At 41.5% G+C, this 126,144-nt stretch overlaps 1 protein-coding gene across 1 annotated transcript; it reads right to left on the bottom strand.

Annotated features, from left to right (window-relative positions):
• Positions 1 to 25,091: 25,091 nt before the first annotated feature.
• Positions 25,092 to 98,863, bottom strand: si:ch211-207d6.2 (sickle tail protein). The gene is made up of 23 exons (XM_013266811.3): positions 98,649 to 98,863; positions 86,607 to 86,805; positions 81,549 to 81,747; positions 77,779 to 77,872; positions 70,879 to 71,155; positions 70,124 to 70,400; positions 62,415 to 62,735; positions 61,165 to 61,260; positions 60,892 to 60,929; positions 60,630 to 60,799; positions 58,849 to 59,024; positions 54,594 to 54,730; positions 53,661 to 53,808; positions 53,270 to 53,588; positions 50,347 to 50,469; positions 38,948 to 39,239; positions 37,228 to 37,323; positions 35,508 to 35,724; positions 35,334 to 35,418; positions 33,636 to 33,845; positions 30,359 to 32,275; positions 29,354 to 29,476; positions 25,092 to 25,256 (listed from the first exon to the last, which is right to left on the bottom strand). The coding sequence occupies exons 2-23, from the start codon at positions 86,716 to 86,718 to the stop codon at positions 25,230 to 25,232; spliced, it is 5,454 nt and encodes a 1,817-aa protein (XP_013122265.1). The 5' UTR covers positions 86,719 to 86,805; positions 98,649 to 98,863; the 3' UTR covers positions 25,092 to 25,229.
• Positions 98,864 to 126,144: the final 27,281 nt, after the last annotated feature.

The following is a 126,144-nucleotide window of genomic DNA, read 5'->3' as shown; positions in this document are numbered from 1 at the left end:
TAATTAACTGTTAATGAGGGTCTGGGGTAGTTACTGGTGAAGTTCTAATTGCTGGCTGTCAGGCAGACAGCCTGAGATCATATGGGTGGGGTGGGTGGGAGTGAGACGTGCGGCGTCGCCTGCGGTGCTGTCCTCAAAAATGACAGACTGAATTAGACACAGCCTGAGCCAAGGTCATGTACTACATATTCCATGTGTGGGTGCCAGTAGCACTGCTCGATGTGTATTTACATGAACGTGAGATTTGATGTTTCATGGCTGACCATGCAGAATCACGGCTGAACTGCAGAGAGATTCATTTTGCTGTATTGAAGAAGAGCCATCATACACACTTGGCGTGTCACTAAATACACCAATAAGCCACAACTTTAAAGCCTGACTAAAGTTGTGGGAGCAGGAATTCCTGAGACTGAGCGCAGACACATTAGCAGCAGATACTTTAGGTACTAGAAGTGTTTGAGATAGGGATTCCATGATTCTGAGATGAATTTAGATTTAACAACAGCAATGGTGCTTTGTATTGTAAAGATCCCACAGTATTGGAGAGAAAACTAGCAATCAGAGCAAATACTGTTAAAAGTTCTGCCAGAGGTTTCTCACTCAGTTCTTTTAACTAAAACACAGCGTAACCACCTCTTCATGGATCGATTTTGATGCTTGTGTTCATTGTATGAGCATTCGGCATTGGCACTTTGTCCATTCTGAAGCTACGCAGCCAGCTTTTGCTCTTCATGCCAGTCATTGAGCCTCATGTGCCCATGATTCTTTCACAGGTTCAGTGGTTGTCCTTCCCTTAACTTGATGTTGTCTTCTAAGAAGGCACTAAAAGATATGAAAGCATCGACCTGTAATATTTACTGTTGAAAAGTTAAGAGGGTCAGAAAGTCAGAATAATAGCTCTGTATAGCTGCAGCAGGAGATGACATTGGAGTGATGGAATGCATGAAGATGATGAAGCAACCAAAGACTGCTAATTGGACAAAATGAGGTGTGAAAAAAAAAGAGAAACCTTACGCCAAGAATTTGATTGAGAGCACATTCTTGAGTGAGTAAGCTGGTCCTAAAAAGATCTACAGGACACAGAGTAGTGATATCTGATAAACTATTGGCAGTATGTGTTAGCCTTAAAAACAGCCAATTCTCTCTGATATGTTGGTTCAATCCTGCTGCCTGTGTGTTGTTGAGAATGACATCATCAGATAAATGAAGAAATCCAAAAGAAGTAAGAACATCTCAGAGTACAGTGAATACACACAGACACATGCACACACAGTATTTGGGCAATCCTAATTAATTCCAATTAAAAATGCAAAAAAAAAAAAAGAGCCACATCTTTGATTAAGCAGCAGCTGGGCTCCTTGTTGGTTTGCGATGTCCTCCTCTGACACAGCCCAGTTATGGGGAGAAGGAAGGACACAGAAACTGTTGTAATTAATACAGAAATGCTTCATGTGAGATATTTCTAATTAGTCCCCAGTTCCTCCCTCTGTTGGATCAGACACACTTTGCATCCTGTTCCACAGGATGCAAAGGAATTACAGACAGAGACGGGCGTTGGGATTCATCGGGCCCTGCAAATTAACATATGAGCTAATTAGCATACGATGGAACTAATGACTAATAATGTAACCAATTACAGGGGCTGGGCCATCTCATTTTACTTTTGGAGAAAATTATGCTTGGAGGAGAATGCATTGTTTTAGTCACAGACAAAGACGAGAACAGGAAAAGGTTGGTTTTACAGTCAGGTTTCCATGTTCACTGTGCACCAGCCTTAGTGCCCTGCTCAGGGGCTGCTATATATAATTGGAGATGGTGATGAATGTTAGTATTTTAAGCAACAGCTTTGCTTAAAATACCTATTGATTAAACCTATTAAAAAATTTATTTAGATCATTCACCCACCCCAAGGCTCCTGCACCCCCCAGGCTGCCGGAGTTGGTTTTTGTTGTGATCTGGAGATTCAGGCTGTTCCGAATAGGGATGGGTACCGGTGTCCGGTGCCATAACGGTAGTAAACAGACCGAAAAGCAGTGCACATTTCGGTGCTTTATTTAGGTGCTTTTTTTTTCCTGAGCCAATTCTAGCCAATCATTTTACGTTTCCGAGGATAGTAGGCGGGGCCAGGTACGTACGTCCTTTTAGAGCAGAGCTACAGATTAAAAATGCCCAAGGCTAAGCTATCAAAAGTCTGGCTGTACTTCACAGCAAAAGATGCAAACTCAGCAGCCTGCAACAAGTGCTTTAAGCTGATACTGTGATACTGTCAAAGGAGGTAACACCTCAAATCTGATGAAACACCTGGTGACGCATAGCGGGGTTTTTTTAAAGCCGAGAAATGCGCCGTGTTTGATAGCTTGCTGCGAGACCTCACACCGTGCACATCTGCTGCGGGTGTGGTGCCTGTTATCGGACCCGGAGTTAGCAACATCCCCCCAAAACCCGAAGAGTAGAGTCCTGGCCCCTAGCCCTGCCAGTGTAGCAGAAATGATGAGGATGATGATGGCAGCAGCAGCCGTTCTTCTCTGCGTGAGTAGCTTCATGTTGTTCGTGTGTAATTAACGTTGAGTACGCTAACCACATTATTACATTAATGCATGTAAGGTGAACTAGCAAACACCGTTGTAGTTACATGCGGCTGTCTTCTTGTTTGATGGCAGATACTCCCTTCACGCTGGCCAAAAAGGCTAAAATGACCAAAGAAAAAGTGGAAAACAGTTAAACATGAGAGGTTTTTGGACAAAGTTTGTGTTTTTTCCATTGTTTAAGCACTGCTTCCAGCCAAGAGTGAGACCATATATGCCCTATAGCTGCAGAAAAGGCTAACATTGTTATCCTTTTACAAAAAAACAGCTGAACATGAGAGGTTTTTGGACCAATTTTGTGTTCTCCATTCTTTAAGCACTGGTTTGAGCACCGTTTAAGCACCGGCACCGTTTCAAAAGTACCGGTTTGGCACCGGTATCGGATAAAACCTAAACGATACCCATCCCAGATAGCAAGGAAACATTGAAACAATGTTGAGTCAATATCAGGCGACATCATTGAATCAACGTTGAAGTGTGACGTTGACCCAACGTCACTCTTGCACCCATTTTTAACGTTGAAACAACGTCAGGTTTTGATGTTGAATCAATGTTGAAACCTGACATTGATTCGACGTTATATTTTCTAACACTGTTGACATTGAAACAATGTCAGATTCTGATATTGAAACACTGTTGAGCTATGGTATTGATTTTCCACCTCTTTCGTACAGTTGCTTTTTATTGAAAAAAAACAAAAAAGGTCAATAGATATGTATCATTTGCAAAATACTTTATTAAAAGACAAAGTTTCCTATTTACATTTCTATGTTTCACGTCACTTTTTATTATTTACTCCGGGATGGGGATGGATGATGTGCGTCCTGCGCGCCACCCGTACGATCTGGAGCATATCTGAGCCATTTCTGGACTGCTTGAGCAAAGACCAACTCAGACATAGAGTTCGCCCCTACCTGCTGCGCCAGGCCATCTAGGACAAAAATAGACACACACACAAAAAAAAACAAAGACAAAAAAAGGGAATTAGAGCACATGAATAAGCTCTTGTTAATTGTCTTCAGCAGGGAGAAAGTATGTAAACTTCTAGGCTGATAAACATGAAAGTCACCAGGCGGAAATCAGCAAACTGCCGCATTTGATTCCCAAAGAGCTATAAGCTGAAAATGTGATACGTCTTAGCATGGTGTGCCGTGTATCCTTTAAAAAAAAAAAAGAAAAAGAAAACATGGGGTCCTCGGGCTGTACAAAGTGTACAACCCGAGGACAAAACAAGCCGAAGACCAAAGACTCCATCTCCAGATTAACCGGACATGAAAGTCTTGTTATTAAGAAAGACACAGTAATATAGCAAAAACCAGACATAGGAAATGTGAAACGCACCCAGCACATCAATTGATCCCTTTATTGTTAACTTTAGGCTCATAAAACTACAATAAATGTTAAAACTTACCAAATATGCATCTGCACAGCGCTGTCTCTTTAAATGCCCTTTTTTGCTTTGTCTGGTCCTTGGTTTTTTTTCCCCTGCCCAGTTGAGTACAGAGGCCAGCTCCTTTGTAATGGCATAAACCATTACACGGCGGACTCGCACCTCCAGTGTGGTCCAGCAGCACCAATCAACGCAAAGCGTCTCACCTATAGACACATTTTATGAGATGGAATTAGCGTGTCTCATGTCTTAAATGTGTATGCAAGTGCTTGTGTGTTTACTTCATGTAATTGATGATAGAAACATGTCATTTAGTTTTCCCTAAAGCCTGATTTTCAAGTCATACAAAGAATAAACCAAAGTATTGGCAGTACAATGTATTTCTATTCCCTTTTGTTGGATATTCATTTGTTAGTTCTTGTAACTGCTAAAAGTGTTTACTAGTTTTTGCCTGTCACATATATTTGTTATACCATGTAAACTGTGAAATTCCAAGATTTTCAAACTTGCCTTGTAATAGTGGCCTCACAGAGTCTCTGGAATCTACAGGAAAAAAAAAAAAAATCACAACAAGATGACATTCAGGAGTATAAATTGGGGTTTTTTTTAGATAAGAGTACAATGACATTGTGATGCAGCTTTAAAGCTTTTTTAAAAGCATACCATCTATAGGGAAGACATCAGACTCTGCATGCTGGCGAGATCGCAAAGCTGTGTCGGTTTGTGCCGGAAGCTGGGTGGGGCATTATGATGGTTGCTATCAGTGGGCTGGGGCGCAGACTGCGGAGTGATGAGGGCTGTTTAGAAAAAGATAATTTTTTTAAGTATTTAAGAATACAGACAACTTGTCAAAATGTTTCCTCGTGTCAGACACAGATATGTACACAGACACTAGACAGTATTTTATTACCTGGTATTTTCACTCGAGGGGCCTGGGGAAAACATTTTTTTGTAGGCTGCTCATCCTCTGAGTCCGTATATGTGTACAGGGGATTTGGTCTAAAGAAAAGAAATTAAAAACGGTCTTAAGTAATTGTAAATATGCTTTTGGCATATTGTTTCCTAAAGTTAGTTTGATTTCTAACAACACACACAGGAAACAGAGACGTGCAAGAAGGTACAGTATACAATGAATTTTTGAAGTGCACAAGTGTACACGGCTTTGCATTTTTAAAAAGTTTACAAACTTCCACTTTTTGGACTATATTATGTGGTGATATTGCAGTATGCAAGCACCACAGATATGTATAAAAGACAAGATCATAAATTCTTAACAATCAAAGATATGTTTGTGAATAAAAGGGTTTTACTTGTGCTTTCTTTTAAGACTGGTCTGGGTTTCTTCTTCGGACTGAAGGTCAGACGTATCACAGCATTCACGTGGATATCTCTGAAGACTGCGTTCTGCTTCGTGAAATGTGCCTGGAAATACAAACACAATGTACGGCCAGACATACATTACGTGTGGACAAAAGGTGCAAACGCATAGAAAAATCAGCGGTTTCAAAAATACGCTGGTACGTGTGGACGTAGCCTTATTCATTATTCAAGGCACAAACGGAAAGTCATGTACGCGTGCAACATACAGTCACGTGGGCATGCCGCGTGAGCATTCAAACTGAGTAAAGTTTTCGTGTGCGAATTGAAGCGAGGGCTCTCCAATCATCAAAAGTAACAAAGTCATTGAACACGTTTATACAGTTAACTTTATGTTTATCAATCATATATCACAGATTTAGAATTTTTTGTAGTACTAAGCAACTACAAAGCGAAAGTCTGGGTCAAGCGCCGAGGCGACGGCAAGAACAAAGGAAACCTCAAAGCGTTAAAGCTAGCTTTGTAAGGGAATATAACGAAGAAATTATGAAACGAAAATGTTTTCTTTGTTGATATACTTTGTTCGCAGTGCAATTTATTTGTTGCCGGATTGTAAGAAGTAGACACAATTTCCGGCTCGTAAATAACAGTAAAAAACTCGTTAATGTACAACATTAACGAGTTTTTTTACTGTTATTCAAATGCAAACATGGAAATAACGAGTAGGAAAAAAAATCATTCATTCTTACCTTATACTAATCGTGGTGCAGGCCAGTGCAGTGCATGAACTGATGCCTTCTCCGGTCAATTCCGCTGAGAGTAAATCAAATGTCCCGCTCTACTGTAGAAGACAATGAATACCTGGGGGGATGTACCAATGTGAGAGGGGTGCTGCGGAATAGTCCAAGTGATCGCTGCTTTAATTTCGGTCAACTATACATAAATTGCACGTAGACACGATTTTTTAAAGCTGGTGAACTAGACCAAGTCATTGATAACAAATGAACAATAAATCTACTTTCTCTGGTACTTTATACCCGATCAGTTGCAATGCAATTTAATGCTCAACTACAAATCGATGGTTTTTGATGGTGACCGGAGCCAAATGATCGTCAACTATAAATAGACGTTTTCTCGACGTTGTTGTTGTCACCTGGTCGACTATAAATAGATCAAATATCAATGACAAAAAAACAACGGTGAATCAACATCGTTACAACGTCCCTATAGTAAGACCGTCGGTTTACCACAGTATTTCAATGTTGTTACAACATTGGCATTTCAACCCCGACCATATACAACGGTTCAGATGAAAAATCAACATAGATTCAATGTCGTCTTGCTATCTGGGATCCCTAGTTCCGAACCCCTCTGATGTTGTCCTGTTGCAGCTGCTCTTCCATCTTCCTCCTGTAGTTTTCCTTCCCTTGCCTTATCTTCCATTTCAGCTTCTTCTGGACAGCTCTTACCTCCTGTTTGTCTCCAGATCTCTGTCTGAGGTATTTACTAAGCACGCAGTTGGCTGTAGCCATCTTCCTGATGTACTCATGGATGTTCTTTGTCTCATCCTGGACTGTGGTACTGACACTCACCTAGTCCCCGGCCTCCTTTCTTTCTGCTTAGCATACAGTGTCAGGGTCCTGGATTTGGGGTGAAACAGGGGCTTCCTTGTCTTGATGTCCGTTGCTTCGATCTCCTCCTTTGGCCAGTTTATTATCCCAGCAGGTACCTGATCATGGGCAGGGCGTAGGTGTTGATAGCCCGGATCTTGTTCTTACCGTTCAGCTGACTTCTCAGGACTTGCCTGACCCTCTCCAAGTACTTAGTAATTGCAGCTTCCCAAGCCTTACTTCCCTAGGCCTCTTTGTGGTTCCTATTTGCCTGTAGGATTCGATTCCCAGGTACTTGTAGCTGTCCTCGATGTCTGCAATGTTGCCTTCTTGTAGTGTGGGCCCCTCAGTTCTGACTACCCTTGCTCTCTTTGTTACCATCCTACTACACTTCTTCAGTCTGCATGACATTCCGTTGTCATTTCTCTTCGTGTCGATCAGTGAATCCATGTCTCGTTCACTCTTGGTATACGACTTGATCTCATCCATATACAAGGGGCTGACAATTGCATCATTCCATAGTCAGTATCTTGCCAATGATCTCACTGAGGGGACTCAGGCCTATGCAGAACAGCAGTGGGGACAGAGCATGTCCTTGGTAAATCCCTCTCTTGATGGTGACTTGTGCTATGGGCTTGAAGTTGGCCTCCAGTGTTGTTCGCCACATCCCCATTGAGTTCAGAATGAAGGTTCATAGGCTCCTCTTGATCTTGTACAGTTCTAGGCATAGAGTCATGGCATTTCTTGTAGTCAATCTTGCAGTCTCTGGCTACTGCTCTGTATACCAGTAGCTGGTGTTTCACTCCTCTGGTATTCCTGCCAATTCCTTTCTGTGCCCCACTCATGCATTGAGCCATGTGCCTGTTAATCGTAGCCGCTATGATGTGTGACAGGAGCTTCCATGTGGTACTGAGGCAGGTTATTGGCCGGACTTGTCCTTTCTGGGGGTCCTTGGGGATCAGGACTGTCCGGCTTTCAGTTACCTTTTCTGGGTGTATCTCATTGACTAGCAGATGGTTCATTTGTGCTGCCAGGCAATCATGGAGTAGAGTCAACTTCTTCAGCCAGTAGATGTGAGTCATGTCGGAGTCTCATATTGGAGACCCTTTCTTGGATGTTGGATGATCGCTACTGGACCCTTCCCTCCACTTCCCTCCGTGCTAGCTTGGCCTCTATTCTCCTCCATGGAGGGTACTGCTCCTTGTGGCTGTTCAACTTGTAGCCAAGCATCTCACTGATCACTCTGATCACTCCTTCAATTGCATATGGGGCTGTTATAACCAGTGTTGGTCAAGTTACTTGAAAATAGTAATTATTTACTAATTACTGATTACTTTTCCAAGAAAGTAACTAATATATAATTAGTTACTTATTACCTAGTTACTTTTTAAAAACATGATGCACAACCTGAATACGTAATAAGGCAATAGACCTTTCAGCTCAATTCTATTTTTTGTTGCATAATAATAATAATAATAATAATCCATCGTATAAAATTAAATCAAATGAAAAAGTCTCTTTTAAAAACTTGTTTTATTAGTTTTAATTTTTAACTTTATTGACATTGCATCGAGCAAAAATTAAATTATACACAGCATTCTCTGACTTGAAGAAATTTGTTTAACATTTATTTTATTTTTTTATTTTTATAATTCTTTATTTCTAAACTATTACTTCACGTAGGTGATTGCAGGCATTAATCAACACCGTTTACAAGGGAAAAACAAAACAAAATGAAAAAAGAAAGAAAAAAAAACAACAAAAACAAAAAAACAAAACCCTAACCCTAAACAAAAACATTTGTGCTTATGTAAGTTCCAGGTGGAGGCTAACCATTGGTTAATAATAATAATAATAATAATGATAATAATACATTTTATTTGAAAGCGCCTTTCAAAACACTCAAGGTCGCTGTACACAGTAGAGTAAACAGCAACATAAAAGCAAAGAGTTTACACAATCATAAAACATAAACAAATTTAAAATAGCAAAGTGGAGAGGTTATGTGGGATAAGCTATTTTGAACAAGTGGGTTTTGAGTTGGGACTTAAAGAGAGAGAAGGTAGAGATATTTCAGATGTATCAAAGAATATACAAAGAATATACAAATAAAAGATAAAAGATAAAAAGATACCGGTGAGTAGCGGCAGCAAGTCGCGCCAGCGTTCACTCAACCGGAAGTTTAGAGCTAATCTTACTTGAAGACAGAATGGGGCTGGCTATAAATTGGGACCTGTCTAGACCGGCAGGGCCCTGCCTACTTCCAAATAAGCTGTGCGTTTAGCCCTGTACGTTGTGTTTAGCTGTGTACTGTGTGTGACCAAGTTTCTGTGACGAGAAGAGCTTGGTCGCCTTTGTATATATTGTAAATAGGTGTAGGAAGCCTTTTTTAAAAAACCTTTTTTCTCCTAGGGAGACTGGTAAGACGGCTGTATTTTCTTTTGGATTTCTCGTGATAGGCAAGTTATTTCTGTTTCATTTCTAGAGCGTTTTGTTTGTTTTTGCCATGCCCATCCTGACGCTTGCTCCCTTTCAAGGTTAATAAAATATCCATTTGCCATAAAACCGCAAACCCTGTGGCAGCGTTGGTCTTTCCCTGGGAGCAGGGAGCGGGTGGTTATCTTTTGTGTGTCTGTTTCTGTTTTCCTTGGTACACAATCTCGGGTCAGGGTGATGATACCCCCCTGTGATAGCAGCTCCTTTCAATTTTTTTTACCTTTCCTGTCTGGCACTTTAGCAATCAGAATTATTGTCCCAAGAAAAATACCAAACAGATTTATTTTTCCAAGGTGGACTCTTGCTATACTAGTCCACTTTATTGTCATAGTTTCACTGCTCTTTATTATTATTTTTTTAAATTTTATTTTAAGTTATTACAATCAGAATGAACTGGGGGATGTGTGATGGACCGAGTTGAGCAGGAGTTGTCACAGGAATTATTAGAAAAATAGGGTTTCCATTTATTTAACCTAAAAAATTATATTTAAGATAAGATAAGATGACCTTTATTAGTCCCACAGGTGGGAAATTTGTTTTGTTACAGCAAAGTGCAAAGTTATGTAGCAGAAATTAGAAAACACTGGAAAGCAATAAAATACAATAAAATAAAATAAAATACCATATACAATAGAATAGAATAATATATACAATAGAATAAAGTGGAAATACAAATACTATATACAACTGAGTAGGAAAATACAAAAATACAACTTCGTCAGAAGAAGAATTGCACATATAGCAGTCTTACTGCACATGTGTGGGTTTGTGTGTTTGATCAGCTGCAAAAGTCTTTATTGTGGAGTCTGACAGCAGTGGGGAGGAAAGACCTGCGAGATCTCTCCGTCCCACACCGTGGGTGCCACAGCCTCCCACTGAAGGAGCTGCTCAGTGCTGTCAGAGTCTCCTGCATGGGGTGGGAGATGTTGTCCAACAGGGATGACAGCTTAGCCGCCATTCTCCTGTCACTCACCACCAGTAGAGATGCGGCATAGAAGACCATCTATGACTCTGTGGTGGCCTCAGCCATCTTCTATGGTGTGGTCTGCTGGGGCGGCAGCATCTCTACTGGGTCCAGAGGGCATCCTAGAACAGAGCTGGCCCTTCGGATCAGCCTGTTCAGTCTCTTCCTGTCCCCAGCAGAGATGCTGCCGCCCCAGCAGACCACACCATAGAAGATGGCTGAGGCCACCACAGAGTCATAGAAGGTCTTCAGGAGTGGGCCCTCCACTCCGCAGCACGTACAGCTTGCTCTGCCCTTTCCTGTAGAGGGCGTCTGAGTTATGAGTCCAGTCCAGTTTGTTGTTCAGATGAACACCAAGGTACCTGTAGCTGTCCACAGCCTTGATGTCCAAACCTTGGATGTTCAGTGGTTGCAGTGGAGGATGTTTGTGCCTGCGGAAGTCTACCACCAGCTCCTTGGTTTTACTGGCATTGATCTGGAGGCAGTTCAGCTGGCACCAGTCCACAAAGTCCTGAGTCAGTCCTCTGTACTCCTTGTCGTCCCCATCAGTGATGAGGCCGACTATTGCAGAGTCATCAGAGAACTTCTGCAGGAAGCACTGTGTGGAGTTGTGGGAGAAGTCTGCAGTGTAGATGGTGAAGAGGAACGGAGCCAGAACCGTTCCCTGTGGGGCCCCGTACTGCAGACGACCCTGTCCGACACACAGCCCTGAGTCCTCACATACTGTGGTCGGTCGGTGAGGTAGTCCAGAATCCAGGTAGTGAGGTGATGGTCCACTCCAGAGTTCTCCAGCTTGTCCTTCAGAACCGAGGGAAGAATAGTGTTGAAGGCACTGGAGAAATCAAAGAACATGATTCTCACAGTGCTCCCAGCGGTCTCCAGGTGAGCGAGGGAACGATGTAGGAGGTGAATGACGGCATCATCCGCTCCAATGCCAGGTTGGTAGGCAAACTGAAGTGGGTCCAGTGATGAGCTCACCAGGCACCGAAGCTGAGCCAGGACCAGCTGCTCCAGGGTCCTGGCTTACAAAAGTAATAAATGTTGAGCTCATAAAAATGGTCAAAGAAACAAACTAAAGTCAGACAAAAACTGCAAACTTAACAAACCAAATGACTGCCCAAATAAATATAAATGACCTAAACAGGAAATGACACACAGGGGTATATATATAATTGCTGATCAGACAAAAACGATGCAGTACAGTCTAGTTTGTTAATAAACTAAACACCAAAGAAGAAAATCAAAAAACCACTAAACCCTAAAGTCAAATATGTAATTAAATACAAATACTTCGTTTTTAATTAAAGAAAATACACATTCTCCCCTTCAGCAGGAAGTGGTGGTGCAGCCCAATCATCCCAGGGTTTAGGTGCTCTGAACCCTGGCCACCATCTTTTGTCTGGCAACTCCCAGGGATCATAACAGGTAAGAAACAGGTAAAGAAACAAAGGTTAGCCAAAATCAAAGTAATGAACTGGTATGCATACATAAGTAAACTAAATGTGTGCGCTTGCAAACCAATCAATAAAAACAAACTAAAGTGTGTTATTGTGATCTTTGCTTTGTATAATGTTATAATTACTCAGATAATGCTCAGAGGCTCTGGACTTTTACATAAAGACATTACTGAATGGTAAATAACACACTATTGGCAAAAAATGGTGTGAAAGAATTCCAAATTGGAAGTTTTTAGTTCAGCATACAAGTGACAACCTTTGACCTTCATCAGGTTTGATTTAATTGTCATCATGACCTCTTCATGCAGCTGACTACATTCAGCGACATGAAACAGAAGCTGTGCAGGTCTGAGATCAGCAGCTTTCGGAAATACCAAACTGAGGCACCTTTTCTGCTGACATATAGTGACACAGTTACATGGATGATTAATCCCTTTGACTTTTTGTCTTCAGTTTTATCAATAACACAGCTGCAGCTTTCACTGACAGCACATGTGGTACTTTAACCTTTTTACTGTTTTCATCAGTTAAATTTGCAATTTGGAGTGAAGATATGGATGATTTGTCTGTTGTCACTTGGTGGTGCTGAGGTCTGAATCATCTCCTGTAATCACAAAGAGGAGAAAATCATCAAAAACTGTGAAATATAAAGTTTATCCCTCAAACTGAAATAAAGTTGATTCTTCCCTGTTCTCAGACTAATTGGGTCTACCAGATGGTCTTTATATTGGTTAGAATTAAGATTATTTTTATTTTTCCAGTTCATGAGGACAGTCTTCTTGGCAATGCATAGGGTGGTGTGGACTGTATTCATCCCTTTAGTGACATCATCTAAGATACCCAACAAGCAAACTGAAGGGGACGCTGGAATGTTACATTTCAGACACTTTGATAAATCTTCACATTCCCAAAACCTCTGAACTGATGGATAGAAACGAAGAGTGGCTGCATAGGATTAACGAAGACTCAGTCATTTTTAGAAACTCCCACGCTTAGGAGAGGCATTAATACCTAAATATTGAATATTTCCAGATTGTAGTGAGGTAGAAGAAGAATTGTGGAAGGAGCAATTAAATGGTAGAACTGTAGATTTTAACCAATTTATCGAATAATCACGAACTCTTGAAAAATAATTTGCATAAAGACAGATGTTCTACATTCTTGGATTTTATACCCTTAATCACTTTAGCCCGTTTAATTGCTGCTGCTAGTAGTTCGATAAAAACTGCAAACAGTGAAGGGGAGCGTGGGCATCCCTGCCTGGTGCCCCTCAGGAGACAGAAGCTGGAGGATGTTTGGTCATTTGTCCTGACACATGTTTTTGGAGGATTATATAATATTTTTAACCACTTTATGAAAGAGTTTCCAAAACCAAGTTTTCGCAAAGTTGCAAGTAATATTTTTCAGTTAACTGTATCAAACACTTTAACTGCAGCTAGAGACAATATATTGAATAGTCTATCAAATTAAGTAATCTATGTGGATTCGTTGCTGAGTGATTGGCTTTTATGAAACCAGTTTGGTCAGGATGTATTATGAGGGGGGTTATTCTCTCTAATCTTTTTGACAGAGCTTTCAGATAATTTTAAGTTCAACAGTAATAAAGAATATTGGGCAATAGCTGGTGGGAAAAACAGGGTCTTAGCAGGAGACTAATGTTGGCAGAATTCATATTTGCTGGTAGTCTGCTATTTTCCTTAATTTCCTGAAACATTCTGTGGAATATTGGTGCCAGAATTCTTTATAGAATTCTGCTGGAAATCCATCTGCACCATGAGCCTTATTATTGGGTATACATTGGGGTTCACCTGATGTCAGCTGTGAATCCAGTGCTATTACTGTGTGGTAATTTCGGAAGAGTTATGTTGACAAAAAACATTCACACATCAATTTTGTTTTTTGATGGATTTATCAAAAAACTCAAAATATGAAGTTTTGTAAAAGTCCCTAAAAGTGTTTATTCTTTTGGGGTCATATTCGGTGTTCCCGGATAAGTCTAACAGCACATACAGTCGTTTTTTCTTTATTTATTTTTAACTGGTTAGCTAGAAATCGACCGGATGTTCAAAATTTTGCAAGCAAAGTCTTTGTACTAAGAAGACTTTGATAATTTCATTTAAGTCTAGTTTTTTAAATGTATCTTGTTCAGTATTTCATGTTTCTGGGTGGACACATGGCTTTTTCTAAAGATTTGATTATTTCTTCTAATTCCTGAATATATTTGTTTTCTCTTTCTTTTTATGTGATGCGAATGAAATTATTTTACCTCTCATCACAGCTTTCCCTGCTTCCCAGAGAACAGATGTTGATGCTCCAGGCAGGTCATTGAAGCCCACTCTTTTTTGAAATATTTAATAAAATCTTCATCTTTAAGCAATGATGTATTAAATCTCCAGTTTTTACCTGGTAGAATTATCTTCTTATGTATTAGAATTAAAGACAAGGGAGCATGACCGGTGACAGCCATTGGCTGTATCTCATTGTCTGCTCAACAGTGAGCTGCTGACTAGGAAATAATCAAGACGAGAGTAGGATTGATGGACGTGAGAAGAAAGTGTATTCCTGACGGTTGGAGTGAAGAGCAGGGCGATTTTAGCCCATTTTTGGGGGTGCTTCAGCAGACGCAGTGGAGCGGAGGACATATTAGCTGCATTTAACCTTCAGTTACTCTTTAGGTAGGAGTTAGACCATGTTTCTTTTTAGCTGAAAAACATTGCACCCAGGTAACCTGCAGTGTTGAAAATGTGTTTTCCGATGATGTTTGCTACCCTACAATCCAACCTACTCTGTAGTAAAGTCAGTGACATTTGACCGCCCCGTTAAAATTTATGTAGCCTATTTAAAATCTAAAACTTAAAATTGTCCGTAGCCTACTGTTGTTACCACTGTCCTGTCTGAAATGGAATGAGAGAAGCTGGTTATTTTGTCATGCTGATATTAAACCCAGTAGCAACATTCAGGTAAAAGTGTAAGAACAAATGATCTGTCAATAAAGGATAATGTTGGATCAGTGTTTCAATATTTATATCTTTTATTAGGTGTACATGTGGTTTGGTTATTTGCCTTTTGTTTGAAAGTACACTGAGAGAGGACTTTTTTTTTTTTATTAGTGATCTTAATAGTATTTTTTTTCATATTAATGTAATTTTTTCATCCAATTGAATACAATCTATTTGTGTATGATTGTCAGTCCAAAGAAGGAGAGAGGAAAGAGGGGAACGTGAGGTGAAAGTACAAGGTCAGGAAGAACCAGGGAAGAAAACAGACAGGGAATAGTGACAGGCAAAACAGAAACTGTTAACCTGCTTGTGAGAGTCGACCACCAAAAGTGATTTGCCAACCTCCAGGTGAGGCGACATAGGTTAAAATAAAAGAAAAAAAAAGTCTGCAGAGCCATAGTAGTATCTGCAGTAAAGATTTTTTTTTTTTTCCATACACTGTATACACTGTACCATAGGCAGCTCGCTGGGTGCTCAGCACCCCCAAAGCTCTGATCCTAGAATCTCCCCTGGTGAAGACAGCGCCATACGTCGCAAAGTCCGAAATCACTCATGCACTGTTTAAGTGTATTTGTGGACTGCCAATTGCACTGAGTTCTTTGGGAACTGGTCGTTTACACTGAAGTTCGTTCCCTTCATGTCCGTGCCGCGACTCTTCCTTGTTTGAAATGGCCGTAATTCGGCCATTCTTCCGAATGTTGGAAAACTGTAAAGGACTGGTTCTTATCTAACGCTTTTCTGCTCCATCTTAAGCACTCCAAATAGTTAGTAGGTGACCTGCTCTACCACCTGAGCTACAGCCACAGCTGGATATAAAAAGATTCCATAGCTTCTTCATGTAACCCTTTCCGCTGGGGTTACTTGCGTAGTAGCATTCCAATAGCACCCTGTTCCCATCAATTCCCCACTTGTGCCCTCTCTTTCCAGTAGCAGTACTGCTCATCCGTGTGTTCTGGTTCCTCAACACCTGACATGGGTCCTGTTAATACGGGCGACGTACGAGCCGGTATGGCTTCAGTTTTCTGTCTCTGGCTCATATCCGAGATAGACTTGATTGGTGTGGAGGGGTCTAGCCTACCGACCCTTACTGGATACAGACATCCTGGTTGAGAGTCGAACCCCCGACCTGAAGTTCCAAATATATATACTTTTTTTTTCCCTGGAATTTGTTGAATTCAGTTATCTCTCAGACACATTCCGAGGTAGGCTTGCTTGGGGGTGGGGGGGTTAGTCAGGTTATGAGAGAAAAAAAGAAAGATTCTATGATTAGGGGAAAAAAAAGAAAAAAGAAAAACAGAATCTATCAGATAACATTTAAAAACCAATTTCTTCAATAACCTGTAACAGTCTTTAGCATTATACTGATAGTACACTGATAGGTTGTTTGTGCATGTTTTGAATGTACAAGGTGCTGAATTTATATATAGCTGTGTATTCTAGCACACAATGCAGAAGTGTATAATTTATGACGAAAGTATATTTATATGAAGTAAAAGCACAAAATTTACGTACCAGTAATAATACTAGATGTTCCTATGAAATGAATCCATTCTTGATTTTATTTTTAGCAGATAAATGTTTTCATTGTAAATATTCAGGGTCATTTTTGATCAAATCAATTAGGTCATTGTGTGTCTACTGCCCTCTAGTGGTACAAAGAATCTTTTGTGAAATCAAAGGAGAGCCGCAACACTGCGGAAGCCCTGTATTACTTTTCCAACCTCACAGGAAGCTAAGGCCCATGAGAGCCAACAGCTTATAAAATCAGAGAACAAGACATTTACAGGACATAAACTTCATACGTTTTAAACGTGACAGTTTAAGCCATGCACAGGCTCACATCTTGGCAAGACAATAAAACCAGAAATTTATTTGCATAAATGTAAAATCTAATATGAAACTATGCATTTAGGAATTAAAGTTTGTGTTGTTGTTTTTTTTATTTCTATAGACAGAACGCAGTAAAAGGTCCACACAGTGTATTAAATCTGTTATGTGAAGGCAGGAGTGGTAGTAGGAGGACCCAATGTGCAGACACTCAGAGGCGGAAAGTAACTCAAACTCAGATTTATTGCTAAACTCAAAAGTAGTGATGGGTCCTGCAACACTGACGCACCGACGCTTGTATCAAGCTCACCTAGCGAAGCCTGTATCGGTGCGTGCGTCGCTTTAAGAAAAAGTCACGTGATCGATACAGCTGCTGTATCGCTCATTGCCAACGCGCCAAACTGTGTTTAAAAAGTACCGCATCCGCATCTGCCAACGGAATAAGTCGCCACAAAAAAAACACGAAATTACTCTCGCAAAGATTAAAAATACACATCTCTCCATAACAAAATGGAGCCCGAAAGAAAAAGAAATGTTTCTGCTGTGTGGGATCATTTTGATCTTTTAACTGGAAATAAGGTAATAGTTTGTCTGTCGTTGTTTCAGTGTAATCACCTCCACTTTGTTTCACCTCCTCAGTGTTTAGGCATTACAGAGCCAAACATGAAAATGAGGCGACAAACACACCGAGAATGAACACAGGTCAGCCTATATAGACACTGAACAGCTTTATCATATTTTTTTTATTATGTGTTTTATTATTTTGAAATCAAGCATCTAGGAAGACTGCTCTGGGCCAGGCAGTCCTGAATTTCATTATAAAGGACTGCCAACCCCTTAGTATTGTGGAGAGTGTCGGAGAGAAACATCCCGAGATCAGAGGATCCTTTAACGTACTGGGGGAATAGGAAGACATCTTATCAGAACCTTTTCCACCTGGCTTTACAGTGTTTTGTGTACCCCAGCTTCATCTGTGCCTGTGAGTTTTCCAAAGCTGGGGAAATGGTGCCAAAAAAACCCCCCAAAAAAAAAAAACCCCGCAATAGACTGAATGCAAAAACAATGGATAAACTTATTTTTCTGGATAGAAATTTATAATAAACTCTGAGTCAATTACATTTAAATGGGTAATATTATATTCACAATACTTTCATTTTAAATTTCACTTAGTGACATTCACAATATATTTTATAGATGTCTACAATATTTGAAATGTAAAAGATATAAAATGATTCCATGGAAAGTACATTACCTTAGTGTACAAGTACGACTAGGTCATTGAATCGTCTGTTGTGAGTCTCAAGTAAGTTGCCTGCAATGATATTTAAGGTCCAGCAGGTGTCAGTATGGAGCACAACAGCAACACTGTGTCGACACAGTATCGATACAGTTTGGGGAATGTGCTGAAACGCTTCACGAGGCCTCATCTACCCATCACTACTCAAAAGGTAAAAACTTGCAAATAAACTTACTCAGACGGAACACACAGCAAGAAGAGGGTAGATCACAACACAGACACAGAAACACAGGGCTTAAATACACAGAGAGAGCAATCAGGGAATGGGCAACAGGAGTGAAACACAACTGGGGCAAATCAGGCCTAACGAGACAAAGGAAGCACAACCGGATGCATTAACATAAGACACAGACTTTCAAAGTAAAACAGGAAACATAATACAGACTGAACTACAGACACAGACTGACTGGACACAGGGAGACAGCAACTAGAGAACACAGAGAGATAAACCATAGGACAGAACTTAACAAAGAAACCAAAGACTGAAATGATAAATAATATAATAAACTCAAACCTCTGGGTCAACGACCCAGGCATCCTAACAAAATCATATAGCTCACATGGCTGCTTTACAGGGAAGAGAACAGCACATTTTGATAAATATCTGACTTCTCAGAGCCGAATGCATACAGTTCATCTCAGTTTTTAAACTTTGACTGTGTTTATTTACATGTAATACTCCAAGTGAGTAAAACAGTCCATGTAGTGAGCAGGTGGTGAAGAATTTGATGGGTGAAACACAGGATTTAATGTCCCACATGAAATATTAAACGTCAGTGTGTCTGATTAATTTGACTTTGATTTTGAGATTTATTTATTTATTTTTAGCTTAAATTAACTTTCAGGACAAAACGTTCCAAAGACAACCTTTTCTTATAAGAATCCAAGCACCAAACTGTGGTGTATTCACAATAGAATAATTGTCTCTCGTACATTTGTTGTACATTTGTTTGTTGTATATGTTTATTTTTCAGTTGTGTAATTACGTGTTACGCACTGGCAATAAAGTGAATAAAGAGTTGGTTTTATTGCACACAGTTGTCCTGCGTACTTATTACGATTCAGAGAAAGAATCACACATGGTGTCAGAAGTGCTGTGCGACTTCGACTCCATACATCTGCCAAGTGGGAGGAGAAGTGGGAGGTGAAAAGGAAATGCCAAATGACGATGCAGACGATCGTCCGAGGGCAGGAGTTAGCACCGCGGTTAGCACTCCCAGCACTACGTTTAGCATCCAACCACCGGATCCCTTTGATTTTTCCAAACCACACGAATGGACAAGATGGGTCCGTCGCTTCGAGAGATTTCATCAGGCAAGTAATCTGTCTGCGAGCTCAGAGGAAAATCAAGTGAACACTCTCATATATTGTATGGTAGACGAAGCAGATGACGTCCTGAGAGGACTAAAGTTAAGTGATGTAGACCAACAGGACTATGCTATAGTGAGAGATAGCTTCCACAACTTTTTCATTGTAAGGAAAAATGTTGTTTATGAGCGCGCACGTTTCAATATGCGCAAACAAGAGCCAAATGAGACTGTTGATGCATTCATGACTGCCTTGCATTCATTAGCAGAGCAATGTAACTACGGACTGCTCCACGATGAGCTGATAAGAGACAGAATAGTAGTGGGCTTGGCTGACATGAGGCTGTCTGAGCGGCATGCAGATGGAAAAAAATTTGGACTTGGATAAAGCTATAAATATGGCCAGGCAGTCAGAAGAAATCTAAAAGCAACAGTCAGCTTTGAGAAGTGAAACAAATGTGATGCAAGTAAATGTGAAATGCAATTGACAGAGTGATAAAAAAGCATGACAAAACAAAGTTCAACATGTTCAAAAATAAAACTGTCAAAACACAACAGCAATATAGCAAGAGACAAAGTACCAAACGCTACAAGTGCGGAGGCTCTCCACATCCGAAACTCGAGTGCCCAGCAAATGATGCAAAATGTCGTTTATGTGGAAAAAAATGTCACTGCCAGCACGTCTGCAGACAAAGCAAGACAGTACAAAGTATTGAGGAGGAAGAGGAGCAAGGATTCTTCCAAGGCTCACTTTCCAGTGACGGCCAGGCGTGGTCAGCCAACATACAAATGAAAGATGCAAAAATTACTTTCAAACTGGATACTGGAGCAGATGTGACTGTAATAGCTGACTCGGACTAAGTGCTAATGACAGAAAAGACCAGTTCTCCAGCAGCCAGAAAAACCTTTGTTAGGCGCTGGAAAAACACCACTGGACATTGCAGGTTTTACAAAGCTACAGCTCAACTACGGAGCAAAACAGAAAACAGAGAAGGTCTATGTTGTAAGAAGCCTGAACACTCCACTGCTAGGCCTGCCCGCCATTACAGCTCTTGGCCTGCTGGTGCGAGTTGATGCAGTTTCAGTGGACACTCTGAAGACTACTTACCCTAAACTTTCCAATGATCTAGGGAAAGTGCAGCGGGCCTATCACATTAAACTCAAACCAAACGCTGTGCCGTACTCGCTCAAAACTCAGAGAAGGCTTCCTCTGCCTCTAATGGGAAGGGTAAAGGAGGAACTCCAATGAATGGAAGAACTTGGTGTCATTACCCGACTTGAGGAACCAACGGATTGGTGTGCCGGCATGGTTGTTGTTCCAAAGAAAAACAGCCCTAGGCTGAGACTTTGCGTAGACCTTACCGGACTAAATGAGTATGTGTGCAGGGAGAAATATGTGCTGCTGTCGGTTGAACAAATCTCGGAATGCTCGCAGGAGCCAAAGTGTTTAGCAAACTGGATGCTAACATGTTCTCCTGGCAGATTTCCCTGTCCGATGAGTCTGCCAAACTCACCACCTTCATCACACCCTTTGGGCAGTTCCATTTTAATTGCATACCGTTTGGGATCAACTCAGTGCCCGAACACTTTCAGCACACAATGGCGGAGGTCATTGAGGGTCTCGAAGGAGTGGTGTGTTACATTGATGATGTGTTGGTGTGGGGACGTAACCATCAGGAGCACGATTCCCGTCTCCATGCTACACTGCAAAGAGTGGAAAAAGCAGGCATAACACTGAATGTTGAAAAATGCGAGCTTTCCCAGAGCAAGATCACTTTCTTGGGTCACATCATAGCAGATACAGGAATCAGTCCGGACCCAAAGAAAACGGAGGCAATTACAGAAATGGCGGAGCCAACTAATGTGTCAGAGTTGCGCATTTTTCTGGGCATGGTGAATCAAGTGGGCAAGTTCTTCCCCCATTTAGCTGAAAAAGGCAAAGCCTTGCGAGATCTTCTTTCCAAAAAGAATGCATGGTACTGGGGAATGGACCAAGCGAGAGCTTTCAAAACATTAACAGATTCCCTGACCTCACCTCTAGTGCTTGCAATGTATGACCCCAACAGAGACATTAAAGTATCAGCAGATGTTTCATCCTATGCTCTCGGAGGTGTTCTTTTGCAGCTGTGGAAAGAAAGATGGCGACCAGTGACATATGCGTCGAGGTCGCTTTTTCCTACTGAACAACGATACGCACAAGTGGAAAAAGAGGCACTGGCATCTACATGGACGTGTGAGCGATTTCGTGATTTTCTGATTGGAAAACATTTTTGTCTCTAGGCGGACCACAAACCTCTCGTTTCCTTACTGGGAGGACAAGCTCTGGATCTCTTGCCACCCAGGATCCAGTGATTCAGAATGAGACTCATGCGTTACTCATACAGTGTGCAGTACACCCCAGGAAATTCACTCTGGACAGCAGATACTTTGTCCTGCTCGCTGCTGAAAAAACCAATGAACATGTCAGACAAAGAGCTGATGGAAAGCACAGACATATGTGGACAGTATTGTAGCAAACATGGCTGTCAGTTCAACATATATGCAAACACTGAAGGAACAACTGAAAAGGGACAGTGTGTGTGCCTGCGTCATGGACATGTGCACCCAAGGCTGGCCAGAACATGCAAAACAAGAGCCTTTACAGAGAAATTACTGGCCTGACCGAGCCACACTCACTGTTAAAGACGGCCTTTTGCTAAAAGATACACGGCTTGTAATTCCTTCAGCAATGAGAAATGAGGTGCTGGAAAAACTACACGAAGGACATCAAGGTGTTGTAAAATGTAAAGCTCGTGCAGGACGAAGAGTGTGGTGGCCCTGGCTGAGTCAACAAATCTCTGAGATGGTGTTCAAATGCAGAACATGCATTCAACAAAGACACAATCACAGTGAGCCACTCATGCCAACAGAATACCCTGCCCGCCCATGGCAGAGAGTAGGCACAGACCTTTTTGTGCTAGGGGGAAAAACGTACCTTCTCGCTTCTGACTATCACTCTAGATTTGTTGAGATTGCTTTGTTAAACAGAAGAAAATCAAACGATGTCATTACCCACCTGAAATCTTTCTTCGCCCGTCATGGCATCCCAGAGGTCCTCATGTCTGATAATGGGCCACAGTATTCAGGTCAAACCTTTGCAGACTTCGCAGCAGCATACAGCTTTAAGCACATCACAAGCAGTCCCAAGTTTCCGCAAAGTAATGGAGAAGCAGAACGTGCTGTACAGACTGTAAAAAATCTGAAAAAAAGCAGCTGATCCTTATCTAGCTCCTCTTGCCTATAGAGCAACACCACTGCACTGCACCACATCTGCGAACCACACTGCCGATTCTTCCATCCCAGCCGGAGCCTACACTGCCGGACGGCGCACTGCTCGCTCAAAAGGAAAGGGAGAAAAGAAATATTCTGTTTTTGTTTAAAAGGGGAGATGTGGTGTATTCATAATTGTCCCTGGTACATTTGCTGTATGTGTTTATTGTTCGATTGTGTAATTTCGTGTTGCACACTGGCAATGCATGCCGGGAGGCGGAAATAAAGTGAGTAAAGAGTTGGTGCACACAGTTGTCCCGCGTACTTATTCCAATTCAGAGTAAGAATTACACACAAACTATAACATGACAACACTGACTAGGTAGTTATCAGTGAAAGCAAAAACATTAACAACATTAAATGGAGTTAACAAGGAGCATATTACTATTTTTAATAGTACAGTCACAGTAATTGGGCAAAGAACTGCACATCCAAAAGGACAGGAAGGTACCAGTGCCCAACGGGAAGCAACAACTGAAGTCAATATGACATTACAGAGATTAAAACACCAATCCTATGGTAAATATCAGTGAGCAACACTGGACCTCTGTATATTCTTTTTACTGTTTAAATTTGAAATGTTTTTGCTTTAGTTCTTCAACCAAGTGGCCTGTCAGTGTGGTTATTCTTTACTTTTGCTTGAGCCGAGTGATTCTTCTCACTGGACTCCTATAATGGTCTAATGATCATACTTGAAAGTGCAATAAAAGCCATCATAAAACATTAAGTGCATTCATTTTGACAAGAGTCACTATAAACAAATGGAAATGAGCACAGTATGCACCAGCTACAGTACAGTGAAAGCCAAAAAAAAAAAAAAAATACTCAGGGCATCAGTTTTTAACACTTTACTTTTAATACCTGAAACATTTGCACAGCACTTCATGTTAAAAGCAGCTACATAAAAGCTCTTTATAGACAGTTTTACACATTAAATTCTTAAACAGGTTACAGTCTGTATTGGATTGTCTTTTGGATAAACTCTGATAGTCACAACCTCTATATTCAGCAGTATTAAACCCCCAAAACAGAAAGCTCTCTGCTGTAACCTAAAAAAACACCAGGAAAAGCTTTCTGGAAAAATGGTTTTGAAAAATATTAAACCATGGCTTCATTATGATGAACACAGCAACTACAGTGTGCTATTTGATTCAATTTCTCTTCTGAAGAACTGACCAATGGGTGTAAATGTTGTGGGCATCTTGTGAAGTTAACTCATAGACAAAGATAATATGACAGGCAGAAAAAACAGCGCCCAACCAATGGGCAATCCAGTTCAATGGATTTCAGCTGATTTATCAACTAATGAATAGCTAACTGGTAACTCAATGGAGCAGACTAAACCATAGCAATGTCTGTCTTTCACTGAAAGTCTCGTGAACTGTCTATGGACATCTTTGCAGTTCTTTCAGGAGGAAGAAGCGTTAGGATTTTTTTTTTTAAAACTAAGCATTTCAAATTTGCAACAAAGAGGAAAAATATCTTAAAAATGTCTTCTACGGTAACAATCAAAATATTTACTGACAAACACCAGTGGTGAAAGAAGTATTTGGTTTAATAAATGCCCCAATAGTATGAAAATACTCGACTAGAAGTAAACCTTGCTAGGTTGTGAGCATCATTAATAAAGATAATTACTCTGTTAAAAATATTCCCTGTGTTCCTGTTATATATTATGCTAATGAACTAAACTAGCCCTAGCATTTATATTCAGTTCATGAAATTACTTAAGCGATTTAGTGCAGTGCATGGGTAAGGCCGAGCTGATTTGAAGTCATTTACAATCTGCTGGGAAATATTTTCACTTGATTATCTGCAGTCATTGAGCTCATAAGAACAGGGTCAACATTTGCATGAAGATCATGTAAAAAAAATATTTATGGATTCAAGGTAATATACTGAGACAATTTTATTCAACATAACTGGTTATATTTTTGACATACAGGCTGAAGACTAAAAAAGCTTGGTGAAGCATGCTAAATTTAACACACTGTTCTAACATCTGGACTTCTCTGTGAAGGACTGAAGAGCTAAAGAGATGCCGTCTTCACCGGACCTTAATTTCTTTTCATCTCACATTTTGATAATGGTGATTAGGGGATAAACACACGTTAAGAACAAGGTTTGTTTATGTGCATGGATAAAATTATACATGTAGCACTTGGAAAGAAAAGCAACTGGGCATCTTTATGACACTTTTATTTATTGGGTATCTTTGGATTTCGGATTTTTTAGACACATTTTTTTTCTCAGTTACTTTTTTGGCCTGTGTGGTCTTGTGTGGCATTTTCTTTCATAGTAATATTGTTCAGGACATTTGTGTTTCCAGATGCCATTAAATGCAGCATTATACATGCATTACACACTGTGACACTGTGTCTGTATCCTTTGAAGCCATTACGGTGCCCGGCGTGCGCAGCACACGTACAGCTTGGCTCCCTGTGCATTTCTTGCTACATCCTTCAGAGTTGGGGTTGGATGCTGGGGTTGGTACACTCTTTGCCCCTTGAGTCACTGTGATGGGGGGAGAAGAAAATGGGGAAGAAGTCGAGGTAGAGGAGGAGGGTGAGGAGTAATATTAGCCGAGGTGGACGCGATGGAGGTGGAGGTGAAGACGAGGCGATGCTGACACTTGCCATTGCTGCGAAGCCCACGGTGGGCTGGACTCATGTTAACGTGGTGTGCTGACAAGGCGTGGCTAGAAGAAGGGAGGAGACGACTCAGATTCAGAGATGGGATAAAAGATTTGTGAGGACAAGGAAATGGAAGGAAATGAAGAGGATGGAGAGGGGGATCAAGGTGAAGAGCCTGATGGACAAACTGAAGGAGTTTTTCAGCAAAGAGTTCAGGAACGACAGGTAGGCACATCTAAAACAGGCAGAGAAGTGTGAAGGTGAAGAAGCAGTGGAGGAGCAGGACGAGGACAGGTTTTGGAGGTCATCAGTGGCATCTGGGCAGTGAGAAGTGGACAGATGGGTGTTTCCTCGAGCTAGGCTTTAATCATAGAAGCATGCAAAGCAACAACACAATGCTTTACTGCTTCTGCTGACAGCCTGCAAACACACACCACGGGTTACAACAAATCAATGGCAGTGACACACACATGACAGGAGAACATCACTTGATCTCAGCACTCATACCTGTTATCGCTACAGCTTTAGCCAGTCAACCCCCTTCTAGAGGTTATTCTTGATATACTCTATTCATCTGCTGTAAGGCCTGTTCACAGAGTTAATACATAACTTTTTACTTTTAAATTTATATTTCAAACATATCTCCCTGATGAATACAGTAAAACTGAAGTCATTAAGCACAGGATTCAGCTCCATGTTACATGTTATTCTGTCTATATTGAGCTTGTTATGCAGTATTTAAGAGCTGTTTCTGCACCTGTTATTATCCACCTCTTAACTCTGATGTCATTAGCCATTGTCTGGGTCCAAACTCTTGTTCGGTTCCCAAACTAAAAGAAACCAGAAAACACTGAGGGTTAAAATTGCCCAAATTCTTTAATCTTCAATAACATGTTCAGTGTGGCTGCTCTCCCAGGTGTTACAGTGAAGTTGGTTAGCTGCCAAATAATGTTGGCTCTCACATACAAGGTCTCAAATAATCAGGCCCCATCTAATCTTACTGACCTTATAGTACCGTATCACCCCAAATGAGAACTTTGCTCTCAGACTGCAGGCTTATTTGTGGATATTTAAAAGTAGAATGGGAGGCAGAGCCTTCAGTTTTCAGGTCCATCTTTTATGGAACCAGCTCCCAGTTTGGATTCAGGAGACGGATGCTATCTCTACTTTTAAGACTATTCTCCTTTTTGACAAAGCTTATAGTTAGGTTTTCTCTGTATTATTGTAGGGTCTTTACCTCACAATATTAAGCGCCTTGAGGCAGCTGCTATTGTGATTTGGTGATATATAAATAAAACTGAATTGAACTGAACTGTTCTGTTACACATAAGCACAGCAAAGGATGAGGGTTAACTTTTTTCCCCTCAATAATAGTTAATGTAAAGATCTGAGACAGGCAGACGCAAATGCAGAACTGAACTTCAATTACAAGAACATGTACAATGATCCATCCACAACACGAGGCTAGTCATGTATACATTATATGTATATATATATATATATATATATATACACATATATACACATATATGCATACACACATATATATATACACACACATATACACATATATACATACACACATATACATATACACACACATATATATATATATATATACATATATATATATATATATACACATACATAAATATATATATATATATACACACATACATATATATATATATATGCTGCTAGTTAATGAGAGACACCCGGAATGGCTAACCGAAGGTCGGACGGTCCTGATCCCCAAGGACCCCAAGAAGGGACCGGTCCCATCCAACTACCGACCAATAACCTGCCTCAGTACTACATGGAAGCTCCTGTCAGGCATCATATCGGCTAAGATGAACAGGCACATGGGTCAATACATGAGCGGGGCACAGAAAGGGATTGGCAAGAATACCAGAGGCGCAAAACACCAGCTACTGGTAGACAGAACAGTCAGCCGAGACTGCAAGACCAGACTGACCAACCTGTGCACTGCCTGGATTTATTACAAGAAGGCCTATGACTCAATGCCCCACAGCTGGATACTGGAATGCCTAGAATTGTACAAGATCAACAGGACCCTAAGAGCCTTCATCAGGAACTCAATGGGGATGTGGCGTACAACACTAGAGGCCAACTCCAAGCCCATAGCACAAGTCACCATCAAGTGCGGGATCTTCCAAGGACATGCTCTGTCCCCACTGCTGTTCTGCATAGGCCTGAACCCCCTCAGTGAGATCATTAACAAGACTGGCTACGGATACTGGCTATGGATACCGACTACGGAACGGAGCGGTTGTCAGCCACCTCCTGTACATGGATGACATCAAGCTGTATGCCAAGAGTGAACGAGACATCGATTCACTGATACACACTACCAGGCTATACAGCAATGACATTGGAATGTCATTCGGACTGGAGAAGTGTAGTCGGATGGTAACAAAGAGAGGGAAGGTAGTCAGAACTGAGGGGATTGAACTACCAGAAGGCAACATTGCAGACATAGAGGACAGCTACAAGTACCTGGGGATCCCGCAAGCGAATGGGAACCATGAAGAGGCTGCTAGGAAAGCTGCAACCACCAAGTACCTGCAGAGGGTCAGGCAAGTCCTGAGGAGTCAGCTGAATGGTAAGAACAAGATCCGGGCCATCAACACCTACGCCCTGCCCTGCTGGGGTAATAGGCTGGCCAAAGGAGGAGATAGAAGCCACTGACATAAAGACAAGAAAGCTCCTGACCATGCATGGAGGGTTTCACCCCAAGTCCAGCACCCTGAGGCTGTACGCTAAGCGGAAGGAAGGGGGCCGGGGACTGGTGAGTGTCAGCACCACAGTCCAGGATGAGACAAGAAACATCCACGAATACATCACGAAGATGGCCCCAACTGACAGCGTGTTCAGTGAATACCTCAGGCAGCAGAAACCCAAGAAAGAGGAGGAAGGCGAGGAACCATCATGGAAGGACAGGCCCCTGCACGGTATGTACCACCGGCAGATAGAGGAGGTGGCTGATATCCAGAAATCCTACCAGTGGCTGGACAAAGCTGGACTGAAAGACAGCACAGAGGCACTAATCATGGCAGCACAGGAACAAGCTCTGAGTACAAGATCCATAGAGACTGGGGTCTATCACACCAGGCAAGACCCCAGGTGCAGGCTGTGTAAAGATGCCCCAGAGACAATCCAGCACATAACAGCAGGGTGCAAGATGCTAGCAGGCAAGGCATACATGGAACGCCATAACCAAGTGGCCGGCATAGTGTACAGGAACATCTGTGCCGAGTATAACCTGGAAGTCCCGAGGTCAAAATGGGAGACGCCCCCAAGGGTGGTGGAGAATGACCGAGCTAAGATCCTGTGGGACTTCCAGATGCAGACGGACAAAATGGTGGTGGCTAACCAACCGGACATAGTGGTGGTAGACAAACAGAAGAAGACGGCTGTAGTGATCGATGTAGCGGTTCCGAATGACAGCAATATCAGGAAGAAGGAACACGAGAAGCTGGAGAAATACCAAGGGCTCAGAGAAGAGCTCGAGAGGATGTGGAGGGTGAAGGTAACGGTGGTCCCCGTGGTAATCGGAGCACTAGGTGCGGTGACTCCCAAGCTTGGCGAGTGGCTCCAGCAGATCCCGGGAACAACATCGGAGATCTCTGTCCAGAAGAGCGCAGTCCTGGGAACAGCTAAGATACTGCGCAGGACCCTCAAGCTCCCAGGCCTCTGGTAGAGGACCCGAGCTTGAAGGATAAACCGCCCGCAGGGGCGAGATGGGTGTTTCTATATATATACCTAAGTAGTTGAAACAGCTCCAGATTCGTGCAGTGCTTGCATTTCTATCATGTATAGCATGGTTTCTGCTTTTCTAATAGCACAGTTACATTGACTCTTGTCCAATATAGTTACAAGTATAGGTTTATTGACTTGAATTAGAGACAACTGAATTGAATTGAAGTTTCAGTATATTTATTATAAAACTATGATTTATGTTTTTGCACTGCGAGGTGCAGCTGTAGAAGAATATAATGATGGTTGACACAAAAAAACAACAACAAAAACAAACCAAAAAAACCCAAACAAGAACACAAATCCTTGAAACATTATATGAACTCCTCTTTAGTCTACGATGACTCAGAGCTGTTAACATCAGGTGTCCTCAAATTTCATTTACCTGGCTGGCCTGTTTCTGGGTGATCTGCTGCTGGCCCTTAGGAGTGTTCTCTGGTGAACCAGAGGCACGGTGAGATTTGGCATGAGATCGCAGAGCAGAAGAGCTGGAGGTGCTGCTGGAAGTCTGGCATTTACAAAAGTAAACAAAAGGTTAGCATGAGACAATGGTGGATAAACTACATTTATATAGCCCTTTTACTAGTCAAAGTTAAAAACTACTGTGTTGCTGAAAAACATGTAGGAGATACAGTATTTTTCTTTACAAGATTCAATTAGAAACAGTCAAGAGCTTCAGATTAAAGCATAAACTAAGATTACAGATGACATCGGACATTTTATGACACTAGAAAAAATAAAAATGCATGAAAATCAATGCTGCTGCCAAACACTGACCCATCTCAGGGGAGCTGCCATTTTTTTGTTTCTTTCTGTTTTTTACGATAAAAAAAAACAAGCAATGAAGCTATGTATTCATACTGGCCTTTAACAGGTTAAAATAAAAAGAATTATAACTAATTTTTGATAGCAACTGAAGTAGTTTTAAAAGACTGAGTCATTTAAAGTGGAAAAAAACTTGACTACTTCTTCTTCTTCTAAAGCAGTAGAAGAGTTGGGATTTTTAAGGATCATCTATGAGTGAAATACATCACCCTTTCACATAGTACTGTTTTCCTTTCCAAACATCAGCAACAGCAGCAAAGAATTTCCCTAAAAGGCACACAAGAAGAAGAAAAAGGCAAACAGCAATGCAGAACCCACACTTGTGTTCAGAAAACGTAGGTTATGGTAGGAAAACAGCTTTCCATCGGAGATGTGATTAAATGCATCAGTTTTCTTGTTAATTTTGGGTAGTTTAAAGATTTTTCTGTGACAGAAGAATTCAAAGCTGGTGCAGTTTTCACACCAAATGAAAGAAAAATTCAAATAATACAGAGGTAGATGGTAACGGTGCCCACCACCATCCCAGCAATTTGAAGTGAAACAGCTGGGCAGAGGGATTTCAGACCTGTTTCTTGCTGCCGTTTCTGTCGGTGTCGCGTGCAGTCTGGGGTTTGGCTTTCTTACTCTCAGGTGGATCTGTACCCTTAGTGATCTGAGTCGCTGACCTTTTGGACGGACTTCTCTCTTGTTCTTGTTTGATTTTTCTTTTAAGCTGAGCTTTGTCAGTTGAGTCACATAAAGAAGCAGGGGCAGTTATACTCTCCACACTGATTTCCAACTGTTTAATCGACTTCTCTAGACTGTCTATAGAGTCGAATGTATTTTTGCAGAGCTCTTCTACCCAGTTATGTGACTCTGAATGTCTGGTATTAATATAAGAGAAGATATTGATGTCTCTGTCGCAGGCATTGCTTTTGTCCAAGTTCATTTGTTCCATTTTATTAATTTTAAACATCTGCGATTCATTTGTCTGGCTCTTGGTCTCCTTGACTGTTGTGCCATATTCTGCTACTTCCTCCTCATCAACAACAACTTCTTCCCTGTTTTGTTTGCCCCTGTTCCCTGTTCTGATAGCCTGGCTAAATGCTGTCAGTCTATTTTTAGGGAACTTGAATTTAAATTTCCTTTTTGTCTCGGTTTTTTTAAGTGAAGGTGATTTAGTCTGGCCCTGGTTTTCAAGAACGGAGCTTTTATCTGTTGAAGGTCCTTCATGCTGTATTTGTGGAGGATTCTGACCATCTCCTGTCGTGAGTGATCCGATATTAATATTCGTGATACCACTTTTTCTAATACCCTGTTCCTCTTCCTCTTGTTTTGTCTTTTCCTCATCTGAAATGCTCTCTGGAGAAAAAATCCCATCAGTATCTTCCTCACTTTCAAAGATTGTAGACAGCCGCTTGTAGGCCGACTGAATGTCCACGGGCTGGTTCAAGATAACAATAATAGGTTTTCTGTCAAACTGATCATTACCGTCCTCAAAACCGTGATTCTCATGTCTTACATAGGTGGGCTCACCAGCGGTGTCCCCAGATACTGTTTGTATTTGAGAGCCATTCATTTTGGCTAAGGTTTCCTCTTTGGACTGTGGTCTGATTCTGGTCTTGGAGATTATACGGCTATATTTACAAATCTGAGGGGGTGGAGGGGGAGGTCCCTCACCAGCCTCATCACAGCTCAGGCTACCTCCATCTTCCGTGTATTGCAACTGGTTACCGGATACTAGCACTGTTTGTTCCAGGTTCCCCTGCTTGCTACTACAATTTAAGATGGGTGAAAATGGGGAAGATTTTGTAACGGAGGTTGAAGTTACACACTCCTGGTCAGGCCTCAGTGACGTATTCTGCTGGACTGGTGGTCCTGATGTCCTCTCTTTTTCTCTGGTTTCTACTATCACATTAGACTTCTTCTCTGATGCTTCTTTGGCGGTTTCATTCATGTCTTTGGGACTTTTGGCACATCCTTGAATGTTTTCTTTCTGTAGAGTGACAACTGTTGTAACCTTGACCTTCTTTTCTTTTGCGGCTGGCGACGATACCTGTCCCACAAACTCTTTCACTTGATTAGGAGTTCTAATATTTTCTTTCTGTGAAACTCTTCCTACTCTAAGTTCATTTATTTTTATATCTTTGTCCTGACTTGATGTTGGCTCCTCCTCATCGTTCCAGAAACGTTTAACATCTTTTAAAGTTCCCAGTGGAAATATCTCCACATCCTTTACTGTTGGACAAGAAGGCACTTGTTCAATTACCGTCTCCACTTTGTTCTCAGCGAGACAGTTTTCCCCACCTTCCCTGTGTGCTTTTAGTCCAGCTGCTGTTATGAGTTTAAGAGGGTAGTCATTTGTAAAGCACAGCTGAGGGTCTGACTGTTGGTCACATATTGCTAACTCATTAGCTACTTGTGAATTTAGAGATGTCCTCTCCTTTTTTGCATTTTGTTTATTTCCACCTGATGAGTGACTCTTATTTGCCAGTTCTGTCACCTATAAATAGAAAAGGTAATATGAAACAACAAAAGAAACAGTACATATTTCACCTTTTCTGTACAATAATTACTTTAAATTTACATCCACGTTTTCTCAGTACAATCATTCATTATTTTACTTTAAATGTAATACAGCAATGATCAGAGCAGTTATATGACAATCAACTATTGATGATTTTTAATGGAATAGCTCTTGAGACAGAATGAATGACTTTTTTCCCTAGAGAAGGCCTTGGCACACTAATTCTCTATTGCGATGCATGGTGCTGCCGCCACCATATTTAACCCATGAACTGATATGAAAAAACCCACAACTCAGTGTTTAGCAATAAATGGTTTAAGGGTGAAACAAAGTTTGATCCCAGTTTAAAAGGAAATGAATTATTTGAAGAGCCAAAGAACGTGAACAGCTACAGTTTATTTTTCCAAAAAGGTAGGTACAGAGCACAAACAGCACGGGCAGGTGCACTAATTACCGAGTTTGTGAACCTGCTGACAGCATGTTTATGAAGAAAGGAACTTTCTCATATGGGCTAAGAAAAACTAAACCTTCATTTTACTCCTAATTCCTCACTGTAATCTTTTTTTCTTCTTGTTTTTGTAATAGGAAATTAAAGAATCAAAGTGACATGAATATAATGCATACAGTTAGGTTGCAAAAGTTAATTTCAGCCACGATTTAATGTCAGAAACAGAATTACATGACAATGTAACAAACTTCCAGATGAGTTAAACCAGAGCTAACAAAAAACATATAAAGGTGAACTTCTATGGCAACATGGCAATATTTCACACTGCACATAATCACAAATGGTAAAGTAAATGGACTGGTTCTTATAAAGAGCTTTTACTCTACCTGAGCACTGAAAACACTTTAGACAACATGCCTCATTGACCCATTCATACAAGCACGTTTTTAGGCTTAAGTGCTTTCAAGCTAACATTCACACTTCGAGGGATGCATCAGAGGAGTCGGGGACTGAACCACTGAATAGTAAATGATCTGCTTTACCTCCTGAGCTACAGCCACCCCATATGTTCAGGAGTAACTTACAGCAAACACAAGGCAAAATATTTTCCAGTGATGCTCACTGGAAATTTATTTTTCTGAAACAGCTTTAATGTTAGTTTGTCATGAGAAATTCATTATTATCAGGAAAACAAGTAAAGTAAAGTTCAGCTTTAGCAGAGAAAATCCTGAAATTATTAGTCAAAGCAGAAGCATGCTAAACTAAAACACAAACCTGGATTTTTAACTGTTACATTTCGCTTTCCACATGCTCATCTCAGTATTAGCAACCTGGTGTTTTCTTCAGATTAAAAATTTTATCTTAAAAATAACTATTTATTTAGCATACCTGCAGCTCTTTCAAGAATTTCTCCTCTTCTTCTTCCTCCTCCTCTTGTCTTTGTGCTGACACTGCAGCAGGGGCAGAGGTGGATATAGCCAGAGGTGCAGCAGTAAACATCTGGGGTTTGTGTTTGACCTCTGGTGGCTGTCGTGGAGGTTTGAGCTGAGGAACTAGAGATAGCTCTTTTTCTTTATCAGCCTCATCCTGTGCAGACTGCTTGTGAAAACACAGAACAGAATGAATTAAGGTGTCTTCTGTCACTGAGAAAGCACATTGTCTAAAACCCCTGGAGTCACTTCATCTTTTTTAAACAAGAATGCGCTGTTGGCTGTTGTGAAAGGCTGTGTAATATTAATTAAACTACAATTTGATGTCATAGGTTTAACATTTTGTCACCCTGAGGTGCTGAGGTCACCCAAAGGGCTAACACAGACACTAGTAAACTAGTAAACTAGACTGACACCCTCTCTAATTTTAAGACTAGGCTTAAGGCTTTCCTTTTTTCTTTTTTTTTTACAAAGCTTATAGTTCAGGCTGGATCAGGTGACCCTGAATCCTCCCTTAGTTATGCTGCAATAGATTTAGGCTGCTGTGGGCTTTCCATGATGCACTGAGCATTTCTCCTCCTCTCACCCCTTTTCACTCACTATGTGTTTATACATCACAGTGCATTTAATTATGAGTTATTATTAATCTCTGGCTCTCTTCCAGGGCACGTCTTATGACTTGTCTCCCTTCTCTCACCCCAACCAGTTGCCTCTTACTAAACCTGGTTTCTTCCTGTTAAACTGGAGTCTTTCCAGTTTAACAGGAACTGAATTGAATTGAAATTCAGTTGCCTCAAAAAATTTCCCATTTTTTATGGGAAATTTTGACTATTTTTTCAGAATTGCAGGTCAGACACTGATGTTGGATGAGAAGTCTCCACTCTAATTCATCCCAAAGGTGTTCTATCGGGTTGAGGTCAGGATTCTGTGAGGCCACACATCAAACTTCCGCAGCCATGTCTTATTGGATGTTGCTTTGTGCACTGGTGTGCAGTCATGTTTGAACGGGAAGATGTTCCTACAAGTTTGGAGGATGAAAATGTCTTGGTATGCTGAAGCATTAAGACTTCCTTTCACAGGAACTAAGGGATTGAGACCAGCACCTGAAAAACAATCCTTCACCAAATTTTACACTGTTCTCCTGGAAACCACCAAACCCAGGCTCCTCCATCGGATTGCCAGATGGAGAAGCGTGATTTGTCACTCCAGAGAACACGTCTGCTCAAGAGTACAGCGGTGGCATGCTTTACCCCACTGCATCCAACACTTTACATTGTACTTGTGATATAAAGCTTCTGAAATGTTTGTAGAAGCAGTCTGCTTGCCTAGGTGATTGATTCTATATACCTGTGATTGGAACACCTGAATTTAATAATGTGGATGAGTGAATCCCTTCAACAAAATAGTGTATCTGGAGGCTAATTTTAAGTTATTTTCATTCTTTTCTCCTAGCTTGTTCTTTATTGTGACTCTTCTTTATATAATGTAAAACATTTCAAAAACAAAATAGTATTTTAAGAAAGTATTTTTATGGGAAAATGTATAATGTACTTCCACTTAGCACTAGTTAGCATGTAAAGTTATTCATGTCAGGATGGTGACGGGCCAGACTGGAAGTGTCCATGGTACACCTGTCTTAGCTGAAGACACAACAAACCTGGACTCCAACAGGTTCTTTCCTAGTTACAAAGACCACCTCTCCTGACCTTCCTGTTGTAAGAACTGAAGTGACAGCATGAATTCTGAGAAGACAATAAAACAAACACAAATATTAGGTGAATTATGATTTTAGCCAGTAGAAGTCCTTCCTGATGCTCAGTGATCAACTGACCTCCGTGGAGGAGGAGGAGGAGGAGGAAGAGGGGGGCTCTTGCCTGCCCTGTCTGGACTGTGCTTCATCTCCTTATCTAAGCTGGAGCGGCGTGGTTTTTCCACCTGTGGCCGGCTGCTGCACTCGGCACCAGGAGAAGCTGATGAGGTAGCTGAAAGACCAGCCGATGACTGAAGGTCCACAGCGGCTGCAGGAAGCTGTGACACTGATGCTGGAGCTAAACACATTACAGTGCTGTCATTTAATAAATTGTCTTTCATATAAATGAAAAAAAATTATGTAAATTAATGTCTGCCTATTTTGAAATATTTAATCAGCCTGGTTTCATTGTGATGCCATTTAAGATGATCTTGAAACTGCTTTGAGAAGCTACTCTGCTCAAATAACTTAAAGGAACAATTAATGAAATTAACAACATGAGTACTAGAGGGACAACTGTGAGACAACTCCCAAAACAGGAAAGGTTTTATAGGTGGAAGCCACTGAAATTTTTCCTCTCCTCATCTTTTCTGACTGTTGTTTCAGTAATTTTGCATTTGGCTAGAGTCAGTGTCCCTACTGGTGCCATAAGGTGATACTTGCACCCTACAGAAGTCACACAGGTAGTCCAACTCCTCCAGGAGTTTCAGCAGAGGGTCCAGCATGGAGGGGATTCCATGAGACAGGCAGTTACCCTATGAGAGAAGGAGGGGGCCGTCGAAAATCCTTAACCCATCAGCAAGGTCTGTTATCTGCTCTCTTGTGCAAGGAGGAATAACGTGAGTGCTGACAAAGTTACAAAATGACCTCCATCAGGCTGGTGTGAATGTCTCTGATCAAATAATCAGAAACAGACCTCATGAAGGTGGCCTGAGGACCCGACAGCATGCTCAGGCTAGTGTGCCCTGTGCTTATTGCCCAGTGCTGTGGAGCCTGACTGACATTTTCAAATAATAATAACTGGCAGCTGCACCACTGTTGTCAGGTGCTTTTCACAGATGACGTTCATCCTGAGCACATGTGACAGATGCAAAAGGGTCACAGGGTGAAGCAAAATAGAATGTTATGCTGCCTGTAACATCAATCAACAGGACCAGTTTGTTGGTGGATCAGTGGCGGTCTGGGGAGGCATATCGCACAGACCTCTACTGGCTAGGCAAGGCAGCCTTACTTTCATCAAGCATCAGGATGAAAACCTTGGACCCATTGTCAGACCATGTGCTGGTGCTGGGGTTTCTGGGTTCCTCGTGGTGCCCAACAATGCCCAGCTTCATGTGAGAGTATGCTGGCAGTTCCTGAGTTTGAAGGAATTGATTGACCTGCCTCCGTGCCTGCCTGTCTTAAATTCTGTAGAACATCTGTCTGAGCACCAACGTTATCAGGCATGCATACAAGCATGTGGGGACCATAAAAACTATTGAGTACCATTTTGAGTTGCTGTAATGACATTTTAGCACTAGTGTGCCAAATCATTTTTTCACTATGATTTTCGAGGTGTCTTTGAATTCAGCCCTCTTTATATTGATTATTTTAATTTCCATCAAACACTGCAGCTCCTTTTGTTTCTAACACATTAAATATCCATATCACTACTGATATTCATCATGTTTGTTTTCCTCACTTAGATCTTGAATTTTTTTGAGCAGTGTAAATGACCTTGATAAGAATGAAAAGAGCTGTATTAACTTACTACAAGGTGGTGATATCTAAGGTGATATCTTTCTTCAAACTGGAGTCATACCTGTGTTTGGGGGTTTTAAATTAGTGGAGTCCCCTTGATCACTTTGTTTGGAAGGTGTGTCTTGCTGGGAGGCAAATACAAGTGCCTGATCCTCCCCTGAGATTTTAGCACAAACACAAAGTATCTGTATTAGCTGGTCACAATATGCTCAACTAAAAAAGTAATTTAGACTTAACATAAAAATCACACTACCACTTTATAGTTCACCATTATAAACTGGTTATTGAAGCCATAATGTTTCATATTGTTTTGGGCAGCCAGACCACGAGCCAGACAAGAGTCCCATGGTCAAATACAAAAAATATTTGAAGTGAAAAGTTAAGAATTGGCAGGGCCTTCATGCCCTGGCGGACGGGGCTATGACTCCCTACACCCTCTAGCAGACCGTTACATGGGGAAACCTTTTGGAAACCTTTTGAATACAAGCGCGCTGATCCACACAGGTGTGCACACGGGTGTTCACTGTCCATAGACATAAACTACACCTTTCTTGGCTGCTACTTCAAAGCACATTGTGCGCTGTCGGTCCTGCGTGCTGCACCACAACATTCAATATTTAGTATTTACTGCTATTTACACTTAGCCAGATTAATGCGATGGTGTTGTGTTTATTATGTTGCTCTCTTTTTTTGCTTGTTTTCTCTTCTTTTTCTCTCAACAGGTGATCCAGGAGGTTTTTTTTCCTTTCTCTCTTTCTCTTTTTAAGTGCCCTTTCTCACTGTCCCTCTTCCCCTATGTTTTTCTTTTCCTTCATCTTTCTTTCTCCCTTTCCTATCCCCTAGTCATGTCTGTCCCGTCTGTAACAACTGAAAACAAAATAAAATAAATAATAACAACAAAGGTCGATCAAATGGACCAATACGGCAAGGCTGTGATGATCCACTTGGTAAAGTAAATCCATTGGGTATCCTCATTGGCCTTCAGACAACAATTCTGACGGCTAAACAACCAAATGGGACAGGCAAAAAAAAGAAAAGAAAAAAAAAGAAAAGAAAAGTTAAGAATTGTTGAATTTAAACACAATAACAAAGGGTTTCATGCATGCCTTAACACATATTTATGACACTATACAGTGCTGATTGGCAAAAAACCCCAAAATTTCTTCAAATTTCAAGGGTTATAACAATAGGTCAGTGGAGGAGCTGGCTCTAGCCCCTCCCTCACAGACACACACTATCTTGGTTGGCTGCTGCCTCTAAACATATTGTGCATTGTCAGTCTTGTGTGCCGGTCAGTAACATTCAATATTTATTATTTACTGTTACTGATGCTTACGGTGGTTGTTGCTGTGGTTTCCCTACTGTGTTGTTCTCTTTTTGCTTGTTTTTTGTTTTTCAGCAGGCGATCAAACAGATTTTTTGTGTCTTTTCTCTCTAGCTCTCTTCTCCTGTTTTTTTCTTTCCCTCTTTCTGTTGAGTCTCTTTCTAACTTCTCTTTTCTTTGTCTTTCTCTTTCCCGTCCCCCAGTAATGTCCATTCTGATTGTAATAACTTAAAAGTAAAAAAATAAATACATCAATAATAAAGATCAAATAAACTATGATAATCAAGTGGACCGGTACAGCAAAAGCCGTGTTGATGCACTTGGGAAAATAAATCTGTTGGGCATTTTTTGGGCCTACAGACAATAATTCTGATTGTTAGAGTGCTGGACAGGACAGGCGCAAACAAAAACAAAAAACAAACTGCATGAGAAGCATTGAGGGTTAGAGGGACTCTACCTTGCAGTGTCAGGTTCAGAGGTGTGTTCTGTTCTGATTTTGATGCAAGTCGAGCTGTATGTTGTGAGGCAGAATTGTTCACTCTGAATTCTGACACATCCAAACTAGGGATAGACTCCATTACGCTGGCCTGGACCTCTTGTAGGACCTGGTTAAAGTCGATACTGGTGCTGGGAGGTTGAGTGTGGCTAGAACTGAAGTTGGCTGGCTTTTTCACTCGGCTGGGGCTGGACTGACTCATACAGCTGGCTTTTCCACTGAGGCTGTGCCCTTGAGTTTGTTTCTCTGTTGTCTGTGGAGAATAGTGAAAGTTTGTTTCAAACTAGGTACAAAACTGAATGAGGCTTTTTTTTAAAATACCACAAGAATGCAGTTTAGACAGACAATCGTGGTCTGAACCAGACTGACAACAATTACTCTAAAACAGACTGGAAACGATTTCTAAATACGACCTAAAAGTGGAGATGTAAAGTATACGACTGAAACCCTTACACACAGGAAAATCTACTTCAAGCATTGAATGGAGCATGTGGTGAGATAGGACTGGAATCTTGCCAGGGCTGAATTCGGCATGCTAAAGGATTCTTTCCTTGTTGCTTTGCAAGGGAGACCATGGCATGTGATGTGGATGAAGTCCTGTGGCCTGACCCAGCACAGAGGCATGATGCTGAGGCGGAATAAATTATCTGAATATGCTGTAAAACTATGTAATTTTTTAATATATATATCTTTTTTACTGCAGTTCTTTTTTAGTTAAAATGTGAGTACATGAATAAATGAATGAATAGATAAATATTATTTTCCAGCTATCTCACAGTGTTTTGTATTTATTTTTGTAGTGTGTAATCATTGCTAAGTTGTGTTTGCACATTGGCTGGTTTTGTGTGGTTTTTTGACAGTAGTGCTTAATTTTGAGTAAAGTTCAAATAGTTTTGGGTCAAATGTTTGGTTTTGCAAGACAAGTCGAAGGTTTTGTGTGTGTAGCTTGAATTTTGGAGTTTGTGTTTAGTGTTTTGAGACAAAGAGATGAGATTTTAGGAAATGTGTTTTAGCAATTCAGAAAAACTGTAAAGACAGTGTTCTCTTATGTAGCATAGTGGATGGCGTTTGGGTGTTCTCTTTATCCAAATCTTTAATTTGTTGGTCCAAGTCAAGGAGCTTAGCCCGGTTTCTCTTCCTTCTGGCTGATTCAAAAGAGATAATAGCACCACTTAAATATGCTCCCAAAGTATAGCAGGCTTAGTTTCTGAGTTGCCATTTACATCAATACAGAGAGATCTGTTTCTCCAAATATTCATGAAAATCCTTCTCGCTTAACAGTAGAGGGTTAAGCCTCCATATTTGCTGCGGTCCAGTTGCATTTTGGATGTTTTAGGTTAATGTGACAGGGGAGTGATTCGAGATGACAATATTGTGACATTTTGTGTCAATGATTTATGGCATTAATTTGGCATCCAAAAGAAAGTAGTCAATTGTACTATATGAATTATGCCTAGTTGAAAAGAAAGAGTAATCCCTGCCAGTGGGGTTTGCAATTCTCCAAACATCAGACACATTCGAATTATCAATAAAGGTGTTAAGAAATGCACTGGAGTTGTTCCTGACCTGCTTAGTTAAAGAAGATCTGTCAAGGTAGGGGTCCAACACACAGTTAAAATCCCCACCAATGACAAGGTTTGTTTGGGACATGTCTGCGATACCTGCCATCACTTTTTTATGAAAGATGGACTATCCACATTCGGAGCGTATATACTCAGTAGAGTGAGAGGTATAGAAAACAGCTCCCCAACTACAATCAAATACCGTCCGTTTTTGTCTGGTACCAGTCCGTACCTGACGCTGGGCATCCCACGTAGTATTCCTCTCGCTTCTGCAAATCCAGCTCTGCGTTTGGCAACAGAGGGAGGGAAATCTGGGGAAATGTTTATTTTAAACCCCTTATACGTCAGGTTCCTGTTCTCTGCAGCTTTGCGCAGAATTTCCTTGCGATTTTCCTTGCGATTGCGTAGTGCAATCTCAAGATGATGGGCTGAGAAGAATCACTTTGTTTGGGACGTTGGCGATTCACTCTATGAGCTCGATCCATAAGTGGCTTCTCCTTGAGAGATAGCGCCTCCACTAAAAGTTGTGAAACAAACTCAGTCATCTTGGGTCACTCTGTGCCTTCTGATATTCCCGCGATTCTTACATTATTCCTCCTGGAGCATGCCTCCAGATCTTCACATTTCTGATCTAACTTCTTTAACTCCATAGACAAACGCTCCACAGTGGCCTAGAGAGTGGCGATGGTGTCAGAGTGGTTTGAGGCACAGGCCTGCAGTTCAGTCAAAGTGTTATCATGCCTGGCCACGTCGCTTTTTATATCCGAAATTGAGGCCTTGATGCTGTGGTTCAAGGGTGATATCTCACCTCTTATGGTTGTAGAAATCTCTAATATATGAGTGTCCAGTGTAGCGCACAATTCAGACTTGATGGAATTTATCTCTGAACGCAAGCTAGTTATAGCGGTTAGTAGCGCTTTATTCGATGGCTTGCATTCATCCTTTTCCAGTGCAGGCCCCCACCAGGTGAGTCCAAAGAGGCTGCCAGGCCTACATCGCTCGCATCTTTCTTCTTAAGTCTGGGCTTCACCATTGTCGAGAGGCTCCAAGAATTATATCCACAGTAATCAGCAGGTTATGAATTTGACGAAAAAATGTGTTTGATGTGCTTTTGAGCGTATTAAAAGATTTTTTTAAAGTAATTTTGACGAGCTACCCCGAGGGACGTCTTCACTCGCACATGCCTCACTAGCGCCCCCCAGATATATGCAATTTTTCACTTTACTAGAGTTTGTTTTATTACCATTTTATCCATCTTGACCCGGCAAAGTTCATTTGAAGAAGGCAAATCCAATATATCCCTTATACTTAAAAAGGGTAAGCTACCTGAAGATTGCGCCTCTTACAGGCCAGTCTCCTTACTGAACGTGATTCTGAAACTCTTCTCCAAGATATTAGCAAAATGTCTAGAACTCTCGCTCTCTTTGTTAATTAACAAGGACCAGACGGGTTTCATTAGACAGCGCAACTCATATAATAACATGGGTAGGTTTTTGAATATGATCCAGTTCTTCCATCAAAAGTTTCTGCCTGGTGTTGTGATCTCCCTTGATGCCAAGAAGACATTTGACCGTGTCGAATGGTCTTACCTGTTTTGTACACTACACCTATTCGGTTTCAGTCGGAATTTAATAAATTGAATTAAACTGCTTTATAACAATCCCTGCTCTGCAGTTCTCACAAATGGGGTGCGGTCCTCCAACTTCCAGATACTGAAGGGAACCAGACAAGGCTGTCCCATCTCCCCCTTATATTTTGCCTTAGCTATAGAGCCACTGGCAAAGGCAGTACGAGCTCAGGCAGACATACATGGTCCATACATAGGACAAAGCATAAGATGACTTTGTATGCTGGTGATGTATTCGTTGTGTTGACTCAGCCGGAAACATCAATCCCTTCCCTGGTTGAAACTATTAACACGTTTAGTGATATCTCAGGCTATAAAATTAATTTCAACAAATCAGAAGCGATGCCACTGGGCAGTCTAAAACAAAAACCCCTTCTCCATTTTACGTATCTGGGAATAAGGGTCATGCTTGCCTTCGACCAGATGTATAAAAGTAATTGTGCCCTTTTGCAATCCAAATTAAAATTCTACACCGAGCTCACATATCACCTTCTCAACGCTATAAATACAATTCAGACGTTTCTCCACTTTGCCCAAAGTGTTAAATAGAGGTGGGCAACCACATGCACTGTCTTTAGTCCTGCAGGAAAATATAACAATTTTGGTTTGTTATTAAGTGTGAACATCTTCTATACTGACACTGAATTCATTGTGTATGCTGCTCGCAGCGGCGAATGACAAAATCAGGGGGAAGTTTGCAAAGCAGCTCTACAGGCTGTTAACGTTCTGAGCAAGGAAATGTGTCCTAGGAACTGGATCATGGACACGGCCCCATCTAAGACTCAGTGGACAGTAGTGGAATATGTGTCATTAGACTACCTAACATGTAATTTACATAGTAGGGACAATATGTTTCATAAAATATGGGACTGTCACGGCGAGTGAGATGAGCCGTGTGGGAATTAAAGGAGGATCCAAACGCAGGCACTTGTAAAGGTGTGAGGGTGGTTTATTAAACACAACAAAGAGATGGACAAAATGGTAAACGGAGAACTAAACTATACTGGGATAACTAAACTACTGACCCTGAACAAGAACACAAACCTGAACACGAATAACAGCGAGCAGAAAACAGATGACGGTTGGCAGCAGGGAAACACACGGATGTGACATGGTGGATACACAGCTGGGAGTAATTAACGAGACGAGACAAGGGAGGTAAACTGAACACACTTACATGAGACGAAGACCTTCACAATAAAACAGGAAACAAGAACACTACACAAGGACGCGGACTCGACACTGAGGGACGGACAGAAAATAATACATGAAACTCAAACAATAGACAATATCATATCCACAACAAGAAAACAATCCCAGATGCAAAATTAACCAAAGCATAATAAACTCAAAATACTGGGTCCAACGGACCCAGAACCGTGACAGTACCCCCCCCTCAAAGGGCTGGCTCCCGACAGCCCTACACGAAAAAACAGAACAAAACCAGAGCACCAGGCCAGGGTGGGTGGAGGGGGTCCAGGACGGAGGGACAGAAACCAAACAAAAAACAAGGAGCAAGAGCGTCCAAACAGACCAAAAAACACAAGAAAACAGTCCAAGAACACAGGAAAACACACCAAAAACAAAACGAAACTAGAGCTCAACAAGAGTCCACAAACAGGTCAGGGGGTCGACCCGGAGGTCGACAACACGAGAGCCAAAACAGTTCAGGGGGCCGGCCGTGCACACAGCAACGGCGGCGACGGGCAAACAGTTCTGGAGGCCGACCGTGCACACGGCAGCAGCGGCAGCGGGCAAACAGTTCTGGAGGCCGACCGTGCACACGGCAGCAGCGGCAGCGGGCAAACAGTTCTGGAGGCCGACCGTGCACACAGCAGCAGCGGCAGCAGCGGCAGCGGGCAAACAGTTCTGGAGGCCGACCGTGCACATGGCAACGGCGGCAGCGCTGGCAAAACCAATCTGGAGGCCGACCACGTGGAAGGCAGTGGCGGCCACTGCGCAGGTCCGGAGGCCACGATGCCAGCGGTGGTGACGAACTCTGTCCGGAGGCCGTCCTCGACGGCCATGATGCCAACTTAGAGGCCTGGAAAGCGGCCGGCAGAGACGAGGCGGAACAGGACGAGCTGGGTCCCATGGCGATGTGGCAACCGCAGGACCAGATGAGGCAGGCCCAGACGTGGACGAGGCAGGACCAGGCGTGCCAGGACCAGGCAAAGGCGAAGCTGAAGCTGGGCCAGGCGTGGACGAGTCCGATGAGGCTGGACCAGACGAAGGCGGAGCAGAAGCCGGACCAGACGAAGGCGGAGCGGGGGCCGGACCAGACGAAGGCGGAGCGGGGGCCGGACCAGGCGTGGACGAAGGCGGAGCGGGGGCCGGACCAGGCATGGATGAAGACACGGGGCCGGACCAGGCGGCAGCGGGACGGCTGCGGGACCAGGCGGCGGCGGTGATGCTGCAGGCGGCGGCGGTGATGCTGCAGGCGGCGGCGGTGATGCTGCAGGAGATGATGCAGAAGTCGCGGGGGATAGTTCAGCAGGTGACGGCTGAACAGACCTCCCCGGACTGCCAGCTGACATGAGGATGTGCTGGCTGGGTCCTCCAGGGCCCTCCAGCAGACGTGGCATGAGGCTGGACGGACTCCTCGGGCCCTCCAGCAGACGTGGCTTGAGGCTGGACGGGCTCCTCGGGCCCTCCAGCAGACGTGGCTTGAGGCTGGACGGGCTCCTCGGGCCCTCCAGCAGACGACACTTGAGGCTGGCTGGGTTCACCTGAACCCCCAGCTGACGAGACCTGGGGCTGGCTGGGTTCTCCCGACCCCCCAGCTGACATGGCTTGAGGCTGGACGGGCTCCTCGGGCCCTCCAGCTGAGACAGACACTGAAGCAGCAGGTACGCAGACCTCTGCCAGTGTGGATACTGGCTGGAACCGAGCAGCACAGTGGCTGGACTCAGGCAGCAACAGTGGGATGTAGTCCTCAGAGGGCTGAAAGTGTTCCCCAATGCACTCAGCAGAGGACGGAAGCGGACGGGCGAACTCACTTGAACTCTCAGGGGGTGCTGAGAGCCGAGACTGTTCTGGTGAGTTCTCCGGGGGAGCTGCTGGCGCTGGCGTCTTGACCTCCAGGGGTCCAGAGTTGGCTGGTGAGCGACACCCAGCCTCTGGGGAGGCCCTAGAGGGAGTAACTGTCACAGAGGTGGCCAGCTTAAGAGAACCAGCAGATGTTGTGGTGAAGTGTGTTCCCTGCTTAGAATGAGACGGTGAGGATGGTGACTGAATGAACAGGTGGGTAGCCTGCTGAACTGGTGGCAACTGAGCTACCAGTAGCGGAGTTGTAACAGGTGGTGGAGTGGCTGACTGAACTGAGGGCAGCTGGGCTGCTGACTGAACTGAGGGCAGCTGGGCTGCTGACTGAACTGCTAGCTGTACTGCTAGCTGTGTAACAGACCCCACATTAGACTGTGGTGAAAGTGTGGATGGGAAAACATGGTCAGGAAGCACTGGTCCAGTGAGGTTTTCAGCGTCCCCTGAATTGACCAGTGCAGATGAAAAAGAGTCCCAAACGTTTTCATTCTCTAAACTCATAGTGTTAAACTCAGTAATTCCAGGCTTAGAAACAACAGTGTGAACACAGTCATTAACCCTGAATAAGGGCTCGGCAAAGGCAGTCTGAGGCGCAATGGCCATGGGTGAGACAGAAAAATCATTGTTAACGTCAGAAGGCACACAAAAAACAGCCCCAGAAAACACAGTCACTGAATCTGACGCAGCAGGAAAAGTGTCCCTTTCACTCACCACAGCCGACTGCTTACATGTCCTTACATCCGGCTGTGGGGTGCCGCGCCGGCGGCGCAAACGTCGCTTTCTTCTCGGAGACGGCTCCGACGGACCGGGTAACTCCTCGTCCGGCGGGTCGGACGGCACGTCCTCCATTGAAGCGAGTGGGCGAGCGGTAGCGGAGGGAGGGTGAAGGTGAAGCTTGTAAAGAACAAAATTCTGTACGAGCGGGTGCAGTGAGTCCAATAACCAGGGGTAACTGGAAATAAGGTGTTGTAGGTCGGTTTCCACAGTGTAGAGAGACGTTTTTCCCTCATGCTCTAACCACTGGTTAATTAATTTAGAAGCAGAGTTGATAACGGCCTCCTGAAGCTCCCTGGGTGGACTGAATGCCACTGGATCCATGGCTGGCTGGTCCGTACTGTCACGGCGAGTGAGATGAGCCGTGTGGGAATTAAAGGAGGATCCAAACGCAGGCACTTGTAAAGGTGTGAGGGTGGTTTATTAAACACAACAAAGAGATGGACAAAATGGTAAACGGAGAACTAAACTATACTGGGATAACTAAACTACTGACCCTGAACAAGAACACAAACCTGAACACGAATAACAGCGAGCAGAAAACAGATGATGGTTGGCAGCAGGGAAACACACGGATGTGACATGGTGGATACACAGCTGGGAGTAATTAACGAGACGAGACAAGGGAGGTAAACTGAACACACTTACATGAGACGAAGACCTTCACAATAAAACAGGAAACAAGAACACTACACAAGGACGCGGACTCGACACTGAGGGACGGACAGAAAATAATACATGAAACTCAAACAATAGACAACATCATATCCACAACAAGAAAACAATCCCAGATGCAAAATTAACCAAAGCATAATAAACTCAAAATACTGGGTCCAACGGACCCAGAACCGTGACAGGGACCCTTTTATGGTAAATGCCGGCATGGATATTTCTGCTATCTTTTCACGGGCCCTGGTATAATGTAAGCATGCCACTGGCACTCTAGGCTTCAAGATTTCCTTTTTGCTAAAGCATATAGTCGGGGCTGGATCAGGTGACCCTGAATCCTCCCTTAGTCATGCTGCAATAGGTGTAGGCTGCTGGGGGAATCCCATGATGCACTGGGTGTCACTATGTGTTAATAGGCCTCTCTGCATTGAATCATACTTGTTATTAATCTCTGGCTCTCTTCCACAACATGTCTTTTATCTTGTATTCCTTCTTTCATGTCAACAGATCACAGCAGATGGCCCCGCCCCTCCCTGAGCCTGGTTCTGCTGGAGGTTTCTTCCTGTTAAAAGGGAGTTTTTCCTTCCCACTGTCACCAACGTGCTTGCTCATAGGGGGTCATATGATTGTTGGGTTTTTCTCTGTACACTCAAAAAACAGATTCAGGTCCTTCTTTCAAAGAACACATACAAATTTTGTTAGTTGTTCATAAATGTAATTAAAAAATACCAAATTAATTTGGTATTAACATTTTTGTGTTTCATTAAGAACACAAAAATGTTCTTAATGAAAATGTTTTATATATACATTATATTTGTATTCAAGTATTGTTGGTTTTTTTTAAATGTTCAGTGACTGGCATACTATGGTGGGAATTGTAATGTTTAGTAGGTTATCATTGCGAATTTGCTGAAAAGCTACCTGCAAGTGTCACTGTAAATATACACAATGATTCTTAAGTGAAATCTGATTTTACAAATTGCAGTTTGAAAAAGCAAGAACATACATTTTCTTTTATACTGAGGGGAAAGATTTGTTTTCAGTCTTGCCTAGGAATACAAAGGTGTGTCCTATTCAGATTTGATATTCATTTCAAATGTAAGACAGCGCTTTTTTGTTAGCACTTTGATTTTGTTAAGGTTAATTTGACCATGTGACATGTATGTTTATTCACAAAATATTCTGTTTCTGCTGTTAATTCATGTGAATAAAATTGAGTTGAAAAAACAAATTCACTTTGTCATTGTTTCAATAATTAAATTTGTTTTCTGGTAATCAAAATTATGAGTTAGTTGAACTTAAAAAAAAAAGACAATCTAGCTCAAATGAATGACATTGTATTGAGTTGAACCAACCAAAACCTTTCACATCTTATTAATGTAATTTTTTTCCTTTTAAACATATTTAAAAAATTGTGTTCGACGGACTCAATTTAATTAAATTGTCATGATGTATGTAGATTTGGTTGAACCAAAACATATGTATTATGTGGAAAACCTGCCATCAATCAAATTGAGTTCATCCAATGACTAATTTTTATGAGTGTATGTATTATTGTAGGGTCTACCTTACACTATAAAGCGCCTTGAGGCGACTGTTGTGATTTGGCGCTGTATAAATAAAATTGAATTGAATTGAGTATTGCTAACTTTATCTCATAATTAAAGAGTCTCTCCTCTTTTGTCTGTTTAATTGTATTCTTGAGCTGGGTTGTCTGTTTTCTTCTGTTTTCTTCTGTTCTGTTGTCTGTTCGGTTTTGTTTTGTTTTTTTTAATGGTGATGTTACTGTAAAAGATTAAGTTTAAAACTCAATAAACACATGGAAGAAAAAAAAGAAGGCAAATCCAATCAAATTCAATCCAACATTATTTATAAAGCACTTTGAAATAGCCAGCATAGGACCAAAGTGCTATACAGTAACTAGTTAGGAATAATAGATAAAACACTCGCGGACAGCTTGGGTTGTGTCATTCAGCCAGTTTTAGGCTGCCTGGTTTTTAATGAAGCCACAGTGTCCAAAGCAGTCTGGCAGGCAGAATAAAACCATGAGCTCAGTTCCTCAGTCTGGCTGCATAAAAACTCTGGGATTTTACAGTTCGGGTTAAAAACTGCTGAAAGCTGCTCAACAGTGGAGGAGTTAAAAATGCAACAGCGCCAAGAAGCAGCGCTGCTACAGGCAAGAGGAACTTCAAAAATAACAATACTAAGGTCAGAAAACACAGCATCACAAATCTCTACGTTAAAAACAGAAAAAACAAGAGATAAAACAAGATCAAGTGTGTGTCCACGTTCATGTGTGGGACGGGTCACACATTGCACAAGATTTAAAAAATCGATAAGGTTTAAAAAGCCCTTTGCCATGGGCATATCAGGGCAACACACGTGAATATTAAAATGCCCGACAAGAAGAACACGATCATATTTTGGCATGCCAAGAAGTCATTCACAAAGTCTTTATTGTATTTTGGAGGACAATTGTAAGAGCCAATCCATAGAAAAATATTTTTGGTACTGTTTGAGTTATTATGTTACATGTTTGGTTTATATAAGATGTTATCAGAGAATATATGCTGCGTGTTTAATTTTTGTCTGGAAAGACAGACATTACGGCACATGTGTGGTAGCAGGTTAGCAGCAAATAGCTTTTTGACTGTGACATTGTTTGTTTGTATGTACGAGTCAGAAATAAATCTGGACAGCTCACATTAAGAAGTGGAAGAATTATTTTTTCAAGGCTTGGGACAGAAATTCGCCACTACAACGATAAACCACCACGCACAACACTGTGAGAGCAGCCCAGCTCAAACAGCCAGTTCAAAGCTGCTGAATGACGGTGTTGATAACTGCTTAGATTTAAAATGACTTTTAAAAATCATTGCTATTCTTCCTCCTCAGCCCAACATCTGCAGGGAATTAAAATAGCAGCAATCGTCAAGTAGAAGTTCATAGAAGATGCTACATTCAACAGTGCTCAGCCACGTCTCACACACGCACAGAAAATCCAGTCCTCAGGATGTGAAGAGAGCCTTCAGAATAAAAATTTTGTTTGCTAGGGACCTAGCATTTACTAGACCAATCTTTACAGTAAGCGGTGGATCTGCATTGTTAGCCATCCTAGAAGCCCGACACAGAGGCCACAGGTTCTGCAAATTCACTCCAAGCCAGCTGGGACAAGCAGAGGAGGGTTCCAGTGAATGCAGAGAAATAGAGAAGCGAGGCACCGCTCCGTGTTTTTTGGATCAGGGCGTAAAAGAGCACCTTAAAGAAACTTCCAGCTTCACCAGGCGGCCATTACGGCACCCCCGGTGACGGGGCACTTACGCTGGAGAGGCAGAGCTGGGATATGGCACAGTTGAGTTGGGATCTCAAAGTTTTATGTCCAGCTTGGTTCAGCTTTGCCAGATCTTTGGCAGAAAGTCAAAAAGCATTCATGTGAGTGAAATCTGATGAAACCAATCTTTATATAATTTAAATTTCTCGATTTGATTAAATTTACAGAACTCAAGTAGCCTTGGTATGTGCCAACAATGATTCCTGCAACATTTTCAATCAATAACATGATAAATGATGCCAAAGTGACACAGACTGTTGATATTTACATTTCTGTAGCCTATTGTCCAGAGGTTTATGTATAAGTGAATGAGAGTTTAGTGTTGACCTCTAACCTGTGTGTCTTTGTGTCTTACCATGGTCCGCTCACTGTGGGTGTGTTCTGCTGGTGTTGGTGCAAGTTGGTCCAGTTCGTCAGACTCCTGAAGACCTGTTCTCCTCTGCAGGGCGGGACTGCCCTCTCTGCTGCGAGGATGCACCTTCACAACATGACAACATGTCTTACATTCAAACAAAAAGAGGTGTTCACATTTTGCTGCTTTACAGTTTTTACTGTCATACCTCTAGTTAATATATTTTTTTGCACTATGAATATTTTATTTGTCATCAGGTCATTTATTTTGGAAATTCTCATGTAGGAACTATTGTACTGCATGTTGTTTCCGCTGGTGCACCTGAGTGAGATGTACGCCCATGTTGAAGTATGAACATGGCAAGTTGAAGCAGGAGAGGCCAACTTAAGTCAGCGGAAGTTAAAGTGTTCATTTCTGCCTCTAAGCATGGGTCAGCCAGCGAGGTATGTTTTATATGTTATATAGATCATTTTATGTCTCTGTTTTACTCGTCTTACTATCTCATTGAATTTTATGTTGTTGTTCAATGGTGGCGTAGTTTGTGATCAACGTGCTATAACAATATCAATCCCAAGATTGTACAACTCATATGAAAGTAGAGCTGGGCGATATAAGATTTTTTCATATCATGATATGTTTTTTTCATTTCAGGCGATAACGATATATATCACGATATAAGCCAAACAACTATATTTGTAAGATTTAAATGTGCCGTTGCTCACAAGTAAAATGTGAAATAATCAGCAGCTTGTTTTGATTTAAATATTTATTTCCCATAATAAGTTCAACAGGGTAGATGTACTTAAGGAACATAAGACTTCAGTTTCAGATAAATAAAGGCAAATATTGTAAACTACACAAAAGGCAGCTGCTAAAGAGTTTAAGTTTCAAAACAGAAAAAACAAAACAGACCACTAAATTGTCAATTCCACTTAGAAACAAAATTTTAATTCTAAAAATAAATCTTAGTTTGTTTTACAGAAGAACAGACAAAATTGACTAACTTTTGTCAATACCAAATAAACTGAGAACTAAAAGGAAATTCTCCATCTCTCCTTGTTGTATAGCTTAGCTTTTCAAACAGTTTTAACAGTTACTTTAGTCCAGAGGTTCCCAAAGTGTGGGGCCATTGCAGGGGGGGCACGGTATGAAAAGAAAAAAAAAAAAAGAAAGCTTGAACACTGCTAGCATAATGGACAGGTTTTTGACGGGGCTCCCACACAAACGCAAAGCAGGAGATGAAGCATCGCCAAATATGTTTCCAAACCAACTTCCTTCCAAGCCAAAGACTAGAAAATATGGTGAAGCATATCTTCCCTTTGGCTTCACCTGCACAAGTGCCAAGGTAGGTCTGCCCTGCAGAATTAGTTTTCCCTGCGTTGGGAGCAGCGCTGGGCTCTCCAAATCACAGACAAACAGGATCCCACGTTCTTGATTTTTAGTTCACAAACACTTCTTGTAATAACTAACTACTCCTGACATTTTGGACATGTTAGCTCTTTATGCAGTAAAGTTACAGTGGGATACAAATAATATCAAGCTGATCCTGCCACGATTTGTTCCCCCGGTTCAAATCACGGACTAACAGTATCCCACAGCTGTTTATGTTTTTGAACCCATTTTGCACAGAGAGGCATTTTTTGAAAAATGTATTGACAGCAATGTTGAATATTATTACACAGAAAAAAACCCAACTATATGTAAAATAATCACACTGTGATGCCTCTGCCTTTCTAAATGGAGGGACAGTAACTGCGTGTAAAACCTGAAGATTCAGGTCAGATTAACAGTAACAGTATTTTGTCTCTATCTGCCATTCTGCAATTCATCTCATGTAAACAATAACGTGGCGCACAGCGTGACGTGAAAAGAGGCACATACCTTTGACGTTGCGTGACGAACTCTGTAATCCTCGTCCACACGTAAATGCAAAAAAGGAGTTTTAAATAATCTCCGTTTTCGGTGAATCGCAACGCCGTTTACGTGTGGACGAAAGACCCAAACGCATAGAAACAGCTGCGTTTTCAAAAATACACGTGTAGGTGTGGACGCAGCGTAAAAGAGTTAGTAGTTATTGCCATTTACTTGTATTTGCTTAATTTTTTACTAAATGTTTGATGTGTGAAATAAACCGCAATGGAGCAAAATATGGGTGTGTGTGTTTGGAGGATGTGTTTGTGTGGTGGGGGGGCGCGAACATTTTTCTTGTAAAACAAAGGGGGGCCTGGCAAAAAAAGTTTGGGAACCACTGCTTTAGTCTGACAAAAGCCGAATGACGAATTAGCGCTTTCAGTCAGAGATTGAGCATGCACCGGTTTATTGTATTTCCAGACTTGCCTTCGGCACAATTTACAGTGCGCGCTACTCTATTTTTTGTCAGACTTGAAATAGCCGAAATACCTTCACACTACGGAACTTCTGTGGCCCTTCCGTTCGACAAGCTCTCCAGCATTGGAACCATCATCTGTTTTTTCTTCAGTAACCTTCGCTCACGCTCTCGGTTGATTTTTCTCTATTCGGCACACTCATTTCCTCCATTACCTGGGCAGCCCGGCTGGCTGCTTCCCAAACAAATACACATGTGCGCCTTGACACTTGTGCTGTACGTAACAAGTCACATGACGTGACGTTGCGGCTGTGATTGGTTCGGCTCTGCGCTACTTAATTTGGATTGGCTGTTCTTTTTTTTTCTTTTAAGAGGACAAGAGAGATGAGGCCTATCGCAATAGTTAAATTTTTCTATCGAGAAAAAGTTATTTCGCAATACATATTGTTATCGTTCTATCGCCCAGCTCTATATGAAAGCCCCCTTCATCCCATCAGTAAAAAGAACTCTTTTGAAAGTCATTAAAGAGTTCTTTAATGACTTTAAGAAGAGGTGGAAGTGATCAGTTATTCAGCACAAGAACTATTATCCATATGGTACCTTAGCCACAGTGGGTGAGTGCCGTCCGGGGATGGGTTTCAGAGGGAGACCGGGGGAATTTTGGGAGGTCTGGACCACAGAAGGTGCTGTGCTCTTCGTTCCGTGGGCCACAATCGCAGACGGCAAGCCCACCAAGCTGGTCTCAGCCTGGCTCCCAGAGAGAGAAGGAGTGAGCTGAGGCAGCCTGACTGAGGACCGAGGTTGGGGTTTTGGGGAGTTCTGAAGACTCTGGGTCTTTGCTGGTCTGTTGCCCAGTTCAACAGCTTCTACCGGCTCTAATTGGATTGATCTGGGTGATGGGACTGACTCTGACACACACCTGGTGAAAAAAGGAGCATTTTCAAGAGCGTTTTCTTGAGCAGTTTTAACTCTGAGTGAAAGTACTGAGTACCTGCGGAGAGAGCTGAGGGTGTCAGTCAGGGCTTTGACCCTCTTTAACATCGAGTCCATCTTAAGAGGCTCCTCCTTCAGGAAACGCATTGCCTCTACCTCCTGCCTCAACACCAAGCGCATCTTCATCTGCAGCTCTGGAAACTCACCTGGAAGATATCAAACATGGAAGGGAACTTTACTCTGTGTACACTACCAAATTCTACATGACATATCAGGTTAATTATTTATTTCATTATTTCAATAACTCCCAGAGGTGATTGATTGAATTTGTTACACTACTAAAATTTAGTCTTTGTGTTTTCAATTAATTAATTAATCATTAAAATCACTATAAAATTTATTAGAACATTATATGACCAAACCATTCATATATCAAAATACAGATCTAATGCATCCTATTACATGTTGGCCAATAAAATGATATGATCATCCACTTCTTGAATTGATTTTTCCTCAGATCAGCCTTCCGCATCAGTTCCGAAACAGCTTTTTTCTCTCTTCTTCCTCTGGATATTCTTCAGCAAAGGTTGTGTGTTTAATTTGGAAATGTCTTGCGACATTTGAGCTTTTATTGTTAGCCAGTCTCTCTCCACAAATTGGCATACTGGTAGGCCAGAATGAATCTGCCCAGGTATCATTAAATATTCTATTTCTTCAGATATTTTTCTTTTCTTACTTTTCTCCGGCTTCCGCAAGCGTGATGCTTGTTTTGAGTGCCGAAAAATAATAAAATATAATTTAATTTTAATATTTCAAGATCACAATAATCTTCCAATTTAGAACTACAATTTAAAAAATAACTAACACAAATAAAGTACACCTCAATTAAATACATATAATTTATTTTCCCAAGCCACACGGAGCCGCAGTATAAGGATGAAAGAGCCGCATGCACTGCAGGTTGCTGACCCCTGCCCCTAAACCCACTAACCTTTGAGAATGGCCAGAGTTTCCCCGACCCCCCGCAGGCTCATCGCTCCTTCCTCTATGTCTCTCAGAGTTACACTCAGCTGGCTTGTACCGGTAATGGAGCTTCTTTGCAAATGGTCCACATAGTCCTCCAGTTCACTGCAAAGTAAAGAACACAGAAGACAGAAACATATGGCGTCAACAGTCACAGGCAGCATAGTCAACTGTGTGACAGCCTGCTGTAGACACAAGATGGCAGCAGAGAGCAGATTTAAGGAGTCACAGTCAATGGTCCTGTGTGTGGCCCTAATATAAAGATAATAGAGATCTGGATCAGTGATTATTACGTTAATTCTTTTTGTGAATAACTTGAAAACTGCTGCACCTAAAAGTCTGCTGTATAAAATGTTCAATTGACTGGAATGTTCTGACACGGCATCTTGTAGCTTGCCAGCACTTTACCAGAGAGACCAGCCTGACAACATCTACATATTTGTAACACATAAACCATCATCAAAAGTGATGTACATATAAAAGCTTGGGTGCTGCAAGATTAGATTAGATTAGATTGAACTTCAATTTCATTGCAGAGCTTACAAGTAATATAAAAGTACATATGCAGTTAGCCTCTAACCTCAAGTGCAGGAGCAATAAATGCATAGACACTATGCACATAAATATATAAATATACATAATATAATAACCAGAGCTAAGTGAGCAACATCAAGCAGGCTTATAGAGCTACAGCAACATCAAGCAGGTCTACAGAGCGACACAACACCCCCACCTGACATAATCTGACCACCTCTCACTGCTCCTCATCCCTGCCTACATCCCCTGCAGCAAACAGCACTTGGGTTATTAAAACATGGCTAGATGGTGCTCTCCTCCGACTACAGGACTGTTTTGATATAACAGCCTGGTCCATCTTTGAACAACGGGACCTGGAGACCTTCAGTCAGTCTGTCCCTTTCTACATTAAGTGTTGTGTAGATGTGACAGCAACAGAAGCCAAACGTGTTTATCCTAACCCAAAACCTTATGGCTGTGGTTAAAGGCTGCGCAGACCAACTGGCAGGGATCCTCACAGATTGAATGACTGTCTCACTGTGTCCCACATCAGCAGTGATGACGCGCTGTGAGAGACCCTGCTTATGCAGTTCAACAACTCGACCACGTTCACGTTGCCTTTGTCATCAGAACATCATGAAAGTGTGACTACCTGACAAAAAATGACAATGAATCCACATTTTTGCCACAGATTTGGCCTTTTAAAGGCGTGTGGTCCTAAACTTTTGATCAGCCGTAAAACAGCCTGTGTTATGGCCCTAGCAGGGCCTCCTCCTGAAGGTGCCTGTGTGGGACTGTCCTTCAATCACTTCTGCCTGAGGTGCCACCTTTCCCTTTTACACAGCTGACTCTCGTCAGTAATTAAAAGTATTTAAGCCCAGGGAAAGGTGAGCTCTGGGCCAGAGTGCCATGTGAGTGGTTACAGCTAGTGAGCTGAGTGTTTGTGGTGTTTGCAGCTAGTGAGCTGAGTGTTTGTGGTGTTTGCAGCTAGTGAGCTTTTTACTTTATTGACCAACGCTTGAGTTTTGTTTGTTTCTTTAAACGGTGATAGCGGCTTGTCCGTCTCTTTTAGTTGAGCTACTTTAACAAAACTCCTTAATTTAACCCTTTTGCCTCCTTGACTCCTTTTTCTGACCCGGACACTTTTTGTTACTTCCCCCTCACCGCCTAGACCTCTCAGGGGAACGTAACAGCCTGTTTCAGTTTAAGTGTTGTTTTCAATAAATTCCATGCTCAAAAATGTTTTGTCTCACTCCAGTTTCTTCTTGTTGCATGTTGAAGCTCTACTTGGAATCCTGTTAAGATCCAACCATGCAAAATATGATTTTTGCCCATTTTTCAAGTGGTCTTAAACTTTTGATCAGGACTATATGTTGATTGGTTTCTGGAGTTTACTATCCACTAAAGCATATTTTCAAAATGGTTATATGCAATAAAATTCCAAAATAAATTAGGCAAGGAAAAAAGTATTCCTTTTGTTCTATGTTCCAGCCTCAGCTACTTTGACATAGTAACATCTCCTCTAATATTTCCACCTCTGATGAAGTCTCCCAAGTGTGAGCTTTAATTTGATAACAAGAGCAGGAACCTCAGAAAGAACCTTAGGGCTTAAGAGACTAGGCTGGCTTGATATGTTGGTATTTGGTTAAACGTGTGTTTGAATGCGCATAGAGAAACATAACTGTGTCCCAGTTATTCAGAAACTCCTACTCATGAACCTTCATAAATGCCAACCCATGTTAGCAGAGTACGTTGAAAAAAGAAGTTAATGTGTAGCATGTTATTATGTGAATGAATTATGATGTGTTTGGAAGACCATGCCATACCAAATCAAATCACTTCCCACCCCACTCCTCTATTTTTAACAATTGCTTTTTAACATTAGGCCTACAAATGTTAATATGTCATGCCATGCATGCCACCAATGATTTGACTTCAGCTGCATTTTACACTATAAAGGGTCATGATGTCAGACCATGTCTGTGAATGTTGAAAGGACTAAATCATGGTCAATCAGTGCTTTAACTTTAAATGAAAGAGGACAGCTGACATCTTGACATCAGCATCTATTCAGGTCAGCAACTCTTAAAGCCTGATGTAAAGACACTACACATAACTACCCTTTTATATAACAGCTGGAAGGGAACAGATCTAAACAAAACAAGGTTGGACAAGGGCTAGACATGGGTTCAAACAAAGGTAGGACTTTTGGAGTTGCAGTAAAAGCTTTCACTGGGAGTGGGGTGGCTCTGTCGGCCAACAGTGAAGTTGAGTAACATCAGAGGATATGATTCCTTTGGTTGCAAAAAGAAATCTATGGGAAATTGAACCTTCAGCAGCAGTTATGACCTCAACAAATATTTTACAGATAAGTTTATGGTTTCAGTTGCTAGTTTCGAGTTTCATTGTAAAATTGCACTAGATAAATTTCAATTGAACATAATGTTAATTTTGTAAATGATTATCCCAGTTATAGTCCAGCATGATAATAAAGCAAGTTATGTATCTCAGTTTCTCCGTTAGATCCACTCCTCACTTGTTTGGATTAAAACCACCAAGATGTTGATGCTTAGGATTGCAAAATGGCATCTGAGCAAACCACAAGACTGCCAGAGCAATTTCCTTTAGAGATATGACACCAAAGTGATGTTTATCCATAATGCACAGCACAACGTTTGGAAAAAAAACCCCCTAATACAGCATACCAGCACAAACACCTAACACCAACCATCAGAACGGTGGTGGAAGGATGAAAATTTGGGCATCTATGAACTCCTCTGTTCACCTGTTCAGTATTCTAGAGTCACATGTGAGGCCATCTATCTTACAGCTAAAGCTTGGATCAAACTTGGTCATCAACAAGACAACAAGGAAATCTACAAGAGCTTTTATCTATAATAATGGCTAAAAAAGAAAAGAATCAAGGTGCTGCAGTGGTCCAAAGTGCAGACCTCAACCTGACTGAAATGCTGTGGCGGGCCATTCAGACAGCTGAGCATAGACCTTGACAAACTTCAACAATGCTGTAAAGAGAGGGGGAAAATTTCTACAAGTTAATGCTGTGAAATGTGGTTCTACAAGCTATTGATTCATGGGGTGTCCTTAGTTATTAATAGTGTTACATCCCTGGATGGATCCTATCCACTGGATACTGTGGCTCCTATGAAAAAGAAAGCCTCACAAATAGCTCACATAACTCACAGATGCATGCCTTGCAGCAGTTAACTCAGAAGGTGGAGAGGAAATGGTGTCTCACTATGTTAACAGATCTTCATATAGGCTGCAAAACTGCTTGTTTCTTTATTTTAAAAAGGACTTCGTAAAGCTAGAACATCACTATTTGCCAATGATCGAGGAAAAACTAGATCATTTTAAAAGCCTTTAGTTAAACCCAGCTGTCTTATTTAATTTTAAGCCAGTTTCAAGCCTTTTTTTTTCTCAGAAATTCTTGAAAGAGTAAGTTGTGAAACAGCTAACTGATCATCTGCAGAGGAACAATTTATTTGAAAAGTTAACTCAGGTTTCAGAAATCATCACAGTACAGAAACAGCATTAGTGAAGGTTACAAATGATCTTATCATATTGGATTGTCTGTCAGAACAGACCATTACAATATGTCTGATGACAAGCACAGTGTGGTTATTGGCTACTCCTTCAAAAGATTAGTATTTTAAAAAATTCTTGAATTCTTAAATTCATATTCTTACCTAAGCTGTGTGAGTATTCTCTCCTCTTCAGCAAGGTAGAGGGTCCTCTCCTCTTCCAATTCAGCTCTCTGTCTGAATGCTGCCTCCTCAAATTGAGCCAGCCGATCACACATCAACACCACTAGCTCGTGGCCTGCCATCTGCAGCGTAGAACTCACAGTCTCCTGGTTTGATAACTGAAAAACATCCAGCAAGTCAGGAATCAAGAAAATGTTTTGGGGTTTTCAGAGCAAATATTGGTAATATGGCCATTTCAGCATAACACTTAATCTATAATAGCTTGTTTTAGGCAAATGATGAACTGAGGTATTGCAGCAAGGCCCAGCATAAGATCATCTTCTCCTTTCGACTGCTCTCTTCAGGGATCACAACAAGTGATAATTTACCTCGATCTCACCGTCCAACCCTCACAAGCATCCTCCACTGTGACACCTACCCTCTGCATGTCCTTCTTCACTATATCCATGAGGTCTTCTCCTTGTCCTCCTGCTGGGTAGCTGCATACTCAGAATTCTTTGCCCAATATGTTGTTTACCCCTCCTTTGCACATCTCTAACTTTTACTCCAACCTAAAGTGGCAGCAAATTATTGCCACCATACAAACCATAAGTCCCAGCAGGTCTCACTACCATCCTATAAACCTTCCCTTTCAGTCTTGCTGCTTTCCTTCTGTCACAAATCATCCCTGACGCTCACACCACCCTGGCTGCACTCTTCTTCAGGTCTCTTGTGTCTGTTGCTTTGGATGATTGCCCCCAGGTATTTAAACCCTGACTACCTCTACTCCTTGCATCTTCATTGTTACACCTGTCTTCCTCGTATTCACACATACATTATATTCTGTCTTGCTTCTTACATTCCTGTTCTCTCCAGTGCCTACCTCCACCTCTCCAGGCTGTCTTCCACTGCTCTCTGCTCTCACTACAGATCACAGTGTCATCTGTAAACATCATAGTCCACAGAGACTCTGTCTAAACTCATCTGTCAGCCTGTCCATCAGCACTGCAAACAAGAAGGGGCTCAGAGCTGATCCCTGATGTAATCCCACCCACTCAACAGTTTGATACTGTTGTCCATAATATTTTATTATAGCAATTAGAGCATTCTGTAGGTATTAATTATGGAGTTCCACAGGGGTCCGTGTTAGGACCAATTTGGTTTACATTATACATGCTTCCCTTAGGCAGTATCATCAATCATAGCATACAGTTTCAGTCATTTGCTATGCAGATGACACCCAACTCTATCTATCCATGAAGCCAGATAACAGACATCAATTAGTTAAACTGCAGGAATGTCTTAAAGACAAAGACCTGGATGTCCTCCAATTTCCTGTTTGTAAATTCAGATAAAACTGAGCTTATTATACACAGCCCCAAAAATCTTACAAATATGGTATCTAACCAGATGCTTACTCTGGATGGCATTACCTTGGCGTCCGGTAACACTGTGAGGAATCTTGGATTCCTTTTTGACCAGGACATGTCCTTCGATGTCAAATTGTCACCAAAGCACATGCTCATGGGGAGGGGGGGGTGTATCTGATTGTTGAGGTTTTCTCTGATTTCTCTGTATGTACAGCACCTTAAGGCAACTATCGTTATGATTTGGCGCTACATAAATAAAACTAAATTGAAGTGAATTGATTTGGCTTGGAGCACTTTGAGTTGTCAGTAAGACAACATAAGTAGTTTAAAAGTGCACGTCAATATTTACTACTATTATTAATAACAGTATTACTTGTGTTGCATTAACTGTAAATAGTGAGCAGAGTTGAGTACCTGTAACTGTCTGAGTTGGTTCAACTGGAATCGCAGCTCACACACATTCCTCTTGGCTGACACTAAACGCTGTTGCATTCTGCTGTCAGAAGCAGGGGCCCGAGGAGCTGGATGGATGGAGGTAAAGCTGTCAGTCAAAGCAGCAGGATTCTGAGGCTCAGATGATACTCCTGAAGGTCAAAGAAATAGTTTTTTTTTTTGTAATTTTCACACCATGAGATACACTCATAGTGGCAATATGTACATTTAAGAAACCTCTCACCAAGTCTGTTGTTTATAAGGTTGCATTCTGGACTCTCACTAAAAAACACAGAGTAAGACAGACAAAAGACTTAAAATGACTGTTTTAACTCAGGTTTACACCGTATACAGAATTAATCTTACTTTATGAGGTAAAGATCTGTTAGTCAAACTAATATTATATTTGATTAAATGAATTCTTGTTTTATGCAAATTGTTATTTTAAATACTACCAACAACAAACATAATAAAATAATTAATATAGTAATTGTTAATATCAGTAGATGTTACAGACCTGACAGCATCCTTGTCTCCTGGTCCTATGGACAAAGCGTGGTGCACTAGCCCTGTTAGACTGGCTATCTGCTCCTCCATGGCTTTGATTCTCTCACTGATATATAGGAATACATACATTATTATCCTTCGCATAACACTTATATGAACCATGAGAACAGCTTGCCACCATGTAACTGTCATAATTTCATTTAAGCACCATTTCCCAACCATTGGTCTCATGATTCTTTATATTGGAAGGGAAATACACTCCAATATTAGTGGATGAGAAATTTTGAGAGCATCCTGGTACTTCACCCTGAGTCTACATCATCAGGAGGAAGAAGGGTTCAGATGATCAGCCGTAACCATACACTTTATCAAAGGAACAGTTGAAGCTTAATCTTAAAAACAACTCCTCTCCCCACTTCCTCACTGGTCACTTCCCCATTGACACTTAGTTTAGCTATGAATCTGAGCTCCTTGTGCTACCTACTGATCATACTTGAAAAAGCCTTGAAGGACAAAATAAGGTTAATAATTTTATGCATTTTGTGACTTAAGTGGGGTCAGTTTTGGAAGAGTCCAGCTGAACCAAGCACAACTTTTGTTAATGGAGTTTTACTTTTATAACACATTTCTACTCCGAGCATTCAAAGCAAATCTCAAGAGGCCTGTTTTTTTAATTTGCAGATATCATCACTGTGTGATATTTTGCAGTTACTGAGTGTCAGATTTTCAAACTTCTACCACGTAATTTTGACCTAGTAACAGAAATATCTCATAGGACAAATGTGAGATAAGTCGTTAGTTGTGTATTTAATTCAAAAAGGGCAACATGTCATGTTTTGTTCTTGTAGCAGAGTATATCTGGGCTGATTATCAGCTACTGGAATAATCTATCACTATAAGCATTCACTGAGTGTAATATAAGGACTATTTTTGTGATGCAACTGGCTAAACATGGAAAATAACTGAACCCACACTGCAAAAACTCAAAATCTTAGCAAGTATATTTGTCTTATTTCTAGTCAAAATAATCTCACCACACTTAAAATAGGACAAAACCAGCTAAAGAGTAACATCTCAGTAAGATATATTAACTTGTTTTTAGACTGTGGATCTTGAAACTAGAAAATTTTCACCGTTCCATTGGCAGATTTTTTCACTTAATACAAGATATTTTTGCTTGAAATAAGAGGAAAATCTGTTTCCTGTGGTTTTGTCATAGGCTGCAATGCAACAAGACAATTACTCTGGCTATCAGCTCACCTTTGAGCATTGCTGGCATTCATATGGCCCTGAAACAGTCTCTTAGTTTGTCCGACAGGACTGTCAGCAAAAACAGATGAGGTGGAGGATGAGGATCCACTTCCTCTGCTACTGCTTATAATCTCTAGTGTAGCACTGTTATAGTCCTGCCCCAGGGACCGGCGAATCAGTGACTTCTTCTCAGGAGACACTAGGCCCACACCTCCGATGATTTGTCCACCATCAAACATCCTGACTTCACTGAGTCTGTGAGGGGAACTAGGCAGGATTTTGGTTCCCATTGGGGGAAGCTGACCGCCAGCATACCTCCTACTCTTCCGCCTAGAGAAAGGAAAAGCAGATGGAATAGAAAATGAATGTATGTACAGCAGTGTTAAACCCACATACAATATGGTCCTTTGATAAACTGATTAATTGATTTTTCATCTATTTATCACAGTCTCTAATTTCTATCGTAGTTTTCATTATAATAGAGATGGATATAATAGCAATCACAAAATCTAGAAAAAACCCATTACATAGTTAGTTATTACAAGTCATCAATTGATTTTCATGTCATTGATTGAAATAAATATTTGTTCCTAATCTTGTAGTTGGTCACCAGGTTTGCACACATCTCAGGAGGAATTTTTGCCTACTTCTCTAACTAACTCTAAATCCTTTAGGTTTCTTGACTACTGCCAAGCAAGTTGAAGCTTCAGCTACCTTCACAGGCTTTCTACAGGATGGTCTGGGGGAAAGAGCTTACATGGAACTCTAGACCACTGATGTTTTTTTACATGACAAAAGCAATTTAGACAAAAGCAATTTAAACAAACAATTTTTTTTTTACAAAGAACGATTTAGTATACACAACTGCACCAAATTGTGGATTATTAAACATTATGTCTCTCCCTTCTGAGTCCCTGTTAGTACATAAATTAATAATTGATGAACATATTGATTTAGTTTGCTTTAAAGAAACCTGGTTAGAGCAGAATAATTATGTTAGTTTAAATGAATCAATAGCCTTGAATCCTTGAACCACAAGCAAAAGAGGGTGTGGCAGCAATCTTCCACTCCATCTTACAATCATCCAAAGACCCACACAGAGTTTTTAATTAATTTGAAAGCTTGATGCTTAGCGTTGTCTACCCTAACTGGAAAACTAAAAAAAAAAAAAAATCCTCTTTTGACTGATCATTTCCTTATAATACTTAAATCTCCAATAATGGGTTACAAAGCAGTGGAAAAATACATTTCATCACAGTAGATATCTTTCTCAAAGGACTGTAACTAAGTTTAAGGATATAATTTCCCCATGTGCCAACACAGTGCCAAGCAGGTACTTAAACTCTACTCCCTAATATTGTTTTACAACTTCAATGCATATTTAATTTTCTGTAGTATATTTATAATTAGAGCTATTTGCATTTATTAGAGCTATTTTGTTAAATTTTGTAACTTTGTAATATATTCTTTTATTTAGTTCAGTTTAGTTAATTACTGTTCTTTTCATTTTGGAGCAATTGTCACCACATAATTTCCTCTTCAATAATTAAGGTATTCTGATTTTGATTTTGATTCAGATACTCCTGGAAGAAATATAATCCAGTTCAGTTCAATTTTATTTATATAGTGCCAAATCGCAATAACAGTTGCTTCAAGGTGCTTTAAACTGATAAAGACTCCACAACAATACAGAGAAAACAAATAAAATCCCAACAATCAGATGGTCCCCTATGAACAAGCACTTTGGTGACAGTGTAGAGGAAAAAAGCTCCCTTTAACAGTAAGAAACCTCCGGTTACCTACGTTCAGGGAGGGGCGGCTATATGTCACGACCGGCTGGGGGTGAGGGAAGGAAGACAGGACAAAGACATGCCAGAGAAGAGACCCATAGATTAATAATAACTTATGATTAAAAGCAGAGAAAAAAGAGCAGAAAAAAAAGAGTGAAGAAGAAACGCTCGGTGATAATGGAAAGCCTACTGCAGTGTAACTAAGGGAGTATTCACAGTAACCTGATCCAGCCCTAACTATATGTTTTATCAAAAAGGAAAGTTTTAAGATGAATCTTAAAAGTAAATCCAAATCTAAACCGGGAGCACATGGCTCTGCCTCCCATTCTACTTTTGAATACCCGAGGAACCACAAGTAAACCAGAAGCCTGAGAGCAAAATGCTCTACTGGAGTGAGAAGACATTAAGCGGTCTTTAAGATAAGATGGGGCCTGATTATTCAAGACCTTGTATGCAATGAGAAGGATTTTAAATTCAGTTCTGGATTTAGATATATATCTGAGCAATAAAGCTTATGAGTAGGAAACACTGTTGTATCCGGCCTGCTTTATGCACAAAAATAATCACGTGAGTAAATGACTAAATTAATACAATCCATGTAGAGATTTGTTTTCCTGTGCCAAAACTTGTTGATTATATGATTTTTGGCCAGGTCTGCCCTCAACAGCATACACAGGCTGTACATTCACTTTAAAACATTTGCTATATAAAAGACTTACAGGATAGCTGGGTCTGATGCTTGAGTGATATAACATCACCAGTGTTGGGAAGGTTACTTTTAATATGTATTCCACTACAGATTACAGGATACATGCCCCAAAATGTATTTTGTAACTTATTCCGTTACGTTACTCAATGAGAGTAACGTATTCTGAATACTTTGGATTACTTTATATATTATCATGCTTTTTACAACTACATGAATGTACTATTGCTGTGTGATTTATTAATATTACTGAAGGGTACTCGCCATACCAATACCAACTAGATTTTTAAATCTTAATATAAAATGAGTAACAGTAGGGTGGCTGTAGCTCAGGAGGTAGAGCAGGTCACCTACTGATCGGAAGGTCGGTGGTTCGATCCCTGGCTCCTCCAGTCTGCATATCAAGTATCCTTGGGCAAGATACTAACCCCAACTTGCTCTCCGATGCATCCATCCAGTATCAAATTCAAATTCAAATTTTATTTGTCACACACACACAACCATACACAGTATGACATAGGGGTGAAATGCTTGTAGCTGTACAATGCCCGACCATTAAATGACAGAAAAAAGTTTTACAGAATTTACAGGTTACTACAAAATTTACAAATTAACTTAGAAATTTACAGTAAAAAATGTGCAAATAGCAGAAAGAGATTATAAAGATTATAAATTATAGGAAATGTGTGGTGGTGCGTGTGTTAATGTGATGTGTGTGAGAGTCCAGTCTTATAGTGATGTGATGTGTGTGGGAGAGTCCAGTCCTACACCTGGTTCAGGGCCCGGATAGCCTGGGGGAAGAAGCTCCTCCTCATTCTCTCTGTTTTGGCCTTAAGGGAGTGGAAGCGCTTCCCAGACCTCAACAGTGAGAAAAGTCCATTGTTGGGATGGGAGAGGTCCATCATAATCTTCCTAGCTTTGGACTTGCACCGCTTGGTGTAGATGGACAGCAGGTCAGGGAGCTCTGATTGAATGATGCGTTCGGCCGAGAGCACCACTCTTTGCAGATCTCGTCTGTCCTGCTTGGTGCTGTTCCCAGACCAGGTGCAGATGTTTCCCGTCAGGATGCTCTCGATGGTGCAGGAGTAAAAGTTCTTGAGCACCTTCAGTGGCAGATGGAAGTCTCTAAGTCTTCTGAGGAAGAAGAGACGCTGACGGGCTTTCTTAACCAGGGTGTTGATGTGACAGGACCATGACAGGTCCTGAGTGATGTGGACACCCAGGTATCGGAAACTGTCCACTCTCTCCACTGGCGTGCCACTGATGATGAGGGGTTTGTAATTCCTCGCCTGCTTTGTAGTGAAGTCCACGATCAGCTCCTTAGTCTTGCTGATGTTTAGGAGGAGGTTATTCTCCTGGCACCAGGTCTCCAGGTTCCTAATCTCCTCCAGGTAGGCCGTCTTGATGTTGTCGGAGATCAGGCCTACAGCAACAGTGTCGTCAGCAAACTTGACAATGGAGGTGGTGTCTGATGTGGCTACACAGTCATAAGTGTACAGTGAGTACAGCAGGGGGCTTAAAACACAGCCCTGAGGCACTCCAGTGCTGAGTGAGATGGAGGGGGAGACTTGTTTTCCCACCCTCACTGATTGGGGTCTGTCTGTGAGGAAGTTGAGGATCCACTGACACAGTGATGAGCTGAGTCCTAGATCCGTCAACTTGGTGAAAAGCTTAGAGGGAATTATTGTGTTGAATGCTGAACTGTAGTCCACGAACAGCATCCTAACATAATTCCCTCTGCCAGTGTCCAGGTGACTCAGGGATGTGTGGAGCAGATGAGATATGGCATCGTCTGTGGAACGATTAGTCCGGTAAGCAAACTGAAGTGAGTCGATGGTGGCAGGAAGTGAAGAAGTGATGTGATCTCTCATCAGTCTTTCAAAACACTTCATCACAATTGAAGTCAGTGCTACTGGACGGTAGTCATTGTGGCAAGCGGGCTGTTGTTTCTTTGGAACAGGAACAATAATGGACTGTTTGAAGCACGTGGGAACCACTGCTTGGGCCAGGGAGAGGTTGAAGATCTCCATGAACACCGGTGCTAGCTGGTCAGCACAGGCTCTCAGGACCCGGCCTGGGATTGCATCTGGTCCTGCTGCCTTCCTGGTGTTCACCCTCCTGAAGGTGTTCCTCACGGCATGCTCTGTGATGATGAATACATTGTCTTCACTGGTGCACTCCAAGCGCGCGCAGCCGTTTGTTGTTTTAATTGCTGCGGCGTCGAAGCGAGCATAAAACGTGTTCAGCTCATCAGCCAGTGAAGCATCGGCATTCATCATTGAAGAAGCTGGTCATTTATAGTCCGTTATAGTCCGCAGTCCTCACAGGTTCCTAGAGTCGCACTGTCGTAGCTGTGACTCTAGTTTTTCCCCGTAGCTCCGCTTTGCCTTTCCGACCGCGCTGCGCACGTTGTAGGACGCAGCCTTGTATAGGTCCATATTACCGGAGACGAGCCCTTCATTGTAGGCAGCGGTGCGTGATCTCAGAGCGTCGCGGATGTTTTTATCCACCCACGGCTTCTGGTTGGGAAACGTTCGGATGATAGTTCTTTCTGCTGTGTCGTCCGCTAGTTTCCCAATAAATCCCACAACTGCTTCCGTAAACATGTTGATGTCATCAGAGCTGCGCCGAAACATGTCCCAGTCTGCGTCATCCAGTGCGTCCTGCAGCGCGGCCACTGATTGGTCTGTCCAGCGAGCGACCTCCCTCCTGATTGGTGGTTGCTGCTTTAGCCTTTGTTTGTAGGCAGGCATGAGGAAGATGGCAGCATGGTCCGATTTTCCAAATGCCGGCAGGGGCTGAGCCTTGTAACAGTTCTTGAACGGGGTGTAGCAGTGGTCTAATGTCCTAGTGCCCCGGGTGGGGCAGTTGATGTGCTGGTGAAGGTTGTGGAATGTCCGTTTGAGATTCACTCTGTTAAAATCTCCCATAACAATGAGTGCGGCATCTTGGTGAAGTGTTTGTTGATGTGTGAGAGCCTCATGCAGCTCACATAAGGCAGTGTCCGAGTCCGCGTGAGGCGGAATGTAAACAGTGCAGGCAATGACCGCAGTGAATTCCCGAGGGAGATAGAAAGGGCGACATTTAACGATCAAAAGTTCCAGATTGGGTGAGCAAGAGCGTGTGAGTGGGGAGATGTTTGTGCTGTCGCACCATCTGTTGTTCACCATCAAACACACTCCACCACCTCTTTTCTTCCCCGACTCCATTGTCCTGTCCATGCGGTAAACCGAAAAGAACCCCGCCGGCTGCACGGCGTGGTCTGGTATCGCTGGGTTCAGCCAAGTCTCGGTGAAGCAGAGGAGGTTGCAGTCCCGAATGTCTCTCTGGAACTTGATTCTGGCTCTGAGGTCATCAAGCTTGTTCTCAAAGGATTGAACATTGGCTAGCAGGATACTGGGCATGGGTGCGCGGTGTGCGCGAGCCCGTAGCCTGTTCCTGATGCCGGCTCGTTTCCCTCGAGGCCGTCGCTTAGGGTCGCGTCCTTTGTTCTCTCTCAGGATCTCCTTTGGCCAGGTTGGGTCCGGAGTTAAACATGGTGAAATGTTCGTGTATTGTAGACCAATAGAAACCAGAGTGTCTCTACTGTAGCGAATTTGTGTGTTTTGCATGATGCCCATGCAAGATTATGGCAGATATAGCAAAAAGTGGTGAAAAACCGCAAAAAGTGGAGAAGTTGGGGCAGAGCATCCAGCACGGCAGCCGACCTCACCGGCGCCATATTTGAAGGCGCCGGTGTATGAATGTTTATGAATGTTATTAGAAAGCACTAAGTGTAGATAAAGTGCTTGTGAGAATGGGTGTGATTGGGTGAATGAGGCATGTTGTATAGAGCGCTTTGAGTACTCCGTGAGAGTAGGAAAGCGCTATATAAGAATCAGTCCATTTACATTAGGTAAGGCTGCACTTTTTGCAGCGATCTCGTATAGAAAACTATTCCGCGGCTCCGAACCGTAGTAAAGGGACCTCTGGCTAACACGTCGGGCTCCGTGTCGGGCGTAGCCGAAAACTAGCTTTACTTTGCTGTCTGGGTCAACTTTGCTAACGAGAGACAGAGAGAGGCGTTGAATGGCTGCTCCAACGGAGCTTATTGTTTCGAAGGAAAACACGAACACAATGTACAGTCGAGTCTTAATAGCTTACTTACAGCTGGGCTCGTCAGGCACTCTTTTTGGCTGCAGTGGTTATTATTATATTTACATGCTTCATACATGCTATGCCTTTACCACACTGCCTATCGTCTTCATATTAAATCATTTGTTGAATAATACTTTTTAAAAATATTTCTTCACGTCATTATGCGGGCCACAATAAGGGGTGACATGTGCCGCAAGGTTAAGTCACACGCATTAGAGCATCTTAATGCGCGTTTTGCTTAGGTTTCCACCAGCGTGGAATTACCAGAAATAGAGAGGGCATAGCGTCATGAAACAGGAAAATACCGCCGTGTAATCCATTTATTTCAACAAAGTAACTGTATTCTGAATACCACTTTTTTAAACGGTAACTGTAACGGAATAGAATTACTCATATTTTGTATTTTACATACGTAACGGCGGTACATGTATTCCGTTACTCCCCAACACTGAACATCACACTCACATAGGCCTTCCCCAGTCAGCTCCTATTTGAATTCAATTCAGTTTTGTGCCAAATCACAACAACTGCCTCAAGGCACTTTAAACTTTCTACTGATGGATTGCAAAATGACATGTTATAACTGTCAGTCCACATACCCAAAGTGACTTTTCTATTTCTTTGGTTTAGCTAACCAAAGAAATGGTGTGGCTGTAGCTCAGGTGGTAGTGCAGGTCATCTGCTAATGGGAAGGTTGGTTTCCTGGCTGCTCCAGTCTGCATGTCAAATATCCTTGTGCAAGATACTAACCCCAAGTTGCTCTCGCATGCAGCTATCAGAGTGTGAATGTTGGATAGAAATCACTATATAATAATCAGCTCATTTACCTACATTTGCATTACTGGAAAAATGTCGAACTAAAGATTACATTGACAAAAAAGTTTGTTTTTATTGTGTTTAGATGTTTCTTTTATATGCTGCCCAACTAAAAATTATCGTTTTTAACCCATTATAAGAACTATATCTAACACGTGTACCTAAACTGGTACAGACTGTTGCCTCCTGGCTGCTGCAAATGGTGCAGAAATTAAGTATTAAACTTCAGAGATTTCCTATTGTGTATGTGTGTAAATAGGCAAGTATACCTGTGGAGGGAATGGGTCCCATCCTCTAGATTAGATTGGCTGTCTCCATAGCCCATCAGGGGTTTAATGGAGGCTCGGTACTGCTGCAGCCCTGCTGGGATTCCTAGGACTCCAACATTCACCACATCTGTTGTGAGAGATGGAGGGGCACTGCACTGGGAGGAGATGCTGCGGCGACCTATTCCATCCTGCAGGGAAGCGCAGTAGGAGTCTGGATGTGGTCCTCCTTCACCACGCACCACCAAGGCCATGACCTTACTGCTGTCAACGTTCTCATCTGACACATACATGCATTTACACATAAACACACTGTCACTTTAGAATGTGGAGCAAACACACATAAAGAGTAAAAACACAGCCAGTGGTTATGTTTCCAAGAGTGTAGTGCAAGTAAAATCAGTTCAGCATTGCACACTGGGTTGCCATGTGGAACAAAAAACAAAAAAAAAGCAAAAAGCTCAAATACACACACAGACACACACAAACCCCAAACATTCAGACATTCTGCTTAAATGTGAAAATAAAGCTAGTTTACACAGCAGTAATGAGGTTTCTGATTATCTGTGTGTATAGCCACGGCAGACATTGACATACGGCATTCATGAGAGACGGCTTACATCATTACAACTAATCACAGCCCATAACTTCTTCCCTTATGTCACAGCAAAGGGAAAAAAACACTTGCAGTACTAACTCAGTGTTCAGTAGGAATCAGCTAAAAAGCACATTCCTACTGATCAATAAAGGAATCTCACCAGGCTTGACATCTCTCCTCAACAGGATGGCACTGCTGGTGCATATGGCACTGGATCGTCCTGCTCCCGAAAGGCGAAGTGTCTGTGCTAATGTAGTGCTGGGGTCCCGCACTCCCCCACTGCCCCCTCCACCATATGGCATCCTGGAAGGGGAGGAGGGCATAGACCGGGCCATGGGTGGAGACATGGAACCTTGCAGGCTTTGGAGGGTGCCACGACTGGATGATGACAAAGTGTGGACTGGACTGTGACTGCCATACAACACCTCTCTGGGGATCTGAAGAAAGCAAAAAAGTACTCTGAAACTGCACCATCACCACAACTTAGAACCACAGACGCGGGGGATAGAGCACTTTCTATAACACTTCATTGATGACTGGAGTCACATCAGCCTGTTTTAAATCAGCAGTGGTGGTACAATCGTGAAAAAGCCTGGACTCAGTTGACTCAGTTGCAAACTATAGATGCATGTCACATCTATCTTTGTTGTCCAAGATCTTTGAAAAAGTTGTTTCTATGCAGCTCACTGACCATCTGTCAACAAACAATCAGTTTGAGCCATTTCAGTCTGCTTTTAGACCAAACCACTCCACAGAACCAGCTTTAATCAAAGTGGTAAATGATCTGTTGGTAAATCAGACAATGATCGCACTTCAGTTTTATTACTGCTAGATCTAAGTGCTGGTTTGACACTGTGGATCACTGTATTTTATTGGATCAGCTTGAACATTTTATCACAATCCTACCTTGTTGGGAAATCTCAGAATGTTAGTTTTAAAAATGATCTCTCTGAGACCTGTGCTGTGAGGCATGGGGTCCCCTCAAGGGTCTGTACCTGGCCTATTACTGTTTTCTCTCTATCTGCTGCTTCTTGGTCTTCTTCTATGTTCTTTTCATGTAACCTTTCACTGTTACGCTGATGACCTGCAGCATTGGAAACTGTGCTGACTTGTCCAAACTGGAAGCTTGTCTATCTGCAATTAGGGGCTGGTTATCTGATAATTTTCAGCTTCTTAATGCTGATAAGACAGATTTGATGGTCATTGGACCACAAAATTTTCACTTGTCTTCGCACATTGATTGTTGTAATGGTCTCCTTTCTGGGTTACTGAAGAAAAGTTTTAGAGGTTTACAGATGGTACAAAATGTGGCTGCCCACATTTTAACCAAAATAGGGAAATATGAACACATTACTCTAGTACTGAAATCTCTTCACTAGTTGCCTTGTAGGGTTCGAGCAGATTTTAAGATCCTGTTGCTCACCTACAAGACTTTAAATGGTCTGGTGCCTTCATATCTCTCTGACCTTTTGCACCTTTATGTTCCATTCAGTGCTCTCCAATCTCAGGGCAGAGACATAGTCACAGCAGAGTTTACTGGTTTCAGGTGCTGGATGCCAATCACTGTTGTTCACACTGGTGCACACTAGTACTGCTGGGTAACCCTCACAATTGCGACATGATACTTTTTTCTGCTCATTTAGTTTAATTTCATGTTTTTGTTCAATCACCTTTTATGAACAGCCCCATTCTGAGTAAGTTGGGGATTCCTTCCTTTTCTGCTGTGTAATCCTTTTTGATCAGTTGTTGTTTAACAGGTCTGAATATGCATTTAATTCAAAAGTGTTTAGCTGATCCCAGCAAGTCAGTTTCATCTTTCAGGCTTTGATCATAAAGCACATGTAATATATTAATGAAACTCAGTCAACCTTCCAATGAAAATCAAGCGGAAATTTCATCATTTCACCAAACCCCAAGAAGTGTATAGCTGAATTTTAAAAATACTTCCATTTGATAAGTGGAATTTTTATGTTTTTGTGAATTCTGGATACATCCTTACATAAAATATATATCACTCACTCAGACAAACAAAAACATTCCTGACTCTGGGTCTTAAGAAAAAGGAATCATGTATAAGAAAGAATAAGTAACCTCAGCTAATTAAAAAAAATAATACAAATGATACAAAAATGTACCAAATACCAAACCACCACCCCAAAATGTCACATACAAGCATTTACTGAAAATGTTGAAAGTATAATTGTGCCTCTTTGTCCTCAAGAGAGTTAAGAGTAAATATAATGTAAATGGCAGCCAGAAATATAAATGCAAGTTGATAGATATGAGCCTATGTGATGAATCTGTGTGTGTCTATAATGAAAGTCCTTAGCAAATTTAGCTGAATATGCCTGGGTCACAATGCCAACATGATCAGCATCACAACTAATGTTGTCCCACTGCAAGCTCTAGTGACAAGTTTGGTTTCTGCCAGCAGCTACATATCAGATGAAGGTATTCCTAGATATAAAAACATGTGTGTTAGGTGTTAGTCATCCTGTCAATTTCATTGCTATTGTCAAATACTGAATGGAGAATATGTCAGTGAACAAGTCATTTCTGAAACCAAATTATAAGCCAAATAATTGTGCAATGGGACAAATGAGTACAGATTCCTCCACCTCAATTTTTCTTTAATCCTACATATTTAATTTCTTTACAAATACTCAAATATGAATCTTCTCATGGTAAAGACTGATTTGTTTTCTCCATTCTCCATTATTGTCTCCCATTCTCCACAGTACCAAGTGAAACAATAAATAATGTGTGCATATTTTGACTTAGCTCTGCATGACCACAGTTAATATTCCTATTGTTGTGCAAATAAGAGATGCATAATAGAATAGAATAGAATAGAATAATCCTTTAATTGTCCCACAAGGGGAAATTTGGTAATATTAGTCTATGTGACTGAGTAGGTGGCACAACTCAAAGCCAAGTCTTTATTTGAAAAGGGCGTTGATCTCTAAACCTACAAAGAGCTGGCATGCCAAAACAGATAAACTGCCAAAAGTTTAAAAATCCAACAGGTTGCTCTCCTTTTGTCCAGACCAGTTAGACAAGGAAAGCAACCTGTCAAACAGATGATTGTTCGAGTACAAACTGAGTTGACACAGATTCCCAGCAGCAACAAAATATTCTTCCAGTTATGATTCTGCCCTGACTGTCTTTCACTTCACCATTCAGACATCCAGTACTACTTACTTGACTTCCATTATTTCCCTCTACACTTTCTCCAACACTAACCCAAACCTAACATTACCCAAGCTCACCCTACAATATAGGGACCTCAAACACATTTCTCTCTCATGAGTAATGCAAGTACAGACAGAAATGTTACTGAATTTTGTCAAATTATGAGTTGGTTAGTAAAATATATGTAGAGAGCAGGGTAGCAGAATCCCCATTCTATTAAGCAAATGTGGTTCAATATCCAGTGTCAAACTATATGATGAAATTAGCTCTCAAAAGTAGTGGCCCAGGAAAGGAAAACAAATAGAAGAACCCTTCAGAGTCAACAGGCATCTCAGTGTGGTAGAGGTTGATGTTTACCAATCAGGAGGTTAGTGGCATGTTCCCAAGTCTGAACATTTGTGAATGTAAGACAAACAAATCTTGGAATGGAAAAAAAGTGTTTGTATGAATGTGTGTGTGCCTGGATGAATACGGCTTGTAGTAAGAAGTGTTCAGTTAGAGTAGAAAAGCATCATATGAGTACTCGACCACTTGGGGTGGCTGTAGCTCAGGAAATAGAGTAGGTTATCTACTAATTGGAAGCTTGGTGATTCAATCCTTGGCTACTCCAGTCTGCATGCCAAAAATCCTTGGGCAAGATACTAACCCCAAGTTGTTCACTGATGCATCCGTGGGAGTATGTGAATGTGTATAGAAAAAGTGCTTGTGTGAATGAGGCATGTGGTATAAAGTGCTCCGGAAGAGTAGAAAAGCACTAGTAGCAGAACTCATGACCAAGTTCATCTGTGAGTTTTATCGGTGTACAATATTCAATTATCCAATTAGTTGGAAAATTACATTAAATAGTTTTGTTTGTCTGTTTTACATACATTCTGAATTGAACTGTTTCATAGCACTTTTCCACTCTAGTTGAGCACTCAAAGTCCTTTATTCAACATGCCTCATTCACGCATGCACATGTTTTCTACCTAGCATTAATTTTTTTGTCTCAGCAAAATCTTACTGTTTATTGCTAACCCAGCATCTACAGTTACAAAGAAAAACATTATGAAAAGCACAAATGAAATCATTATTTAACCTGCAAAAGAAAGTCCCATCAGTTTTCTCCTCAGGCTTCACCAAAATAATGTTGAGTTAAAACAACCAAATGACAAGTATCACTTTCTCATTATCACTTTTTCCTCTGATTTAACTGTACTTCATATAAACAGCTTATTCCCTTTGCTGATGAGATCATGGATAACATTCTCATTTTTGTTTGTTAAAACAGCATGTAAAAGATGGGACAAACTGTGACATCACCTTGGTTTCTGGACTGTAAGTTGTTTGAAATATATGCTCATATCTTGTCATGGTCCTGGGCCACGTTGGCCCAGTATTCTTAGTTTTCATGTATTTTGTTCCTTAATTAGGCCATGCTTCCTGGGTTTGCTCTGTTACGTTGTTTCCTTATGTGTTTTCCCCTTGTGACTCTTACCCCTCTGTGTATCTGTGAGCCCTCGTCTCTCCTTGTGTTTTATTCCATGTTTTCCCCTGCCCGTTATGTCTGTGCTCTCCCCGTGCTCTCTTTCCTCCTGTCTGAACCTCTGTACTTCCTGTTTTACTTTGACAGTCTCCCGTCAGTGTTGCGTTTACTCCTGCCGTGTCTTGTTATGATTATCAGTGTCACCTGTGTTCCCCGTGTGCTCCCACTTCCCTCGTTAACCCTCTGTGTATTTATGTCTGCGTCTCCCTCATGCTGTGTGTGATTCTCCCCGTGTCTCCTAGTGTACATTATAATTAGCTTTTCCCAGTTTAGTTTGTATGGTTTTTCTGTCCAGCAATAAAGCTGTGTTTTCAGTTCATTCCTGCCTCCGTGAGCTTGCGTTTGGGAGAGGGAGAGAGGGAACAAGAGCAGGTGAGACACACATGTTAGTCACATGGTTGTTTGCCAAAACTCATCAGAACATGTATCTTGTACCTAGTGTAACTTTTTAGATACCATTTGTTACTTTTCAAATTCTATATTAAGTTATGCAGGCTTGTTTGCACAACAAGGCTAAATAATTATATAAACTTTTCTGAATCTAAACAGTGTACTTTGGTAGAATTAAAAAATAAGTCTAGTGCAGGTCTATGATGATTTTTAGTGCTACTATCATCTAGTTTTGATTCTGGTTCTGTTTTGGTTAAGTCCTAAGTAGTCCTGATTTTGAACTGTTGTAGTCCTGTTTTAATTCCGGATCAGTTCTGGGTCTGGTTGAATTGGGGTTTAGTCCCTGTGTCTTGATACAGCCCCGACTTTGTTCTGCCTTGCTGCTTAATTAAAAAACTAGTTTAAGGTGTCCTGCATATGTGATTTTTTTTTTTTTTTTTTTTTTTTTTTTTTTTCCCCTATATGAAGTCATTCTCTCTTTTTTTTTTTTTTTTTTTTTTTTTGAACAAAACTCAAAGAGCCTATTAATCTTTCAGTCATTTCTACCCTCACTTAATTTCCTTTCGCTGCTCAGCTCTCACACAGTGGCTCAGCTATGCTCCAATCCCTCCATATTGTGGCCAATTACATGCGAGGATATAGGATAATATCATTGTGTGAAAAACAGAGGGTGAGAGACGTGACAGCCAAGTGGAGCGTGCGTCTGTCCTCTCAGTGAGTGAGATAGTAGACAGCGGTGAGGAGGGCTGTGCGAAAGCAAAAACACGTAAATATGCCTGACACCTGTAAACGAAGCAGCATCTGGCTGCAGTTTAAAGACTTTTTTTGTCTCGGTCTTGGTCTAGTCTCAACTTGGTCTTGGTCTTCTCTTGGTCTTGGATTAGGCGGTCTTGACTACAAGTCTAGTTATGAGTCAGTGTCATGGAGTCATGTTTTGTACTGTTTGGTTGTTGTCTGCCACACCAGAGGGTGGTGTAGTTTGTGTTCTGTGCTATTGATGTTATGTGAGTTCCAGGTGGAGGCTGACCAATGGTGGAGGACTGGGAGAGGCCGGCTATAAATGAGGACCCTTCTTCCCCTGCTCTGCCCCTGTCTGCTTCCTGTTCCCAATGAGCTGTGCCTGTGGCTGTGTGTGAGAATCTGGAATGAGAAGCTTTTGCTGTGTTATGAATAGTTTTGTTGTAAATAGTTGTAATATTTTCACTAGGTAGCTGTAGGGGTGAGAAGCTATTTTCTCCTGTTTTTGGTTAGGGAGGCAGGTAATAGACCTGTATTTTCTTTTGGGTTTTCTCCGTGTAGGTAAGCCAGTTTCATTTCATTTCTAGAGAGTTTTGTTTTGGCCTTGCTCACCCTGACGCCCGCTACCTTTTGGAATTTAATAAACTGACTGGTTATGTAAATCTGTGGCAGTTTTTGGTTTGTTTTCCTTGAGAGCAGGAGTGTGGGGACATTCTCCCTTTTCTTTTTATTTTCCCTGTGTTGTGCACCGGTTTCCCCTGGGCTGGGGTGTAACAAAGTTCACAGCTTTTTAAACAGTTAGAGCTCTGTAAATGGGCCCTGTGCTTGGATTTGCTAATCATTTATTCTGATGGACAGATTAACAACCTAACTAGAAGTTTCTGATCTTTATGTTTAGTTTGCCTGATCCACACCAGACACGGGTTCAGTGTCCAGGCTCTCCTAGAACTATTAATTTTTTTGCATTTTATATTCTTTCAGTGCTGTGTCCTGAAATCAAAGAGATGGATGTTAACATCTTTGCTCAAAATTCTAGTACTGCTGAAATGTAATGGGAAAATGTTGTTTGTAGTGTTTAACTATCCCTTTGACTACAGATCTTGTATATACTGTAAATATTAAAGACTTATTGCATGTAACATTTTCTGTGGAGAAAATAAACCACAATGCATTAAACTGGGGAAAAAAAAAAAAACAGTAGGCTGACTGACTCACCTTTCCTCCAACACTGGCAGACTTGGCATGATGTTTGAACACATGTTCAGGGTCTTTATGATACACCTTCAGGAAGGAGTTGGGGGTGATGTTTCTAGAAGCAACAGATTTGCATGATGTGACAAATCAATGTGTGTAGCAAGTTCTACAAAAGGTGAACAGAATCAGTTTTCACAAATATGAAACATTAAATATTTAGCTTAAGTTCTGGTATGCTGAAATCACTGAGTCATTAAATGGATCAGACATGTTGTTTGAAAAGGTCAAAACAAGTCTCATGGCTGTGCAGTGTGTACTTTAAAATAAAGGGGTGGTCTAAATTTTGAGAACAGTTTTATTTAGTTTATCATTGTGATGTTCAGGATGCAATTGTTAACATTTTGCTGTCTACTTCAATTCAGTTGTTGTTGATATATAAGGCAAATTGATTTCCTTTTGCTGCCTAAACCTAAAACGCTGTGAGCAAGTCTTATGCTCACAAATTCATAAAAGTATACTTTTCTGCAAGAAACAAAAACAAAACAATGAACATGAACATCAGCAACTAGAAATGAAATAACACGGAGAACCTATGTGTAGTAGAAATGCCATTTATTAGACGGAGCATTATCGAAACATGTCTTCAGGTCCTAACTACCATCGGTAGCTGTTGCATGTCATACTTTCAGAATTGAAGCATTAATTAATGTAGCACTGGAAATCGTCAGACTCTATAAGCTTTAATACTAATGTAGAGGGAATGTACAAGGTGGGGGGCTCTGTAACTGAAAGGAGATGATATTGAGAGTGACATTATCTCTAGGTACAGGAGGGGATGGAGCATACAAACCATTTAGAGCACTCCATGAAGTGTATGCTTTTTTGAATGATGAAGCCTTTTAACCTCAGGGTTCTTAATCCTTTTGAATTTGACAAGAAGCAAAAAGTGTAGCTGCCAGACTGGGTATGTAAGGTTTAGTGCTAAAAACAAGATTAAGGAAAACTGTATGAATTAAAGATGACAAAAGTGAAAAAAATGTTTCCTCAATTTACAACTGACATCAAAATCTTAGAGCTTCAGAATTTTTCATCTTTAGTAAATGTAAGAGCAATATAACAAAACACACTGACAGATAATCTGACTTCATTAATGAGTAAAAAGGACAGAGGGGATTGTGATTTGTTTGCAAACAGTTGTGCTCGTAAGTGTACATACTGTGGCAGAATTTGTAATTTTTGGGCCATTTTCCAGAGATGACTGATAATACAAAAACTTTTTCAGTCATGATTAGTGGTTGGGACAAACCATTTATTATCAAGTATACCCTTTTTAAATCATAATGACGACAGAAACTACCAAAATGACTATGATCAATGTTTATATACCATGAAAGTTTTAATAATAAAGGTAACCAGTCTGTGATCTGTTTGCTTATAATTAGTTTGTGTATAAAAAGTCAGTGAGTTTCTGGGCTGCTGACAAACACGCAGTGCTGCACTGATGTTGAATTCTGAGCCACAGGGAAAGCAAAAGAATTATTAAAGGATCTGTGGGAGAAGATAGTTGAACTTTATGAAACAGGAAAAAGGATATAATAAAAGATATCCAGGCAATTGACAGCGCCAATCAGCAGTGTTCAAACAACGAAGTTGAAAAATTCTGTTGTAATCTATGGAGACAAAAATTTCAACCGAAACTGCCACAAAACTTGTTCGGGATGCAAGAAAAAACCCACAAATAACTTCAGTTGACATACGGGACTCTCTGAAAAAAAGAAAGTGGATTGGGTGTTTCAAGATACATAAAAGGAAGCACTTGAAGAAAAATGGACTGTGTGACATGAATGACGGACCTGACCACATAGTTCCAGTTTCGACACTTCATTATTTGGTTGCTCTTTTCTCTAACACTCAGCCGCAGCTTTTCAGCTGCTAGCCACACACAAAACAACAACTCATGTCCCGGTACATTCTTTAATAGGGGAGACGTAATTGGCTGATGGAGCTCCGGTGTCTCTCAGCCTCCCCTGCAAGCCACACCCTGCCACATACTCCCATCGCCCAATCTAAGCCGGGGAGCCATCTGGCCTAGCCTACTCCCTCCCCCTGCGGCCGGTAAGTGGGGATTGGCCACGACCATCTGCGTCCCCAGCCCATGGACCAGCGGCAAGGAGGAGTCGGATCAGGGGGCCAACCATGTACCCAGATCCTCCTTTTACAGAAATAACAGCCTCTAAATGCTTCCTATAGCTTCCAATGAGAGTCTGGATTCTGGTTGAAGGTATTTTGGACCATCCTTCTTTACAAAACATCTCCAGTTCAGTCAGGTTTGATGGTTTCCAAGCATGGACAGCCGCTTTAAGTCACACCATAGATTTTCAATAATATTCAGGTATTGGGACTGAGATGGCCATTTCAGAATGCTGTACTTGTTCCTCTGCATGAATGGCTTAGTAGAGTTTGAGCAGTGTTGAGGTTCGTTGTCTTGTTGAAAAATCCGGCCCCGGCGCAGCTTCAACTTCACTGATTCTTGATTCTGTCACTGATTCTTGAACATTGTTCTCAAGAATCTGCTGGTATTGACTGGAATCCATGCGACGCTCAACTTTAACAAGATTCCCAGTACCTGCACTGGCCACACAGTCCCACAGCATGATGGAACCACCACCACATTTTACTGTGGGTAGCAAGTGTGTCTCTTGGAATGCTGTGTTCTGTTCCTGCCATGCATACCGCCTTTTTCTATGTCCAAATAACTAAATTTTAGTTTCATTAGTCCATACAGCACTTTATTCCAAAATGAAGCTGGCTTGTCCAAATGTGCTTTAGGATACCTCCACCGACTCTGTTTGTGGCATGTGCGCAGAAAAGGCTTCTTCTGCATCACTTTCCCATACAGCATCTCCTTGTCCAAAGTGCGCTGAATAGTTGAACGATGCACAGTGACACCATCTGCTGCAAGATGATGTTGTAGGTCTTTGGAGCTGGTCTGTGGGTTGACTATGACCATTCTCACCATCCCTCGCCTCTGCTTATCTAAGATTTTTCTTGACCTGCCACTTCGGGTCTTAACTTGAACTGTGCCTGTGGTCTTCAACTTCCTCACTATGTTCCTCACAGTGGAAACTGGCAGCTGAAATCTCTGAGATAGCTTTTTGTATCCTTCCCCTAAACCATGATGTTGAACAATCTTTGTTTTCAGGTCATTTGAGAGTTGTTTTGAGGCTCCCATGTTGCCACTCTTCAGAGAAGATTGCAAAGAGGAGAAAAACGTGTAATTCAGTACCAAAGAAATTTCAGCTTTCACAAACTATTCCAAATTGCAAAACGCTTACCTATGTCTCTAACAAAACCGCTCTAACTTTGTAAAAATAGGAAAAATTTCTGTTTTTCACTGATTTTTTTTTTTTAAAACAACCTAACTCCAAAGAGTCGTACAGACACATTTCTCGCTTTATCATGTAGAAAAACAGTTAAATACGTAATTTTTTTACACTGACAGAAAGGGGAGTGTCACTGGTGCTGCCTGCTTAAGATCAAAGTGGGCTGTATGTGTACATGATGTAAAATTAGTTTAACACCCCGATTGTGTGTGTTGTCATTATAAATACATTTTTATATAGATGGTTTCACCCAACCACTAACCACGAGCGAGTAAAAAGTTTTTCCATTAGCATTCATATTCTCTAAAACAAAAAAATGGCCCAAAAAAGTCACAAATTCTGACAGGGTATGCAAACTTATGAGCACAACTATGTAACTGTGTATATCATTCTCAGTACCACCCTCACCTAATATCCTCCAGGTCATAGTAAACATTGCGGGTGGTATCTTTGATGTAGATGGCCATGTTTGGAGACTGTAGCATCTTCATGGTGAGCTGTTGAGGGAAAGCGGTAACAAACAAAGCCCGAAGAGCATCCTGACTGCTGATTTCTGTGGGCACCCAGACTTTCTTTGTTTCCTCCCCATACTGCAGGAACAGCACACCTGACACAGCACAAACAGGCAGGAAGAGGGGGCATCAGTCTGTGTCAGAACCGTACAATGATGGTGCTGAAACATCTTCAAATCTTAATACACAAACTGATGAGTGACAGCTAAAATAAATATTTTTGATGTTTTGTTTAATATATTTAGCCATATACAACATAAGATACATAATCCACAACAAAATCTTTAAATTAAATAGGGTACAGGTGCTTTCTTCTCAATGGCTTATGAAGAAGACAGCTTATAAACAAAACCTTCAAGCTCCAACACAAGAGCTTGCAGGTATGAATAGATTCATGTTGAGAGATTATTTAAATCCCAGTGATTCACGAGCTACTTTATCCTATGCACTCAATTTGTCTCATATGCATACTGTCATGGTCCTGGGTCGTTTGACCCAGTGTTTTGTGTTTCATTTTGGTATCATCTTATGTTTTGTGTTAATTCTTATTTTGTATTAGTTCTTAGGGTTTGGTTCTTGTGTTTAGTGTTTTAGTGTTCTCCCTCCTGTGCTCTGTTCGTGTCCCTGAGTTAGTGTTGTAGAACAGTTTGTGAATTTCCTGTTTTACTTTGAAGGTCTGTGTCTCGTCGTGTCTATTAGGTTCAGCTGTGTTCTCCTCTGGTGTGTCATTCCCTAATTACCTTGTGTGTATTTATAGTGTGTGCCTGCCTGTGATCCTTGTCGGTTCGTCTGTGTTATTCAGTGTTTCTCCGCGTCTCTCTGCCCTGCTTTCTCCATGTCATCTCCGTGTATCATCCTGTGTCCTTATGTTTTCAGGTTTGTTTATTAGTTTTTCCCAGTCTAGGCTTTAGTAGCTCCCTGTTCCTTATTTCCTGTTTTTGTACTTCGCCGTCACTGTAAATAAACACTCACTTGCACCCCAGTCAGTTCCTGCATTTTGGGTCCTTTTCTCGTAACACCATACGACTGCTGCCCCAGCCGTGACACATACTTAGTTATGTCTGATTGTAATCAGCAATTAACCTGATAATTAACATACAGTTTTCAAACAGTGAGATAAGAAACTTGAAAGTATCAGGAACATAGAGAACATGCAAACTCCACAAAACCCGAGGAAGGTTCAGACCTACAGGCCTTTTAGCTGTGGAATGACTGAGTTAACCACTGCAACACTGTCTGTCTAACAGAACTGCTGCTAGGAGAAACCTCAGCAGTCAAATTAGCTGCCAGGATTAATGTTACTTCAGTTGGTAACTTGATAAAGTGAAACTTGTTTTTAAAGTGATTTCTGCAGCTACAACTCTAATACCTCCAACTGTGTAATGCTTAACACGTTTGATTAGCAAGCAAAAGGTTGCTGGTTTGATTCCAGTGCGGGAGACAAATGCCTTTGTTGTTGTGTTAGGAAGAAAATTGGATGTAAAGTTCTTCACCCTTGTGCAGAACTGTAGTATCAAACTTGTTCTTGAAAACCAGTACACTCTTTTTCCCACTCTCCAACACTGTGTTAAACAGTCTGGTTAAAGAATTAATACATATCCTGACTTCCACAGGTATATCATCTGAAACATCTGCCTTTCCATTTTTCATCCTCTTCATAGCTGCCCTCACTTCCCACTTACTAATCCTCTCCACTTCCTGATTTATTCATTTCTCCCTAGTTTTACACATTCATCAACTCCTCTATGTACTCCTTCTCGGCACACTCTCTTGACTTGTTTGAACATTTCCATCTTTGTCCTTAAACACTCTAACCTGCTACACATCCTTTACAGCTTGATCTTATTGTCTAGCCAATAGATACAAGTCCTTTTCTTCCTTAGTGTTCAGTCTCGCATACAACTCACTCAAGTCTTTTTCCTTGCCGTTGTCACTTCTTTCTGCCATATGCCTAGTTTCCCAGTACTACTGTCTACTCCCTTAATCTCCCTGACTTTTCATTTGCTAACTGCTTTCTTTTTCTGTACTTCCTACTTTGTCCAGCGGATATAACAAACACCTTCTTGGCAATTTACCTTAGCAACTCAACTTTACTTTATCACCCAGAGCCCCCAACACCACATTGCAATCCATTATTTCTTTCATACTGTACCTTCTGCATAAGATGTAGTCCTTCTTTGTGCACCCGCAAGTCAAGTCAAGTCAAAGTTTAGTTATATAGCATGTTTTAAACAACATCTGTTGACCAAAGTCTCGTACAAGTTATATAAAATATACACTGAATAGAAACAGTCACTAAATTAACAATAAATATGAACTGAAAATCAAATAAAAGTAGTAAATAAAACTGATTGAATAAAAAGCCAGGATATTCTGCTCAACTAAACCTGAAAGCAAGCAAAAATAGGTTTTTAAAAGTCTTTTAAAATGACTGGGAAAGTGGACAGCTAATGTAAAAAGATAAGTTGTTCCAAATATTAGGAGCCACCACTGAAAAGGCTATCGCGTCTGCTTTTAAACTTGGATCTCATCTTAGGTGAAGTGGAAATCAGTGCTCTGGTAGGGTTATAGGGTGTAGCCACCAGACATCTGCTTTATATTTTTATTTACGATTGAGTTCATGTTTGTTTTATAATTCATAGATTCATTACATAAGTCATCTTTTCAGGATTAATAAATATGAAAATATATGTTGTGTTTACATAAAGTAATGTTATGTCACTGTTTGGGATTGGAACCTAAAGAGGGGTGCCTCTCACTTTAAGTATGTAAGTGCAATAGCAGCATGAAACCCTGTGTGAGGGTGAAGGGGAGGAGCATGGACAGAGAGGTTAGGAGTCTCACGGTTTTTTGACCGTGTGCACAGGCAGTTCTGGATAACTCCTTTTTTTGAACTTGGTTTATTGGAAATTACCCTACATAGGGTTTCAAAAGTTCTGTTAAGTAACGTGGCACCAAACCATTGAGACTCTTAAAAACAAGTAATAACATTTTAAACTGGATAACTGAAATGGACTTGAAGCCAGTGTTAGGGTGCCAGTATAGGTGTAATGTGATCACACCTTTTCTTTCCTGTCAAAAGGCAAACTTCTGCATTTTGAACACTGAAGTAAGAACTGATCAGAGCCAACATATAAAGAGTTAGGGTAATTAAGATGAGAGGTAATAAAAGCGAGGCAGGCCTTCACCTTACTAAGGAGCCTTAGTTAAAAGAAACTTGTCTTTTGGGTTGCCCAAAAGTTTATCTCCCCACGACTGTACATCTCTGGGACAATTCACTAGTGCCTGGATAGAAACATGGCTGTTGGTTTGTATAGGCAAATACAGTTAGTGTCCAAATACATTTGGACACTGTGTTCAAACGTATTTGGACATTGACACAAGTTTTGTTTTTTTATCTGTTTACTGAAACATATTCCAATTATAAGTTATATAATGGGCATGGATATAATGTTTACACTCTCAGCTTTCATTTGAGTCTACACTCAAATTAGATGAAGAGTTTAGGAGTTTCAGCTCGTTAACATGTGCCACCCTCTTTTTAAAGGCACCACAGTACAGTGGCCCCTCGTTTATCGCGGGAGTTACATTCTAAAAGTAACCCGCGATAAGTGAAATCCGCGAACTAGTCAGCTTTATTTTTTACAATTATTATAGATGTTTTAAGGGTTTAAAACCCCTCACTACACGCTTAATACAATTTTCTCAGACAAGCATGAACATTTTCTCTCTTGTTTAAACAGCCTCAAAGTTCAAACCTTCGTAGAAAAATAAGTCCAGTATTATAGAATGAAACCAAACAACAAACTCTGTTTTCAGGTCCAAAACATGGGAACAGAGCAACCATTGATTGACAATGGTCTATAGCCAATCAGGACGCAGAACACAATGCTCTGTAAAAAAAAAAAAAAAAAAAAAAAAAAAAAAAGCATGCAAAATTTCAGAAAACACATTTTGCGAGGTAAACTGCGTTATAGCGAGGGACCACTGTAATTGAAAAATTGACGGGTGCATCCCAAGAAAGAAAGAAAGCACTGGTAACCTCAGCAATGCAAAAACACCTCGATGTCCACAGAATTCAGCACTGGTGGATGATCGCAGAATCATTTCCATGGTGATGAGAAACCCCTTCTCACTTTAACACCACACCTGCCCAACACTCCAGTCACCACTCTCTCCAACTTCTAACCAACATCCAGATTGTGAGGAATACACAGTCAACGTTCAACATCACCTCTTCAGTTTTCAGCTTCAAACTGATGATCCTGTCTGACAATCTCATCACCTCCACAACTCTATTCACTTGTTCTACCTTCAAGATTACCCCAATTCATTTCTCTTCTAATATACAAAATTGTAGACCAACTTCCAACTCCAATGCTCCTGGTTTTGCTTCCCTTCCATCAGGTCTCTTGCCACACAAAGAGTTGGAGTCCAGATAAACAGAATCAACTTTCTGTGATTTTCTTACCCGGACGATAATGTCTGAGGATGCATTCCACCTTTCTTCTTTCTTTGTCTTTGGCAAACAACAGCCAACAACACTGGAGGTGGTCATTGTGGAAATTTTATGCTCTATGATCTAGATGTTTAATTTGGCCAAGATTTTACACCAGATGCCTTCTTTAAGCAAGCCTTCCCATATATCTGGATTCGGGGCAGGCACTAGGCTTACCCAACATTCCCCCCACCCCCGGCTATGTTTTTTTTTAATGTGTGTGTGTGTGTGTGTTCATTGTATCATTATGTCTTCTAAAAATAAATGTTTTAAAGAGAGATGGAAGTGATCTGGGAATATGGTATTTTATTATAAATTGGATCCTGACAGCATTTTCATGACCATATTTTCCATACAGCTTCTGCAGGATATTCATATGTGTTGTCCAAACCAGTTAAGAAGTAAACTGTTTCATACAGTGTTATTGAACAGATTTATTTAGATGTGTCTACATACCTAACGGCCAACCTCTTGTCTGACCACTTGAGCGGCCTACAGGTAGACTTGCTCTGGCCTTAGAGCCCCTTGTAAAGGCAGCAGATAGGGGTATCATCTCTCCACCAGACATGCTACTTGAAACCAGCCTGTTCTGCTCTTTCACCAAGTGTGGGACACCAGCACCTTGGGGATTGTCAATAAACCAGGGACTCCTTACCTGGATTGAAAAAAAAAGCAAAAAGATTATGATTATGGGAGAGAGGAGAAAATGGTAAAAAAAAAAAAAATGTTTAAAAAGTGCTTCTACTACTAATCAAATCTTATGTTAAGGAACATATATATCCATATATATTAGGGCTGTCAAAATTAACACGTTAACGCAGATTAATCCATCATCATGACTAATCTGATTACATTTTTTAACGCAATTAACCATTTGCAGAACACCCACAGAATAACTCAAAATCCCTGAAATGTCCCTGTCAACGCATTTTGGGCAGTTTGTTCCAATACAGTTATCTTGGCACATGCGCAAATGGGCAGTTGATCTGGTAGTGACGGTCAGCAGAACCAGTCAACTCAATATGGAAGATGATAAACAGCACATTGGCTCTTTTGATAGAAAATTTTAATTAAAAAAAAACAAGACGGAACAGTTGACCGACATAAAGTACTATGCACATTGTGCAGGAAGGAATTTTCTTTTTACTGAAGCACTTCCAGGGTAAAAATATCACATTAATGCAACGCATATGCTACTTGGGGATGCTGCTAGCACTTTGGCTAACGTGTCGCCCAGCTTGCGGCAAACCACTCTCACTGAGCATTGGGGCCTCAGTAAGTCTACCTCAGACAAATTGACAGACACAACTGGCAAGTAGATTGCAACAAACTGCAGAACTATTAATATCGTCGAGGACACAGCCCTTACAAAGGTTTTGCAAGTTACCTTTCAAGATGCATTGTACAAGGCTCCAACAAGAAGCACAATAATGTCAAAAATTAATGGGCTCTATGACACTGAAAAGGAAAAAAACAAGAGAATTTAGCTGCAGCCAAACGTGTCACCCTGTCAGGTGACTACTGGACAGTAACAGTAACTATCTTGACATTACTGCACAACTAATTACTGCGCATAGGAATTAAAGTCGCTTGCATTGAGAATAATGAAGACAGAGGAGCGTCACTTCGCAGAGGCATGTGCTGAACATTTCTTAACAACTGTAGGGATTGATTGTCCACGAAACATAACAGCTGCAGCTAAACCTTTGCCATTTGAGCATATGCCTTGTGTGACTCACATCTTACAGAGATGCATCACTGTGAGTCTTGGTGACAGTGGATTTGTCCAGGTTTCAGAAAATTGTTGGCCAATTCAAACATATTCCAACCAACGCCCCAGAGCTGGAAACACGACAAACAACCCTGGGGGAGCGGAAGGAGCCATTGATCCAGCAGAGCCACAAACTTGTGATGCTGATGCCACAAGAATGAAATAAAAAATTTTTTTTAATTAATTGATTAAAGAAAATCCATTTCTTATTTTAATAACCATTTTGTTGTTCTTCCATCTCTTCCTCTGTTTGTGTGTTTTTACTGCATGTATGTAACTGAGATTCTGGGTGGGGAATCCTATGTTTCCTGCTCAGTGGTACTGCCTGCCCTCTCCCACTTGCATCGTGTAATGGAAACCTCTGATGATGACTCTGCATATGTAACTAGGTTTAAAACAGCATTCCAAGAACACCTAACCTCCCGTCAAGAAAAATTTATCAACAATGAATGGCTCAAGATTGCAACAGCTTTGGATGCTCGATTCAAGGACTTGAAGTGCCTCCCCAAGAGTGACAGAGAGAGGGTGTGGCCCACACTTGGAAGACTGCTGCATGATCAATCCCCACCTCAACAGACTTGTGAAGATGAGCCACCCAAGAAAATGAGTCCTTTACAGATGAATCAGATGAGGAGCTGCTGCCTGACATAATCATGCATTTGATTCTGTAGCTCATTCAGGAGCTCATGACAAGCTGGCACTGCTGGCTTGCAAATATCTGGCCACTCCTGCAACCACTATTCTGTGTGAGAGACTGTTCTCAGTTGCAGGCAACACTGTAAATAAGAAGCGGTCAGCTCTCCTCTCGGACAATGTCAACAAGTTAGTTTGTCTCAGTAACAGGGCCACATTAATGTGGATAAATGTTTACAGAAAGCTTTTTGTAAACATGAATGCCAAGATGTTCAATAAACATGTTCTGTAGGGCTGTTCGATATAACGATATATATCGGATGACGATATGAAAACGTCAATTGTTGCATATTAGGTTATCGTTTGTTTCGTGTTGTCGCAAAATAAACTTTTTATGGCAATATTTTTTCATCGTTTTGATGGTCACTGTAGAATTGTAGAACACTGTAGAAGTTCTCTCTTTCTCTTATATTTAATATAACCACACTATGGACAGACAAGCGACAGTCTTTATGCGTTGACGTTAGCAACAATGATGGTAAAACCATCGCGTGGCTCAGTCATCCGCTTGAGTCTGTTTGCACATGCAAAATGAAATACGATTAATATAGGTTAAAAATAAATGATATTTAATCATGATTAATCAAATTAATCTACAGCAACCCTGTGATGAATCTGATTAAAAATTTTAATAATTTGACAACACTAATATATATTTAAATACACACACACACACACACACACACACACACACACGTGCGCACACAAAACAGCTGCAGCACATCATGCTTCAGAAAGTGCCAGCACATCTTTACATCCACCACAAACCTGCAATCACATTTAATTAGAAAAATCACGCAGCACACAGGCAGCACATAGCTGTCGGTCCTGTAGTTGACAGTGCATGTTAGAGCACAAATCAAGCCATGAAGTCCACGGAATTGTCTGTAGACCTTTAAGAAAGGCTTGTATTGAGACACAGATCCAGTGAAGGGTACAGAAAAATGTCTGCAGCAAGGAAGGTCCCAATACGCATGGTGGTTTGTACTGTGGAACCACCAGGACTTTTCCTAGAGCTGGCTACCCTCCAGTCTGTGTGATCGGGATAGGAGGATCTTAGTCAGATATATGACCAAGAACCTGATGGTCACTCTGACAGTACTCTAGTGTTGCTCTGCGGAACACTTCTAGAAGGACAACCAATTATAGCAAGAGTGGGCAACTCCAGGCTTCGAGGGCCGGTGTCTTGCAGGTTTTAGATGTGTCCTTGATCCAACACAGCTGATTCAAATGGCTAAATGGCCTCCAAAACATGTCCTGAAGTTCTCCAGAGGTCTTGTAACGAACTAATCATACAGGTGTGTTGACCCAGGGTGATATCTAAATACTGTGAATACTTAGGTATTTGTTATATTTTTTATTTTTTTAAGTCAGCCACAAAGAACTATAGGGCCATCTTCTATAAGTAAACGGAATGGTATAGGACCAGCATGCCCTGGGGTGGGCAAATGAATTGATTCTTATATAGCTCTTTTCTACTCTCCTGGAGAACTCAAAACACTTTTTACAACATGCCACATTCGACCAATCATGCAAGCACTGTTTCTATGCTTTGAAGTGCTAACTACCATTCACACACATTTGAGCAACTTGGGGTTAATATCTTGTCCAAGAATATTTGGCATGCAGACTAGGGGAAGCCACGGATCGAACCACCAACTTTCCGATCAGTAGATGATCTGCTCTGCCTCCTGAGCTATAGCCACCCCGGGATATGTTTTTTTTTACCGGAGCAGGAGAAGCAGCAGAAAACAATCAAAATTTATCTTTGTTTATTGCTGGTCAAACTGGCTAAATAAATTTTCAAGTTTTGGACATTGGAATTGTTTTGCCTACATACGAAATATCACCACAGTGCAGCAGTGGGTCATTTATTTTAAATTGTTGGATGGTTGGTTTGACAAATAATGGAATCGCCACTACACCTAAAAAAGAGCATTACAGAATAGGATTGTTAGGATACAAAAATTTCAGACTCGATACAATACTCATGAAAATATTCAATACAAGATTTAATACCTTGGCAAAGATTTTGAGCCAATCCTGCATCATAATTATCCCAATTACAAATTAGACTTAACAGAAAAAGTAAATAAGATTATGTTTAGAGCAGGGGTCGGCAACCCCGGGCATGTGTGCCACAGCTGGCATGCGAAGGGTTAACTGATGGTACGACCATAGCTGGACTGGCCATCGGGCCCACCGGGCATATTTCGTTTTTATGGGCCGATGGTTGTTTTTTTTTTTTTTGTTTTTGTAACAGTATAAACAATGAAAGGTGGTGGATTGGCCAGATGCTGGCAGATGTGTAAAAATAACTGTTTGGTGGTGGCTATGGCGGAGCTTCCACAGAGGCCAGAGGTGGATGAGGGAAAGGGGAGGCAGGAGGAGGAGAGACCCGAGGTGGCCGCCGGTCCGAGCGTCAGGTGAACTGAACTTCAGGTAAGAAGTTATGACCTGCAGTCTATCTGGGTCAGATATAAACCAAGTTTAGGTGGAGTTTATTTTCGTTGTGCTGACTTTTTACAGTCAGTTACAATAACTCGTACTGCGTACTAGCTAGCCTGACGGAGTTTCTATACAGTTGGGTGGGTGCTATGATGTTACTGATAGTGAACTTTATTTTATTCATAAGGTTAGTTAGTAGAGTTGCTAACCGTCCCGTAAAAAACGGAATCGTCCCGTATTCAGTGAAAATATTACGCGTTTCGTATTGAGGTGAAAAGGAACACAGTTTGTCCCGGACTTCAGCTAGAATAGAAAAAGACACAAAGCTGGAGTTATTCTGCGTCTTTACGCTGTCAGCTGCCTCTTCTTCTCTCATTCTCTCCCCTCCCTCTCCTGTCGCACCTTCAATCATGAAACTGATCAATGATCAGCTGATCAGCTTTTCTGACGCAAGTCCCGTCTCTCTTGTTTGTTCATCGCCCACTTTGCGCCAGAAAGAGGAAACCAGTGGATGTCGCGCTAAACAACAGCAGCACGTTTAAGCTTGATCAGCTGTTGTTAGAATTTATTTAATATTAATTTCTACTATCAGCTGATGTTTGCTGGAGCCACAGCCGTAAAGCTGCTGGTCATGATAACGGTTTGGATATGTGGTGAGAGGGAAACATGAAGATGAAACCAGGAGATGTCACATGAAGAGTGTCCTCAGGTAGATATCTGAATGCTGGACACTCGGAGACAAGAGGTCACATTAACATGTGCATCTCTGTATTAGCAAATATACCACATTGGCCCAGTTTATTTTTCTTATCATTGTTGTGAGGAGACCATAAATAGCATTTGCATTTTCTGTTGTATAGTTAATTTGCTCTTATGGAGTTCTTGTTATGGATAAAAAGTAGAGCTGGGCGATATATCGAGTTTTTTAAAAATATCGATATATTTTTATACGAGATATAAGATGTGACAATATCCTTTATATCGATATAGTCTATGTTACGTTAAAATTATAGTTGCGGAGCCGCAAGTTTGCCTCTCTTTCGTCCACTTTTGTCTCTACGCAGCGTTACTCGACCTCGCCTCTCCTTCACTGAACACAACTCCCCCTCCTCCCCCATCGCTTCACCTGCAGGCAGCGACAAGATGGACACGGCAAATCTCCGTTAATGAGTTACTGCGTATCGCCCCGTGCGTGGGGCTGGACGGCGTCAACGTGTTAACGAGCTAACTACGCTAACGAGCTAGCCACGCTAACGCCATGCACGGCCTGAAATCCTTTCATTTTCTCAAAAGTTGACTGCGCGCCTTTTGTATGAATTCTGGTTGTGCTTACTGACCGCGAACCGATTTTATGTGATACACAGCGCTCAGCAATCTGTCAAACAATGTTTTAGTTCGACTTTGGTAAGCTACGGAGCTGCACCGCTTGATGGATTGTCGGAGCATTACGGCTACCGAGGAGCCTCGCGGAGTAATACGTACTGTGCTTCAACGTAATATTACCGTACTGTGTGTGTATAAGGACCATAAATGGCTCCTGTTCAGAGACATGGTTACGAAGCGGATTTCAAACTCCAGGCTGTCAGTCACGCAGTAGAAGTTGGGAACAGAGCAGCTGTGAAATCTGTTTTTGTTATTATGCTCAGCGTCTGTTAGTTTACATTTTGACTGCACAATTGTGAGCTCTTTGTTATGCACAAAACAACACAGTTTTCTTTTATTTATAGAGCATCATTATTTAATAAATGCTCATAATTTATTTTTGAGTAGTTTTTTTCATGTACATCTATGCTGTATGTTAATAAAAGTGCCTGTGTGACATCTGGGACACAGCTTTGACTAAGAACTCTCTTTTTGTTCTTACTTTATGGCTTTAAAAAAATATCGAGATATATATCTTATATCGCCATCCAGCTAAAAAATATCGAGATATGAATTTTGGGTCATATCGTCCAGCTCTAATAAAAAGTGTCTTTTTTTGTTTCAAAATAGCTGATAACTATTCGCTGATAGCTGCCAGCATCTGCGAACTAATATAATTCTATAAAGTTGGTCTATATAGTTTGTAACTGTTAATACAGCGCGTTATTAAATTTATTGCTAATGCAATCATATGGCACATTGACTTCTGAGGAAATTTTAGATGGCACACATCATCAGAAAGGTTGCCGACCCCTGGTTTAGAGGTTTTATTGATTTGACTAAATTTTTTAGATTGTTTCATTACAGAGCATGAAGCTAAACTATACTTTAGAGCCTACTAATAAACAAAGGGTACAACAAACAACACAATACCAACATCTAAGGCATTTCATTATTGTAGCAGAAGAGTGCTATGGAAAAGTTGCTAACAAACTTTGGATAAAGAGAGGTATTAGTTCTACTACAATAGGCATAAAAAAACAGAGCACTCACTGTGAAAGAATGAACCAGTCACTTCCTGCTCTTTCAAACTGACCTCACAATTGCTTCAACAAAGTAGGAAACACATTATAATATATGATTGTAAAAGTAGAAAAGTCAAAGTTTATCATCTTGTCCATATCTGCCTGCACCCTCTCTCTCGTCCACTGTCCACACTAATCTGCCTTAGCTTTGCTCTTCTGATCTGGCAGCTCCGCTCCAGAGTTCACTTTTTAATTTACTCGATTAGTTCTCCACACTCTGGACTCTTTGCTCAGTTCAGCTATGGTTCCCCTGTTGCTCTGTATAGACAGCAACCCATGCATTTCTCCATGTAATCTGCTCTGTCATGGCTCAATATTCCATCTGAGATCTGCTCAGCTTGCAATACTTAATCATCTTTTATCTAGCTACAGTCCATTAGCTGCTACATTCATAATGATGGTGTGATGTTGTCTGGGTGGGCCTTCCCCACACCTGACCTACATGAAGACCAAAAACAAAGAAACAATGTATGTATGCACAAATAAGTTAATTCTGCAACATAATAAAACATAAAGTAACATGTGACTGAATATTTGCTTTAATTTGCTGAATGTTTGATTTTGCTGGCAACATAATGTTTACACAAACAAACCTGGGATAGTCAGTGCAGCAATGTTATTCTGACAATAGCAAATCATAGCAAATAAATATATAGAGAAAATAATGTGCTTAATGTGCAAAAAGTCAATACTTCTTTTTTTTTTTTTTTTTGTCTGTCCCATTTGGTTCTTTAGCCGTCAGAATTGTTGTCTGAAGACCAACAAGGATACCAAATGGATTTATTTTGCCAAATGGATCATCATGGCATTGCCGTATTGGTCCATTTGATCAAACTTTGTTGTGATTATTTATTTTATTTTCAGTTGTTACAGATGGGACAGACATGACTGGGGGATAGGAAAGGGAGAAAGAAAGAGAGGAAGGAAAAGAAAAACAGAAGGGAAAAGGGACAGTGAGAAAGGGCACTTACAAAGACAAAGAGAAAAAAAAAATCTCCTGGATCACCTGTTGAGAGAAAAAGAAGACAAGCAAAAAACACAAAAACAAAAACAAAGCAACATACTAAACACAACACCATCACGTTAATCTAGCTAAGTGTGAACAGCAGTAAATACTAAATATTGAAAGTTGTTGTGCAGCACGCAGGACAGACAGCGCACAATGTGCTTTGAAGTAGCAGCTAAGAAAGGTGCAGTTTATGTCTACGAACAGTGAACATCCGTGTGCACACCTGTGTGGATCAACGCGCTTGTATACAAAAGGTTTCCCCATGTAACGGTCTGCTAGAGGGTGTGGAGGCCCATAGCCCCGTCCCCCAGGGCATGAAGCAGGCATGGAGGAGCTCCAGGCTCCAGACATCCAGAGGCCCCAGAGTGCGAGAACCCAAGGAGTACCACCGGAGGGGCATCCGTGCCACCCTCCTGGGAAGGGCTGAGGAGATCCCCAGACGAGGGGGTCACCCAGTGGCCACGGAGCAGAAACCAGAGGGAGCTGCACTGGCGTGCCCGCCGGCTCTGCCGGCAGCCAGCTGTGCCAGAGTGAACCGAGTTGCAGGCCCCGAGGCCGGAGGCCCGAGGGCCCCCTTTGCCCCGGAAGAGGCCTGACCGAACGACAGGCACCAGGCCCCGCCAAGTAGCCACCGGGAGTGAGCTGGTGCATACCTGAGCGCCCAGCCCCGGACACCAAGAACCACCAATGCACCAACCCCTGAGGGCATCATCAAAAGTCAATACTTCTGGGACAAGTTGAGAGTTTTACGACTGTTCATCCACTTTGTCACACAGGGCGCCAGAACCATTGCCTCCTGTGGGCTGCAAGCTGGGGGCATCTATGGATTGTGTGTTAGTTTATCCAGTAATTGCCAGATGACATTAGAATCTGGGAGTTTAGAGGCTAGGTCAGCTCAATGCCTCTCTTTTGTGTGCCACTAGCTGTTTCTGGGCAGGGTTTTTGGTGCACAGTGTCAAAGCAATCTGGGAAGCCATAGTTTATTCTAGTGACTTATCTTAGGAGACAATAGCGATTATGTGGCAGTACCCAATGTATTTTCAGTTGAAAACATTGGAAGCCAACAATATCATGCCGCAGGTACTGGGAGTCTCCCTACAGCCTAGAAGCTAGCCTCTGGTACCTTCTCAGTTTCACCTGGACACAGGTCCCGGTTCCCCTCCAAAGCAGCACAAAGAAAGTCATAACACAAAAGAGGAAAAATAATATCAAAATTGACAAAGGCAGACAACATAAAACTACATTGTTGGCTGCATTAGCTGCAAAGCCATACAGTTGTTATCTTATGTCAGTGGTTCCTAAACTTTTTTTGCCAGGCCCCCCTTTTTTTTACAAGAAAAATGTTCACGCCCCCCCACCACCTAACCCCCCCTCACAAACACATCCTCCAAACACACACACCCATATTTTGTTTACAAACTCCATTGCGGTTTATTTCACACCTCAAACATTTAGTAAACAATTAAGCAAATACAAGTAAACGGCAATAAATTACAGGTAGTAATAAAATATACTAATAACTCTTTTATGCTACGTCCACACCTACAAGGGTATTTTTGAAAACGCATCTGTTTCTATGCGTTTGGGCTTTTCGTCAACACGTAAACGGTGTTGCGATTCACCGAAAATGGAGATTATTTAAAACTCCTTTTTTGCGTTTACGTGTGGACGAGGATTACAGAGTTCGTCACGCAACGTCAAAGGTATGTGCCTCTTTTCACGTCACGCTGTGCGCCACGTTATTGTTTACACGAGATGAATTGCAGAATGGCGGATAGTCAGATTAACAGTAACAGTATTTTGTCTCTATCTTCAGGTTTTACACGCTTACATATACACACGCAGTTACTGTCCCTCCATTTAGAAAGGCAGAGGCGTCACGGTGTAATTATTTTAGGTGTAGTTGTTTTTTTTTCCCTGTGTAATAATATTCAACATTGCTGTCAATACATTTTTCAAAAAATGCCTCTCTGTGCAAAATGGGTTTTAACACATAAACAGCTGTGGGATACTGTTTGTCCGTGATTTGAACCGGGGGAACAAATTACGGCAGGATCAGCCTGATATTATTTGTATCCCGCTGTAACTTTACTGCATAAAGAGCTAACATGTCCAAAATGTCAGGAGTAGTTAGTTATTACAAGAAGTTTTTGTGAACTAAAGATCAAGAATGTGGGATACTGTTTGTCCGTGATTTGGAGAGCCCAGCGCTGCTCCCGACGCAGGGAAACTAATTTTGCAGGGCAGACCTACCTTGGCACTTGTGCAGGTGAAGCCAAAGGGAAGATATGCTTCACCATATTTTCTAGTCTTTGGCTTGGAAGGAAGTTGGTTTGGAAACATATTTGGTGATGCTTCATCTCCTGCTTTGCGTTTATGTGGGAGCCCCGTCAAAAACCTGTCCATGATGCTAGCAGTGTTCAAGCTTTCTTTCTTTTTTTCTTTTCTTACCGCGCCCCCCCTGCAATGGCTCTGCGCCCCCCCTAGGGGGCGGGCCCCACACTTTGGGAACCTCTGTCTTATGTTAACCCACAATCGTCGAACTTCTCTCATCTATGGGAAATTCTCAGAGAGTGAGAAAGGGAGAAACAGGCTGCAGGTCAGACTCATACCCTGAACGCATCTCTTAAAAATATGCTGAAGAAGGGGGGGGGGGGGGGGGAGTAGGAATTATGTGTTTCTTAACTGCAATGTTATTTTTGTAAGATTTTTGTGTGTTATCAATGACATTCTATTTTACTAATCAGATGACTGCTCAAGATGGGAGATTAAAATTTTAGTGTCCACGAGAGAGAAAAGCACACCAGGACATCAGAGGAACAGAATAAGAAATACATAAAACATCATTAAAAAGTCTTGTAAGGCAAGATTCCCTTTTGTGATGTAATTTAAAATGAGGTCAAATAATATGCAAAGCTATGTTAGAATGTTTAAAATAATTTGGGACTGAACCTTTCCACAGAAAAGTGTTTATAATTATTAAAATTCAATAGAATAAAACTTATAATAAAATTCAATGCAAACAAAAGAGTAGTCTAGAAGGAAGGACATAATCAAGGTTTAACCATCAGTCTGTCTCTCTCACATTACAGGCAACAACCTGCATTCCAGCTACTTAAAGAAAGACAACTGCATCATCAGCAGGGCACACAGCCAAAAATATAAATCACACAAAAACACACAAAGATAATAATTCAATATGACCAATAAGAGCTTGTGGCTTTGTGTTTTAAAATTTAAAGTAAAAAATGGCGGATATAATTGCTATGAGACTGTTAATATTCCAAAGTTGTGATATTTCAATAGTGAATAATTACACAATTATTTGTTTGTGAATGGTATATTAGTTTATGCAGAGTCTCTAATGCCCATAGGTGTAAATTTGAAGAGAGACATATTTAAAACACACCGCAGCTTCAAAAAGTCTGAAAATAAAGTAGGTTGAGAGGACAGTAATGTCTTACTGCCCCTGTGCCCCCCACTTACTGGAACAGAAAATAAAAATCTTCCCATACAGTTAACAGTACACTGCAATAATCATAATCCCGGGCTCACTGCTTCAGCAGGCTGTTATGGCTATTATGGCTATTATGACTCATCTGAGAGCAAACAGACATCCCTGTTGTCATTACAGATCAAACTTGTGAGGAATGCTTACCATTCCTGCGCAAATGTGCAGAGTCATTTTTCTTAATGACTATGTGTGGAATATAGATATAAAGAAACAGCGTTTTGAGTTATTTTAGTTCTTTCACCTGGTGGACTTTTCGCCTACAATAGCAGTGCTGGGTCAGAGAGAACGGTGATTCCACCCGTTGAATACCTTAAATGATGGTAGATTTCCTTTCTGGTTTGTTTTGGCTCTCGTCACTAGCTGACGTAACAAACAGTGACAGACATCAGACGCAGACGCTGAATAGCCCGCATATTGACGCGTTGATGGAGCAGCTTGTTGAGCCGGCTCCAAACACTGAGGAGCTTGTGTATCGCAAGTTGAAGGGAACGCTAATGTAAAGTTCATATCCTGCTAATCGCTTTGGCTACTTTTACACTAACTTGTCTTTTAAGTAGTAGAAAAAGAGTGGCTCAGAGGAACTGTTGGTCTTTTCAGACAAATTAGAGGAACTTACCTGGAGGAGATGCTTGGTTTCAGCAGTGCGGCTTTAGAGTTTTAGCACTTCCTAGGTAACTTAGCTCTAAGGGTCAAAATCAAGTCCTGCGGTTTCACGGCAGTTTAAAGGTTCTTTTCTCGGACTTTAGAGACGTCGTAGTTTCTACATGCCGCATGTTTCTCTGCATGGATCAGTTGCACTGACAAACTCCACCCCTTTCCACCCGTTGCTGTTACAACACAACTCCACCTTAGCAAATAATGCTGGCTGTACCGGTCTAACTGGGAGATCAGTAGTACTACTCGTGAAATTTATGACAAGCTACAAGACACCTCATGCCCCTCCAGCATTACCACTATACCAACACACACACATCGTTTTTATAAAAAAAATACAAAACAGTAACTGATAAATGTCTGTCAGCAACTCATTGAAATCACAATGTGAAAAAAATGTTGATAAAAGCTTAGAAGATCATTAAAATTAAAACAGGTTGTTGCTGGCTGTCCTTAAAATGAACTCAACAAATAAATAAATAAATAAATAATAGCTCCATATCTTTAAGTTGAAGCCCTGTCATGAGCTTCACTATTGCTTTTGCTTGGTAAATATGGTATTTGGTCCATCTCTGCTTCAGTGTCCAAACTATAAATGGTGAAGCAGCCTCCAGTTTTTACGCTGACCATATCTAAAACAAAAAGCTGAGGTCTCCTCCACTTTCCAATTATGGTAAACCAGGAATTAAGACAGACATTGTAACTACCCTGTCATAGATTCTTCTGTTATTTCATATCACATTATTTTGATATCAAACTTTATCTCTTTTTTTTAAAGTCCTCTAGCCTTCTTATGGCATCAGATGCTAGAGTCATAAATTCGCTCCACATTTCCTTTTTCAAACACTGCTAATGATGAACAAATCTTACCTGCTCCTTTGTGCAGTCCTGATGTCCCATGATAATGGTAGTATGTTGAGGATATTTTTGCCTCACATGGTCCAGGAACACCTTCTTCTTCCTCTCCACATGTATGTGCTGCATCATGAGGCTGTCCATCTGGCTGTGTCTGCTGCTGCTGTTATTGGTGGGGTAGCTTCGAGGTAAGGTATTGGGAGAGCATCGATATGGACTGTAGGAGAAGTCAGGGTTAGACAACAGGCTTCTGGAGGTGTGTTCTTTCTTCTGTAGTAGACAGTCTATGCTGTTGTCCCCCACAGCAGAGGCAGAAGAGGCTCTCGAAGGGGAGATTCTTGGATCTAAGTTGGAAGGATGAGAGGAAAAAGGAGTGATGGTAGAAGGAAGTGCAGAGAGAACGAAGATTTAGGGTGGAAAAAAAACTTATATGACAGGATGACTTTTTTCAGCTTAACATTATTTAGTTGTCAAGAAATATGTAAAAAAAAGTATGCTGTGCTACAAAAGATTTGTCTCCAATTAAAAATGCTTGTAACCCAATGTTGACATTTGTAGACAGTTATTTAACTCAGTTTTATTTCTTTTATCATGACAGATTTCTCAACTTTGAATTATCAGTGTATCAGAGTTGATCGCTACCATTCTCAATCTAACGTTTTCCTGCGCTCTTCTGTAGATTCTTTTGTCATGTTTGTTGATGGTGGTGTCTCTGTGGTCTTTTTTTTGTCTTTCCTCAAATCTCTGTTGTTGGAATGGCTGTAGCTCAGGAAGTTGAACAGGGCATCTATTAATCAAAATCCCTGGCTATTCTAGTCTGAAAGCTAAGTATTTTGGACCTTTTTTCAGTGCTGCTTGCTTTTTTCCTCACTGATCCCCATTTTTATTATGTCCAGTCTAAGATAAGGTGCACTGTTTCATCCACATATCTGTTATTGCAGCGTAGTATACTAAGTAGCAGATTTCCTCTAATACTTTGGATCGACACTTGCAATATAAACGAGGGAACTTGACTTATGTTAAGTGTTTTTGGCTGGGCCTTGTGTACCTAGAGTCAAGTGTTTTGGTCAATGCACAAAACCCTATATTTATAGATATAAGTTGTAATAGCTGCTATTACCTTCATGAGTTTTTATTATATGGCATGCTGCGGGGAGAAGCCTGTTCTAACATTTGAATCTGAGCTTTATTTCGAGCCCCTGATGGCTCTTTTTTGCTTCACATTCGTAAATTCTCGCAATACTCTTTCGCATGATTCTTCATTAGGTGGTAGATGAGGTTTGTTGTGTCGGTGTGTGGTGGGGACCAGTTTGCACAGTACATTTTTCTGCTCTGTGTCAGACTTTTCATTAACTAATAAATTCCATGCTACAGAGGTAGCCCCTACTTTAGAAATGAGCTCCTCGATTTGCTCTGGCTGGTCCTTCTGTATTAGTGTGATGACTATTGCAAACTGTCATCTAAAGCAATGAAAAAATACTGTAGTAAAAAATGTGTGTTTTGCGACAGCATGAAATAAATGATATAATATGAAAAAACAACAACAAAAAAAACCAACCTTCAGTCCAGCACCACCTCCGGCACTGGCGCAACATTTCGGTCAGAACTCTGGAAGCCTTGCATAAAGCTGTCAACCACCAGCACCACTACTCGGATCAGCTTTGGACACTAGCACCCCAGTACACCCCTGGAAAGAAGGTATGGCTATCCGCTGAGGACATTCCTCTCAAGTCAAACTCCCGTAAACTGAACCATGGTGCAAGATGGTTCATTGGGCCCTATGATATCGACACCATCATCTCTGTCACAGTTCTGGGTCATTTTGACCCAGGATTTTCAGTTTCTTGTATTTTGGTATTTTTCTGTATTATGGTTTATTTTCAGATTCTTTAGTTGTCCAGTTTTGAATATTATAATCTTACATTTCAGTGTTATTCTGGTTAAGAGTTTGTTCTTAGGTTTAGTTCAGTGTCTAATCTGTGCCTGTCATGTTTCCTGATTTACTTTGAAGGTCTGTGTCTCATATTAGTGTGTCCAGTGTTACTCTCCGATGTGTTGTCATTATGTTTCATTCGAGTCAGCTGTGTCCTCATGTGTCACCACTTCTCCTGATTACCTCATGTGTGTATTTAAATTCAGCATCGCGTCGTCTGTGTTACCTCGTTTCATGCATTCATGGTTATCATAGTTCCTCTGTATCGTCTGTGTTTGCTCAATTATCTTAGTTTTTCCCAGTGTAGGTTTTCAGTTAGCTCTTACCCATGTTTGCCTCCATTTGAGTTGTATTCATGTCAGCCACAATAAAGGCTCGTTTTTGGTTTGCAACTGAAGTTCAGTCTCCTCGCCTCTGTCTGCTCCTGGGTCCACTGACTCACTTCACTCGGTTTACCCCACGCCTCGACCGTAAAAATCTCACCATCCACTGTCAAACTCAAACTCCCTACATCTCTAAAGATTCATCCTGTGTATCCCAGGTTATGCCAGTACTCAGCCCATTACTCCAGCCCATTGCTTTCTTTTCTTTGTGCTACAGCTCTCTGGTCATGCAACTGCTCCACTCCTCAGTTAAGCTTAGACACCAGATCATACTCCCAGGATTTGCCACCCAGCTTCACATGTCGTCTCCCGGAATGGGGTTTCAACATCACACCTACCTGCCCTCTTGTTACCACTCCTCACAGGATCCCTTGGAACTCAGGTCAGCCCTCATTGCTAAACTCAGCTCGTCGTGCGGACCATCAAATCTACAGGCTCCAACATACACTCATATTGTCACGGATCGGTAGTCCTCTGCGGCTGACCTGCCCGTTGTGCTCTTGTGTGCTGTTTTTTGTTAGTGTCTCCCTCTTTCTCTGTCTCCTTATGTTTTTGTTTTTCTCTCGCTCCTGGATGTTTTGGTCGCTGATGCCACCTCTCAACCTGGAAGTGTCCAGTGCTGGAGGTAGCCGGACCTGCCACTCATCACCCCTTATTAGCTGTGCTGACTGAGTCAGAAGAGCAACCTATTTAGCAGTGCGGCCAGGCTCCAGTTAACGCTGGATCGTTGAGTTAATCCTTATCAGTATGGCTGTGATTAATCATGTTTGAACCTCGCTTATTGTTTAGAATTGCCTGCCAACGTGTGTTTGTTTTTGTTGTCAGGAAATGGGAGCAGAGAGTGTCTCTCCACGAGAGCGGATTCACCGGAGAAGTACGAGAGAGGAGCCACGGGTCGGAGCATGGTAAAGGATTGTAAATAGGAGCATGGATTGTTTGAAACTGTTTTTCACTAACACGGACACTCGCACAGTGGAGAGAACTTTCTGGGAGCTGCCTCGGAGGAGCCACAGAGTAATTGAACTGTATATATTATTTGTACAGTTCACTGTAAATAGATCCACTGTTCTTTCCCCACCAATCCTTGACACATATAGATATAGACACAGAAAAACCTGTTTAAAAAAACAACAAAAAAACAAAACCAACAACGACAGCACAGCGGATTTACAACACAGGTGAAACATAAGAAACACACTGATTCTGACTGTTCTAACTGTTACTTATAAATACTTCGTACAGGTATACCTATTTATCTTCATGTTTCGATGGAAAATAATAATTGTATAATTATAATTTATATAAAATATAATTTCAAAATGAACTGTTTTCTATTTACCAATTTTCTTCATTATGATGTCAGTTATCCCATGACAACTGTAAGTAATCTTGATCAGACTTTTAAGACTTTCAGATAGGATAGAAGGAGACTGGCAGGTTAAAACAATGTCAGCTGACAACCATAACAGTTCAATGCACTAGCATGAGGATATATGTTTATTCAGGAGTGTTTATACACTCCTCAAAAATTATAGGAACAGTTTTTATTAGAGTATATCATCAAGTCATTTACACTTGTGGGATATTAATGTGGTCAGTTAAATAGCTGAGGGGATTGTTAATCACTAATCAGCTGCTTTGGTGTTAATGAAATTAACAACAAGTGCACTAGAGGGGGGAAAATGAGACAGCCCCCTCCACTCCCCCAAACAGGAATGGTTTTACATATGGAGGACACTGATATTTTTCCCTTCTGGTCTTTTCTGACTGTACTTTTGCATTTGGCTCAGTGTCATTATTGGTAGCTTGGCCTGGACACTCCAAAAGTTGCACAGTGGTCCAACTCCTCCAAGGTGGCACATCAATATGTGCCATTGCCAGAAGGTTTGCTGTGTCTTCCAGAACAGTCTCAACACCATAGAGGAGAGATAGGAGATAGGAAGTTCCTCAAGAAGAGCTGGACAGGATCATAGAAGGTCCTTAACCTATCTGCAGGACTAGTCTCGGCTCCTTTGTGAAGGAGGAACACGATGAGTACTGACAGATCCCTACAAAATGACCTTCTGCATGCCACTGGTGTGAATGTCAGACCAAAAATGTGTTTTCAAAGTGCTCCTTTAATATTTTTGAGCAGCGTACATTGCTGCTTGATAGTTCAAATATGAAATTGTCATATTTCAAACAGCTCTATAGTCCACTTTTTGTGTGACAGGACAAAAATTGTCTGTCCTGTATTAGGAGAAATATGCAAATTAACCAGCGCACATTAGCGCATCACATCTACACATCGTAGGTTACCTTAAAACACGTATTAGTGTGTATATTGTGTCATCAAGTATGTTTTATAAGTTTTTAGAAGTGGTAGAAATGCAAACTTATGTTTAAAATATTTCAATGTTTATTTTGTCTTTTACCTTGTCATGAGTTACCACAGTAAACCAACTTGTAAATCTCCAGTTAAATAGTAAAAATGAATGGTTTATCACAGTTTTTGTATGTCCTTTCAAGGATTTCAAGAAGGACTGCAATAACTTCCATGTAGAAATATAGAAGTAAATCTCTTGTTTAATAACTTCGATCCCTGGCTGCTCTAGTTTGCATGTCAAATATCCTTGGGCAAAATTCTATTTTTTGTTGCTTGTATGGCCAAAAATAATTGAATAATAATGGACACAAGTACTTAACGAGCATAAGTTTTAAATTCAGCCATTTGTTGTAGTGTACAGATACAGAGCATATTTACATCATCTTCTTGACATTTAAACCTGTCCTGGAGCATTGTCTGAAATAAGGACATTTTTTCTGGTTGGATGGAAAATCATTTTCTAACATAGCTGGAAGGATTCATTTTTTCATTGTGTGTGGACAAAAACATTTTCTTTAAATATAAACACTATGATACCTGAACTTTCTTTGTGTAAAAACTAAAAATGAAACTAACACATTCATATGTGATCAAGTTTGGATTTGTCACCTCAGTTTTCTTAATATAACAGCACTACAAAATAAAAATAAATACACGCATAAACAATAACAACAACATTGTATATCACCTTCACATATTCAGTTTAAACAAAAGTAAAAATTCTGTTAATCAGTAGTATTGATCTACAGTGCTATGAAAAAGCATTCGTCTCCGTCCTGATTCCTTGTTTTTTCACATTTTTATCATGCTTGAATGTTTCAGTATACCAAACAAATTTTATTATTAGACAAAGATAATCAGAGTAAATACAAAATGCAGATTTGATTGAAATGGTCATTTCATTAATTAAGCTATCTCAAAGTACCTGGCACCTACCGCTGACATATCTATAAGTCTGGAAAGGGCTACAAAGTAATTCCTAATGCTTTGGGACTACAGCAAACCATAGTGACAGCCATTATCCCACAAATAGAAGAAAATTTAAAACAGTGATGAACCTTTCTAGGAGTGTCCAGCCTACCAAAATTGCTCCAAGACAACACCAATGTCTCACCCAGGAGATCCCAAGAAGAATTGCAGGTTTCACTTGCCTCAGTTAAGTTCAGAGTTCATGATTCAACAGCATGAAAAAGAATGGGCAACAATGGCATCCATGGGAGATCACAAAGGCAAAAACCACTCCTGACCAAAAAGAACATAAGGGCTTTTCCTATATTTGCCAACATCATCTTGGTGATCTCCAAGACATTTGGGAAAATATTAGGTAGAGGAGACAACCTTTTGGAAAGTTTGCATTACATCTGGTGTAATACAAACACAGCATTTCATGAAAAGATTATAATACTAACAATCAAACATGGTGGTGGTAGTATGACAGTCTGATGCTGTTTTGCTGCTTCAGGACCTTAATGAATTGCCATAAATAACAGAACCAGGAATTCAGCTCTCTACCAGAAGATCCTGTGGAAGAATGTCTGCACATTAATTCACGTCCTGAAACCCAAGCATGCATAGGTTATTCAGCAGGACAATGATCTAAAACCAGTAAGTAGACTAAATGGTTCAAAAATGCACAGGCATGACCTTAAATAGCTCATTCATGCTTGAAAACCTGCCAAAATGGCTCAATTAAAACAATTCAGCAAAGAATAATGGGCGAAAAATTCCTCCACAGCGATGTGAAAGACTTACCAGTTATCACAAATGGTTTGTTGCCACTCTTGCTGCCAACTAGTGCCACCTTTGGTACCACCGGACCATGTTCAGCACCTCCATTGCACTGAGCGGCTGCAAGGTGGTTGGTGCCTGTCATGGTGGTAACCCCTGAACCAAATGGTGGACACCAGAGTTGAAGGGAGCCACCAGGCTGAAGAAGGAATCCTATCGGGCTTGATTAGCCTGTGAGACTTCAGAGGAAGCTAATAGGTATTGACAGGCCAAGCGGAACGCAGCTTGGGCAGATGCTGAATCAAAAACTCGGGTGTGGGAGGAGTTCAGAGAGGCCATGGAAAAAGACTTTCAGACTGCCTCGAAGATGATTCTAGCAAATCATCAGGCAACTCAGGACTGTGTATAGTGCGGGTGGAATGCTGACTTCAACTGAGAAAATTGTTGGGTGGTGGAAGGAACACTACAAGGACATCCTTAATCCCACTAACATGCCTTCCCTGGAGGGAGCAAAGTCTAGGGACAAGGGGGATGACTGGCCAATCTCCAGAGGCAGTTAAACAATTCCTTGGTGGCAGAGCCTCTGGGGTACATAACAATAATGTTAATGTATACTGCTGATAGATGAGATGCTGTATGCCAGGAGTGAACGAGACATCGATTCACTGAACCACACCACTAGGATCTACAGCAAAGTCTTTGGAATGCCAGTCAGAGTGGAAAAGTGTAGTCGGATGGTAACAAAGAGAAGGATGGTAGTCAGAACAGAGGGAATTGCATACCAGAAGGCAACAATTACATACAATGTGGATAGCCATGAAGAGGCCGCTAGGAAAGCTGCAACCACCAAATACCTACAGACAGTCCTAGTCCTGAGGGGTCAGCTGAATGGTAAGAACAAGATCTGAATGCTACATCCTTCCTGATATCAGATAAAGGAGGAAATAGAAGCCACTGAGATCAAAACCAGAAAACTCCTTACCATGCAGGGAGGGTTTTAAACAAAGTCCAGCACACTGAAATTCTACACTAATTGTAGAAGGAGGCTGAGGATGAGTAAGTATCAGATCCACAATCCAGGGTGAAATGATAAAGATCCATGAGTACATCAGGAATATAGCCAGAAAGCACAGAGGCACTAATCATGGCAGAAGAAGCTCTAAGCCCAAGATCGATAGAAGCTAGGGTCTACCACACCAGGCAAGACCACATGTGCAGGCTGTGCAAAGATGACCCTGGGTCAATCCAGCACATAACAGGAGTGTGCAAGATGCTAATAGGCAGGGCATGCATGAAATGCTTACAGGAATATCATCAGGAAGAAGGAACACAAGAAGCTCAAGAAATACCAAGGACTGAGAGAGAAACTCGAGAAGATGTGGAGGATGAAGGCAACAGTGGTCTCCCATAGTAATCAGAGCACTGACCATGCAGTGACCCCCAAACTACTTGAGTGGCTCCAAGATGACATTATTTACACGGTGGAGATTCTCCTCAACCTGTGGCTGGACCACACATTGAAGGAGCTTCACTGCGCAGTTGAAACCTGGCTACAGTGGCTCTTTTCCAGCCTTCCGTGGCTACTGGGATCGCTTCCCCCGATCGCACAGGACTTCATCTTTAACACACCAAACCTTCATCCAGCCACTACTGCTTCGGTGCCCGGCCTGCCGGAGGACGTTCTGTCCGGCCCGTCGGTCCAACCTTCGAAAAAGAAGCGGCGCTCATGCCGTCGATGCCCCTGGCCGTCGATGCCCCTCGCCACAGTCAGACCCCGGGATTTCAGATCGGCCGGCTGTGGTGAGTAAAAAGGACAATTTTTCTGTTTTGGACTTAAATCCCACATGGCTTGCCCCGTAAATCGTGACAGTTTTACATTTTTTTTAATGTTTGAATGAAAAATGTTATATACACTGATGTTGGTCCACTCTTCGAGTGCTTTCATCTAACACAATTAGAAAAACACAGTGAAGTGGAAAGGGATTTTTTTTTCAATTTTACTCAAACAAGTCTGACTTTTAGACCATCAGGATGAAGGATTTTAAAATGATGGTTTATATATCCTTTCAAAACAAGTCAACATTCAGTAATATCTTATCAATAATAACAACTTATGATACAAGCTGCTCTACTGGGAAAGTGCGTGCATGTGTTTGGTTGGACATGCAGTTACTTAGCTCAAGAAAACTGTGACAACCCATGATCTTTAAGAACCATAGACTCAGATTACACCATCAGCATGAAGAGACATTTACATGTACTTTATACAGGACAAAGAGCTTGTGCTGTTGGGAAGCAGTGATCTTTTATGTAGAAAACCCCACCTCATTCCCACCCCAGCTCTGATTTTCCTTGCATTTGATCAATGCCATCTGACTCTCAGTGAATTACAAGCATTTTATACACAAGCCTTATATTCAGAGCTTCAAATATAATTGAACAAATGATAAATCATAAATAAACTAGTTCTGTCAAAATTAACGCGTTAGGACTTCCGGTCGCTAGGGGGATGTAGTAGGTAGAGGAGAAGACTGCTCCGCTAACTTTTCTACCTTTTTCCACTCCTAAACCAGCCAATTCACAACAAAACTTTTGAACTGTGTACATTTTATTTTACGGGTTCCGAAATTGGTTTTTGCTCGTTCTAACATGGAATCAAATCGCACTAAAGCGGCAGAAAAGGAGGACGACGCAAGCTGAACATGGCGGCCATCTCCTCCCTTCTGGAGCAGCATAGGGAGGCATTGGCTAGCGATTTCAAAACATCTTTTAGCCTACTGGAGTCGAAGTTTGACGAAGTCCGCTCCGCGGTAGAAGATCATGGCCAGCGGCTCGGATATTTAGAGCGAGCAGCGGACGACTTAAGCCAGCGGGTTAGAGAACTTGAGAACGTTTGTTCCAACCTCAGCGAATCTAACACTAAACTTCTGGCTAAAGTTACGGACTTAGAAAGCCGAAGTAGGCGCCAAAACCTGCATATCCTGGGACTCGAGGAGGGCGCTGAAGGTGGGCGTCCCACAGAATTCTTTGCAGATTTGCTCTGCGAGGTTTTCGGGAAGGAGAAGCTCCCGACCCGCCCGGAGATCGACAGAGCCCACCGTATACCTGCCGCTAAGCCAGCCCCAGGACAAAGACCGCGCCCCGTAATTATACGCCTTCATCTGTACCAGGTAAAGGACCTTCTTGCTTGCATAACTTTGCACTTTTGCTGTAACAAAACAAATTTCCCACCTGTGGGACTAATAAAGGCCATCTTATCTTATCTTATCTTATCTTCTTATCCGAGAGGCCCAGCGAGGAGGGAAACTAGAATACCATGGTCGGCAGATTCGCGTGGTGAAGGACTACTGCCCGGAAGTTCTGAGCAAGCGAGCGGAGTACCGTGAAGTGATGTCTGAGCTGTATAAACGAGGTCTCAAGCCCGCTCTGATGTATCCTGCACGACTTCGCATCACGTCTCCTGATGGCGCAAGACGCTGGCTTCATTCAGCCGATGAAGCGAGGAGATACTTGGACGACCTGCCCGCTACAGCCGAATCACCCTGAGAGCCTGCTTATCTGGTCTTGACGTTTGTCCGCGGGACAGCCCTGTGAGTAGATTGTCCTGACTATGATCCTCTCCTGGGATATGCAAGGACTTTCGTTCATATTCAGACATCATGGATGCCTCTTCTTTTTTTTCATTTTTCATTTGGTTATTGGTTGTGTTGTGGTTCCATGCTAACAGCTTTAAAAATTCTACTGTTTATCTAGGAGTGTTGTGTTTACTGAAATCATCATTATGGGAGCTAAAGTCAGTTCTTAGTGTTAGACAGGAAGAGTTTCTTTTTCTGGAGGGTACACAATGTGTGTTTTGGAGAGCTTGCTGCTTTTTTCTTTAACAGCTGTCTTGTGGGTGGGGGGTGGATGGGGAGTGGGGACAGGGGGGAGGGGGGAGACACCCTTCAGAGCTGGGGTAGTTGTATGTTGTTTTGTCAAGTTGGGGGATCCGGGAACCATTCTACTCTCTGTTTTAGTCTCTTATTTGTCTTCTTTCTCGTACTCTGTTTTCAGCTGCACTTGTTTTCTTACATTTTTAGTGCAGGGCTATGGGTAGTCGCTTAAACTTTGTAAGCTGGAATGTCAAAGGCTTAAACCACCCTGTGAAAAGAAGGAATGTGCTCTCACACATAAAGCAGTTTAAAGCAGCTGTTGTCTTTCTACAAGAAACACACTTCCATGATTCGGATAACTCTCGTCTTATGTCCCGATGGGCAGGGCAGCATTTTCATTCCACCTTTCAGGCTAAGGCCAGAGGCGTTTCTATTCTAATTGACCAAAATATTCCCTTTGAGAAACATAATGTAATTTCTGATACGAGTGGCCGGTACGTTTTTGTTTCGGGTAAGCTTTACAATACGAAAGTAGTGTTGGCCAACATATATGCCCCCAATATTGATAATGTAGATTTCTTCCAGAGTGCTTTCTCATTGCTGCCTGATCTGAGATCATATTCTCTCATACTTGGTGGTGACCTCAACTGCTGGCTGGACCCTGTGTTAGACCGATCCTCCCCGAATCCCTGCACTGTCAGTAAATCTGCTCTTTTCATTCAATCCTTTTTATCTAACTGTGGTGTCTCTGATGTTTGGCGCTGCTTACACCCCCACAGAAGAGGGTACTCTTTTTTTTCACAGGTACACCACACTTATTCTAGGATCGATTATATTCTTATTCATAATCAGCTGACTCCATGGGTCCAATCCTGTGAATACCAGACCATAGTAATATCAGACCACACCCCTGTTGTGCTATCAATGAGTTTCCCAGATATCCCTCAACCCAGACGACACTGGCATTTTCATTCGACTCTCCTGGCAGATGTAAACTTCCTGGAATTCATGAAAGAACAAATAACCTTGTTTCTTAAAACAAATGCCACAGGAGAAACTTCGAGCTTAATAGTTTGGGATACACTAAAAGCCTTTCTCAGGGGACAAGTTATTTCCTATACTGCTAATATGAAGAAAAAGGCCCATATAGAACGACTTGATTTAGTCAACCGAATCAAAGAAGTAGACCTGCTCTATGGTAAGGTAAAAAGCCCAGATCTATACAATAAGCGCGTGGAGCTTCAGACTAAATTCGACCTCCTCTCAACACACTCAATTGAATGTCAGCTCCTGAAGAGTAAGAGTTTGTTTTATATTCATAGCGACAAATCGGGTAGGATGGTTGCCAGCCAGTTTAGGGGCTTCCAGGCAAAACAACATATCACAAAGATTAGAATGGCTAATAGTAATATCACTTCGGACCCTTCCAAAATTAACGATACGTTTAGGACTTTTTACTCCCAACTTTACACCTCTGAATTCCCGCAGGAAAGCACCTTAATGGATAACTTTCTAAAGACTTTGAATGTAACTATGCTTTCCTCTGATAGTAAAAACAGATTAGATGAACCCATCACGCCAGAGGAGCTGGGTGCAGCCATTTCTTCACTGCAGCCTGGAAAATCCCCTGGCCCTGACGGCTTTCCCGTAGAATTTTTCAAAGCATTTTCACCCTTGCTTTTACCCCAACTACATCTAACCCTCTCCGACTCATGGAAGTGTGGTAAACTTCCGCCATCCTTTTACGAGGCAAGTATTGCTCTTGTCCCAAAGAAAGGTAAGGATCCTGTGGAATGCTCATCCTACAGGCCAATTTCTCTATTAAATGTCAATGCTAAAATTTTGGCCAAAGTTTTGGCACGTAGACTGGAAAATATTTTGCCGTCAGTTATATCCGAGGATCAAACAGGCTTCATTAAGAATCGTTACTCTTATTCCAATATCCGTCGACTATTGGATATATTATACACCCCTTCCGGTCAGAGTCCTGAGTGCATTCTCTCCTTAGATGCGGAGAAGGCATTTGATCGGGTCGAGTGGAAATACTTATTCACAGTTCTAGATAAATTCAATTTTGGATCAAAATTTATTTCATGGATAAGGCTATTATATATGTGTCCTAACGCTTCTACTAATTCCATACAGTCGCAGCCTTTCAACCTCCAACGAGGAACCCGTCAGGGATGCCGCTTAAGCCCTCTTCTTTTCAATCTGGCTATAGAGCCACTTGCCATTGCACTCCGCAGCTGTGGGGAGATTGATGGGATCTGGAGGAAGGGTGTTGAACACAAAGTATCCTTGTATGCAGATGATCTCTTAATCTTTATCTCAAACCCCAAAATATCTATACCTGCATTGCTATCCATACTTCGCCAATTTGGCCAGTTTTCAGGATACAAGCTCAACCTATATAAAAGTGAGTTGTTTCCTGTGGATGGAGATGCACCAGTGTATGACTATACTACCCTCCCCTTTAAAATAGCAGGAAATCAATTTACATATCTAGGTGTAATAATTACAAGGAAGCATAATTGTCTCTTCAAAGTGAACCTTTTTCCTCTGTTAAAAAATAAAATAAAACATCTGGCACAGTGGTCCCCTCTCTCCACCTCTTTGGTGGGATGAATCAACTCAATCAAAATGAATATATTTCCTAAATTTTTGTATCTCGTCCAATTGTTACCAGTATTTATCCCCAAATCCTTCTTTGATTCCTTGGACTCAATTATCTCATCTTATATATGGTGAGGTAAATGCCCTCGATTGAACAAGGGTCAACTCCAAAAACCCAAGAGTCGTGGAGGCCTGGCACTGCCTAACTTTCGATATTACTATTGGGCAGCAAATATGCGCTACATTATTTCTTGGCTGTACTTCCAAAACAAAGGTAATTGCCCGTCCTGGGTGCTCATGGAGTTGAACTCAACTACAGGCTCTTCTGTCCTGGCCCTGATTGGATCTTCACTCCCCCTTCCCCCAAACAAGGCAATCGATAATCCAGTTGTCTGGCACACGGTGAGAGTGTGGGCTCAGATGAGGAAGCATTTTGGATTTACAGGCTTCTCCCTTCTGAGTCCAATTTTTTCTAACCCTTTTTTTCAGCCATCATTATCTGATCCTATATTTTGAGATTGGCATGACAGGGGCATTACATGTTTCAATGATCTGTTTTTTGACAATACCTTTGCATCTTTTGCTCAGCTTTCTGAAAAGTTCAATCTCCCACGTACACATCTTTTCAGATATCTGCAGACCAGACATTTCCTCCAATCTCAGATTCCAAACTTCCCGGTAGCACCAGCTGCAAGCCGGGGATATGCTCCTTACCCTAGTTCCAACATGTAAAGGGTTTATCTCTCTTATCTATGACAGGCTGGTGAGCATGAACGGTTCTTTGATAGATCGGATTAAAACGGCCTGGGAACAAGATTTAAATCAGTCATTGTCTATGGATACATGGGACTTAATACTCAAGTTAGTTAACTCCACATCCCTATGTGCCCGCCACTGTCTTTTACAATTTAAGGTCGTGCATAGGTTTCATCTCTCCAAAGTCAAACTATCCTGTATGTATCCGAACGTTGACCCCACTTGTGATAAGTGTGGGAGTGCGGAGGCTTACCTTATCCATATGTTCTGGACGTGCCCTAGCCTTGAAGGATTCTGGAGAGATATATTTCAAACCTTGTCCCTAATTCTTAGACACCATATGGATCCTAATCCATTAGTTGCGCTTTTTGGCACCACTGGAGAGGCTGATGCACAGTTGACCTCGTCACAGCGTTGCATGCTCTCCTTCGCCTCCCTTGTAGCTGGACGTGCAATCCTACTAAGATGGAGGGGTGCCCCTTTGCCCACCCAGACTCAATGGCTGAGGGACCTTATGTACTATCTGAGCCTTGAAAAGATCCAATATGCGATTAGTAATAACAGCGGTAAGTTTTACAAGGTGTGGGGGCAATTCCTGAAATACTTTTCCAGCCTCCAGGTTGCGAACCCCACTTCCAGCATTACTCAGTAAGTCCTCCCCGCCTTCTTCTTCTTCTTTTTTTTTTAATGTTATTTAATTTTTTTTTAAAATTTTATTTATTTATTTTTTAGCCATTTTTGTGTTTGTCTTATTTTCTTCTTCTTGTATTTGCGTTGTTTTTTTTTGTATTTTTATTTTTTATTTTCATGTGTGTGTTTTTTGTTTCTGTTGTTTGTTTGTTTGTTTTTCCTTTTTTTCTTGCTTTGTTTGTTTTTTTGTTTTGTTTTTTCCTACCTGGCCTGAGGGATAGGGGTTCTAAGTGGTATGGGTAGGGGGTAAACTGATGAAAGCAATTATAAGACATGTGAGTGTGTCATTAATCTGTATTTTAATATTTCAGTTCAAACAGTCACTGTGAAACTTACTTGTTTGTTGTTTAACAATTCTGAGTGTATCTGTTTTTCTTTGTTGCTTTAAATCAATAAAAATATCTTTGAGAAAAAAAAATTAACGCGTTAACGCAAATTAATCTGCCATCACGGTCAATGCGATTAAATTTTTTAATGCAATTAATGCGTCCGAAGTGCAGAATGACTCAAAATCCCTGAATTTTTTCTGTCAACGCATTTCGGGCAGTTTGTTCAAGTAGAGTTACCTTCACACATGCGCAAATGGGCAGTTGATCTGGTAGTGACGGGCAGCTGCACCAATCAACTCAATATGGAAGATGATAAACACACATTGGCCCTTGATGGGAAATTAGAGTATTAAAAAAATAACAAGATGGAATAGTTGACCGACATAAAGTATTATGCACATTGTGCAAGAAGAAATTTTCTTTTCACTGAAGCACTTCCAGCTTAAAATATCACATTGACGCGACGTATGCTGCTAGCACTTTGGCTAATGCGTCACCCAGCTTGTGACAAACCACTCACGGAGCATCGGGGACTCAGTAAGGCTACCTCGGAAATATTGACAGACACAATTGAGAAGTGGATTACAACAAACTGCAGACCTATTAATATCGTTGAGAACATGGCCTGCATAGCTTTGGTTCCTCGTTTCAAGGACTTGAAGTGCCTCCCCAAGAGTGGCAGAGAGAGTGGATAATTGTTTCCAGAGTTTTTTGTTAACATGAATGTGCAAGATGTTCAATAAACTTGTTAAGTGCGTATATTTTCCCTTTTTTCTCGAGTCTGTTTGGTCATGCAAAATGAAATGCGATTAATATAGAATAAAACATGAATGATATTTAATCGTGATTAATCAAAATTAATCCACTGTAACCCTGTGATGAATCTGATTAAACATTTTAACTATTTGACAGCACTAATATATGTTATATATTAGTGTATACTTACCTATGTAGGGTTTTTAAAAAAGTTGTATTTCACAGGAGAGAACCTGTGCTAAAAGATTGAAAACTATTCAAATTCTCTTTGAATTTAAGTACATTCTTTGCGTTTATTCTGCATTTACTTCATTATATTGCATAAATGTCAGTTACAAGCTTAAATATAAAGTTGAAAAAATGTAATTGCAACCAGGCTATTGATCAAGTAATTGCAATTAATTGCGATTAATTACAGAAAATTGTGAGATTAATTAGTCAATAGTGCTGTCAATAGTCAGTTAATCTATTGACAGCACTAAAATAAACATAAATTATTTTTCAGATCCAAATCTCGAACCCTTAGATTTCAACTTTTCCTTTTTAGGTTTTTAACAGCAACCTTCTTCAGGTGTTTGCTCATTGGACTTTACCTTACAACATAAAGCACCTCGAGGCTGTTGTGAATTGGTTCTATATAACTAAAACTTATTTGAATTGAACTGTTCTGTCTTTAGACAAATCCATCCCACTGGGATGGATGTAGCTCAGGAGGTAGAGCAGGTCATTTACTAATTAGAAGATTGGATGCCTGACTACTCCAGTCTACATGCCAAATAAGATAAGATAAGATAAGATAAGATAAGATAAGATAAGATAACCTTTATTAGTCCCACATGTGGGAAATTTGTTTTGTCACAGCAGGAAGTGGACAGTGCAAAGGTTATGAAGCAAAAATTAGAATAAAATAAAATAAGAATAAATACAGTACACAACTGTACAGAATAGAATAAAATAAAATACTATATACAGTAGAATAAAATAGAATAAAATATACAATAAGATAAAAATAGAATACAAATGCTATATACAACTGAGTAAAAAATACAACGATGCCAGAAAAGATTATTGCACATATCCATTATTGCAAATATCCTTGGCCAAGATACTAACTAGTGATGTGTCGGTCACGAACAAAAGCGAACGACAGGAGCTGGCTGTGTTTTTTTTTCTCTCTCACCCCCCCTCTCTCTTTTACTTTTTTACGCTTCACACAACATGTGAGCCTTGGTGTTTGCGCTGAGCAGAGGGGGGAAGGGCGGTAGTTACACTTGCAGTAGTACACAAACAGAGCAGGAGTAAGAGAGAGAACGAGAGCCAGGGGCAACAACAAGAGATAACATCAACACATTAGAAAGGTATAGTAAAGAAAATCAGTGACATCAAGAAAAGAAGCAAAATCCGGAACCATTTCAATTTTACTGACAATACATGGGCAGAGTGTAGAGTCTGCAAGAAAACAGGCACCTGAGAACTGTCCACCCATCAGTGCAATGGGAAGATAAAACACAGTTAGTTGAGTGTGATCTTAATGAAGGTGCCAGCCAGTGTGTCCTGCAACTGTCCTGCTGCTGCTGCATCTACAGCATCTTGCAGTATATCACCACAACCACCTAAACCAACCCAGAGCTCTATTAGACAATTTTTGCAGAAGTCTGTGACCCCAGCAAGAGAGAGCTCAATTGATAAAGACCTGGCAAAAATGACTGCACTTGATTTCCAACCATTTTCAGTTGTGGATGATAAAGGATTCATGCACTGAATCCTATGTATGCAATTCCAAGCAGGAAAAGACTCTCCCAAAAAAATCATCCCAGGCCTATATGACAGAGAACATGCATTTTGTTGTTCTTTTGCATATTTTGATTTATGTTTTATTGTGTTGTGGCTTGCAGTGTTTTGTGTTGTTTCGCTTTAAATTTGTTTAAAAGGAAGAAGCTGAAAATTTAAATAGTTAAAACCTGAACTGTAAATAGTTGGTTTTTGTATTTTTTTACATTTTATGTGGAGAGAATAAATAAAAGCATATTTATATGATAAACATATAAATGAAAAACACATTTTTACATTAGTAATTCATTTTGTGCATAATTTTATATTGTTGTTGATAATAAATTAATTAAAGCAACAAAACAACCTGAAGAGGTGGTTGGGAGCCAAAAGAGCCGGCTCTTTTTAGAGAACCGGCTCTTTCGGATCGGCTCACTAAAAAGAGCCGGAATTCCCATCACTAACACTAACCCCAAGTTGCTCTCTGATGCATCCATTGGAGTATGAACGTGTGTGAATATTAGATAGAAAGCACTTACATAGAAAAAGCTTAGAAAAGTTTGTCAAAAGTGGGTGCACGCTAAAGTGGGCGCAGGCTGTGTTAAAGGCAAATCCTGAGGTAACTTACTGTCACGGATCCGGCTCTGGGGACTCGGGGTCCGTGGGGACTAGGACTATTATTGTTATTAGTATTATCACTATTATTATTATTATTATTATTATTATTGTCATTACTATTATTATTTGGTGTGTTCTCTGCACTGCCCCTGTGCGCATCTGTTTGTAGGCAGGTGTGTGTGTGTGTGTGTTGCCTTTCTTCTGTGGCCAAGTTACAGGCACCTTCAGCCCTGGGGGCGTGGCCTGACTTGAGGGCTGGCCACACCCGAAGTCCTTGTCGCACACCTGCTCCTCATCTGGGCTCGTCGGGGGAGCTATTTAGATGAGCGATGGAGCTTCCACCGACGCTGGATTATTGCGGTTGACTTCACGTCAGTCTTCTAGCTTGTAGGAAAGTGTGAGTGTATGCCTGCTAGGATATAGTGTGTTAACGGCTGCCTCTATTGTTTTCCCTCAGGAGGAGTGTGGAACGAGAGAGGGCAGTGAGCACGGGGAGTGCAGAGACACTGGAGCAGAGAGCACTACACGGGGACTTTTGGGAAGAAGACACAACACGGGAGTCAGGGACACTAGGGGATTTATTGTTGTTTACTTCACCACCTTGTAAATAAACACTGTTGCACTGAAGAGTCCGGCGTTTGGGTCCAATTTCCCCACATCCCCACGGTCTGCCAGCCAGACCGTGACACTTACTCCGAGTTTCTTGCCAAACTCAAAAACGTTTTCATAAAGGGTCAAGCGTGGCAGCCACCAGCCACCGCTTACTGGACAAGGTTAGCAGAGCATGTCGGATTTTTCCATAGACTTTTGCATTCTGGTTGAGGAGACTGGTTGGGGACAGGAGCCCCGGGAGTACTTCACCACCTGTACTGTTTGTCCTCCAATCCTCCAACCGACCACGGACTATTTTACTACAACCACTACCCGCACTCGGTTGGCCCTGGTCCCACATTGCACTGGACTTCATCACCGGACTGCCGCCTTCCGCAGGTAACAGCGCTTCTGATTATTATTATCATTATTATTATTATTATCTAATTATTATTGACCACTTTTTAAAAGCTGCACATTTGGTCACCCTGCCAAAGCTCCCCTTCACCTAGGAAACAACGGGGCTACTCAGCACACAGGTTTTCCGACTCCACTGTGTTCTCGAAGATATCGCGTCAGATTGGGGACCTCAATTCACCTGCTGGGTATGGAAGGAATTCTGTTGAACTGGCGTCCCCTCTCCACTGTGTAGCCGCTACCAATCAATCTATCTGGAATGAGCAATTATTTACCTTGGATTGAGTATGCCCATAACAGCCTCACCTCTTTAATCTCTGTCTCTCTTCCACAGCATGTCTTTCATCCTGTTTTCCTTCTTTCACCCCAACCGGTCGCAGCAGATGGCCGCCCCTCCCTGAGCCTGGTTCTGCCGGAGGTTTCTTCCTGTTAAAAGGGAGTTTTTCCTTCCCACTGTCGCCAAAGTGCTTGCTCATAGGGGGTCATATGATTGTTGGGTTTTTCTCTGTATTTATTATTGTGCTATCTACTGTACAATATAAAGCGCCTTGAGGCGACTTTTGTTGTGATTTGGCGCTATATAAATAAAATTGAATTGAATTGAATTGAATTGAATTGAACCATAGGAATGTCACCTTTTGAAGCCTCACTCAGTTTCCAACCCCCACTTTTCCCGGCAATAGGGTTAGAAGGTGAGCACTCTGTTCCCTCCATACAACATCATTTATGCAGGTGCTGCTGGGCATGGAGAGCTACGTGAGCTGTAATACTCCAGCCAAAGGAATGCAACAAGATCCTTGCTGACCGTCATCGCAGCCCAGCACCTAAATTCACTTTAGGGCAGAAGGTATGGCTATCGACCTGTTAGGTGCCAATTCCAGCAGGCATCCAGGAAGGCTCTCTCTCCCTTCTCTTTGCACTTTTTCCCCGAGTCAGCGCCTGATTTCGTTCAGTCAGCTTTGACACTATATTTATTATTTAATATTTATATCTTGAAGCTCATGTGAATGGTTTTTTGTGGGGTGAACATGTCAACCTGTATATTTTCTCTTTGAGGTAGACTGGAATAATGACTTGTCTACCTCTTCAAGGGTTTCTCATGTCACGTTTTTTTCTATAACACAATAAAGAATTCTGTGATCATCCACCTCTGTTCTCTGCAGAACAGCATTTTTTTCTCAGAATATACCAAGTTAATGATAGATTTGTTTTCCATGATGTTTTCATGGAAAAATCCACATACCTTAGAAACTCTGGTCAATGAGTCAAAGGAAGATCAATGGTAAGTGGACAGATTCCTAAATAGCGCTTTACTACTGTGCCAGAGTACTCATAGCGCTGTATACAACATAGTTCATTCACCTATTCACACAAGCACTTCTAAACTCAAATTCAAACTAATCTACATTCACACTCCGATGAATGCATTGGAGGGAAACTTGGGGTTAATATCTTGCCCAAGGATATTTGGCATGTAGACTGGGGAAGGCAAAGATCGAAGCACCAACCTTCCAATCAGTAGCTGATCTGCTCTACCACCTGAGCCACAGCCACCCATTAAAAAAATAATTATGGCTAAGGAGCGGAAAGAGAAACTATACAGCCAAAGAAACAAAGAACAATACGTTTCTTTAAAAAAAAATCATGAATGAATTTGTTTCTTCTCCTACACTTTATCTCAGTCTCACCTTTGTGTTGACCGAGCAGTTTTGATTGATCTAGTTCAGTGGATGCCTGGAGGTAAATCTCAGTTCTCCACTGTGCTTGGCTACTGCCAAGCACACAGGCTACTGTGTGAATATTTGGATTACAGTGTGGGCAGATAGTCACCCGCTTCAGTTAGTTAGCAACATTACTTTCAGTTAGTCAGTTTACCAGCTATAGATTCTGCCATGGTTCAATATCTATAGCTGAAAATTAAGGATTTCTTACGTTCATTTAGTTGATACTTTTGTGATCTCACTGATTAGAATTTCAGAAACAATAATTGTGGATTATCTGGTTAATAATATTACTTGCTGTTGTTTCATTTTTTTTTTTCAAGATTGTGCCAGTGTGTACGGCGAGCAGTCTCCGTCTCCATCTCCTTGAGTTTTGCCTGCTGTTTGTTATTTTGCTTTCTGTGTGTTGCCCGGAGGTCGCCCCGATATATGATTGTCAAACTCTTTTGAATCTTTGGCCACTGAATCACCAAACGCCGGATTTGAAATGGAAATCAGGGAATTTCCCCCCGCTTCCATCGGACATTTCTGCTTACATATGGCGCCCTCCATTTGCCCCTCCACATAAGAAACAACCTAGGAGACGGGGCAAACGAAATGGTACCCGTGTTCCAATCAAGGCCTACTTAACATCACAGGGGACCTCTTCGTTAATAAGACTTTCATTTTAAATGACTTTTTTCTCTCGTCGGGCCGAGACTTCCTCTTCCTGACGGTGACCTGGATTTGCCCTGGTGAGTTTTTCTCCTTCTCGAAACTTCTTCCCCCGAACTGTACTTTTATTAGCCCTGCCAGGACGTCTGGCAGAGGTGGAGGGCTAGCCTCGGTTTTTAAAAGCGAATTTCGAGTGCAGCAATTGCCTTCTGTCCTGTACACCAGCTTTGAAGTGCAGCTACTGGAGCTGAACTGTGCCCGATTCTCTGTGCTGTGGTGTACCAACCGCCGAAACTTTAATTTAATTGTGAATTTGCTGATCTACTAGGAAGTCTTCTCTTACGCTATGACTGTGTTCTCATTGCTGGCCACTTAATATCCATATTTGTTCCTTGCCCTTATTGACTCCTTTGATTTGACCCAGTGGGTAAGTGAGCCAAGGCACAAAAAGGTCATACTCTTGATCTGGTACTGTCCCAAGGTCTGGACATTTGCATTACAGATATCAAGGACGCTGGGATTTTGGATCACTTCACGCTTATGTTTAATGTAGAAATACGTAGTGTGGAGTTGAGCAGTGAGGGCCCCCTGCGCTAAGTGAGGATGATCAATCCCCAGGCTATTGCTCACTTTTCTGCTGCCTTTACGAATTCTGCCCCTTATGATGCCAACCGCAATGTAGCTCTATCGGTTGATGAGCTTACCAACTCCTTTAATGCTACATGCTCCTCTATTCTGGCTCCTTTAAAGACTAAATGCTCTAAACCCTCTCGCCAACCATGGCTGAATGAATGTACCCGCACTCTCAGACGTGAATGTCGCCAGGCCAAGAGAAGATGGAAAAAAGACAAACTTCAGGTGTCCTTTGATATCCTGCGTAAATGCCTATTGTGAGTACAAGAAAATAATTATTATAATATGATGTGTTAAATTTGTTTAGATCAGAGGAATAAGGAAGGATTTGTCTGTGTTTCAGTTTGGCTTAGCTGTAGGCCTGAGAGTGTGTAATTGTTTAGAGGGAAAGGAATTTATGGACACTGGGGGTCTGCTGTCATAAAAAGGAGACAGGAAGCTACAGTTGGGGGTTGCTGATGCTGATGCTTGTACCTTTAATAAAAACTCATAATTGCCATAACTTAGAAGTAGGTTTGCAGGAGACTCTCCACACCTTATCTGTGAATGTAAGACAATAAAAGGTCAATGGCCCAGTGGATGCAGAGTGGGGGTCTCAGTGTTTGTAATATGTTAACTGTGTTTTATATGTTGTCTAAAGGAATCTGGTGTAGCTTGGGTGAGGGGAATACTCTTATGACCCCCAGAAAGTCACGTATACAGAGACACACACACACAGTGCTTTAACTGTTACGCACCCACACCCACATGCACACTTACTCACGTACACACATACACACAGGTACGCGCATACAGTCACTCACGTGCACTCACATAGACACACGGTTACGTGCACACACAGGCACTCACGTGCTCATGCATACACACACAGACACACAGAGATTGCAGCACACCATGGGGGTTTTATGATGGGGTCACTTCTATAAAGCTGGCTGTAACTAACAAAGCGGTGAAGATTTTGCAGAGGGACACCGGCCTGGCAAGTCTTCCCTTCTAGAAGAATGCATGCTAAAATGAAGATGAATAAAGATGAATAAAGGTTTTGTGAAATAACTACTGAGTCCGGTGCCATTTCTGGATGCTCGAGGAATAAAAAAGAACTGGGGTAAAACTGATTTTGTAACACTATCAAAATATCAGAAGACTGTTAAAGCTGCTAGAGCCACTATTCTGTTGGGTATCATTACGACTAATAGTCACAAGCCCCAAATCCTGTTCAATATCTTTAATTCTGTGATTAACCCTTGCTTGGCTACTCAGAGTCAGGCCTCTCCGGCTCTCTATGAAATCTTCTTAAACTATCTCATAGATAAAATCTCAGCACCTCAGAGGGGCCGATCCAGCCTGCAGTGCACCCAATTGCGGCTTCCGCACCATCGCCTGCAGCACCACCACCTGATCCACCATCTGTGGCTTCCACGCTGTCGCCGTCTGGTCTTCCTCATCTGGTCCTGCCTCGTCTGGTCCTGCTGCTGCCACGCCACTGTCTTGTCTGCAACCTGCTCGGACAGCACGTCTATGTCCAGCACCTCTATGTCCAGCACACCTGGCTCTTCTATGGCCGCCACCTCAATGTCGCCAGGCACTTTCTGGACCACTGGCTGGACATCATCGCCGTCGTGGACGGCCTCCTGAAATGCGTCGCCACCGCTGCCTTCTGCACGGCCGGCCTCCGGACCTCCTTCGCCTGCGTCGCTGCCACTGCTTTTAGCATGGTCGGCCTCCTGAACTGGACTGTTTTGGACTGTTGTGCTGTCGACCTCCAGGCCGGCCCCCTGAACCTTTTCTGAACAGTTTCCTGGGCCCCTGCGCCTTTCATGGACTTTTATTTGTTTTTTTCATTTTGAACTGTTCTTGGGCCTCAGTGCCATTGTGGGCGCTCTGTTTTGGACTCTTGTTCCCTATTTTTGAAGTCTAGCTCCTTGTTTTTTGTTTGTTTCTGTTGTTGTGTACTTAAGCTTTGTGTTTTCTTTTGTCTGTGTCGCGATCTCCATCATCTCATGCTGTGTGTTCCGTCCATCTCCCTTCCAGTTTAGTTTGTGTTTCCCAGTTTAGCCAGTTTCCTGTTTTTGCCATTTAGTAATAAATCTTTGATTTGAGTCTGCACTTTTGGGTCCATCATTCCTCCTATCCTGCCTGCACACAGTTCTCACATGACACTCAGGTGGTGGGTTGTTTTCACACTTTCCTTTGTACAGCACTGGGTGCAGGCTGTAGTCATTTTTCTTTCGGTGTGATTTTCTTTTGGGTCCACAGCTGCTGGTAAGTCCCAGTTCCATGATTGTTTTGTTGTATTTTAAGACACTGCCAAATACGATGCTACATTCTGTTTTTTTAATGTTTTATTCTTCATTTTATTTTTATAAGTACCAAATAAATCTGTCTTAATATTTGAGTTAACCTGTCTCAGTGTGGATCTTTGAACTTGTGTGACCCTTTTTATTTGTTCTTAAAAGATTTTATATTTCCTGGGGGTGAAATTCCCCTAGGTGTTGTCATTTTATTAGTTTCATTTAACCCCTCTGACCACTTGGTCACACATGCATATATTTTCAAAGCAAATACTACTGAACTGTCATATAATTTGATTCTTTTTTCTGTTAAAAGGTAAAGTTCTGGTGAATTATGTTTGTTAATGTTGCTTTGGTTATACGTACCATGTTTGTTCAGGGACAAACAATGTAGCATGCTGCATCAGGCCAGTGATGTTCCTGGGCCTAGAGCACCGTTCATCTGACATTCAATGCCAGATAAATGGTGGCTGAAAATGCAACACCAGTTCAGTCAATTTCAGCAGGAAGTCCAGTCGGAACGCTGGGAGCATCAGCCACTGTTGGAAGGTGCAGTAGGTGATTCTGGAATGCTCATGAGCCCCACAGTTAGGCAAAAGGTGCAGCAAACTGTTCAAATTAGTGCACAGCTACAGCCTGATGGGTACATGACAGGAAAACCTAGTTCAGTCCCTGTGATGGTGGGTAAGTCAGGGGTGGGAATGGAAATAGAACTATAGGCCCTAAACAAAGTTCCCCAATCACTAGCAGTAGCAATGTTAGACCATTTAAACTGATCATTTAAATGCCCTTTAGTATGTCATTCTTGTGGGCAGACAGGTAGAAGAAACTGAGTCTGTAGTATGCTGTAGTGATCAGGAACCCACCATCTGTATTTTTATTAAGGGAAAACCGTGTGCTGCCCTATTGGATTCATGCAGTAGACACACACTTGTCAGGCAAGGTTGTCTTCCCAGAGACACCACATTTTGTGGTAAGGTTAAAGTCTGCTGTGTTCATGCTGATAATGTTGATTATCCTATTGCCAGTCTTCGCCTTCAAGTTAATGGACAGGAGTATTTTCTTACAGTTGAAGTAATGGATACCAGACTGTGTTGGGCCGGGACATGCCAATGCCATTTACAGTGTTGGTCAAGTTACTTGAAAAAAGTAATCAGTTACTAATTACTGATTACTTCCCCCCAAAAGTAATCCCGTTACTTTACTGATTACTTATTTTCAAAAGTAATTAATTACTTAGTTACTTAGTTACTTTTTAAAAACATGATTTACAACCTGAATAGGTGATAAAGCGATAGATCTTTCAGCCCAATTCTACTTTTTCTGCATAATTCATCATACAAAATGTAATCAAATGGAAAAGTCTCTTTTTAAAACTTGTTTTATTAGTTTTAATCTTTTAACTTTATGCATCAAGCAAAAATTAAATTATATGCAACATTCTCTGACTGGAAGAAATTTGTTTAACATTTAAACCTATTTTCTGCACATTCCAGCACATAAAATAAAATTTTTTGTGTGTTTACACTCACTCTTTCAAATAGATGCAAGTAAAACACAGCAGAAAATAAATAAAATCAAAGACTAGCGGTCCTGTTGCTCTATTTTCACCTGTAAAGCAGGACTGGGGTAGGCGGAGGTTTACCCTGGTGCAGGTGTGCCGCAGCGGTCAGTGGAAGAATCCGCGAGTTTCTCTGTGAATTTCACATTACGTCGTGGTACACTCGGTGCTTGCTTGGAAGTTTAGGGGTTTTTTTCGCTGTAAAAAGAAGTTTTCTTCCCACGCACAACGGACACTAATGTTTTTGTCACTTTTTATGGAATCAAACTCAAAATAAGGTCAGTACTTCCACGCTTTAAACGCTGCATGCTACACTCTGTCCCGCACTCGATATATTATGATCTGCAGACAGCTGTTGTCACGAACGTGGCACTCGCTTACGTCACTGTCATGAGACGTTCTCGCAAAAAATCACGGTTTTAGTAACGCAGTAACGCAGCGTTCCTACGTGAAAGTAACGGTAATCTAATTACCGTTTTTGCAATAGTAATCCCTTACATTACTCGTTACTTGAAAAAAGTAATCAGATTACAGTAACGCGTTACAAGTAACGCGTTACTGCCCATCTCTGGCCATTTATCAGCAAAGAGAGAGAAGAATCTCCATGTTTCATGTAAAGGTCTGCTCATAGTCACTAGGTCTAGCTATAAAGGGGCCACGGTCAGAGCCAGGTCTGAGTGAGTTACCTTTTGAAAACAGCAAAATTCCTGAGTTTGAAGGATTAAGAATGCCACATTTAAAGAAAAGCAAAATCGAGAGGAGACAGGAGACACTGAAGAGGACAGAAATTGCAGAGTCACTTCCTGAACCAGAGATTGATGAGCTACTGGTTGTCCCAAGCAATATTGTCCAACTCCAAAGGGAGGACCCCTCTTTAGCACCCCTTTTTGCTAAATGTGCTGAAGAAACAACACAGATTACA

Source organism: Oreochromis niloticus, linkage group LG18 (assembly GCF_001858045.2).
Source record: "Oreochromis niloticus isolate F11D_XX linkage group LG18, O_niloticus_UMD_NMBU, whole genome shotgun sequence".
NCBI lineage: Eukaryota > Metazoa > Chordata > Actinopteri > Cichliformes > Cichlidae > Oreochromis > Oreochromis niloticus.
The sequence above is the reverse complement of the archived record's forward strand: the minus strand, read 5'-3'. Positions and strand labels throughout refer to the sequence as shown.

Bases quoted from the DNA above. Each gene is read 5' to 3' on its own strand.
- si:ch211-207d6.2 (XM_013266811.3), bottom strand. From the start codon at position 86,718: ATGTCTGGTGGAGAGATGATACCCCTATCTGCTGCCTTTACAAGGGGC. The intron at 81,748-86,606 runs GTATGTAGACAC...GTGCTGTGTCAG, and splicing joins GACAAGAGGTTGGCCGTTAG to GTGTGCTGTTCCTGCAGTAT. The intron at 53,809-54,593 runs GTTAGTGGGTTT...GATATCTTCCAG, and splicing joins AACTCTGGCCATTCTCAAAG to GTGAGTTTCCAGAGCTGCAG.